This window comes from Dermacentor albipictus, chromosome 1 (genome assembly GCF_038994185.2).
Source record: "Dermacentor albipictus isolate Rhodes 1998 colony chromosome 1, USDA_Dalb.pri_finalv2, whole genome shotgun sequence".
Classification (NCBI taxonomy): Eukaryota; Metazoa; Arthropoda; class Arachnida; order Ixodida; family Ixodidae; genus Dermacentor; species Dermacentor albipictus.
Window position 1 is genome coordinate 184,642,049 of NC_091821.1, and position 144,179 is coordinate 184,786,227.

General features: G+C 46.4%; 2 protein-coding genes and 2 long non-coding RNA genes across 4 annotated transcripts in view; 2 read left to right on the forward strand and 2 right to left on the reverse strand.

Moving 5' to 3' along the window:
* Window positions 1-7,273: 7,273 nt before the first annotated feature.
* On the reverse strand, window positions 7,274-8,958 carry LOC135921950 (cyclin-dependent kinase 2-like). The gene has a single exon (XM_065456376.2). The coding sequence runs from the start codon at window positions 8,820-8,822 to the stop codon at window positions 7,908-7,910; it is 915 nt and encodes a 304-aa protein (XP_065312448.1). The 5' UTR covers window positions 8,823-8,958; the 3' UTR covers window positions 7,274-7,907.
* Window positions 8,959-9,138: 180 nt separating this feature from the next.
* PIG-O (phosphatidylinositol glycan anchor biosynthesis class O) lies at window positions 9,139-61,110 on the forward strand. Its single transcript, XM_065456375.2, has 11 exons — window positions 9,139-10,040; window positions 12,997-13,172; window positions 20,480-20,648; window positions 21,852-22,034; window positions 25,455-25,631; window positions 28,225-28,425; window positions 28,947-29,071; window positions 32,671-32,965; window positions 48,269-48,485; window positions 54,503-54,798; window positions 60,008-61,110. Exons 1-11 carry the CDS (start codon window positions 9,453-9,455, stop codon window positions 60,185-60,187), a joined length of 2,607 nt encoding a protein of 868 aa, XP_065312447.1. The 5' UTR covers window positions 9,139-9,452; the 3' UTR covers window positions 60,188-61,110.
* Window positions 61,111-119,343: 58,233 nt separating this feature from the next.
* LOC135921935 (uncharacterized) lies at window positions 119,344-141,908 on the reverse strand. The gene is made up of 2 exons (XR_010570680.1): window positions 141,500-141,908; window positions 119,344-119,774 (listed from the first exon to the last, which is right to left on the reverse strand). It is a non-coding gene; the product is annotated as an uncharacterized lncRNA (long non-coding RNA).
* A 410-nt stretch (window positions 141,909-142,318) lies between these two features.
* LOC135921933 (uncharacterized) overlaps window positions 142,319-144,179 on the forward strand; it is a 373,935-nt gene continuing 372,074 nt past the window's right edge. Inside the window, exon 1 of the long non-coding RNA XR_010570678.2 lies at window positions 142,319-142,491. This is a non-coding gene — a long non-coding RNA (uncharacterized lncRNA). The remainder of the gene's footprint in view (window positions 142,492-144,179) is intronic.

The window sequence follows — 144,179 nt, forward strand, 5'->3', positions numbered from 1 at the left end:
AGTGGCTGACCTCGTTGAGATTGGGGCGGTGTGGGTGGACAGGGCGCGCATGGGCCGGTCCATGCTAGGGAGATTATGCTGTCTTTAGAGTGTGGTGCCTGGCAGAGAATGCGAAGAGCTTGGGGAGAAATACGGCCTTTGCTGAAGTTAGTGACGGCTGAGCGAGAGTTACACACGATGGTGTGGCAGGTGGGATCTAAAGTGGCCAGGGCGATGGCCACTTCTTCAGCCGTCTCAGCAGTGGGGGTAGTGACGCTGGAGGCGTGGTGTAGGACTCCATCGCGTGTGGCGACGACCACAAATCGTGTGCCATGGGAATATTGGGCTGCATCAACAAATGTGACGCAAGGTACGTGAGCAAGCTAGGGCTTTTATGATAGCTCCGGCGCGAGCTAGGCGCCGGGCCCTGTTATATTCAGGGTGCATGTTTCTAGGGATAGGGTCTATGTAGATCCAGCTACGGATGTCGGTCGGGATCGGTTGTTTGGTGCCCTGTCGCTGATGGTAGGTGAAGCCAAGCGTGGGTAGAATAAAGCGTCCCGTTTCAGTAAGGGTGAGCCGTTCAAGCTGAGAGCGTTGTTGGGCTTCAATGAGTTCGGAAATGTTGTTGTGAACTCCCAGTTGGTTGAAGAGTTCAGTGCTGGTGCAATGCGGGAGGCCAAGTGCTTGCTTGTAGACCCCTCGTATGAGGGTGTCGATCTTGTTTTGCTCGGCCCGGTATACCAGTTGAGGTACGCAGCAACGTAGGTAATGTGACAGATGACAAAGGATTGGAAGGCGGAGAAGGCTTTCTTCTTTGAGTCCCCCTCGTCAGTTAGAGATACGTTTAAAATATCGTAGGGTGTTTTGAGATTGTGCACAGATCTTGTTGAGAGCCAAGGCGTTGGAGCCGTTGGTAGAGATGGTGAGACCGAGGACTCGGATACTAGGGACGTGTGGGATAGGACTGCCATCTTGAAGGCGTAGGGTGATGTCACAGGGTCGGTGATCAGATTGGTGTTTGGGAAGGCGACCTCGGTGAATGGGCTTGTAGAGCAGAAGCTCTGATTTACCCGGCGAACAGCGCAGTCCGGTCCCTTGGAGATAGGCTTCAACAGCGTCAATCGCCGTTTGTAGGGCTGACTCCACTTGACCATCACTGCCTCGGTACGACCAGATGGTGATGTCGTCAGCGTAGATGGTATGGTTGATATTGTCGACTCATTGTAGTTGCTGGGCAAGGCCTATCATGACTAAGTTAAAGAGCATGGGAGAGATAACTGAACCTTGCAGGGTGCCTTTGCTGCCAAGGGGAAGCTGGTCTGATCGTAAATCCCCGGCCGAGAGGGTGGCCGTGCGATTGGAGAGAAAATCACGAATGTAATTGTAGGCTCGCTCTCCCAGGTGGAGGTTGGAGACCAGGTCAAGGATAGCTGCATGGGAAATGTTATTAAAGGCTTGAGTGAGGTCGAGTCCGAGGATGGCATGGAATGGCGCTGAATTTTTTAAGAGTGCAGATCAGCGGCTATGCTCCTCATCTATATATTCTAAGAAACGTTTGCACCCTTTGTGGCTTATTTTGTCGCACAACAATAATCGTCATGCATCTATTTTGCACGTCTTTCATTTCTTTACCGCTGCGCGCCCGGTATACTTACAGGTCACGAACGGCATGCGCGTTACTAGCGTGACATAGCATTCTCGACAGGAAAGTAGCGAGAGCAGAGCTTTCAAGAAAGTAAATGCAAGCAAGATAGATGACGATTATCCTTATGGGATAAGATAAGCCCCATGCAAAGTGTGCAATCTTTTTAAGAGTTTACTGCGGCTGCGCATGGCGTGGCTGAGCGCGGGCGCCCTATTTTGGAGGTAATCATGCGGCGGGTGCAAAGATTGTTGACCCGACATAACTGTTGGCTTCGTGTGCGATGTACCAACGCCTCCTAGACAGCAGGCCTGTGCGCTCTAGTTTATGACGCCATGCTGCTTGGATCGAAATTTTCAATGCCAAGCCGGCGTAAAGAAAGTGGTGACGTCAAAATCACCGCGGCGTACTCCGGAGCATCCCCATTAGATTCTATAGCAGTCGGGCTAGGTAGCATGACGTCGTGAATGGAAGTGCACAGAAACTGCGCTTCAAAAAAAAAAAAAGGCTTTTGTTTGTAATGCCGCCCATTCGCGTTCGCACGTTTCGCCTCTACACGCAGTATTCATTTAAGGTATAAATACCAAAATGACACATGCTTGTAATTTACTTTTTTCGGCTAATGCCATCCGGTGGAGCTTCGTACGGGAACTGCTGCTGCTTACCTGGTGCTACAACGTTGCATGAATGCACAAAAAACCCGCAACGAGCATTTATATAGAGCGAAATAAACATTTCCTCATTTACAAGGTGTCTACTTTATGAAATTGCACGTTGCACAGATTCTATGGAGGCTAGTAAAGATGGTACGCAATCATTTTTACTAAACAATGAAACTATTTCGCACCTTGAGCGCGCGCAGTTGAGAACTATATAGAAGCAAAAAAGAAAAAAAAAAGATGTCGCGCCGATCAGTGCAGCCAGCTAGCGTTCAAAAGGCACGCGCCCGAAACCGATGTGTGCTTCAGGTATTAATGCCGACGGCTTGGTGCGCTACGGTCAATTCGGCCGCTGGGCTCTATGGGAGTGTCCGCTCTTGTTGAATGTCTTTCTCTATGGAACGCCACTGAAATATCTCTAGAATATAAATACAAGCAATATAAATACCGCGGTGCATGCATAAACGAAGGAAAGACTTACTCAACCACCCACCAAGATAACCTGAAAATGAAAGGGAAGCTGAATGCAGCAATAATGAAACAGGGCACTTTGGGGCCACAATAACTATGAGGTGGTGCGTGGAAAATGGGAAGGAGTCATGGTCCCAACGCGGACGTTGGCAAGTGCCATTCTGTGCCTAAAATCGGATAGATTGTCGGCGTTGGAAGTTAACCAAAGATCGGTGGGCCGGTTGGCTTTGCGAGCTCACCGCAAAATCACAAATCAGGCAGTGCAAGGGGACATGGGTTGGGCCTCGTTTGAAGCGCAGATCAAAATTAGTTTTGAAGAAGGACTCAGTAAGATGGATCAAAATAAACGGGCAACTAAAGTGCACAAGTATCTGTTTACCTAAAAAGCATGGACACAGAATGGAGGAAGAGGTCAAGAATATTGGCAACCAAGTATAGGGTAATCGAAAGTGTAGACAATCAATCAGAAAGTGAGATAAACAGAGAAAGCGAATTGGATGCAAATAATGGAAACGAAAAACACCATGGATATTTACAAGAATGAGAAAGAAGAAATTAGGAAAACCTACACGATAACGCGAAGGGGAGTGCCTTGCTATTTGATGATCGAGCTGGTTGCATAAGGACAAAAACATACTGGAGCATAGATTCGCAATTAGATTAGGCATGTATATACTGCAGAAAAAATCCGGACGCCATTCAGCCCACACTAATGGAATGCGAGGCATTCACCCAGCGAGACCAGTACGTAGCGTACAACTTCCAGAAAACTGTCAACCAGCAATCTAGATAAGCAAGAGACGTTTAGAGTATCGGTGAAAAAAAAAAAAGAAATGCAGGGAAGAGACCGATATACGACCGGATCCATTACAGGCACCGGCGGCGGTACAAGGCAGGTTGAGGAGATTAACGAGATGTATACAAGAATGTTAAAAAATAAAGCACTGATAGCATAGCTGAGTAACTCAAGCAGGCTAGGTGACGATTTGTCGCCGTCTCGCTTCAAAGGGGATGCCAACAAATCACCATGCGTCTCATCGTACTGCGGGGCATTTCTACTAGGTCGAGCGCGTCGTGTCTTGTCATTCAACACGTTTTAATGCCGAATAAAACTTCCACTTGTTCTGCAAGGTCCCCATATACCCTTTAGGTGGCTGGGGGACACGTTCGTCAGCGCATCTCTTGTCACAACGCTCCAATTCGCCTTGCTGACTCATGAAAGGTTCGCTTTCACGTATTCCCACAATGCGTGGGATCTGCGTAATTTTCCTTTTCTTTCTGAAGTCAAGAAATAAACGTGATGGTTAAGTGGTTTATCAAACTGATATCTGATCATACATCCAGGTGCAACTAAGCGTGCAGCAGCTTTATACTCTTCTGGAGAAATGCGGCCGTATAAAATTATGATAGAAAAGAACAAAATGTGCAATCACAGTCACTTTTTTCGCGAAGAACTGCAGCTGCATTGACAAACATGTCATCATGAATCTAAAGGGACATTCTTTTGCATTGTCAGCCGTCGAGTAGCATGCGCTATAGTCTACCGGCTGCGTGGCAATGCAAGCGCGCTGAACGTAAAAGTCTCGACAGCCTCAGGCCTCCTTGCAACGTACACTCTTCGCCAATATGAAAGGAAACATCGAATTTGCGTTCAAAGTCGGTAATTTACCTTGTGCGTGTTTGTAACAAGGAAAAGTTCCATGAACGGGATTCTTCAACGGGAGAACATAGCAAATAAAAGTGAGTGAGGTTCTGACTTGCACGTTTGCAACAATCGCTGTTGGAACAACACATGAACTGTCCCCTTCCATATCGGGGGAGGGTGTGCATGTTTGCACCGTAGCTTATTGTTTGCTGCATTTATATGGCGGTCGGAAATTTGCTCCAATTCTGAGATTACATTTTCTTTGCAAACAAGCAGGAGCAGTTGTCGATGCTACTGAGTCGGAGTAATGTCATTGACAGATGTGCTCGCATTAAATGGCGGTTATTGACCTGCTCAATTCTGTTACATAGAATCAAGAGCACCGACCCACGTAAACCGGTTGAGTAAACTAGAACACGGTATCCGTGACGTATACACTACGAGGTTAGTACTGAACCGTTCAGGGTCACTTTTGGTAAAACACACTGCGACAACAGCGTCTGTCTGGCTTTCGCCGCAAGTCGCGTAATCGCAGTTCCGTAGCCTACTCGAGATTAAAACAGCGCGAACGGATCGTGCGTGCGATATGCTCAAAAACCACGTGGGCAGCACTGGATACGGCTACGCAGTTTGCCGGAAGCGCAACAAACGAGGTTCTAGCATGATTTGGCCGTCAGAAGCGGCGAAAGCAACATGCCGCTTTCGCAGGCTATGCTTGTATCTCTGTCACATGAATACAAGCAGAAAACTATGAAACCGCTATCTCGGGGTGAATAAGCTCAAGGAGCAATTACATTTGTGTATGATGGCCATAAGAAAAGGGCGCTGATGGGTATCCGATCGGTCGTGCATGGCTTAATGTTGCCATAGCAACTCGAGTGCTGTCGCAACCGAAACATGACAGGAAGGGGCGAACACCCAAGACAAAACCCGAAGACGCTACTGTCGCTTAATGTACAAAAACAATATAAATGCGACAGCATGTCGTACAGGGCATTCACCGACCTTCGTTCTTGGTATCGGCGCAAAATAGAGAGGGCCGGTGGCGGAGACAATGTAATCAAAGGCGAGGGTGGCGAGCCGATTCCGATACCAGGGCACGGTGTGTCCCCTCGCAATGCTTCTAATGCGATAGCATTTTGCAGATTGAAAGGCCACGTAATGTATTGGGTGCGTCCTCGGCGGAGCCAATGGCGAGGAGAGATGGAAGGGATAGGGAAAGGTGTAGACAAGTAGCAGAAGTAGTGTGACGCAGAGAGGCACGTAACAGAAGCAGCGCGCTAGATTCACGCGACCGGGCGGATCGGCCGTTCAGTCAACTGGATCACGCAGCCCAGCGCAATAGCAGCTGCGCACCAGGGATCCGACAGCCTACCAAGCTGTCATTTAATGAACAGTCGGGATTAGCTCAGTGATAAAGACCCGCGGCGCCGCACGTTTCAGCTTCGCTGGTTAACTATCTGTACTGAGTGCTTGGGCGGTGATTTTTTCTATGGCTCAGTCTGCGGACGAGCATGACGTGTTCAGTGCTGCCAAATCACGCCCCACGCAAGGAGGCCGCTGGCGAGCTTTCAGCACGATTCGTTGCAGCTCAGTCCACGACACACTCGCAGTGGGAATGGCCAAGAGCGTTTTGGAGCATATTTTGTAGAAGTCAAAATGATGATTCTGAATTGTTATCGGCCGGGCACTATTACTGCGCTGCGTAAACCAGCACGCTCGAAAAGGCAAATGCCGCGCGTCCCTAGCGGTAAAAATCACACAAAGGCGCGCACACACACAAGAAAAAAAAAAAAAAACGGCAATAGTTCCGTAGTATGCAGGTTCGTCATTCGAGCAATTTTATTTTACGCCTAAGGACGGTCTAGCTAGCAGATTGACCGAACAACAAACCAACTGCATTACAAGGACACACACATAAACGCGACACAGCAAAGCAGCTAACATGCAAAGGGGAAAGTTTCGGCTTGCCGCGTTCACCGCTCCCAACACGGCTACACCGCGGGCTGACTGCGAACATGCGGGAGCGCGCATTGAATTGGTTCAGTGACCCATAAGCTCATTTAGCTTTATGAATGGCAGGAGATGCGACGGCACTGTGCGCATAAGGTGGGGGCAACCCCCACCCTATGTTCGCCACAAATCTCTTCGCCGTGGACTTGGAGTGCGCGGCGCGTCCTGGAGCAGGTTTGGCGCAGTTTCTCTCATTTGTATCATGGACATAGCAGCTTTAACGGAATGTATCAGAGTGGAGCAATTGGAGCAGCATTCCCTCCACTGCACTCGTCTGCGGCTTGAACCGGCGATCGGTCGCATCGTGTGAATCCAGCCCAATAAGCGATGCCGATGGATAAACGTATTCAGAACGGAAAATAGCGCAAATCATGTTATTTTCCGTTCTGAATGCCACGCACAAACTAGCCCAACGGCAAACTCTTTAGGAGATAAGCACATAGGAAGGCATAGTCCTATCGCATTGCTGTCGCCCATGTGTAGCACGAGGACGACCTGGGAGTTTTTCAAGCTGTGAAGAAAGCGCGAAGAAACATGAAACTGTAATAGCTGAAACGGCGCATCTCAGCAAAGTGCGGATGGGCAACTGTCGGCCCCTGCAAAATGAGTGCACAATGCCGCAGAATGATAACACGCGGATAGCTCGCGCACGAGAACCTTGGCCAAGCTCAGTGAATAAAATAACGATGAAAGGCGTAATTTACTTCCGCAGGCACATGCGACTTCTACATATAGCAAAGGCGAAAGGAAAACTTTGCGTATACTATAGCTTAGCGCGTATGCCTTGCCCCTGTTCGCAAACAGGAGAACCACAACCGATGATCCAAGCTCTGCAAACGCAAAATGATCTCACGAAAGAGCCCTGGCGCTTAATAATGCAGCATTTTATTCACGGGAACTGTTACGTAATTGTGTACAAGCACACCCCACGCGCTTGAATAGGGAAACATGTCATACGCAAACTGCCTGTAGTGCACACTTTTGGCGGCAATTAACGAAAAAAAATCTACGTGTAAAAACGTGGTCACAGTTGCGGAACTTCACAAAATCGATAATTAAACAGCAATATCGTCGTCTGTGGCAAACGTCAGTGAACACTTTGCTGTAGTAGGCACCCTTTTAAAAATATGGAATGCGTATATATATATATAGAGAGAGAGAGTTCGTGTTGTGGACATTACACAGTATTAATAAGAAAAATAAGTCGCCAGCGGCGATCTCCTGTCGCCCTGGACATGCTTAACCACGTGAACACAGTGATAGCAGTGCATATCACTCTCACTGGCACATTATACATAATAAAACTGCGCGCTCTGGCTCGCAACTTAGAGGTAATATGAAAATAACTAAGCAGGCTAACCAGAGTTTAAAAACAAAATGAAGAAAAAACGCGCATTATCAAAAATATAGATATATGTATATATGAAAAAAGAAAACGGGCACCAGTATCCCTGAGCGCATGCCCTGGCGACGGCGCCATGCGCGCGACCAAGTGTCACATGCACAGTGGCCGCTGAATGGTGACATCCCGAAAGTAGCGATGACTGAGCGCTCTCTTCGCTGGCATACGGGCATCGGGGTCGGCGATGAGTAGCTTCAGGATGAGGTCTTCTCCGTCGGCGTCTAGGCCATTGATAATGTTCACGAGCGACTGTGGCTCCCAGCGCGGGAAAGTGGCTTTGTAGTCGGGCAGGTTGGTTACGCCGGGCCAAGAGTTCTCGTCGGGTGTACCGAGAGTGCGGAAGATACGGAAAAGCTGGTCTATTTCAGAGTCACCCGCAAAGAGTGCCTTTAGCATAAGCATTTCGGCGAAGATGCAGCCAATGCTCCAGACGTCTACCGACGTCGAGTAGAAGCGCGAGCCGAGGAGGATTTCGGGCGCCCGGTACCAGAGCGTAACCACTTCGTGCGTGTACGTGCGCGGTGGTAGCCCGAAGGCCCTTGCGAGGCCGAAGTCGGCTAACTTGATGTTACCTTCGAAATCGATTAGGAGGTTCTGCGGCTTCAGGTCCCGGTGCAAGATGCGATGAGAGTGGCAGTACGCGATGCCTTGCAACAGCTGCCACAAGTAGCTCTTCACCAGCTTCACGGCAAGTGGGGTCTTGCTCGACGCTGCTTTGTCCATGTGCTTCTTAAGATCCTCCGTCATGTATTCGAATACGAGGTATAGCTTTTGGTCTTGAGGAACGACATCGAGAAGGCGCACAATATTTGGGTGTCGAAGTTCTTTCAGAAGGGCGATTTCTCGTATGGCAGTGCTGGGGACACCTTCGGCTTCGCTCTCAAGACGGATCTTCTTCAAGGCAATAAATCGTCCGGTGGCCCTGTCACGGGCCTTGTACACGACTCCGTAGGTTCCCTCGCCGATTTTCTCGATTTTCTGAAACTTTTCACTGAGCGCGTCTTCCATGAAGTCCCGATCACTTGAATAGAATTACAAGGCCTGAGCGCACACGCAACCAACGCCGACTTTCGCGCGAAACTGGCGGTCTTCGCGGTCTTTGCAGTCTGCTCCTCAAGGTTGCTGCTTCTTTAGTAAAGATGCGTCAAAATACGTTTACAGATTATATTATTTATGCGAAACGCTGCTTAAATTATAATAATGTAACTTCAAAAATATTTTATTATATACTGATTAACAATATTTTTTTTACTTTCTTGTAAACCTTCAGGTCAGGGAGGGATAATTTATGAGTGTTGGGCAGGGTCTACTCCTAGGTCAAGCCAAGTCAGAGAAGCGGCCCCAAATTTGCCGTCTGATCAGCAGTGCACATGGGAGTGCACATTTGAATGGCTTCTAATCGCATGCTTCGCAACCCCCGTTGCTGAAATGAAACTTCTAGCACCATCATCACATCTTAGCAAGAGAACTGCCGCATCTCAATGCGCTGTTATAGCTGCTGTATCAAGGTGCTAAACGCTTCAGTGCAGGACTTCTGCTGCGACTGTCCGTGCACCAGCCGCGATTGTGCGTTCGCATGCCCTTGGTTATACTGGTGCACCCTTCCCTCTTGTATCGCAACCAGTGTTCGCTAAAGAAATGTACCGCTCTGCAGTATTGACAGTTGCTCTAGGCGTTGCTATATGCGGTGTCTGTCTGTTTTGTTGTGGCTTCTTGCTCCAAAGACAAGCTATCGAAGAACATAGTGAATGCTCTGACATCACAGTCTTCTACCGATCTACTGGGAAGTCCACGGCCCTCCCTAGCCCAATTTGCTGGTATCCGGCAAAGTTTAAGAAAGTGGTAATTTTGCTAATCGACGCCTTGAAGCTGGAGTTCGCTCTGTATGGACCCCCGTGGGATGAAAGCGAGCATTATCGAAACAAGATGCCCGTTTTCTCCGAGTTGTCTGCTGGTACCGGCGCTGAGCGCACCGTTTTGCTCAAGTTTGTGGCGGATGCCCCCACTACAACAGTGCAGAGGTTGAAGGCATTGATGACTGGAGGACTGCCGACGTTTATTGACGCTGGTACTAATTTTTATCAAACTGAGGTGCGAGAAGACAATTTGATCAGTCAGATGTTCAAGATGGGCAAGAAGGTTGTGTTCATGGGCGACGACGCTTGGGTCAACCTTTTTCCTGGAAAATTCGCCCGTGCGTACGCGTACCCCTCGTTTGTAGTAAAGGTAAGATATTGGCAGTTTTATGCCGCCGCGATTAGTGCCGCGAGCTTAGTGTGCGGATTTCCTATTTTAGGTACCTTCGTTTTAAGTTGAAACAGTTTATTGCACATTTGTCGCAGTCTATAAGTTTATGCACCAGAGAAAATGTAATCGTGTGAAGCAGTGTCAATGACGAATAATTTGTGATATGTTTAATCTGTAATCACATGCCCTTTTACTTACTCAAGTTTATCGATGCATGCACAGAAGTCCCTTAAAAAAATGTCAGTAAAACTTCATTTGGCCCTAGTTTGTACATAATTCTGAACTTAAACTTACAGCGCAAACACCTAAGACGGACCACAAGCACCACAGACGGACCAAGCGCGGTTGTGTGGCCTAGGGTTTATATAATCATCGACGACGAAGAAATAAAGTTGTTAGTCAGCGCCAGTGTGTGTCGTATCTTCCTTTTGTGGTCCGTCTTAGGTGTCTGCGCTGTAAGTTTAAGTTCAGCTTTAAAAATTGGAGCAGTAAACCAGTGCCTCCTGAAATGGCAACCTCACTGCTCTTTATGCGATACATACATTGCTTCGAACAAAGTGACTTCACTTTGCACCTTCTGTGGTCAGGCCTGGTGCTGTGTCTGTATATACAGACATTAAGTGTCAGTGACCAAGTATTAGATTAATTTCTGTAATTAAAGCAATATAATACGTCTGAGAAGTAAGTGCACATACTGGACAGTGAAATCATGTATCAAATACCTGTCACTGCAAAAAAAAAAAAGCACAATTTGCTCAAGCTGACTCGCAGTCGCAGCTTCCTGACGGTTTCTTTTGCCATTACCCGCCGTGGTTGCTCAGTGGCTATGGTGTTGGGCTGCTGAGCACGAGGTCGCGGGATCGAATCCCGGCCACGGCGGCCGCATTTCGATGGGGGCGAAATGCGAAAACACCCGTGTGCTTGGATTTAGGTGCACGTTAAAGAACCCCAGGTGGTCAAAATTTCCGGAGTCCTCCACTACGGCGTGCCTCATAATCAGAAAGTGGTTTTGGCACGTAAAACCCCAAATATTATTATTATTATCTTTTGCCATTGGTTACACCATTACTTCAATTCTTTTTACCATTGGGCAAAATGTAAAAAATTAGTTTTCATAGTTGGAACACTTTCTGAATTTGGTGCACATTTGTTTGCCGAGAAAAAGTCTTCAAAGTTCCCCATAAGTTATTCCTCTTTCCTGCATTTGAGTTTACATCTTTAGCTCACAATAAGCACCCATTTTTGTGTCTTGAGGCGATAGCCAGCCCATAAAACTCAATGTCATGAATGCATGTGCAAAAGTGTGCAGATGCAAAAATGCGCTGATGCCATGGGTATTCAACGTTCTGCTCAAAAGTGTGCTCAAACATTTTCTTTATGGCCTCCGCTGTGCCACTTTGTTTGTCATGCTTCAGTCCACATCAGGAGGATAGTGGTTACATGTAATTTTATTGAGACCCTCGAAGGTCAGTGGGACAAACGAATCCCATGTTTTGAAAAGCCATGAAGTGTCAGTGGGACAAATACGTCCCACTTTTTAAATCTATGTGGCTTGTACAGAACTAATTAGTTTCAAACGACTTATAAGCACCTCATTTACTTAAATGACAAAAAATTTCATGAGTTTTGGTTCACAAGGGAAGTGGTCGGAAAACATTTTGTATCGAGACCCTAGCGGGTCACTGGGACGTGTGCATCCTACTATTTCAAAGATCGTTTAGTGTCAGTGGGACAAATATGTCCCGCTTTTTAAATTAAGCATCTTTGTGTAAAGAAGTGAAATTTGTTGTAAACTATTTCTAAGCACCTCATTTATTAATACCATGTAAAATATTTCAAGAGCTTTGTAAAAAAAAAAATATGCTGTCCTACATAGGGCAACTGTGAGTAAAGTTTGATAACACGTTCCTGTGAATTGTTTGAAAGAACCTGTATTTGCCTCTGGAATTTGACATTAGAATTTCCTAAATGGGATGCAACAGAGCTGTTATGCGTTTAGATAGTGTCAAAATCTTTTTGTTACGTACCATGTATCAACTTAGCAACTTGCCCCCACATTTTCTTCAATAATGGAATATTTTTTTTTTTTAATTTCTATGCTTGTATAATGACTTTTCCCTTTTGACATCATAAAGAAGTAGAAAGGGAATGTTATTTTTATGCATGGTTCAGCTAATGCTTATATGAATGCGACAAGTGTGAACACTTTTGTACTAGATTTGCTAAGAATTCTGGAAGAATTTAGTCGATAAAGTACACCTAAGTAGAACAGCTGCCTTGAGGTGGCGAGAACATGGTCCTCTTCACACTTCTCAGCTTTAATAAATATTGTGTGACACGTGGTGCTTTTTCATTTTTTGATTGTGTACCTACATCATCAAATTCAGATGTCTGTGGCAACTGTCTTTTTGTTGCATTGCACTTTCTAAGCTGCAAATACATGGTGGATCTTTCCGCAGCTTCTGCACAACACATTCTGTATTTTTCTTTATCTTCATTTATGTCTTCACTGTCGTGGGCATCAGAGAAAGCTAAATTTTTAAAAAAGTTATAAGAAAAGTTATAAAACAAAACAGAATGGGAATAGTAGAATTTTTTTATGGCAGCTGTATTAGTTTACTTAGACATGTTTATTGGTAACTCTTATTTTGGGGTGGCAGGGGGTAGCAGTTTTTAAAAAAATATAAAATATTTCAAAGCGAATAGATTGCTTATTGCCATATTCACTTATGATGAAGAAAAATTGTTTTTGTTTACAGATACTGCTGTTTCTAAAAAGAGACATTGCAGGAGTAGATAAAAAATTGTGACACAGAGCAAAATGTGAAAGAAAGAAAACTGAAAAAGAAATATTCTGGAATATATTTAAAACAGAATACATTTGATGGGCTCTGATCTTACATAAAGATAAAATTACTCTCCTGCCATGCTGCAGGATTTACACACAGTCGACAATGGTGTTCTCGAACACCTTTATCCGGAGCTGGACAATCCAGATGGATGGGATGTTCTGGTGGCTCACTTCCTTGGCGTGGACCACTGCGGTCATTGGCTAGGCCGGAATCATCCAGCCATGGCTGCCAAGCTCACCCAACTTGACCAGGTGATAAGGTGGGCAGACAGTAAATAGGCTTGCATTCGTTTAATGCTTCTTGTATTTGTACATGGTGCACTAGCGCTCAAATCTTCTGTGGCCATTTGTCGATGGTCTTTCACTGACCAAGCAAAAATTGCAATGGCAGCAGTGGCAGCCACCATGCCAATATGTCGCTGGTTGATTTTTCCACCCAGCCACTAAGACATGGGTGGGCAATAAATTTGGAGAAAAATACCTTGACATTGGCAGTACATGACAGGGTGTGTTTTTATCCCTTCATTGGCCACATTGAAGAATGCAGGATGCTGCCACTTGCATTAGTTACATTGGCAGGCTGGACTCTAATATTTCTGATTCTGAAGAGTCACTGTGATGAGTGTGCACATGTGTGCTCTTTATGCTCAAGGTGTATGAAAACCTTTAAACTTGCCTCACAATGACAGGTCACTGACTGAAAGGGAAAGGCAATGGCAGGGACTGAGGGAAAGGGAAAGCACACAAAAATGAGGCTCCCATGTCGATCTTGACACTCTTATCTGCTGCACTTGCCAGTACCAGCTGCCATGTTTCTAACAATGAATGAGGTGTGCCATGTCACCGTTTTCGTAGTGTTATCATATAGAGAATTTACTGTTGCCATTGAACAGCATCTGCAGCCCTTTATGTGAATTTTTGCACTTGAACTTCTCTCATAATCTGGAGAGAAGTAATGTTTGGCAAAAGTGATGGTGACATTGTTCCCAGCCGACTGTGTGCAGTAAAACCTTGAGAATTCAATATCAGTTTATTGAAAATCCTTTATAACCTATTATTTCTTTGGTGCCCTAATTTCTCATGCAAATTTCACTATTTAATTTGAACGGTCGTCACACCTCTATCTACCCTGATAATTCGTTAACTTGAGCTTTGGTCTTTGGGACCTGCACTGCACAACTGGGAGCTTTGGCTGTTGATGCGGATACTTGAATGGTTTTAGAACACTGGTATGACTGCTGACTGCGCTAGCTTAATGCTGGTGTTAATCCATGCCAACTCTTTCATTGCAAATGTTGGAACAGAATGGCATGGTTTTACAGGTTGTTACTGTGGCAGTGGCAAAGGCTTTCTTCTCTGGGCAGCTTGGCCCCAAGTGCTGAGGAGCAGTTCTTAGGACGGTGATGGTTAATTCCGACATTTCAAGTTTATGAACATAAAGAAATGGAAAACCATTAATTGTAAAAGAGAACTGTTAGCATTGCTGACAACACATTGGTTACTGTGTTCTCAATTTAGTCACTCTAAATACATCTGCTTACCCTTTGTGCTAAGCATGCTGGAGCCATGGCCAGAACACGTTAGTATTATGCCAAGCTGTGCTCCTCATGGTGCACGCTTTCCTGCTGGTGACCCTCACTGTGTATACAGGGTGCCCCAGCTAACTTTAGCCAGAGTTTAAAAATGTGCGAATGCCACATAGCTGGACAGAACCAAGGTAATGTCATTTGTCATCGCTTGGAGATATTCAGATGATTTTTTCTTGCATTCTTCCTAATTACATAATTAGTCTTAATTAATTCTTCAACTTCTCAAATATTATACTTGGATGAAAAGTGTCAGTGAGAAAATTGTAGAGTAACAGGAAAAACTCCCGATACAGCTTTCTGCTGCTCAGTACGTGCTACATAAAAGTGTTTTTCTGAGCGTGAAAGGAGCCGCAAATGCAGGCAAAATTGCCGCGTGACTGGCCACTTGAGGCACTTTGCATGCATTTGCGGGCTTCTTTCACGCTCGGAAAAACACTTTTATGTAGCACATATTGAGCCACAGAAAGCTATATCAGGAGTTTTTCATGTTACTCTACAATTTTATCATTGACACTTTTTATGTAATTCTAATTTTTGAGAAGTGCATTAGTTAAATAGACTAATTATGTAATTAGGTAGTATGAAAAAAATATCTGAGTATCTCCAACTGACGACAAACAACATAACCTTTGTTCTGTCCAGCTAGGCAGCATTCACATATTTTTAAACTCTGGCTAAAGTTAGCTGGGACACCCTGTATAAGCTCTCTCAGTCCTGTTTTTAGGAGTCCTATTTCATGTATAGATAAAGAAGCACATATGAAGCATTACGCAATAATATTGTTACGTTAAAGCGACAGCAAGGATGGAGGAAGAAGCAGACAAAGTGAGCTTGTGTTTGGAGTGGCTCAGTGTCAGCGCAGCAACCCTTCTCCTCTTTTCATGGCTATCTTAAATAAATGCACCCCATTGTAACAGTTTAGGTAGAGGTGCAGGGTATAACAACAGCATTCCTGAAGAATGATGATGAACCGACATCAGAGGTGCTGTCCGTGGAGCTTCGCTGAAGTCGCCGAATTGCCGATGTACCACCAGAAATGGCTTCCAATGGCAACAGCCCGTTACCATCTTCTTGCGTCCCATGACAACCCTACATCGAGCCACAAACCTTAGCCGGAAAAGTCGGGGAAGGCGTAAACAGATGGCTCAGCATTTACCAACAAGCTAGTCGGTTCAGTGGTTGGAATGCCACCGCCCAGCTTAACAATGTTGCCTTCTTCCTCAAGAGAACTGCACCTGTGTGGCTTGAAAATCACATTGAAATCAGGACAACATGCACTTAAAGTGAACGTGCACTCAGAGTCAGTGTCAGTGTCTAATTTCAAAGTCTAAAAAGTTGCGAAGGTCACGGCTAATGTATGCCCTTTGCATATAACATTCTTTCCTACTACAAGGGCTGAAACAGAGATTATGTGGCTGAGTGCAACTCCCCTGTTGCCTGAAATGTCATGTGCTTTTTGCGTAAAATAGCAGGGTCTGCGCAGATCCTTGAAACCCTAAAAAACCTTTGAAATTTAAAAGTATGTTTTCAAGGTCCTTGGAAAGTGCTGGAATCCTTTCTTTTCTCCCTTGAAAACCTTTGAATTTCGTTAGTAATACAGTCTAAGATTTGTTACGTGGCCTGATTTCTGTGGCAGAGATCATTGTGGAGCCGGCAAACTCCCCACTCTAGAAACAATAGTACAGTCTAGCCCACTTATAACAATACCGGTATTAGCATATATTTTTTGTGTGTATTCTATGGTAAAATAAACCACTTACTAAAATGATCCCATGCCGTGTTGTTGGTTATAACAACTAAATCTGGTTACTGGGTGTGTACGCCAAAAAGCAAAATAATGCAAAATTCTTGGGGGAGAAAAAAAAAAAAGCGAGGCGCTACATCTGGCCTGTGTGCCACACTCGCCTTCGTCACACTGTCGCGCATCTCCCATCAACGCCTCCAACGTTGGCGCTGTCGAGGCAGTTGACTCGTTTTCGGAGACAGGAGAGAAGCGCGCAAAGCCGGCGATGCGGCGAATTCATGCCTTGAAGGGTGTTGGGCATAAAGGCAGGTGGCGGTGGTTTGCATTTTTTAAATTTTCCTTTTCAGGATTTCACTTTCCTTCTCTTTTCAGCACAGACACTCAGTAAGTAGCCAGATGTAATTGTTGTAGCTGATAATGCTGCATAGGAAGATTGTAGTAAACGGTTTATTTTACCATAGAAAACACACAAAAGTTCAGGATGCCAGGGCTGCTCAAGTTTACACCTGAATATTGTTAAAACCAGTAATGCTGTAAGTGGGGTCGACTGTACTTCTTTCAAATTAGGAAGTTTCAATGTCTGTCCCCTCTCCTTTTGGCACTTGAATAACGTTAGAAGGGGTTTCACTGAATAAAAATTTTAAACTTGCACAAGTGTATTCGGCTTCACACGACTGGTGCAGAAATGGATAACTCCACTGTGGGCAAGAGGCAAGAGTCACCGGTGCTTCGTACTGGTTTACCTCTTGTGTTCACGCTGCTTTCTTCGGCCTAACTAGGAACTTGAAGTGGTCAAGGCTGGACATTCTCTATAAAATTTCTGTATCACTAGTTCAGTAAAGCTATCCATAGTGTTTTGGAACCATTATTGTAGTAAAAAACTGCTACATAGGAGGCTGCTCTAAATGTTTGAAAAAGCTTTGACAGGGTGTTGAAAGGCCTTGTATACCCTTGAATTTTTGTCTGAAACCTGTACGAACCCTGAATAGCAAACATATGCACTTTTCTTGCAAAAGTGTGACATTGGAGAACAGTGTATTATCAATTCATGGTACTCAGCATGTTTTGTTGCCAAAAAAGCCCAAGTCACTCACAGTTAAGCACTGCCATGTATACCCATCACCAAAAAGTAAACGCCAGCTGTCCATTGCTGACAGCAGCCAACTGACCTTTGTGCTTTTTACAATAGGCTGTACATTCCCTCCCATCCATGTCACCAGCTGATTATCCACTTTATTGCGGCAACAGTACTGCCAGCTCTAGGTAGATCTCAGTGAATACATCTTTGACAGCACTTCTGCAAAACCTAGTACCTATCTTTAGATCTATGTATTTTCGGTATTGCCTAGGAATAGAGCAAACATATTATAAGGTTATGTGATTTCAAAATGTGTCAATTGTAATGAATGGTATAAGTCTGGTTGCCTGACATGTTGTGAAAAATAGAAGTGTGCTAATATTACAAATTTCAAATATGTATCAGAGAGGCCGTCCTTATTTCGTTCGTAATAAACGTGCGCATTTGCTATGCAAGGTTGTTGAATATTTGTTTCTATTTAAATTTAATGGATAACAGCACTAATAGGTGTCTATAGGGAGTAAGACAGATGCAGTTGATGAATTTTCCTAGTGAGTCTGCTACAGAGGAGTCGGGGTTGTAGTATAGCGGCACCAGTTCTGTAAACACATGGAGTAGCTAACTCCTGCTGAATAGTTTCCAGTCATTCAATTAGGATGCCTTGCCTTTAAGTAGCCTATGAATTTGTTTTCTTGATTTAGGCAAAGCAATATAATATTTAGACAATCTCACTATGTTTGCATGCCTTTAACTCTTTCCCTAGGGAAAATAGGTATTTCTTGTTGGTTAAGCCACATTTTTTTTTTTTTCCGTAGGAACTACTGCACTCAGTAATTTAGGTATTACATAAACAAAAAGCAGAATGAATGCACTTTTCATGCATGAAAGTTTTATTAGTGAGATGTATGTCATAAAAAAAGATATAAATTGCCAGAATCAAGATCGTGGCATAAAATTGAGCAAAGTTTGTAAAGACATGCTTGTATCCGCTAAGAAAAAAAAATGTAAAAAGAATTATGATATATACAAAATTTATCGTCGTCTAATAGGCACCGTCTGAAAAAATCAAAATTTTTCGTTGAACAGATCTTCCACTACAGAAATGCAACTGCAGGCACTACACTTGCGTGTGCCATGTGGCAAAGCAGTTCCTTGGTGTAAAACATTGCGGAACGTTGCATGTCTTGCAGTAAACTCTTGTTTTCCGCTCGATTTTCCTGTCATTGTAGCATTTCTTGCAGTTTCGATAAGTTTCCATGTTGGCGCGCTCTCAAGCACTCCAAATGACATCAAAGACGGGCCGAAGCAAGAGGCGAAGCCAACTTGGCTGTATCCGCTGGTGTTCTGTGCTGGTTTGCTTCGTTGTTGCTCTCAAAGTCAAAGTCCTAGGAAAAGGTAGCATCATCAGACTTGCTGCTGCTCGATCCATCGATAAAATCAGTCGCAGACGCAGCGGAATCTCAAGATCTACGATCTTTTTAAGCGTACGCATGCCGCTTACGGAGGTGGCTATTTTTGCTTTCTACTTTGACGATCGCAGAACTTTGGAGTGCATTAAAAGATTACTGCCAAGTGGGAGAAAGCGAACTACTCAAGAAACAAACATAGAGTCCTCCTCCTTTATGTCCGATGGTGCTGTGCATCCATGAGTGGTGCGGAAGGTCTCAAGAGCGGCGTTTCAAACCATTGATAGCGGGCTAATAATGCCCGATGGGAACGGTAGGAAAAGAGTTAGTGATGGTCTCTGTTGACATGCTGTTCCTCTGTTTAATTACTGTGATTGTTGTAGTATGGCAGATACGATCACTTTCGCTTGTTTTTCATTTATAAGCTACTCAGTTGACCGGGTGCCCAGCTCAAATGACCTCTCTCAAATGATGTAAATAAGGCTTCCTTTTTAGAGGGAACAGCTTTCTTTGATTCCTTTGCTCACTTTTGTGGTGGTTAAACAGAACCGCCTATATGAAGGCACCAATGCAAAGGGCTCATGCTTTCGTGCAACCGACTTGCGGCGTGCCTTTGTCACACTTTCAAGTGCACGTGGTGTTGCACGAGAGCTTTGGGGCATCCGAAGATTTAGATGCTGTGGTGGAATGCTTGGGCAGGACAGCTGCCTTCTTCTCCCACCGCTCTCGCTACCTGCAGCTGTTGCAGGAAAGACAGATGGCAGTCGCATTCCACGCTGGCACTTGCCCTGCTGGAGACAACGCACATGGAACGAATCTGCTGATATGTTGGCTCTGTTGTCTACGGATTTATACAATGAAATAACAAACACTACCAAATTATTCTCACTGCAATAAATATATGCCTTCAAGCGCATCATTTCTTTAATAAAGTGAATGACTTTCTAAAGGCGTTTGGCTATTTGCTTACATTGCCAATCTTCATTGATGCTATGTGCACAGTTTATCTCCATCAAACAGTCCCAATGTTGCAATTACGCCACCTTATTTTTTGACCAAATTGACCTTAATGTTATATACAAACAACCATTGTATACGAACCACCTTCATGTTTATATGTTTGTTAAGAAATGAAAAATATCTGGCATTCAGGTTAATATTCACAGGTCATCTATAGCTCTTTTTCTTAACTTTAGTATTAAAACATTATTTTTATGAGCATTACATGACGCATCTACTTGTATTTCAAACATAATATTTTGCATTGTGGTTGCTCTATATCAGCGCTATCTGGAACTAGGCTTTCTACATGGTACAAAATTTTGTTGCAGTTGGCAACGAGACATTATGTGTAATGCTGCCAACATCAAAGTAAGTCTATGAAGAAGCTTTTATTATATTTTATTTAAGGTGAAGTTACCTCACTTGAAAAAACACAGCATACATTTTTTACTGACACTACCATTGTCCGTGTACAAGTCAACTATAGCTAATTAACAAAAATAATGATTGTACCATTCATTATCAGAAGGCAAATCCTAGTGCTAGATGCTTTGTGTGCTTTATCACCTCATCTGCTGAAAGAATGTAGCACACATTTTCAACAGACATTGCTTGCCACTGGCAGTTAACAGCTAAAAATGAACAAATTAATTAATGTTACCATTAATTGTCCGAAATCCAATTCTAGTGCTAGCTGTTTTGTGGGTTTTATCACCTCATTCTTATCCTCTGCCTTTATGTTTGCTAGATCAGTGGTTTCAAAAATTACTGAGGACACCCTACTCTTGGTGATGAGTGATCATGGAATGACGATTGATGGTGACCATGGTGGAGAAACAGAAGATGAAATTGAGGCAGTGCTTTTTCTCCATGCCAAGAAACCTTTTCTGTCACCTCAGAGCAATGCAAGTTTTGTGGTAAGCTTAGATAGCCAACTCATAGCATGCTTAATGACAACCCATCAACTCGCAACTTAGAAAACTAGTATACTTTATTGTGCACATGTAAATATTCATGGCACACCTGGACATGAAGCATAATGCCCTTTCATATCACCTACATTTGTTGAATGTTGAATGACTTTGTAGTCATTTTGTAATACTAAAAGCTGTTAAATATATAGTTTGCCATTTTCGTGTGTTCTGTGCATGTATAACCAATATTGTCAGATGCATCACCTTTGGTGTCAAGCCAGTGTGCCGCCTTGCCAGTGGCACCTGCACATGTGTAATCTAACATTCCTCCAGTTGTTAGATTACACGTGTTCGGGTGCCACTGAAATTCTTTGATAAATTTTTTTTGTGTTTTAATAAAATCAAATACTTTATTCAAAAATGAACTTGCATCTATAGGAAATGATGTAACATGCATCTGGATCCCTAGCTTAAGGCTAGTTGGAATCCACACCAGTTATAACATTTTACAGTGGCAAAATGGGGGAAAAATTTGCATACACACATATATATATAATTTCACAGAACAGAAGGCATGCAATTTCTGCTACTAACTACAACAAGACCAAAAGAAAGTGTTAAAGTGTTTATTTATAGATTACAAAAGACTAAAGGATTGAACTCGTTGCGGAGGTTTTACCCTGCAAACAGCCAGAACCGGCCCTGTACGTAAATGCTGGTGATGCGCCAGACTGACCAGCGGTTCTTCTCCGTTACAAGATGGCTATATAATTGACCAGTAAAGGCACACAAGATGTAGGCAAATGCCACACAGTGAATAATAAAAATAGTATTGGTGTGTGTTTTAAAAGGCCTCTGACCAGGTTTAGGCACTGCAAAGAGACAGTTATGATTTGTAGATCACAAGTAATGATCCAGTTAACAAACACTTACACCAATGAACACCATGAAAACAACGAATATTTAAACAAAAGCCTGCGTGCCCTTTTCAGAGGAGCCTCTCCCCTTGCCAGCAGAGATGTCATGTGTGTGGTGCTTCCACATCACATGAGCAATGCTTGCAGTGCGCAAATAGTCAGCAACAGTGTTGACAGCTTGGGGATTCTTGTGAACCGTAGAGTGTGCGCAATAACTCTTGTTTTTTCTGCTTCATGGTCTTACTGCAATTAGCAATTGACATGATTCTTTCACTTGATTCTATTCCAGACCGAAACATCCAGTCCTCCTTCCATAGCCCAGGTGGATCTTGTGCCCACTTTATCAATGCTTTTTGATGTGCCCATTCCATATTCTAACCTTGGCTCTTTGATGCTACAAGCTTTTCCGGGCATTGAGATGGAGCATGCTGTTCCAGGCCAGCTACTGCCACTTTGGCTGAATGTTCAGCAGGTAAACAAACCAGCTCAGGGTAGACATTACTTTCTGTCTAGGTTCTGCAATATTTGAACTATATTCTAGTTACATCTGTATCATGATTGTGGCTGACACTTGAAGAGCACTTTTTAAGGTTTGAGAGGGCAATATACCATATCTGTTTACAGTGCTGCACTCTTACCTTTCAGTTCTTAAGGCTTAAGAACCACCTTATAACTTATCTACCTAATCACTGTGCATTTTAGCTGTATCCAGGAGCCCTATAACGTAAAGCTATTCCAATCTGTTTTTATTCCATAATCTCCTGACGTCAAATTTACATAACCACCGACGCAAGCATCGGGCAGTAACCCGCATTGTTGTTTGAAAAGCCCAATCAAACGCAGTCCTCGTTTATAGGAGGACACTTATTTTGCTTTCAAAGTGAATAGCATTGTCTACATCAGGCACGTACCCAGAGGGATACCGGGGGGCCCCCGAAATTAAGCAGCATACACCCCCTCCCTCGCCTACACCATCACTTCTCACACCACCGAATCAATCTTGAGACTTGACAGCTATTCGGTGGTTAACGTTTTGCTGCCTTTTTTACTCCTCTTGGATGATGGTAGCTATTGGCATCTCCTGGAGTGTGAAGGCCAGTTTTCTCATCGATTCGGTGCCTGCACGATTAACTCGAGGTGCATTCAGTTGTCACCATCTATTGCAACGGTCACGCACATCGCTGTTGCTTCGTTAGTTCAACCGTCTTTGTTTAGACTGATCCAGGGACCAGGAAAGGGATTCAGTTCGTAGCGAGCTGGTCTGTATGCAGCCAGAGAAAACACCAGTTGCGTTTAACTTTTCCTTTTGCTTCGTTATTTCCTCGTATGACGGCTCACCGCGACGCTGGTAGATCCTTGGAACCATATACCCATGATATGGGTTAGGTAAAATTGAAAATAAAATGATGCGAAAAATCATCTATAATCAAAACCCGCAATAACTGTTAAACCCATAAGCAATATGAACGTGACCCATTACCTCATCTGGCTTTTCCCTAATTGTACAGCATTTTTCGTGCATGCTCAGTGGCTATGGTGTTAGGCTGCTGAGCACGAGGTCGCGGGATCGAATCCCGGCCACGGCGGCCGCATTTCGATGGGGGCGAAATGCGAAAAACACCCGTGTACTTAGATTTAGGTGCACGTTAAAGAACCCCAGGTGGTCAAAATTTCCGGAGTTCCCCACTACGGCGTGCCTCATAATCAGAAAGTGGTTTTGGCACGTAAAACCCCATATATATAAAAAAATTTTCGTGCAAAATTGGCAACTGGAAACAAGATTAGCAAGGAGTTGAAAAATTAAGCGATCTACAAAGGGAGAGAGCTGAGACAATAGCCAAACAGGAAGGAAAAGTGAAAATTAACAAATTTAACCGTTGTTTGTGAAAATATTTATGGATCAACATCTTTTTATATAAAAAGGAAGTAGAGAAAATGCCGCCGGAAGTGGAGAATGCTTCCGTGTGTTTTGAATGACGCTTCTACAGTTATCAGTGGAGCCGCCTAACATAGCCACTTCTCTGCTGTGCTTATGTGGGTGTTTTTCTAACCTTCGGCAGTGGGAACAGTACGTCTAGAACCTCAGCGTCCTGCGTTCTGTGCTGTCGTACGGGACTAGTGGCCACGCATTGTTATACAACTTCCCAAATAAAAATATGAGTCAGTTTTGGCACTTTGTAGAGCAGTAAACAAGGGATCCAAAAGAACTGTGACTGTTCTGCAATTATATATTTCTCTATAATTCTTCCAGAGCTAATTCAAAAAACGCTACTAGAAATCTTTATTTTACACTTTCGCTTGTTTACTTGTTCTTGGCAGTGTTCTTCCAGCACTTCTTTCCTCTGCAAGTCCATTTGATGTGGTTCCTTGTTTGTCAGTTAAGTTAAAGGAGAGGTGTTTATTTTATTTCTCTTTTGTGGGATTACACCTCTTTATGGCAAACAGTGGGCGTTATTTACATTTGTACTAGTAAAGGCACCCTCCCCCCTCATTTGCATAGAAAAGTTACCTTGGGTAGGCCCCCCCCTCCACGAAAAAAAAAATCCTGGGTGCGGGCTTGGTCTACATAGAGTAGTTTTTCTTGTCTAATTAGCTGACACGAGGCGAGAAGCACGCTTGAGTGGAGAGGGTTTTGATGGGGCCGAGCCAGCACAGTGAAAGCAGATAACCGGATGAGGAGGGTGGTGCCGACATCTGCAATTGGTCCGTATTCCCTTGCTTAGCTTGTGGTGGCTGTTCAAAAATTGTAGTAGCGTGCAACGGAAGGTTAAAAATGCCGCTAAAATGGATCTTCAGCGCAGAAGATTTGGCAGAGTAATGCTGTATATGTGCCGAAAAGGCTCGGTAATGTTACATTGTCACGCAAAAATTATTATTACACACAGGTAAATCCATGTTCCCTGGCAGCTCCAATTTGCCCATGCCAAAGCGATCTGCGGGCAGTCATCTTCTATTCTTTTTGGAACAGGGCATTGCCTGGCTAATTCAGAAAAAAATTCAGTTTTGTTCGGCATATTAATGCGCCTTTAATGTGTACACATCACTTTGACGTGGTGAGTTTTCACGGTTTTATGATGTCGTGTGACAGACAGTCGAAGTGAGCACAGCCCAAGAACGTTTGGCCAATAACAGAGGGCTAATGGCGAAAAAGGCATTGAACCAGCAATAATTATGTTTCTTTTGTTTAGTATAATCATGCATAATCAGTGTGCACATATCATATCAAATGGGGCGTTTTCACTGTTTTCCTGATGTCACATGACAGACAGGCTAAGTGGCAGTGGTCAGAAATTTTTTTGACCAATCGTAGAGCGCTGATTGCAGAATTGGAATAGCTTTGCGTTATAGCACCCCAGCACTGTAAAGCTGAGCTGCCATATCTTCTCATTTTACTGTTGTGTCTTCCACTCATAGAAGGGACAGTTGCTTTTTATTAAGGTTAGAATTAAAATTTCTTATTGGATGTTGACTTCTGTATGCACTACATGAACTTCAATCACATCGCACAAATTAATTTATAGTTCCTTTTCTGCTAACGCTTCTGTCCAGGTGCCTGCCTTGGCCTGTAAGGCCATGGAAATTATTCAGTGTGAAAACTGTACAAGGGACTAAGAAGGGGATGGACACGGCACTTCTGCCTGTCATGCTTTTGTTCCTTTCTCCCTCTCTTTTGTTTGTCCTTATGGTTTTCACACTGTGAATCACTTACCTGAATTGCCATCTAGCCCATTTCCATACCCTGTTGCAAGCGTAGGCTAATCCAAGTTGATGCCAATGAGCAAACATTACAAGGAAAAGATTAGGTTGTGTAACAAACAAAAGCTGATGTATGCCCAAGTAGTGTGAGCTGTGGTAGTGGTGGTGTCATTTCAAGAAATAACTTACTGCCCAGGTGGCGCGTTACTTAGGCAAGGTTCCCAACACTCCCCTGCATCCAGAACTGAGAATGCAGAAACTGCGGCAGCTGTGGGACCGATGCCTTGATGAGCAAGGAAGTGCTGAAGCAACCAGGGATTTCATCAATGCCTCCGTGGCATTCCTGCAGGATGCAAGACATGCCGCCCATGAGGCATGTTCTCCGCTTTGCATGCACAAGTAATCTTTGCAGTACATTGTGTAAATGCATATAGACACCCCACATTTGTTCTTCAGAAGCCCGTGCAGTCAACATACTCGTAACATTCATTAGTCTGAAATTTAAGTGCATATGCATTATTTGTAACTTTCCTGTTGTTAAACCATTATTTATAGGAATGCTAAAGAAAAACAATAGGCTAAGCTGTGTTCGCTGATTTCACTTTGAAAACATGTCATATAGATGAACTTTGTGGAAAGTTGTTGTTTAGTGGGTCATAAAATAATGTGAAAGTGAAAAGTGGTGACACCACCTCAAAGTTCCTGCACTAAGTCCCTATGACATATAGTTTGAGGCCATGCTTGACCTAGACTAGTTAGCTGTTCAGCAGTCGAAGTTAATTACATTGCACTAGAATATATGTGAAATGTTATCCTGTTAGCCTTTAGGCCTGTTTCTGCACAAGGAGCAATGAAATGCTGGAAAACATACAAAAATATATTTGGCATACAGTTTGAGAATAAAATTCGAGTGAAGAAACTTGGGTTTAATTTTTTCTGCTATGTGTTTTCTATTTTTTGTGCCAAGGCATTGCTTCTGCCTTCCTTAAAAAAAAAGTTGACAGCCACTTTAGCATAGGCTAAAGGGGAAGACGAAAGCCTGTGCACTCATGAGACATTAACTCAATTACTTGACATTCTTATTCAAACGCGTTGTTACTTCCTATAACTTTTTTTTTCTCGGCGAAGGTTGTGGGTTCGAGTGCCTTAATTAATGGTGCCTTATTTAATTAACACCAAAAGTTGTGAGTCTGAGTATCCTATTTGGCTATATATTAATTGATTGTACCTTAATTAACTTAACCTTAACACCAAAGGTTGTGGGTTTGACTCCCACCAAAGGTCGGGGGCTCGATTGTCTTAATGAACTCTTATCTTACATAACTGTGCCTTATTTAACCTCTCCCTAATTACCACCGAAGATCATGGGTTCGACTCCCACCAATTGTCATGGATTCAACCATTAATGGTGACACCATCAATTTTGATGCCATTGAATGTGGGTGCCATAATGCTGGACAGTCAATTTTTCAATAACACCGACACTGGATTTTTCGACCCATGAATCACTTAAGGCTTTTACCCTAAAAAAAATGCAGAGGAATTCAAAAGAGTATAAGTGAGCAGTCTAGGCTGATTCATTGTTACCTTGTGGGTACCATCAGCATAAATTAAAATGCAAGCAAGTCAAAAGCAACTAATATACCTTCTTATGTTTCCAAGTTTACCTACATTTGTAACTGTGGCTTGATTCAGACTCCGAAATGTACATTGTGCACTACATCGTGCTTAGACTAAGTGGAAAATATGGCTTATGCAATAGCTCTGATGTTCTGTCTTCGTAATTTTTATGCCATAAATGTAGGACATTTTAAATAGAAATAAACTAAATTCACTTTATTGCCAGAGTGACAAAAGAGAGAGATTTGTGAGAGAAAAGTTGAGCGGTCGCCCTGAACTACTATATTCTAGCCTGCTACTAGCATTGGGGAAGGGCAAACATAGAAATCAGGATTGAGTTCATGGCAAATGTGGCAGGGATCATGGAAGTTATGCTTGCTCAACACCAACATGCTAAAACTGAGGCCGCAGATTGCTGAACGGAGCAGCTTGTATATTGCTCTTCATTGCTTCCTTTTTATTCAGAACAAAATTGTGCTGCATGTATTGTATAAAACAGATTACTGATGACAGTAGATGAACCTGGGAAAATTTCATCGAAGTAAAAGGTCGTGGTTTTCTTTTTTGAATTACTACTGAAAAAATGCCAAATTTTCAATGTTATGTGTTTCTAGAATTTTGCCACTGAAATTTGAAACAGCACTACAAAAGTGAAAGTTATGCATTTGGCAATGTATTTAGAAGGCAGCAATATATGCACCGAAAGAATCCCAAATGAACGTTTTGGATTTAGAGTACTCAAAAATTGACAAAAAAGGGCCATTTTCCAGCTTTTCATTCAAACAACAAATTTGTTATTTTTTGTTGATGTTGTCACTTTGTGCAATAAATTTGATTTATTTCGGTTTACAGTGTTCTCTACATACAGGATAAAACTTACGAAGTTGTTGAAAATTCTTTTTTCTTTTTCACATTCTTTAAGAGTTGTGATGTTATGCGGTTGGTATAAGCCATGTTTTCCATCTTGTCTCAGTTAAGATTTATTTTTCTTGCTTAAACAAAGGTGTTTGCTGGAAAAACAAGCTCTGTAACAATATATGGAGCGATTCTGGTACGTCATATAAAAATTTTGGGACAGGTAAATAGTTGAAACACCTCTGTGACTGTCTATCTGAACATGCACAAAGAAGATAATTGTCGATGTTTGGTGTTCTGAGCTGTGCTATGGAATTATCTAGGAGGCTGTAATGGATGATTCCAGATTAATTTTGCCACCTGGCACCTTTAACCTTTGCCAAAACATCAGTACAAAGATATTTTTTCACTCTGCTCCCATGGGAGTGCAACTGCCATAGCCATAATTACCTGTTTTATGTGCTAAAGAAAAGTCTGTCTTTATGCTCTAGGTCTGGGCTACATTTGACATCCCTCGTATGTATGCCGGCTTAGCAATGGCTGTACTTGGATCACTGTTGCTGCTATGCTGGTGCTGTTATCACCTTAGAGAAGGAAGTGCCTCTGATGTACTGAGGAGCCCTACAAGTGTTTGTGCTGTTTGTTGGCTCTTGATGCCCTTCTCCAACAGCTTTGCTGTAGCTGAACACAAGGTTAGTGATTTTGTAAATTTCATATATGCAGGCGATGCTGTTTTAGTACTTCCGGGGCAGTATTGCCATTAGTAAAGTTGCATGACACGTAACAGAGCAATCTCAGAAAATCAGGATTGAGAGACCACTGGTCTTAGAATTTGTGAAAAAAAATTGAACTTGTATGTATGTGGCACCCTTAGATGTCGGAAGAGGAAAGCTAACGGGCCACATACCAAAGTGTTATGAAAGAATGTGTGAAAAATGTTCTACTTTCCACTCTGCATCTTAGCTACCATTCCTGCAGTTTTGGGAATGTACTGAAGATATTGCATTGCGGTTTTGAAAAGTTCCACTTTTCTTTTGTCACTTTCATGCTGATTTAACTGCCACACATCCTTTTTCTTCAGTGGGGTTCTTCAGCAAGGGAAAGAAAACATTTTTAGTTCTACAGTGAGGGCAACACAGAATAAAAAAAAATCAACATTGACGATGCAGCTGTTCGACTGCAAATTGCAGAGCATGCACTATACTTGTTACAGGTGGTTCTATACCTCTTTCAAACATTGCTTGTGGCATCCATCATCTGCAAGGGCCCTGTCACATTGAGCACTAGTCGGAGCCGTGCCTTGACTTTGTGCCTAGTGGGCACACTAACAGCTACAAGGTATGCATTGGACACTGTAGTTCAGCTGCAGTGTTTGATAGAACATCTTCACAGCAGCATGAATGTACTGTTTCTTGACTCCCTTGAAGGGCTTATCAAAACTCAATGGAAAAAAGAAAGAAAAACAAAGAAAAAGAAGATAAGAAACTGCCACTTGTATTGAATGCCTGAATAGAGTTTAGATTCCAAATAAAATGACATATAAGTACAGTCAAAACTCATTATAATGAATTTACATCTGGCACGAAAATACCTTCGTTACATTTATATTCATTATAAGCATGTGGTTATTACTCGTGTACATCGATATAAAGCATTTTAGGTTTACTTTGTTAAGTCCGATAATTTTTTATATCCGTGATCAATATATAACGGTTCCACTGTACTAAATTCGCAACTTTATTGTAGCGATACAGAGAGAGTGAAAACAAGGTTCCATGTATCATGTGCCACAGGCGTCTTGTAGCCAGATACCAGGGACTAGTCGACCACATACCAAAAACTGGCAGGTGAGAAACTGCCGTTCCCCGAAATTATGCTCCATAGGCAAAGGGCCAACAGGCGCTGATCAATCTGGCAACCTCTAAGCTCATGGGTGCATTCAAGCAAAAATGTACGAGTGATGCATTGCAGGTAACCCTAAAGTTCCTGGTGGCAATGGCCACGCTGCATTCTGGAGGTGTCCTCCGCTGTGTCAAATTCCATGGAAGCTGCCCAATAACCATTGGTCGAGTAGACAAGAGGCAGCAGTTGTTATCGACCCCAGAGCTTAACTGGCTTCAACACCCCTGCCTCGCATTGCCATCCTACAATGTCCTTGACTTTTTCTCTTTCTGTTCGTTTTAATTGGAACATTGTGCACTGAAGCATATGTGGGTGCTTAAAGCATGGGGGCCCTCCTCAGGTAAGAATTTAAGTGGTGACCTATAGAGCTTAATGTTTGACGTAATAGTTCTGCAGAAACCCGTAAGGTGGAGAGAACTAACTAATAAAGGAAAAATGAGCCATCCATTCCAATCGGAGCAAATGCTGCAAAGGAAAACTATATGGGTTCCTCGAAATAAAAACCTCGCAGTTGAAGAAAAATTCCTCCTGGTCCGGTACTTGAACATGGGACCACTGCCTTTCTGGGGCAGCCGCTCTACCATCTGAGCTAACCAGGCGGCTAGCAGATGGCAGGGGAAGTCGAACTTAACAAGTCGAAGCAAAGACAAGAGTTTGACATAATAGTTCTACAGAAACCTGCAAGGTGGAAAGAAGTAATTAATTAAGGGAAAATTAGTCATCCAGCCAATCGTAGCAATTGCTACAAAGGAAACCCATTCAGGTTCCTTGAAAAAAAAGCCTCACAGTTGAAGAAAAATTCGTTCTGGTCAGGGACTCAAACCTGGAACAATCGCCTTTCTGGGGCAGCCATTTCCTTTGTAGCGATTGCTACGATTGGGTTGATGTCTCAATTTCTCTTTATTAATTACTTCTCTCCACCTTGAGGGTTTCTGCAGAAATATTACGTCAAACTCTTGTCCTTGCTTTGAGTTGTTGATAAGTTTGACTTCGCCCTGCCATCTGCTAGCCACCTGGTTAGCTCAGATTGTGGAGTGGCTGCCCTGGAAAGGTGGTAGTCCCGGGTTAGAGTCTCGGACCAGTACAAATTTTTCTTCAACTGTGAGGTTCTTCTTTCGAGAAACCTGTATGGGTTTCCTTTGTAGCAGTTGCAACGATTGGGTGGATGTTTCATTCTCCCTTTATTAAGAACTTATTGTCTATGAGCCCACATGTGTAACTGTTTTTCTTGTCAGTTCATAGCTTGGCAGTTCTGAGAATTATATCTTTTGTAGCTCTCATTCCTGGGCACAGCCACAACAGATGGTGAATGTGTGCTGTTGTTCTCTGAAAAAAATTCTTTGTACAAGTAATGCCTATCCTCAGTACTGAGAAAGTTAAAGGAAAGCTGAAGCAGATTCAAAAAGTTACAAATAATGCTTCTTTTGGTTTGTGTAAAGTGAAGATAATGGTGTGGAAATAGCTTCAGTTTTTTTTTGTTTCACATTATGCAGTTTGTTCCGTTACAATTCTCTAGAGTTATTGAATATGAGGGATTTGGGATAAAATGAGGCCAAATGGGCTGCAGCCTCCTTTGATCCAGCACCAATGTTACCATGCACCTCTCCTAGAATGAAATAGAAGCCGCAGTATTCTTGAATTGAAAGGAAATGGCATTGTTCCTCAAGCTGACTAGCACAAGAAAATCCCCCCCCCCACCTGCCCCCCTTTTTCTTTAACTGTGCCACCAATGTAAAGTTAGCTTCATGTTATGAGTTTCACATTTCATGTTTTCAAAGATTATCTTTCATGGTTCACAATACTTTTTTGGCTAGCAGGCTTGCCTTCCTCATGCTTTGAAAGCATTGGCAGGAATAGACTTTAGATTATGCTTTCTGGCTTGTTGTCAAAAACCCAAGTAGCTCCTTTTTCTTTTTTTCTGAAATCAAGGCTGTCTGTTTCAATCCTCATAACTCACATGACATAAATGCTAATATCTTCCATCTTTTCTAATCTCGCTAGATTATCTTTCTCACCTGTTGCTTTCATAGCCACTGTCATAGTTTTGGGCTGTGTTAATGGGGATGCATTGTATACCGTAAAAAGAGCACTTAAGGAATTATTGAATCACCTGGTGATCATCTGTAGGGTTGCGGTTTGTTAATATCCTTTTTTTTTAAATGTAATGGGTCAAACTACAAATAATATGGAAAATCATAACTATCAACTACATCAGCTCCTCCATCAATCCTTGTTTGCACCCTGCCAAAAGCAAACCTAGGCCAAAAGGTTTTGTATTTTTACCTCTGTAATTTCTTGGGCTATGAAAACAAAAACATTGTAGACTGCAGTAAGAGGCCTGAAGATAATGAGAAAGAGTGTGCTTTTTACCACTGCTGGTGACAGCCAGTACTCAAATGACTAGGCTTTTGAAAAATCTCGTGTACTACCATTCTGTAAGTTAGTCTGGCTTATTTGACAAGCACCATTTGGTTAAAAGAAATAATCACTTAGCTGCATATGTATGTTCGAATCCTCCTACTATTAGGGTTTCTACATTGCCACTTGTAGCTAAAAGCACATTGTCCAATTCGGCACTGAGGATACGAAAAAGATCAATGCAGTGTGCCATTGTACTGTGTTGTATGCTTTCTTAGCATGTGACAGAGTAGCAGTAGCTGCTTTTATTTTTCTCTTATTGCTTCAGAGGAAATGTACCCATCTTTCACGCTCTTTGGCCACTATTGGCCCCTTGCGCCATAAAATCTGACATCGTCATATCATCAGAATAATCATCATCATCCATATTTTGGTAGAACAAATGGTGCCACACGTTCTTTAGTTGTGCATATTATTTTAATCATCAGGAGAGGAGCCTTTCATCAAAGCAGGTGGGTAGTGATCCTTAGGTGTACAACTAACCCTAACAACCTCAGAATCCAGTAAAGGCACTACATTTACTGTCGTCTTTATTTTTGTACTGAAGGTACTCGAGTTTCTTATAAAGCAGCATGAACAGAGCTTTCAACTCTTGTTGAATGGACCTCTGTGTGCAGGCTGTCAGCGCTGTTCTGGCGCTGTCGGGAAGAGCACCTAGGTCAGCCATGTGAAGAGAGCCTTCTACAGAAGAACCCCTCGGAGCCTCAGTCATGGGGCCTTGAGCGAGTGCTGGCGGCAAGTGGCGGCGCCATACTGCTGACTTGGTGTTCATGGCCACCACGAGCTTCTGCTGGCCTCGCTGGTGCTTTGGCAAGGGTGGGCCTGATGGCTGCTACTGGTGCCTTACTGGCACACTGGTTTGTCCAGCTCAAGCCACCTGCCACCATCCAGAATGTGCTTGGCTCTCACCAGGTACACTTCACTCTTCAACCGTGGCCATGGGGAGGGCGGTACAGTTGGACAAACTCTACATTGTCACCAGCACATGCGGGCATCCTAATAATGCCACATGTAGAGAGGTGCAGAGAGGAGGCATAGAGGGGTAGCACCGATTAGAAGCCTGCAGTGACATTAAAGGAACACTAAAGGCAAATATTAGGCCAAGCCAATGTGATAGATTAATGGTCACGAACGTCTATGGCATCAACATTATCGCAAACAGAGCTTTAGTAATGGAGAAATTGAGGTAAATGTAGGACACAATTTGGGACTCATACGGACCTTCAAGTACTGGCCTGATGACGTAGGCACTCTTCATTATAATTCTGTCACTAATACTCAACCTCTCGTTATAAAAAAATCCAGTGGATTGCATTATAAGTCAGAAGAAAACGCTACTTGTTCAATTCTATTCGATGTTTAGAAAAAGGAACTCATTGATGTTCATTATGCAAAAAAGAAGTGAGGCGTACAGACAAAACACAAGAGTAGAGAAGTGGACAACACGAACGCCGTTATCAACTGAAGGGAGCACTGAGGCGAAAAAAGAAAGAAGACACAAAAGTCATCTGCGCATGCTCAGGAATGGTAACACCACGTGTCAGTCAGGTAGACATGCCGGTCTACGTGAGAGATAACTGTTAAGGCACTTAATCTCTTCCTTATGTAAAGTAATCGAAGGCTGACTCACGCACGCACTTCCACCATTATAGATATGCCATGCCTCTACCATAAGACGCGTATCTTCATTCTTATGCCTGTACAATATCGCACATTCATCTAACTCTGGCGTGCAGTTACAATCTCGGCAATGTAGCGAAAGATTAGAAGGCAATCCACCGGTTAATGACCTTTTATGTTCCATTAGCCTGTGATTGATACACCGTCCCGTTTGCCCTATGTAGAACTGGCCACACCTAAGGGGGATTTTATAAACCACACCCATACGACAGTCAGTAAAACTGTTGTTCTTATTGTGCTTCACTGGACAAATATCTGTTAGTTTTTTGCCTTTTACCCGCTCCTTTTTATTCTGTACGGCAGCGCATATCTAACCTAGCTTATTGGCGTCATTGACGTTACCTTAAGCAATGACACGAGTGGCTTAAGGGTTTCATTTTTGCTCAACTTTGTGCTGCCCGCGCTTTCACATTTCAGTAGTTTTGTTATCACATAGTGCTGCACTGGCTTTGCTGGCTCACGAAACTCGCACAAACTGCAAGTAGCAGAGAATTGCATGTCCATGGGATGACGCACGATGTCTGAACGGTCCACATCGCTTGACCGAAAGCAGCTGCAACGCCGAATTCCACTTGGCTTAGTTTCTCCATGGCCGCGCATTTGTGTTTTGCACAAAAAAACAATGTAGCGTCGTCTGTCGGGCACTGTTTTACTCACTGATGGCAGTAAAGGGTGGTGATGATGTATGGAATGTCACCACTCCCTTGTTTGGGGATGGTCGATTTGAATTGCGCTAAATGTATGCAGACCCTTCAGGTGCGATTTCCTCCTAAACTAAGTCTTTTATTGGCACGAAACAAGTGCTACGAGATTTCTAGAATGGTATTTTAACAGTCCACGTTGACTTACTATCTGCCTTTAGTGTCCCTTTGAGCGTGGAAGTAAAGGCATTGCTATTTTTACAAGGTAATAGGTTCCATCACCTTCAGATGACACCAACATGTAGTTGGTTCTGATGCTTGGTTGTGATCCTTGATTGTGATATCTGGTAACATCATAGGAAGAAATTTATTTCTCCTCCTGTATTCTCTTGTTCCATGGTCAGTGTTCCCATATCTATAAGCTACTTTTGTTTGTAGCAATACATAAATGCATAGAAAAGTGAGGCTGCTCATGACCGATACTTATGAATGACACAGCGTGCCATGTCATTTAGCATACAGAATTGTGTGCAGCACATCGTTTCACAATGTAGAGATGTAGCACAGGCACTTTTACATGCTCATCTGCATGCATGTAGTACTATAAATAGGGTACCATGTTTTTGGTGTTTGCTTTTGGTAAAATTCAACTAACGTTCTTTGGTGTTTGTTTTCTGACAAAAATTTAGTTTTTGAGTTCACATTTATCTGATTTTCGAATTATTGGAAATTTAGTGTTTAATTTTGTTGCATTATTGCATTGTATGTCATACAGGAGAATAGTGCCCATACAGAAGAGCACCAGGAATACCAAAACCACTTTTAACAATGAAAAATTGTTAGAATATGAGCCAAGCCAAAGCACATTCATTTAAGTGCACTGCCATGTCTTACAGCAGGCATTACATCTTGTTCTAATAAATGCATGCGCATTTGACAAAGTTGGCATCACTGATCCGAGTGTGCTTGTTTTGATTGGTCAGCTGTAGCGTAGAAAATGGCTTCTGGATGTTTGCACTCTGTAGTAGTGGAAGGAGTAAAAGAATGAACGTGCAACTAGAGAGAACCTGCTGTTGTAGAGCAGTGGACACCCATGCTCTATCACTGATATGGAAGAAAGAGAGAGTGAAGGAATGGAGAAAAGTCAAAGTTAATATTTTTATGAGCTTTCGTTTTGCAAATTAAAGTTAATAAAAAAAGATGCAATGAAAATTGGGCATTAATGAGTAAAAAAGAAAGGAAAGGTATGGAACATAACTATGTATACTAAAAGAAGTACAAGAGGAACAAATAATATAAATGAGTAAATAAGCAATCAGTAAATAAATGGACGCACACAATGTGCATGTAAATGGACAGACAGATGGAGTTACATGTACCATATCTGCACGATTCTACCGTGGCCCCGATTGTAACATGCAGTAATATTACTGCCTAAATATATAAAAACAAAATTATGCTGAACCCACGCACTGTGGGAATCGATGTAAGAGAAGCTTTCTGTGCTGGTTGCTTTGATTGACGATAATTAGCGGTGATGTCAACAGTGAACACAACGTTTAGTCTAACACGAGAGCAGTGAGTTGATGTTAAACGTTACCTTGCATGCACCACTGCTGTTTGTCTGCATAGTACACAGAACGCACAAAGAGAGGTGTTTCCTTGAGGCATTGTTCTGCACCATATTTCATAACCTCCGAGAGGGCTGAGCATTGTCATTGCATCACATGGCACATCGCATCATTGCAGAAGTGTTAAACTTCAATTGGATTATGGGGCTGTACATGCCAAAACCACAATCGAATTATGAGGCACACCGTAGTGGCAGACTCTGGATTAATTTTGACCCCTTGATGTTCTTGAACGTGTCCAAAAAATCTAAGTGCACGTGCATTTTCTATTTCGCCCCCGTCGAAATGCAGCTGCCGCAGTTGGGATCAAATCCGCTACCTCGAGCAATGCCATAGCCGCAAAGCTACCGCGGTGTTCACAGAAGTATTGATTTCACGTGCGCCCGCTTCCGTAGTTTCACCTAGACCCTGCGGTGCGCTTTAATTCTGCTCTGCTTCAGCACTCCCTGTGTAATTTGCCTGCTTGACATATCTGCTTGGTGTTTGTTTTTCAGAAATAGCAGAAACGTACTGTCTTGTACCTTAAACATAAGTATCCAGTTTCCCCGCAACTGCTGTCATGTCTCTAGTAGTAGGGTTTCCTTGCCTTCTCACATCACCTCCCTCTGCCCCCCCTTTGTGTGGGAACTTTCTCTTCTCCTGCTTCTTTTCTACAGTTCTATCTACGTCTCTTCTGGACTCACACATTAGTAGAACGGGAAGCGCTGCAGTTTCTGCAGTGCTTTTGAGAGGGGTCACGGATAATTACAGCTCTCAAGAGGCTAATGTGGCAACGCCCAGGGAGCCCCAGAAGGCATTGTGCATATTCAGTGCGGTGGGGCTCATATGACTTTCTAGCGTCACCTGTCCTCTCTGCCTCACTCCTGTCATGCATACACACACTCTGAACCAACCCCCAATGCAGTGTGCCAGACAGAAGTAGCCACAGCAGCAGCAGCAGTGGGAAAGTCGAAGGAAGAGGCAAAGAAAGCTCCGCTTTAATAACTTGGTGCTGATTCTACTGGTTGCAACAGGTAACAAAACCTCACTCGATGCATACCATGTTGAAGCAATTTTATGGAACATACAAAGCCACACAGACATTTGCACAGCTGAATCTTAGTGGCTAGTCACTATTTGAGTCTGACGACACCTCCTTTTCGCTGTCTACCAACCAGAGAAAGTCATCTTCAGTTCCATCTAATTCTCTCAGGGGCATCTGCGTCAGCAGGTGCTTAGTATGTTGTGACACCACGTACCCAAGTACATGAGTGTTGGACCCTCCCTTGTGTAGCCATGCGTGGCTTAGCCATGTCTGGGGAAAGGGGGATCCTGGGGTTGAGTCGATGCTGGATGTTCGGACCTTTAAAGGGTCCCTCACTAGGCCCCATAGCAAATTTTGGTTATACGCTGGAAGTTGTTATGTGTCCTCTAAAGAGCGTTCTGCCGCAAAAATTTTTCAAATCGGCTAATTAATAGCCGAGATAGAAATATCTCAGTGCCCCGAACCCATGATTTCAAGAGGCGAGCTCCACTGGCAAGCCAGACTCCCTCTCCACTCGCTTCGTGTAGCCTCTGCAAGCGAAATTGCTTCCCTGCATTCTCCCATACCGGACTTTGACGATCACATGACCCATATGTCACAGGCCCTGCCTTTGTTTTTTTTTTCTCCTAAACTTTTATGCGAAGCATATTACGAGGGCTCAACCCAGCTCCTCAGGCGTGGCGGTGTCGCCTTCAATACCACGTGACACCGTGACGAGAGGAGAGGAGAAACGGGGCTCCAACTCGCGCCGTCGCTCGCGGCGTCGCGGCGGTATATAAGCAGCTGCGCTCGCCTCTGCTAGACACTCACGAGGTGAGATGGCTCCTGGAGACAGAGCTGCACGTTGGAATGAGAAGCGAAGGTTGCGGCGTGCTACAGAGACTGTTTCTAGGTGGCTTTGCTACGGCGCAGCGACTACGCGTCCCACATCGGACACGGTGAGCGTCGAACAACGCAGCGTTCGGCGCGACAACGAAATGTGCGCCTGAGCAAGCGCCGCACGCCTGAGCCGACGCCGACGACACCGGCTTTTCTGCGACACGAGCTCCTTAACGCTGTCGCGTTAAAATAAAGGCTAGTATGCTTCGCATCCTGGGCTTAACCTTAGCTGAGCCACAGTCATTTTTTTTTTTCCCCGGTGCTGCGCACTTTCGCTGACGGTGATGCGTGCGAGCTGTTCTGATTGTCTGGTTTCGTGCAGCGCACAATTTTGCACGCTGTGCATGAGGACACATGACAAGTGGTATAATTCAGTGCTACATGAATACTGAGGCAGAACAAGCGGATCATAGAGCATGATCACGTGCTAGAACATGGTAGAAAATGGCATAGTTTCAGTACCTGCGCACGTGATTGCACGACCATGGGAACAAGCAGACGAAGCGGAAGTACATCTCTTGCTTCGGTGCTAAGCAAAACAAAAAACACGCAGACATTCCGTTTATGTGTTTTATTATTTCTCTAAACTTGAATTCATCAATTCAAGCAACAGATCACACAAATAACAGATGTTGCTTTGAATAATTCTCGAAGTCATGTGTGACCATGAGTGACTTCACACTCTGGACACGAGTACGTAGGTGCAGGGACACGAGTACGTAATGTCCGGCTTGGAGTGCGGTCGCCGTGAGGGAAAGGGAAAACGGCATTCGGATTGAAATGTCAGACCTTTCTTCGGCGCGTAGCGATGTAATTCTTTGCAAACAAGATCGCTAGCGTGCATTGCATGTTCTGTGCTTGTCAGCTCTAAATGGCCAGACCTGGTCAGGGGCCCTTTAAGGCCCCCCGGAGGAGGCAACTCAACTCTCCGGCCTCTGCTTCACATAGCCAACACCTCCAGAATTACCCACCTGGAGGAAATTGGCAGTTGCCTTTTCCTGTCCTCCTCTTCAATCTTTTCCTTTCTCTCCTGCTGTTTCCGCTTTTCAGTTTTCGCTTCTTCTACCTTACGAATTTCTGGGCGGCAAGGTGTAACCTGGTGTAGTTATCCAACCTTGGGTATTTTATATTAGATGTTCTTGCAGTTCTGTAGGTGTTCTTGCAACCATGTAGCGTCCCCTTGTTGGGCTCGGTAGTGGGTGGCTACCATCGCTGCTGAAAATTTCAATACAATATAACCTCGCTCATAGGTTTTCGAAAAAAAACAGGAGAAAAACGTACTAACTGGGGAAACGTACGATCCGAAGTGACAAAAGAACTTGACAGACTCGACTACTGTTGTCATCTACGCAATGCGAAGCTTCGCGCGGGTCGTTGGGGTACGAGACGCCGACGCACCTTGAGCTGATGGTGATCCGGTGGCCCGAGACGGGTTTTGTTGTTTTTCTATTGCGTGGTGTTTTAAGAGGGTGACAGGAAACCAAAACGAACTCGAGCTGGTGGGCAACGCCGGATGCCGCCGAAGCAAAACGTGATGCCCACATCGCGCCGCCTGCAGCAGGAAACGGCGACCCGTTTGGATTATCGTTGCGTGCTAAAAGTGTGCAGTATGCTATCAATGGCACTATGCAACACACACTGTAAAACAAATAGGTGAAGATGCTTATCGCAATAGGTTCGGCGGCAAAATAGGAAACTGCGCGCCGTCGTTCTCGTGTGAGAAGACCGGATTTATACTGTCCTTGAGCGCACACACCTCCTGCCTTTTCTTGTTCACATGAGAGCTAGCAACCGGAAAACCTACACAATCGCAGTCTGCAGCAGGGAATGGCGGCGCGTTTCGGTTATCGCCTATTAAAAGCTTGTGCTACGCTTCCAACGGCACCACGCGCTGTGAAACAGATAGGCAAAGATGCTTATCACAATAGGATTGGCAGTGATAGCTGGGAATGTCACGTACGACAACCCCGGAGACGATTTGCTGGTACTGAAATGAGAAACTGAGTTTTCACGTGAGAAAGGCGGGTGAGTGTTGCGGTGAAGCTGATGCGTTGGGCAGCTATGTACTGTTCTTGATCACATGTGCCTCGCACATTTTTTTGTTTACATGAGATCTAGTGGCCGGAAAACATATCATATGATGGCAGCTTTGTGACGTACTGAATGCCGATGCCGAAAAATCGTGTTTTCCGGGAACATATGAACTGGTGAAAAATGAGTGTAACTCTATTAGGTCATTTTTTGTGTTCTCGATTGTGAACATTGGTGCAGGGCAAATGTAAGTAATGGGAACATATCTATGAGGTTCTGCTGTATTTATGTGGCAAATGATTTTCCCCTGCTCCTTGGTCGCTCCCTGAAAGGGGGCACACCAATGAAACGTTTAACTTCTTCGTGGAACCAAAAGAAACATTCCCCAAGTACCACGTAATACGTAGTCAACATGAAACCAAGCCAGTCTGTGCGATATCCACATTTGTTGTTGCAAAATGTCTGACTGAGGCAATCGGTTCAGGTTATAAAAGTGACCAAGTGCGTGACACGCTTCACTACAACAAACTCTCAAATCTCGTGATGTTTAGTGACATTCCTGTCTCAGTGGGCCCCCACAGGTCAATGAACACAGTGCACAGTGTCATCACTGATGATGACCTCCTTGAACTAAGTGAAAGTGAACTGTTGATGTATGGAAACACCAGAACGTGGTAAAGGTGCAAAGAATTAAGGTGCGATGAAAAAGAAATTCCAACCAAGCACATTATCATTACATATGGAACAAGCAACCTCCCTGATTCAATCGAGACCGTATACTTCTTCCTGTACAACCGTACATTCCCAATCCGCGCCCATGCTTCAAGCGTCAGTGATTTGGGCATGGGTCTCAGAGATGCCAAGGACGCAATATACTTGTGCAAAATGCTCATCTAAAGACCATTCCTCAGACATCTGCACTTCCGCAACCCACTGTGCTAGGTAACTGTGGCGGAGACCACCCCACCTATTTGGGATCTTGCCCGTCATGGAAGAAAGAAAAAGAAATAATTGACCTCAAGGTAAAGCTAAACATTTCCTTTCCAGAAGCACACAAGCGTTTTTCTATCCATAATCAGTCCAATCCGTCCTACACTGATGTGACGCACCGGAGGGCAGCGCCACATTTTTCAGCAGCCGCCCGAGTCACATGGAGTGTGACAGCGGTTCTGCCACCCTGGCAGGAGCAGCCAGTGCTGTTCTGCCTCCTGCCACGAAGGGCCAGCAGACCTCCAGGCCTGCTGGTCCCAGGGCCTCTGCTCGCGCAGACAGGCCCGAAAAATACCCGAGTGTGCCCGCCGAGCAGGCGTCATCCATCGCCTCTTCAGAGGCGATGGATGCAAGCAGAACTACTCCAGCGTCTCAGATGCTGAAAGAATGGCGTAGCTCCATGGAGCACACCAGAAAGAAAGAAAAGTTCCATATCACGGGGCCTGGAAAGGTCTCGTGAAGTAACCTATTTCATTTCTCTTGACACATACCACAAACCACTTCCAATATGGATACACAGATAATGCATTGGAATGTGAGAGGTCTAACCAACAATTTTGATGACATTCAGGAACTCCTACACAAGTTTAATCCAAGGGTGCTCTCTGTGCAAGAGACACACCACAATACTACACATGAACTTTCTGCGGCAATATACCATTTACTGCAAAGACCATAACAACACTTTTGCCTCATCGGGCAGCGTCTTCATAATAGTTGATCAGGGTGTCGCCTACCAGCGTTTACAGTTGCAAATGTCCCTTGAGGCAGTTGCAGTCAGAGCAAGTGCTTTCTGGTAAGCTGTTGACATTTCTTTATACATCCCGCCCAGCTCCAGAACAGAATTTGAAAGGTTTATTGCGCAACTTCCGGAGCCGTACATTGTTGTTGGAGACCTAAAGGCAGATAATATCTTGTGAGGCGACTCTCGATGTGATGCCAGAGGACACACAATAGAGAATTTACTCTTATTTACAGGTGCATGTTTGCTAAATAAGAAAGAACTGACTTTTCACAGCATTGCAAACAAAACGTTTTCATACATAAATTTAACCATTGCATCAGGTACAGTTGTGCCATAGTTGGAATGGAATGCAGTTAAGAACCCATGCGGGAGTGACCATTTTCTGATTATTTTAAAATTAACAAAATGGGACGAATGCTCTCCACATGTGCTGCAGTGGAAAGTCCTCTCAGTGGACTTGCAGCGATACAAAGAGCTGACATATTTGACCTGGGATGATATTTGTATGCATAGTATTGATGATGCAGTTGTGTATTTAACAGCATTTATTGTCGATGCAGCATAAATTTGTATTGCGAAACAAATGGATCACCTTCTAATCGACGTGTTCCCTGGTGGAATGATGAATGTAGGGAAGCGTTATAGAAACAAAATAAGGCTTGGAATCACCTCCATGACTCCAACTACAGAAAACCTAATCAGCTTCAAGAAAACAAAGTTGGAAAGTAGAAGACTGTGCCACCGTGCCAAAAGGGAGAGTTGGCAGAGATACATCTCCGGCATTAATTCTTATGCAGACGGAAGAAAAGCCTGGAATAGGGTAAACAAAATAAAAGGCCGAGAGATTCATCCTCTACCACTAGTAAACACATAAGGAGACACTCTTGAGGACCAGGCTGATTGTCTAGGAGTACATTTCGAGCACATTTCGAGTACGTCCCCTTACACATATGCATTTCTAAGATACCAGCGACAAGCAGAGTGACAGCTTCTGGGTCAGAAAGGCACAGCCAATAAAGAATACAATCGTCCATTTACCATGGTGGAGCTTCAGGCTTCACTGAATTGTTGTAACATATCCACTCTAAGAAGTGACAGAATAATGTATGAAATGATCAAACACTTACGCCCTGAAACCCACAGAACACTACTGTCACTCTTAAACTCCATGTTCTCTGCCGGCTACATTCCGTCTGCCTGGAAAGAAGCAATTGTAATTCCTATTCTCAAAGAGGGCAAGGACCATTCCTCACCCAGTAGTTATATCCCTATAGCTCTGACAAGTTGTCTATGCAAACTCTTTGAGAAAATGATTAACCGGCACCTCATCCATTTTCTTGAAAGCAACAAAATACTGGATCCCTTGCAGCGCGGTTTCAGGGAAGGTAGGTCCACAATAGATCACCTTGTCTGCATTGAGACAAATATCTGATGCCTGTGTGCACAAATAGTTTTTCTTGTCAGTATTTTTAAATATGGAGAAAGCGCAGTGCTGGTTCTCGGCGGAACAGAAGGAAAAATTGAGAATAACCGGCGGTGTCGTGGCGCGAGGAATTATAAGCAAATGTAACAAACAGTAGAGCGAGGTCGCAGTCAGTGTGGTCTGAAGAGACATATTTCGTGAGCATGTCTGTGAGAGTGCAATTGAGACCCTCCGTGAGGCCATTTGTTTGCAGATGGTATGACGTGGATAGCCTGTGCTTCGTGGCACAGGACTGCAGGATGTCCACGATAACTTTTGATAGGAATGTCCAGCCACAGTCTTTGAGAAGTTGTCTTGGAGCTCCATGTAATAAAATGATGTCGCGTACAAGAAAATCGGCGACATCTGTGGTGCAGCTTGTAGGAAGCACACAGGTGATGGCATAGCGCGTGGCGTAATCCGTGGCCACAGCGATCCACCTGTTCCCAGAAGTAGAAAGAGGAAAAGGGCCAAGTAAGTCCAAACCAACCTGATAGAATGGTTCCGGGGGAATGTTGAGTGGTTGAAGCTACCCAGCAGGGAGCGTCGATGGTGTCTTGCGTCGCTGGCATTTCTCGCATGCAGCTATGTATCTTCGAACGGAGCGAGCAAGCCCTGGCCAAAAGAAGCGTCGGCGGATCCGGTCGTAGGTATACGACACACCCAGGAGACCGGCAGTGGGGAGGTCGTGAAGTTCGTTGAGAACAGCCGAGTGAAGGTGTTTAGGGATCACAAAGAGTAATGCAGGGCCGTTGGGGTGAACGTTGTGGCAGTAGAGCATGCCATCTTGAAATGTGAATAAGCGAAGGGAACTGTTGGCAAGTGACGATTCCAGGCGGTCAATGATGATACGCAAGGACAGGTCATGGCGCTGCTCGGCGGCGGCATGGAGCAATGGAAAAACAGAGAGAACACAGGCGTCGATGTCAGTATCAGACGTAGAGGTCGCGTCTTCGACTGGGTAGCGAGAGAGACAATCTTCGTCCTGGTGTTGGCGTCCCGACTTGTAAGTCACTGTGTAGGGATATTCTTGTAGTTGGAGGGCCCAACAACCGAGCCGTCCAGTATGATCCTTGAGCGACGAAAGCCAACAGAGCGCATGATGGTCTGTGATTACTGAGAAGGGCTTGCCATGTAAGTGTGGGCGGAACTTTGAAACTGCCCAGACGAGAGCAAGACATTTACGCTCAGTAATCGAATAGTTGCGCTCTGCAGTTGTCAGGAGCCGGCTAGTGTTGGCTATAACACGGTCGTGTCCGTGTTGACCTTGCAATAAGACGGCGCCAATCGCATAACCACTGGCATCGGTTCGGAACTCAGTAGGTGCGGACAGGTCAAAGTGGCCCAAGACCGGTCAATTGGTGAGAATCGTGATAAGGCGGGAAAATGCGGCAGCCTGAGGGGAACCTCACGTGAAAGGCACGTATTTCTTCAGAAATTCAGTGAGGGGTCGAGCGATTGCTGCGAAATCTTTCACGAACTGTCGGACATAAGAACAGAGCCCCATAAAACTCTGAACATCTTTGACAGACTGAGGTACAGGAAAAACTGTTACTGCTCGAACATTCTCTGGGTCGGGTTGTACTCCGGTAGTATCGATGAGATGGCCTAGCACTGTAATCTGTCGGCGCCTGAAGTAGCACTGCGATGAGTTTAATTGGAGCCCAGCCTTGCAGAAGATGTCAAGGATAGCTGCGACGCGCTCAAGGTGCGTCTCAATTGTGTGAGAAAGCACAAGGACATCATCGAGGTAACAAAGGCAAGTTGACTATTTGAAACATTGAAGCAGAGAGTCCATCATCCGTTCGAACGTAGTGGGGGCATTGCATAAACCGAATGGCATAACCTTGAATTGGTAGAGGCCATCTGGAGTGATGAAAGTGGTCTTTTCTTGGTCTTGCCTATCAACGGAAATCTGCCAATAACCAGATCGAAGGTTGCTGGACGAAAAGTATTTGGCACCGTGAAGACAATTAAGAGCGTCGTCGATTCGTGGTAAAGGGTAAACGTCCTTTTTAGTAATTCAGTTGAGGTGGCAGTAATCAACGCAGAAACGCCACGAGCCATCTTTCTTTTTGACGAGCACGACCGTCGACGACCAAGGACTCGACGAGGGCTCAACAATACCTCTGGCGAGCATCTTGTTTACGTCCTGCTGAATAACTTGCCGCTCTTCTGTGGACATGCAATATGGCCGGCTGTGAATGGGAACTGCATCACCAGTGTTTATCCGATGCTTAACAAGGAATGTCTGACCAAATTGTTGATTGTCAGTGTCAAATATGTTGCGGTAGGAAAGCAAAAGGCGATATAGGGCAGCTGCTTGGTCAGGTGCGAGGTCCAGAGTGACCATGCGACGTGATGGGCTGTCGAGGTTCAAGGCATCCTGTGGGTAATTAGGAAGATCTAGAGACGCGTCGGCTGCAAAAGCAGTGACGTGGTCGTTTGTCACTGACCGAAGCGTGGCCACCGCTATGACTTCAGGTAACACTTGCTTCGTCAAGCCAAAATTGATAACAGGGAGACATATGCGATTAGTCGCAAGGGTTACGACGGAGTGTGGCGCAGAGATGTCGGGCGCCAGGAGGACATCACGAATAGGTGCGACGACATAGTCGCCATCAGGCAGGGTTGCCGTTGAGGCCAATTCGATGAAGGTTAGGGCTTTTGGAGGTAAGCGAACATACGCTGTAGTGCAGAGGGTGTTTGGTTGTTCGGGGCGAACGTCTGAAAGAAGAGGACGCTCGAGGTACAGCATACCGGTGGAACAGTCGATAAGGACAGATTGCGTCATCAGAAAGTCGAGCCCGAAGATTAGGTCATGAGGGCAACTGGTCAGCATGGTGAACTGGACTGGAACTTGGCGGCCAGCAATTCCTAGGCGAGCAGTGCACATACCCCTGACGGCAACAGTGCGCCATTTGCGAAGCGTACGGCTCGAGTGATGGCAGGCGTAAGAACTTTTTTGAGGTGATGACATAGGTTAGCGCTCATTATGGACGCTTGGGCTCCGGTATCAATTAATGCCTTCAATGGAACACCATCTACGTCTACTTCAATTAGGTTCGTGTTGGTGGGGAGCGTCAATGGAGGATTTGGACAGGACGAATGTGACGCAGCACTACCTCCAAGAGCTGCATGGCCTAGTTTTCCGTCTGGGATGGTCCATAATTGGTCGGTGACGAATAGCGGCATGGCTGGGGCGATGGGGACCGACGGCGCTGAGGTGGCGGCGAGCAAGCAGGACAACTGACATCGACGGATACGTCATAGGTAGGAGGCATATGGTGAGGCGAGTAACAGCACGGGTCGGCATATGAGCAAGGAGATGGGGAATAGGAGCTCGAATACGGCGAAATCCAGGAGGTGCAGCAGTGGCGAGTGGTGTGGCCAATGCGGTGGCAATGGAAGCAAATGGGCTTCTCGTCCGGAGTTCTCCACTCGGCAGGGTTACGGTATCGAAGATGGGAATACAGATTGTCGTGAGGCGGAGCAGTCGGCATCGGTCAGGCGTCAGGTCGGGAGACGGAGCAGGCAGCAGGAAAACCTAGGTTTGCAAATTCTTGCCGTACAACTGTCTGAATGAGGAAGATCGCTGGGGCTGGTTGGTCAATGGTGGGTTCAAGTGGGCGTGAATGGAACGGCGCAGGACTTGTAGCCTCAAGTTCGCGGCGAACAATACGTGTGACGTGCTCATTAAAAGGTGTTCAAGCGGTAAGGTCAATGCAAGACAACGTCGCAGCCGTGTTAGGGAGCCGGGAGAACTGCGGAATGATGCGGTGGCTTTTGGTGAGTTCAAAGCAGCAGCATTCCTTGACAATAACGTCGATGGTGGACACATTGTTGAAGGCCAACAAGTTGAAGGTGTCGTCCGCAATCCCTTTAAGTATGTGGCCGACTTTGTCAACCTGAGCCATTTTCTCGTTGACTTTCCGGCAAAGAGCGAGCACATCTTGTATGTACGAGACGTACAATTCAGTAGAAAACTGAACTCGGCTAGCAAGCTCTTTTCTAGCAGCCAGCTGCCAACTGATGAGATTTCCAAAGAGGTCGACGAGCTTCTCCTTGAAAGCATCCCAGCTAGAGGTCTCGTCCTCGTGTGTCCGGAACCAGACACGAGGAGTTCCGCCCAAGTAGAATATGAGATTGGCTAGCATAATGGTAGGGTCCCAGTGGTTGTTTTGGCTAATATGCTCATACAGGTTGAGCCAGTCCTCAGCGTCAACATTATCTTGGCCGGAGAATATGCCAAGGTCGCGGGGATTTGTAACCGTAACGTACATAGTCGTCGGGGTCACAGGAGTAGAAGGAGACGAGGTGTCATCACTGGGAGCCATGACGGAAAGCAGGATGGTGCAGCCGCTGCGGAGCTCCGTGGTGAGGACGGGGCACGGCACCCTCCACCACAATGTTACGCAAAGGATGAGTCAGTAAGACGAGCAACTATTTACAGGTTATATCTTCAACAGCGGTTGCTGCGCTGACCGGTTAGATTCACAGTACGAGCCCAGTTCGTTCTTCCTCCTCTTTTCTTGAGTGATGGCGCCCGCGCACTTTGTTCAAACATTGAAATATCACACGCGTGTAGCAATATCCATGGTTTTGTAACTTTGACCTCCATCTATAAATAATTCTGCACGTAAAAAAAATCATAAGAAAACAAAGGAGCTGTTGGCTTCTTTCATGCTTTTCTTGAGTTCAATGTCTGTTGCCTTCGCATAGTTGTTACTAAAACTCGCGCCCTTTGGTTCCTCCAATTCTCCTCACTGAGTCCTAAAAAGTTGACGTATATACAGCAAGTAGTGCCTGCAGCTGGGGGGCTACCTCACGAAATTACACTGTATGCTTCAGAATCACCTTAAACATTTATGGCATTGCATGACATGTATATCACGAACGGCATAACATGTGTCAAATAATGCAAATTAGAATTTTTATTTTACTAAATGAACCTCACGTAGCCTTTCTATTTAGATTGTGCAGGTATAGAAAAATATTTCTCATTAGATTCAATATCACAGGTATCTTTTTGCAAACATATATTTGTGTCCAATTTAATTGGAAAAATTTTGTCGTTGAACACTTCTAATGATATCAGTGAATCTCACAAGCTTTTTTGTCTCCTTTCTCAGGAGCTTCTTCCAAACACAGCTATGGTGATGAGCATAGCTTTGGCACTGCTTGGCTGGGCTGTGCCCCACTCACCCCCAGGGAATATGAGCCTGCTGCCTGCATCTGCCTTGCTGTTCCTTTTGACTCTGGCTGGCGAAAGCTATGCACTACCACTTTGCTTGATGGTTGCTGCCCTTTGGGGACTTTCAAACCTGTGGTCTTTGCTGCCTCCAACAGGTAAACGTAGCTTACAGATGCATTTGGGTACAATGAGTACACAAAAATGGGGTAAAACTGAGATGGATGGTACCAATTCATGGCAAAAAACAGTGCATGGATAACAGGACAAGAAAGACAAGACAGGATGAGCACTCCTCTGAAGTGTTGGAACTTTATGTCCCAGAGTAATCCATGACCTTCGATCACCATATGTGACCTAGGATAGCTTGTCACATTGTGTGCTGATGCATTTAATTGTGCCTTTGGCATTGGCCTTCTATATATAAACAACACTATTGCGGCATTTTGCTGCCTAAAGTCAAACTCCTTCTGCACATTGAACATTTTCTCAAAAACCCCTGCAGATCTCGCGCTCATCAGTGTTTATCATGCTTCTGCTCATGGTGCAAGTAATATCAGTGCTTGCACAAGACCGCAGAGTGTCGCTTCATTGTTGATGTTCAGACTATCTTTAAAAGAGGTGCCACAAAAAATTACTCGGGGAAACTGCACCCTTGCAGTATCTAGATAATCTGTGCTCCTGACTGCCATTACTTCTCTTGCTTTTTTATTCTTAGTTTTTCTTTAGTCCAGCACTGAGTGGATTCTGCACATTTGAGCTTTGACCTATCCTGCCTCCCACCTGCTTTAAGTAAAATTTTTTAAAATTTGACTTGGTGTTCTCTGCAGGCAGACAGTATTCATGAAGATGAAATGAAATGCAGGGTTTTGCTGGGCACCTTGCTCTTGCCACTACTACATTTGTTATCTCAACTAGAAACACTGCACTCAAATCTGTTCAAATCAAGGGGATAGCACAAGTGTGTGTGTACAGATAAGCTAAGCTCGAACTAATGGCCACATGCTCATTTTTAGAATTAAAAGTAATGGAAGGCATTGCCCATAGAAGTATGTAGGCCTCAAGCTGTGACACAGTCTGATATAATCCAATTAGCTGAAAAATTTAATCAACGTCCACTGTAGTTATGTAATCACACCTTTGACAGTTGAGAAAATGTAGTGGGTGACCTCCAAGAGTGGAAAAACAGAACCTCAAGTGTACTCAGCATTTAGTTTCTACTGGAATATATTCTCTTTGGCCCCCCGTCCTTCCCTCTGTAGGTTGGTTTCTCTCAGGTGTCTTGCCTTGTCTCCCCAAGGCCTGTGTGCCGGGGACGGGGAGTAGGGGCCTCCTTATCCGGCGGTACAATAAAGTTGCTATCATCATCATCATCATCTTGCCTTGTCGCCATTTGCTGTACTGTTGATACATCCACTGTGATGCTCATTACCTCCCCTCATACAGGACAAAGGATTAAAAGGAATTTCTTATAGTTCCTGCTTTTGCATGGCACAAACGGACTGTATTGTATTAAATGCTCAAGGATAAAGCTGCTACATGAGGAAAACCTTGTCGTCCTTAATAGTGGGATGTATGAAATGTGCTGTTCAATAATTTAAGCCTTATTCAGATGTGCAGCAGAAAGAAATCTATGAACACATAGGTAGATAAACTAGCTTGCATGGAACACGCCTGGGTTTTCTCTCTCCTTGCACCCGAAAGCTGCCACTTCTCTTTGATCTGGTTCTTGTGGCAGTCTCTATGACCTCTCTCACTTTATGTATGGTCCTAGGAGTGTGTTTACTGATGGTGGACATGACAACTGTCCACTTTTTCTTTCTTTTATTCTTTTTATGAGAAAGAGAGGCTTTGGGTTAGATTTTTTGAGTAGTTTTAGAAGCATGCTAAAGGCAAACACTATATCAGGTGTCGCAGCTAACGTTAGGCAAATTAAGAGAAAAAGAAGACTTAAGAAGCACGATTCAAGGTACAATTTAAGAGTTACAGTGAGAGGTCGTAAGAGGTCTGACCACCAAACACAACACTGTAGGTCTTATAATCTGCTCCATGATGTTTTATATTTTTTTTCCTTTGCACAGCTTGGCTACCGTTAGATGGGACACATTGTATAGTACTTGGTGTTTCAGGGAAAATTAAAGTAAATATTAAATGCAGTATAGCATACATTGGGAGATGATTTTTTTTCACCAGCAAATCATTTTTGGCAGCAGTCATAAAAATCTTTGTATTAATCACTCATATATAATTCACTATAAATTTTAGATGAGCAGCTTTATTTATTTATTTATTCATTTCCTCAAAGGTCTCTGTTGAGACATTACATGAGGGAGTGGGGAGTTAGTGACAAAGAGATACTACAAATTACAAAGGGATATATCCGATGAGTCGCTTGAATGCAAGTGGGTCGATGATAGTCGCAACTTCGGCGGGCAGGCCATTCCAGTCTCGTGTTGTGCGCAGAAAAAATGATTGCTTAAAAGTGCACATGTACTAATTGCCACATTGTAACCAGCTTTTATGAAGTGCAGAACCATTTGCTGCACATCCTGTAACTTGTACCAGTTTCAGCACTGCAGACAAATGCTGTGTGGAAAAATGTTAACTGGAACAGCACTGCATCTTTGGAGCACATATTTCTATAGACTGGTGCTAGTTAGTCTCAGGATTTCTAGAAATTGGTGCACTTTATGCACTCACTGGTCTTAATTTTACAATTACGACATATTCCCTGAAGTTAATTTAAACGTTAGTTATAAGTTTAGTTTATTATTACAGTTTAGTGATTAGTGCACATATTACGGTGTCTACCACTGGAAACGATGTTTGATAAATAAGTTAAACCTCGGTATAGCGAGCTTCAATATAACACAATTCTCTATATAACGAAGTATTTAACTTTTAATAAACTCTTGTCCATAGAACACCATGTATTTAGAACCTCAATATAACGAAGTGTGTTTGTACGCGATTTCAGTATAACGAAATTCCACTGCTTCGCAAAGGAATGCCTGGACACTAAATGGAAACTTCCGCGGACGCAGATGGTCAAATGATTGAATTATACAAGCGGCTGCTTGCAAACGCACCTCTCAAATCGTGGGCCATGCGACAAGAGCAGCCGCCGAAGTAGAGCCGCATCATGTTCCATATAAAATCTAATGTTGAATTCCAATGGCGGAGTCGGAGCAAGTTTTCTGCTCGTTTTGGAGCAAGTTTGTTCCAATGACAGAGTGAGGGCGGGAGTTAGGTGTCCCAATGAGAGAGTTGGAGTGGATTCAGAGCGGGAGTCACTCCGTGGAGCAGAAAAAGATGCTCCGCCGAAATCGGCGGAGTGGACCGGAACTCTGCGTGACGTATTTCCTTTACCACGTTTGTCTGCTGGGAGGCACCACCGGTCACAACGCGCGAGGAAGCAAGAGCTGCTGCATGCTTGGTGATATATCCATTCTGCACTTTAAAAAAAGAACAGGTGAGCAGCTCTGAAGAAACAAGTGACCGGTGCGGCGGTGCTGAAAGCAAACAGCGGAAGGCTATGACAACACGCAAGGTATCCTGGGTAACTCGGCGATAGAAGTTCCGCTTCCGCTTTGCTCCGGCGGCGCAGGTTGTGTTCCACTCGCGGATTTGGAGGCGTTGCTCTACGCCAGAGTCGAGTGCTCGCTCGCGGAGTCGGTCGGCTGCTCCGACTCCGCCATTAGAATTCAACATAAGTGCGACAATATCCTATCGCGCCCCGCGCACAGTGTGCTTTAGGTGCGAGTGGAAGTGTGCGAGGGTGAGACACGAAAGATGGTGGCTTCACGAGTGCCACCTTCCCGCGCGAGCAAAATGAAAGGGGGGGGGGGGGGCCCACGGTAACGCAATCAAGCGGGCGCGGTGAGGGGGGGCGGGCGGAACAGAGTGTGGGTAAGTTGGCGCGCGGCTCGATTTCTGGCGCGCGTCTCGGCTGTGGCCACGGAGTGGCCGTGGCTACGCATAGCTGTAAGCGCGGCTGAGCGCATACGCAGCCGCCCACCTTGCTTTAGAGGTAATCTGCAGTGTAGCAAAGAGTGGGCGTGCCGAGACGGCGTGGCACCATGAAGCTGTCTTACCGCGCGTTTAGTATTGCAGGTTACGTAATGTCCAGCTTCGGCGACCCATGGAGCGATAGGCAGACGAAGCATTCGCTCCCCGCTGCCGGCGCTTTTCCTGATGGCGTCGTCCCAGTGCGGGCGACACTATCAACGGCGGGGGCGGAGTGCACACGAAAGCGTGGCTGGCTTCGCTCAATTTGCTCTGCCGAGAAGATAGCGTCGATGTACGTGGCATGAGACCGTATCATTCGTTGCCGACTCCCAAATTTATGAAAATAAATTGTTTTCTAATTGAAATTTGCTTTTTTCGATTGACCGATAATTCGGGAAATTCTGCGGCTCCGTTCCGTGTAAGAAAAATCGATCGGCGACTGTACTTATTTGCATGAAAGGTCGAATTTCATTGGAACGAAATTTCTTGTAATGAAGCAAATTGACGATTTTACCGACTTCGTTATATCGAGGTTTAACTTAGTTGTCTGCAGGCTCACACTTGTGGTGAAGACATTTCCCAGGAGGTACAAGAACCAATGTTGTTAATGCATGTTGCAGCTGATAAAGCCCGGAAATATTTGGTGCATTTTTTTTTTCATCAACATGAGGGCACTGAAAATATTTTAATAAAGGTAAGCTAAATGTCAGCTTTTGTGACAGCGCAAAGATTTGCACAGTGCCAGGAAGCAACCATTAGGTGCTCAATAGCTTAACTAAGAGTGCATAAAGAAACACTTTTTATCACGCAAATCCAATAAATGCCCCTTTTTATGTCTGCCTTTTGGTTTTAGTGCTGTTTCATTTATTATTTAGTGTTGTAGATATTTGGGTGCACAGGAATAGTAGATTCTTTTATTAAGGCAAACTTTGGAAAAGATTACCAGATTCACAGTTCTAGCTAGTACATCTTAATGGAAATGTACTGTATATTCAGGTTTTCTGACATTTCAAAAAAAACTTTTTTTGGCTGCTCATTTCAGTAAAATTACATATTCTTTTGGTTCATGCTTTTTTTTTCGGTATATTTCATTGAATTTTCACTAACATTTTTAATAACCTTTAGCTTTTTAATAATTCTTGGCTTCCATTCAAAACACCAATCATTAAACTTGTTTAATGTATAATGGTGCCTGTGGTGAAGTATATATTAGAAGTAAAACTAAATTTAAACATTAAAGAAAATGACCACGTTTCCTCTAATAAGAAAAAAGGTGTTCTCTGCTGCATTGCATTTAATACTCACTTAAAGTCATTCCTGAAACACATGCTATAAAAGTGGTGTAGTAGATTAGATTTCTGTGACTGTAGTGTTTGTTTTCTGGGAAAAGATTATCATTACTGTATGAAATTTGTGTTGAAGACTGGACTTTTCTTTGTTGATTCATGCTGCACAAAAACTAAAGCAGTAATGGTGTTATTGATCGACATACTAAGTTTCATGTTTTCTACATTTTCTTCCTGGTTCAACAGGAATATCTGGTAAATCTAGTGACCATAGGAAGCTAAATTTTGAGTTAGGCCAATTTTTTTTACAAAATATGTTGAAAATTTCTAAATTGAAAACAAAAAACAAAGTATCAAATTTACAGCTCTTTAACTCAGGAATATAATCAATATAACAATTCTGTAAACTACATCTCATAATACACCTAAAGTGTACAAAATTTGTGTATTATACACCGCTCTTATACCACTAATCTACGAGTAGAACTTTTGCAAAATCCCCATAAACATTATAACAGTTTTACATAAGCTGTAAATTCATATACCAAATTTATCTGCTTGAGATACTTTAACATACGTAGCCTATGGAACTGTGATATGTCTGTTCTTGGTGCAGAGTTATGGACTTGTAAACTTAATGCTTCAATTTTTCTTAAACTTGCCAGCCTTCAGCCTTTGGGAATTTTTGTAAGAAATTTCAGGCCCTCAGTCAAAATCGGTCTAGTAGTTGTTTAATAAAAGCATTTATACATTTTACATATATTTTAATATGGAAATCGTAGTATGCCTCGAGCTAAAGCTTCCTCTTAACTTTGTAGTCTGTGGAAGCCAGTCCTTATGTGGCATGCAAGCACTGAGCATTTGCTTCTCTTTTTCTTCAGATGTGTGGGGACCATTGCTGTGCTGGTTGCTCATGGGCCAGCTGGGCTTCTTTAGCACAGGCCATCAGACGAGCTTCTCGACAATCCATTGGAAAGTGGCATTTGTGGGTGCACCCATAGATCAGCCACCCATGACCCTGGGTGCAGTAAAAGTGCTGCTGAACACGTTTGCTGGCCCATTAGTGGCAGGTGCCAGCCTTCCCGTCATGCAAGGCACATTTTGTACACAAGGCATGTCTCCTATCATGAAGCAAGTTATGCCATTTGTTGCTTACTGTACACTACTTCTGCTGCAGGTAAGATGCACCTTCTTCATATAGTATAATTGTCATGTAAACCACCTGAAAGCCAACATAGTTCTAATTTAAGCTAGCTTGTGCATACTAGGTAAACAAGCAGTGCCTGAAGTGAGATATTAGGCAGATAACAAAGAGGGAACAAAAAGATTTCCTTGTTTTTGTTATTTGTTTAATGTCCTGCTGTGATAAAACTTTATTCCATTCGCCTGAAAATGGTGGTGATGTTTTTAGGGGCTTCTTGGCACAGCAGTGTGCATGGTGTGGTCACAAAATCGTACTGCTGGAAATAACATTCTGCACAAACCAGGATTGTGTTTTTTCTACCCATCTGCACAAATCTTCAGAGCATGAAAGGGCATGGAAACTGGTGTACACCTTTTAAGGTGTACACCAGCTTTCTATTTAAGGTGCCATAAACAGGCTTGCACCACATGTGGGGAGCAGGCAAGTGTTCAGAAGAGTGGCTGGCATTTCTGTTACCCAGTCTTGGACAGAGAAATGGTGTGTGCTCTGACATGCTGACTTCCCTAAGCACCAACACCTGCCCCACCTAGCCTCTGCAGGTCTTTATGGAGATGCATGAGTATTAGAAACCCTACATTACAGCAGCAGTTTTTTGGGGGTTCTGTGCTTGCTTTTGCTAAGTGGTTGCATGCACCAGCTTGCATAGGGTTCCTTAAATCAATGAGAGTATTTGCACACGTAATATTAGCTGCCTCGTTATGCTGGTGGGTAATAAGTCAGACAGTTTCTCATTACTGCCTCAAAGAAAGTGTTGGTTGAAAACTTGCAACGTCAAAGCCTGTACAGGGTTCCCATAACTCTTTCGTTACTACTAAAAATGTGCTCATTTTCAATGCTTTTATGTTTTAGCATTTTATTTTAGGACATAGTAGTCACAACATATACTGCTATACATAAATATAGCCTGATCACTAGTGTTTTGAATGGATGTTTAGCAATAATAATTGCTCAGAAAATTTTTGAGCATTCTTGTGGGAAACTTCAAAGAAACACCTGAAGGAACGCAAGTGAAAGTAATAATTAGCTGCTTTTAATATATTTACTGAAGGTTAAAAAAATCTGAAATACTGTATAAAATATGCACCTGGATTCCTAGTTCCCACCTTTTGCAAATCAGATCACAAAAAAAAAAAAATATGATTTGTTTGTGTCAATACTAGCCATATTGATGCCCATGCTATGCGTGAAAGTAGCTTTGCATATATGAAAATGGGTAAGTTCTATTACACAAGGAGCATTTGTTTCTACTCATTGCAGCAGGAGCGTGGTTCCTTTCTTACTGCATTAGTTAGGCTTGCAAAGCAATGGTTGTCAGGTGAGGGAGCATACAGAAGCCTCCTCATACTTAATTATTGCGTTCAGTCCGCTTTTCTGTGGAAGCAAGATAGTTTAGTGTCGGTTCATCATACTGTAGCTTCCACATGCTCTGTTCAGTTCCTGAACAATGCTGTATATTTATGTGGAGTATTGCACAATATTGTACAGTAATGAATAAGGGCCCTGTATACGTGTCATTCTTCTTGGTCTGGTCCCTTGTGTCCTATGGCGCTGTTTTACTATGCATATGAACCAACTAGCCCAAAAACGCATCTTGACCAGTAACGGCACTTACATAGGCGATGTTCGAAGTGTAATTCATTAGACAGCTAGTCAAGCTTCAATTGAAGATCAATCCGAACTCGACTGTGCGCTCTTGTGTGAGTGAAAACCCCCACATGACGGGAAAGATTACTCGTAATAATTTGTACACACCCTGTGAAAGTTTGGACTGATAAAAGGAATCCATTGTGAGGGGATGGGGGGGAGAATGAACTTGTCCTTGATATTAGTTGTATGGAATGCCAAGCACTTGTGAACATTTACTGTTGTTTGAGACATCTTTAAAATAGCTTGTATGTCGTATCGGAAAAATGATAACCTGAGAGAAGTTTCATTGTCTTCACTTTTGCTGTCATGTAAAAAATCGTGTTGCCGAGTCAACGAAAATGCAAATTTGACATCTTTTTATTGATGGGCTAGGAGCACTGGAGAGTAATTTCGATGATACCTCCAGTCGAAGTTTTATTTCAAATTTGTGAATTTCCGTAGGTGCAGTAACGGAAGAGTTAAAGTTAGCCTAGCTTTTATTCTAAAAGAAAATTGAGTGATATTTTTAATTTGCAAACAAAAGCTTTCTGATGCAGGAACTTTCGCAGATAGCTATAATTTGTCTTTTGCAGTGTATGGCACATAGTACTGTGTTTATGTAAAATTCAGCATAATTTGATAACCAGATGATGAAGCCATTAGAATATAAAGCCAAGGAAAGCATAAGAGGAACTAACTGCATTTTTTTAAAATTTAGGTGTGGAATTAATAAGGGAGTGTTAAATGAAAGTGGAAAAAAAAAGTAACGACACCACCAAATAAGAGCCAAACCCATAACCTTCCACATAACATGCGCGATACTCTACCTACAGCAGCTACAACAACAGCCATCCCCCCATTTAATTCCTTGCGTATTTGTGTATTTGTACTAAGTTTGTATGTGTACTAAGTACTCCTGGCTTTAGCTTCATTGTATACTCCACGCCTTTCAGCTGTCCCAGTCCTCTGAAAACTTCTGCGAAAGGTTGTGCTACCAGGTATAACTCTTCGACGTGAAAGTTTTGCACGCGACAAAGAAACCCGAGGCATTCCACCACTGTTCCGCTTAGAGTCATGGACAGATTTTGTTCGACCACGAAAAACGACTCTTTGTGAACTCTGCTGTCTGCTGACAGTCGCCGCCGAATTTTTCCTCTCCCAGTAGTCTTATGACCGAAAGAAGCGGTCAATGTGGCGTGGCAGGTTTGCTGGGGCTTGTTCGGCAGCATTTTAGCATCCTTGCTTGAAATGACGCAGCAGTTAACACCTGTGTCTTGCTTGCACGTGAACTTGCTGCCTTCAGTGTTCCGAGGAGCACTCTCAGCACTATCTTGAATAATAAGTAGGAGATTACAGCTAAAGCGGCCAAACTTGCGACCCGGTGCCCGTGGCGCCCGACGCATACGCATCCGTGTACAAGTGGTTCATCCGAAATTGCTTCAGCCGCGCTGGCTTCCGCGTACTCGGTGATGACTGTAAATTCTGATGAATGCAACGAAGCCGTTGCTGGGGCTGCCGGAGTTTGGAGCGAGCTGTCAGAATTTCCAGAAGCTGTTGACAAATCAACGGTGGACGAGTTTGTGAGTGCAAATGATGGGGTCGCGACCACGGGAGAGCCCAAAAACGTAGACTACATTGCCGTCATCGTACCGAGCCCAAGTGAAAGTGGGCACAGTGAGGAAAGCAACGACGGCCCTTTGCCCACATCCTTCGAAGTGATTTGTGCGCTCGCACTAGTCCGGTGCTTCTCTGCAATTGTGGAAGGTTGTGGCCTCAGCTGCTCCGGCTCCTTAGACAATGTGGGGACGTGCGTATGTTGCAGGCAGCAAAATTGCCCAAGCAGAAGAAAATGCACAACTATTTCATGCGAAACTAAGCTAGTTTCATCAATAAAGGGATATAAATGGTATGTGCTTTTATGACATCCAATTATTTAGCAGGCTTATATTGAATTATGCTCTATATCGAACTGGTAGGCTTTTGTCAACTGTTGTCAACTGTTGCACTCCAATGATCTACCGCTTCAACTGCACTGACAGTCAGGGCTTGTAAAAAGAAATCGTCTTCTTCCGCTTGTACCTCGCGCAGCACGTTTTTATCGCCTCTGGTTTGTCGTCGCACCGACGATCTACATGCTTGAGCAAAGTGATTACGCCCACCACACTTTTTGCATGTTTTTCCTTCAGCCGGGCATATTTTGCCGCAGTGAGGGGTATAGCCACAATGACTGCATGGTTTCCTTTCTGTGGAGACTGCTTGAATTACTGTGGCACGTGCTGCTTCTGTGCCTTCACTGATTTCTTTAAATTGCTCTTTCTCAGTTCCTGAACCCGGCAAATTTCAATGGTCTTAGTGTATGATGGCTTCTCAGAAATAAGCTTTTCCTACAAGCTTTTGTTTCGCAGTCCCAGAGTGATTCAGCTACGGAGCAAACAGTCTTCTAGGTCCCCGAACTTGCAGTTCTTTGCTAAAAGCCTGAGGTCTGTTAGCCAGTCATTAAAACACTCCCCTTGCTTTTGGTCTCTTGATCTGACATGAAATTCATTAAATGTCAAATTTGTCTCTGGTTTGTAGAATTCTTCAAATTTCTGGAGCAAAATGTCGACGTCGTTCCTATCCGCTTCATTTTCGAATTTGAAGGCACTGTAACCTTTCCTGCCCTCCTCTCCAACTGTTACAAGTAACGTTGCTGCTTGGATGTCTTTGGGCTACTTACTTAACTGGGTAGCCATGTAGAACAATGTGGACTCACATTTCCAAGTTTTCCATCCAAGCTATTCGTCAGCTGACGGGTCCAGTGGTTTCGGTGGGCGAAGCAGCGTTGACGGGGCCGACATAGTGATAGTGAACCACTGCCACCATGTGGGTGAGTCGGGGTCAGGCAATGAACAACTTTATTGGAAGAATGAACGGGATATATATACAAAGTAGTGCCACAGTGGGTCATGCGCAGTTCATACATATAAGCGTGATGTTGCACTTATTCAGCCTTTCTACAGGAATGATAGCTAATCACTGCCATGGCAGTGGATGTGGCGTGTTCTTTTGACTGCAAGCGTCACATAGTATGTAATCTTCAAAGTAGTCAACTTCTCGCTCAGCACTATTTGAAGACATTTTGAATGCTCTCAGTTGATTGTCTTTCACTTGTATTGTTTGTTATGGAAAAGTGTAGTCCACTACAACTTTGGCGAGAGCATGCACAAAGCCTTGTGGCTGTCCAGAATTCATGAGCCCCAGTCTGCTTTTATACTATGGGAATTAAAATATTTAATGGGCATGTGCTTCTGGGGAGATCACGTCGACATCCACGTGCAAATTTTCAGATTGCTTCGGAAAAATAAGCCTTGTGGCCGTATTTACATGCAGATTTTCCACTCTGAATAGGGTATGGTACAAACAAAGGAAAAGAGCTTGTGAGGAACTGCTCATGTATAAAATTACCAAGGTTGTTGAACCTGTTTGTTTTCTTCATTGCTGCAACAAATGGTCATTGTACTTAGTTTTAGTTGCATGAAGCATCAAATAAAGTTCTTATTTTCTGCTTTCATTTCAGGTCTGCAGCACAATGGCGTCATGCTTGCTTCTGCGCCGTCACCTAATGGTGTGGACTATATTCGCACCACGACTTGTTTTTCAAGTGTTGTCAGCATTTTTCAGCATTGTGGCAGTCTTCATTGGTTGGGTGACATCACGAAGAATATTGTCAAGGACACAAATTTTTCATATAGACTGATTTGTGTCATTAGCAGTACTGTAATAGGTCTTAAAATATTCTAGGTTAACTCAACAGTAGACTCTATTGTCTTCACAAAGAAGGCATAGATTTGAAAAATTGAAAATCAACCATCTGTGTCACAGTGTTGGGAAGTCAGTGCCTGTGGACAGGAATGGAAAGTTGCATGAGGTGCTTAGATTGCATGGTTTCTCCAGGTCACATCACTCTGAGAAACCTCATCTTTGAGGCAACACTTCACTGCCTGTACAAATACTTCTTGTATACATTCCGACGAGAGTAGTAATACTGCCCGTATTTAGTGGCCGTTTACACGGCTCAGTTTTTTTCACTGCCTTCATGCTTCTTTCAGACTAACTAGTCAGTGGCGGGAGTTTACTGTCATTGTAGAGTGCCCAGTATATTAGCAGTATTTTGGTCTGCTGGGGACAAAAATCTTTGAGGCAGCATCTGTGGCACTGGACATATGATGTTTCGGATCAGCCATTGTGTGATTTGTAGTGTTCACTTTTTATTAATATACATTAGTGTGGCTTATAAAAGAAGTTGACTGACATTTATATGCAGTTTGTTGAGTGCTGAAGCTGTCTGTGTGGACATGAATCTCGAAGATCAGCCACGGTATTGCTGAAGGTAGTCTAAAATATTAAGCTGTAAAATATCATCACATGCTTGTTTTTGCCTTGTCTTAAAACATTGTACAGACTTACGTTTTATTCTTTTATTACTCATATTTTTCTTTTGACTTATAGTGCAAACCTCCCTGCCACAATGTTGTTGCTTTAGGCTCCTCTCATTACTTCCCTTTAAAACAAAAATTATTATTCATTGTCAAACACAAATCTGTGGCTCATCTTGTTATGTCTAAGCAGGTTCATTGGTTTTTAAATCTTATTAAGATTAAAAAAGTTGGGGTATCTCCAGGTGGTGCAGTGTACAAAAAGATCTTAGAGGTCTGGGGAGGTATTCTGTAAGAGTCCACCTAGTGGAAATGTCCATTTCGTCTCCTGTTGAAGCTCTGATTGGCCGGGCTGGGCTGCGCGTCCACGGCAGCGACGCGCCACTGCCAATCAGCACTTTAGCAGCAGACGAAATGGACATGTCCACTAGGTGGACTCTTACAGAATACCTCCCCAGGTCTCTGTTGTTCTTTTGAAACTCTGAATACCTTCTTTTTTTCATGTTAAAAGAGTAAAGCTGGTTTCTGATAGCATCTAAGTATGGTTGCCGATTGTTATACAGTGACTGTCAGGCTCCACTGGAATGTCAACATACTACACTGCCATGTGTGCTTTTTCTTTTCTGATGGAGTCAAGCCCACGTACAACAACCCAACTTACAGCACACTTTTGGCTACTGCGAAGTTTCTCAACAGCCAAAATGTTTTGCTAGGACTCTATGGGAGAGCGGTCCACTTATAACAATCCAGTGCCCTGTTAATTTCGATTACAATGAATTGAATGATCCATACTGCAGCAGCATCTCGACGAACTGCCACACAGTGCAGTCAACCATTGTAATGCAGCGCTTCTCTTTCACTTCATGCTGGTCATTTGGTGTCATTTGCTTGCTGTACAAATACATCTTCTTACATGTCAAAATGCTTGTACTGTATTCTTTTTTAGCATCCACATGTGTAGTTGCATGTGCTACTCTTTTTCTTATGTATAAGCAGACACATTTGGACATGTAATTTACACCTTCAGACAAAAATTAATTGTATTTGCTGAAAATTTAGATTTTCCACCTTTCTTTGATCTTACGCGTTATTAAAAACAGACAGCACCAGAGTAGACTGAAAGCCTTCGAACTTTTTATTCAGTTTCACTGTGATCACAGATGTTCACAAACTCTGAAAGCTAGTCCAGATGTGGGAATAAATTTGACTATTTCACATGCAGTGTAATTAAAGAACACCCAGCCATTTCAGAAGTTTGCTTGATAGTGGGTGCACAACGAAGCACTGCGAAAGATTTGTCGAGTGCAGCAAGAAATCTGCGCTGTGTCTGTGTTTTTTTTCCCTTTGTCCGTTATTTCGCACTGCCTAAATCTAGGATGCAATGCCAGCTCGCCCAGCAAACCACCCTCTTGACAGTGGGGTCATTATTATTATCAGAGGATGACTTCTTGGGCGAGTTGGTGTTTACTTAACATGTACGAGGACAGTTTGGGAGAGCTGCAATCACGGCGCGCAAGCGGGTATGTCACATGGTATTTTTTTGTATTTCACGGGCATTCGCAGTAAGCTGAAAAACACTAATACTTAACAGATAGAAAGTTCGAAACTGTCTAATCGGACGTTTTGGAAAGCGCTCTACAACTTTCTAATTGGAACTTTTTTCATAACTTTGTTGCTTCTGAAGTTGATCAATTAATCTTGACTAATTATCTAATTAAGCAGAATACAAGAATAGCGTGACACACTACATACAAAAGTGAGCAACATGCATTTGGTCGTGTTGTCTTAGAGTGCATCAGCACTCTAAACTGGCTAAAGTTAGCTGAAACACCCTGTATACACAAGCATACACATGCACAAATGCAAATAACACTCAAAGAATGCCAGTCAGCCAAAGGCATTGTTATCACTTTTTTAACTAAAAAAATTTTTTTTTAAATGCTTGGCAATCTCAATTGCAATTGCTCCACTGGAGTGGTTTATCTGATTCCTCTCGGCTGTGGCAAGTGCTACATTGGGCAAACTGGGCACTGCGTCAACAACCAAATGATAGAGCATGCAAATATTTTAAAGAAGGTTACGACTGTGCACTTGTCTGCGCATTGCAGGTTTTGTCATGACTGTGAACCACTGCTTTTTAATGTCAGGATCCTAGGCATTAGCAAGAACAAAACCGCACGCGAACTGTTAGAGGCCTATCATATCCAAACCACTGGTCTAGCCTGCGTGAGTCAAACAACTGTTACGCTTTATGATTCAGAATTGAGATTGCTAAGCATTAAAAAAGATGATAACAATGCCTTCGGCTGACTGGCGTTCTTTGCTTGTTTTATGCGCTTGCACATGTTCATGTTTGTATATATAGGATGCCCTGTTTTTGGAATAAACAGTTGTAAGTGTATCGCTCGTCTTTCCTTTCCTTTTGGCTCTCTCTGTTTTCATCTTTTTTTTTTAGTTTTTGAGCTTAAAAGCATCATGTTAATTATTATCAGATACACAGTGGAAGAAGAGAATATACTACTTGTCCACATACTGGCACTACCTGCAACACCCCTGACCCCTAACTTCCAGCACAGATTTGCTAATACTTTGTACAGTCTTAACCAGTTCCGCAGCACAAGTGTTCTTGTTGCATTGTGCTTTCTTTTTTACATCGTGTTTTAAACACCATTATTTTTCTTAGCATTTGTGGTACTGAGGTGTTATCTTTGGATGTAAGATTGTATGCACAATGCCGTGAAAGGTCAAGAAAGCTCAAAAGCCCTGTAGTTGCACTTACAAGGAAACTGTTGCATGTTCTACATGAGCTTTCTCAGCCAGAGTTTCACTGGTTTCATTGGTTTTTTTCAAGATTTTTCAACATTTCATTGGTTTTAAGGCCAGTCAATGACACAGTATTACTTTCAATTTGTTTTTCCCCTAAAGGCCAACTGCAACGAAATTTCATTTTGGCTTAAATAGGTTATAAATGTGCAGTATATGTTGTTGAAGGTACTTTGGCAAATCTACGGGGCTGGTTATTGTATATTTCTTTTTTGTCTGCTAAATACCAGGTGCAGGAGACAGCCGGTCTCGGTGGTCATGTCGCAAAGCCACATGTTCTGCGTCATGCGTCACTTTCAGCAAGTGGCAGTGCATGGTCGTGTTTTATATATACACACATATATATATATATATATATATATATATATATATATATATATATATATATATATATGTATATATATATATATATATATATATATATATGTTTAATTTTCAGTTTCGGTGTCACAAATGCTTATTCTTGCGAGATTTTCATGATGCCACCACTCATACTTGAAACGTAATTATTTTGCACAGAGGTTGCTCTATATCTACACTATTCAGAATATTAGTAAAATTCAGACACACGAACAGTACGAGCACTAACTTCCAACAAATTTTATTTTTCTCGTACATCACTTTTATACACCCGAAGAAGGACATACAGCTTATACAACCGGTATCAATGTATCCGAAACGCTAGCTCTTTATCGCAGAGGAAAATAGAAGGTGTGCTCACACATGTGCGTCCTGCACTGTTTATCTTTTCAGCTTCAATGATTTCTCGAGTTACCCTGTGTTTGCTCTTTCCTATGACAACACATTTATCAAGGAACGGCTTGCACGTTTCTGACTCTAGCTTTTGCCTCCCTCTCCTTGACCTTCTTTCTTTTTACCTTTTCATTCTGTATTGTACAGTTACTTATATGTCTGTAATGGCTTCTACTTTATCAACATTTTTGCCTGCTTTATTCCCCGACAATACTCTAAGCGTCTCTTGCTTATCTTGACCGCCGACTGGTTAATGCCTCCATATCCTCTTTAAATCCTACAGCGCTTCTAGAAGGTGGACATTTCCTACAATAAGTCTTGCTGGGTGAATATTTTGCCACTCCATTACATTGTGCTGAGTCATTCTCTGACTTTTTCTGCAGCAGACAACTGTCTCGCCCTGTGGTGCATATTTGCTCCCATACGTTTTTGTCCTCGGGAAGCCAGCTCGGGCTACAAATAGCAAGGCATTGCCCTTTGTGTTAGCGTACAGATTTTCCCTCCTGATTTATTTTCCATCCTGTAAATCTCCACAGACTTATTGTTTGTTTCCATTACTTGCATCCAATTTACCGTCTCTCTTTCTTTCACTTTCTTTCTGATGACTCCTGTTTGTCTATTTATGCTTTACATTACCCTGTACTTGGTTGCCAACCTTTTTGACCTCTTCCTCCATTTCTACAATTGTGAGGTGCAAGGCACGCTCCAAGTAATGAAGCGACAAATGACAGTTGAAAGACGCCCACGGCCCTATTTGCTCACTTAAGTGGCATAAAATAATGATTTGTTAACTCACTTTGAGTTTGACGTTGTAAGTATGCTTGCTTTGTTGTGACAAATACTTCGCGACCTGCGGTGATTGCTTAGTGGCTATGGTGTTGGGCTGCTAAGCACGAGGTCGCGGAATCAAATCCCGCCACGGCGACCGAATTTCGATAGGGTCAAAATACCAAAACTCCCGTGTAATTAGATGTAGGTCCACGTTAAAGAACCCCAGGTGGTCCAAATTATTCCGGAGTCCCCCACCACGGCGTGCCTCCTAATCAGATCGTGGTTTTGGCACCTAAAACACCATAATTTAATTTAAACGCCTCGCTGTGATGTCCATGCTGTTTACTTCTTTGACACAATATACATGGTTGTAGTCATAAATTTGATGTCCTTTCTCAAGCGTCGGTGGTGCAAAATTGGCCTCGGTGTTTTCGATTGCCTTAAAACCGCAATTTAGAACGACCGACAGGTTTCAAACTAGCGCCGCAAAAGCATGCCTGCGTAGCACTGGCCGCCTCGGTGTTTCGCGCAACTGACACAGTGGCGCTGACGGCTGAGCCGATCGCTGCGCCGTCTGACCATCAAAGGGAACCCATACAGCGATTGGTGCACAATTCGGCCACCCATTCCTTTGCATTCGTGTTCCTGAGTCTTCCTTGAAAATTAATTTTGATCTGCGCTTGTTTTACTGCAATAGAGGCCCATCCTATGTTACCCTGCACTTCTTCATTTCTGGTTTCACTGTGAGTCCCCAATGCCAGTCGGCCATACTTCTGCATAACGAATTACATGCAACTAATTACTTGTAATCGGATATCTTTTAGACAGTTTTGTTACTTAACGACAACATTTTTACTCGGTAATGCTCACTGTAATTCAGTTAATTGCACGTAGTTACTTTACTGACGAGACAAGCTGTAACTGGTTGACGCAGCTTTATGTACCTGATTTTGGTGGAAACTGCAATAGAATGCCTAAGATGGTGCCACGCACCAGCCTCGCGGATGCGCAAGTTCAGACAGTCAGACCCGGGAGCTCAAAATTTGTTTCTTCAGGTTAACGCTCTACCTGATGTTGGCCAATGATTCGGACCGGAGCTGGTATGTTTCGACCACTTAGGACGTCAATGCCAAAAAATCACCTACAGACCATTAGTACAGCTTTGCATTGGCCTAACCAGGGGCGTCTTCTTCAAGCCCCAGCAACAATGAAACAACGAAGCGCTGCACTTCAGAGAACCCAGGTGCTGGTCGAGTAATGACAATCTCGGTCGCAAGATGTCCGTACGCTACAGCACCTCCCTACTTCCCAGCGCATTGTACATCGAGCAAGTTTTCATTGTCGCTGCTGATGTATTCACGACAAACACGACGGAAGATAACCCATTAAAATTTTGAAAAGCCATTCTTAGTAAAGGTAAGCAATGTAGGGAGAACTATTACTATTACTGTACCTATGCAATCTTATAAAAAGATTCGTACGAAAGTAACGTAAATGTAATCAATTTTTTTAGTAATTCCTGAATTATTTTTGTCAGGCAGTAATTAGTAACCGTAATCAATTAGATTTCTGAATGAAGTAACTAATTGTTCAGCAGCACTGTGGATGTATTACAGTAAATGGTTGAGGACCTTAACCGAGGAAGTGTAAGAGTGGGGTCGAAGAATAATATGCACAAGCTAAAGATGATGTTCAACAGTCTGGCAAGGGAACAAGAGTTCATGATCGCCAGTCAGCGTCTAGACTCTGTGTGTGTATGGTATCTTTATCTAGGTCAATTACTCACAGGGGACTCTGATCATGAAAAGGAAATTTACAGAAGAATAAAAGTGGGCTGGAGCGCATACGGTAGACATTGTCATATCCTGACTGGAAGCTTACCATTATCATTGAAAAGGAAGGTGTACAATCAGTGCATTTTACCGGTGCTAACATATGGGGCAGAAACTTGGAGGTTGACAGAGAAGCTCGAGAACAAGTTAAGGACCGCACAAAAACCGATGGAACGAAAAATGTTAGGCGTAACGTTAAGAGACAAGTAGAAAGCGGGATGGATCAGAGAGCAAACGGGGATAGTAGATATTTTAATTGACATTAAGAGAAAAATAATTTAGCTGGGCAGGAGGCCGTGTAATGCGTAGGATGGATAACCGGTGGACCCTTACAGTAACAGAATGGGTACCAAGGAAAGGCAAGCGCAGTTGAGGACAGCAGAAAACTATAGGTGGGTTGATGAAGTTAGAAAGTTTGTAGGCGCAAGTTCAAATTGGTTGGCGCAGGACAGAGGTAATTTGAGATCGCAGGGAGAGGCCTTCATCCTACAGTGGGCATAAACAAAATAGGCTGATGGTGATGATGATGATGAATTAGAATGTAATTGTTTGCTTTGTTTAATGTGTACAAGCATGCAGTCGGCCCACCGACCTTTGGTTTAAGCGCAGCTTAACATGGCTAGGCGCGGCAGAAGTGGCATCTCGTTTATAGTGAACGAACTAGTCGGTAAAAATGGTCAATAGATAAAATGCCAAACCAGGTGTGAATAAACTTTCTTGGGTGAAATGCCATGCGTCTGCACCAGGTGCACAGGGGGCGCACAATTCTGTGCATGGAAACGGCGTACAGTTTGTGAAGAAGAGTGGCGTATTTCGGTAAACTGTATATATCGGCGTACAAAAGACGGTGGAAGACGTTAGCGCCCGCATTGTGTCTTTGACCACCCATCGTATTTTGTGCACTGTTATTCCCAAAGCATGCAGTTTGTACAGGATCACTGCGTACAGTGGCGTAGCAACAGGGGGTGCCGGGGGGCCGTGGGCCCCGGGTGCACGGGGCCAGCAGGGGGGGTGTCATATACGTCTGAAGACACCCGAAAATTGTCGATATCCCCGCCTTCCTCGACTACACCTTGGAGGGAGGGGGGGTAACAGAAGAGCTAAGGGCCCCGGGTGCCAGACGACCTAGCTACGCCACTGACTGCGTACAATAGAAAAAATGGCCGATATCACTTGCGGACAAGGATACCTGTTTACTTGGATAAATGTTTACTTTGCATTTTCTTTTTTATGTCATTTATTTATTTATTGAGCCAACTCCTTAATTGTCACCAGAGAGAGAGAAGGAAGGGGGAAGGAATGGAGGGTAACTAGAGTGTCCAGTTTGCTACTCTACGCGTGGAGTAGAGGAAGGGGAGTGAAAGAAATAGAGCCGGAGAGAACACGTCCGTCAGCAGCTGACACTGGGCCCCGCGGCGTGAGTCGAGCAGGACTGCTGGCGATCCGAAGCTCGAGAGAGCGTGGAGAGTTGCCCGCATAGGTGCTTGAAGCACCAACCTGCGGCAGCCTTATTAAGAAGGTTGGTATAGGTTTCTTGCTGAACCACTTTGTGCGCTGTCGTTACCTCCGCGATGAAACTTTAATAGGCACTAGCTTCAGAACGTCTTTGCCGTATACATTGTGATGGACAGCATGCGCACCAAGGTAGTCTTCCGCACAGCGCCTGGTCCAACTTCAGCCTGCAGCGCACAAGCAGAAAAAATTGTGGCGGGTTGGAAATGATGCATCAGGACAAACTGGTCATGACACACACACACACTTCCACACACACACACATACGCGCGCACACTCGCAAGCATAGCCTTGAGCGTGCGAGGGGTCGCGACTGCCAGAACAGTGTTTCTCTTGTTTTTCGACGAAAGTCCTTGGGCTTCTCCTTCCCTGCCTCTCAACTTTATTTCCCCTTCCCTTCACGCTGCGCCGTTCTCGCTATTGGGCTGCAGAAATAAGCATCATTTCCTATACATTAAACCACTGCTACTACTGCAGCTTTTGTGAGACAACGGTAGTATGTTTTGTGTTTGCAGGCAAACTGTCTGTAATACAAAGTCTATGCGTGTATGAAAAATAAAAGATAAACTAAAAATTATATGACAAAGTGAATAAGCATCAACGTAACTGAAGGGCGAGAAGACTCGCTAATATGCGGAAAGATACATATTTTCTTAAACATCCTATATGATGAGCAAAACGAGAACAAGGTGAAAGCAGGAGCCAGTGCTTAGACAAGTGGACTTGTCTTCTTCAAGGCGACATATATGCTTTCCTCGCCCTCGCAATCCCTCGCAATGAATCCCCAAGCGCACGCTCCTGAAGTTTACCTGTCGCTCCTTAGGTTAGTTCTCACGCTCAACTATTTCGAATTCTATTCTGTTCACTACCTGCAAACTTTCGGCACTAGCATGGAAACACCATTCGATCTCACGTATGCGAACATTTTCATGGCACAGCTTGAAGCAGACCTGTTGAAATACCACCTTATAAAACCCCACACCTATCTTCGTTGCATTGGCGATATATTTATAATATGGGAGCATGGCACAGGCGCGTTAAGCGACTTAATTAGCAATTTCAATCGCATTCACCCGAGTATTAATTAAATTTACTAGTCACCACTCTCCTAGTCAGTTCAACTTCCTCTACACGACGGTCTGCATAGAAAATGGAAAACTGAGAACGACACTTTACCGGGAGCCTACGGATAGCCAGCAATATTTATACTACGACAGTCATCACCCGCGACACTGCAAGCAAGAAATTTTTGTCGGACGAGCGAAACGAATAAGAACCTGCAGCGATGACCACGATTATATCCACCACCTAAATGACCTTAAAACAACGCTAGCAGAAAGAAACTATCCACAAGTTGCTCTCGACAGAGCTTAATTATGATGTCGCGTCAAGATTGGAGAGACAGTCGGAATCAGCAAAGGAACAGCCAACACCAGAATCTGACAGACCGCTAGCCTTTGTAACAAAATATTCTAATGCACTCCTAAACATAGACAACATCCTACGAAAATACCACCCAATATTACCAAATAAAGTGCGTCTGAGAAAAGCGTTCCCGAAAGTACCAAGGGTTACCTATCGCCGCAACAGGAAGACATGTTAGTGCACGCAGAAGTCAGCCAACACCATTCCCCCGTAATAAGAGCATGTTGACGCCCCAGGCGCAAAACCTGCAGGCACCTTCGAAGTGACATTAAAATTAAAAGCACCGCAAATAGTTACACGCACGAAGTCAAATCTAGCTTCACATGCACAAGTTCGGGTGGGATTTATATACTTGAATGTTTCTTCTGTAAGAAACAATATATAGGTAAAACGGGGCAATCAATGAACGTCAGATTAAACGGACATCGCGCGGACACAGCTCAAAAGCTTCCCAAAGACGTCGCCGAGCATTTCAACCAACCAGGTCATAACCTTGATGATTTTAAACTCTACATCGTACAGTCGAATTTCCGTTCTGAACGAGAAAGAAAATGCAGAGAATCGTACCTTATCCATAAGTTCAAGACATTGCAAACAATAGGCATAAACGTTTCAAAGGGAGCTTTAGAATCTGTTCGCTATGCTAAATTGCAAGCTACAAATGGTTTCCGTTTTTTTCCTTTTATTTATTTATTCCATTTCAGTATTTCCTTTTCTTTAATTTTTTTTTTCACGAGCACCTGTTTCTACCGTTCCTTCTATTATCTCTTTCAGAGACACGATAGCCCGCGACCACCAGCGAAACAGGTAATAGAGGGCTGCTGTGCACGTCGTTGACACGCCGGCTGACACACGGGCGTTGACACGTGATTGACAGACGGCCGTGTCACCGGCCTTGTGCACAGCACTCCTTTATTCTCAATTCGACACCCTCGCCGCTAACACACCTTCGCTCGTTGGCGCACCCACCCTCTTTACGCCCTCTCCCCTTTAGAAGAAGCCTACCTATATATACTGCGGCGAGGAAAGCATATGTCGCCTTGAAGAAGACAAGTCCACTTGTCGAAACGTTGGCTCCTGTTTTCACCTTGTTCTCGCTTTGCTCATCGTCTTGAATTTCCCCCCCATCTCCCGCCTTCCCGTGTTTTCCCTAAACATCCTATATTATATACCATATGTAGTCCTTAGGAAATGAATAAAACAAACAGGAAAATTATTCATTGGTGCGCCAAACATGTCGGCAATCATGAAACATGTCCCTTGCTAGTCGCACTGTTGACAAACGCCGGGCCGCGCTTGAAACGTCGAAATTAAAGGCTTGTTTTTTCTTTTTGTTGCAATTATGTGGACACTCGATCTAGACACATTTTTGCCGTTGCCACGGTGTTCCGTATAAAGTCCAAGAACTATCGATAACACCGTCGCCGCGCGCCGCATGCAGTAGGGGCGAGTGAAAGCGCGTGAGGGGAGCCGACGATCGGCGGCTCAATCTCGAGCGCGCAAGGGAGGAAGAAAGCGGGGAGGAAACGCGCCGTCTTCCGTCGAACGAAAGGCCCCGGGGAAGGGGAGGTGGCATTGTACTCTGGCAGCAGCTAGGGTGCCTAGAGTTACTGTATGTGCTACCGCAGGTAGCACTTACAGTATATACAGTAACTATAAGGGTGCCTCGATGCGAGCGCCCTCTCGCAAGGCGGCGGAGGGGAGCGCGCGCATCAGGCACCCACCGTTACTAGATTAGTAACGTTGTCAGGCACCCTAGCAGCAGCTGCGCCCTATCTTGAAAGCGATCTGCGTGGAGGGCTGCTCCTTCCTTTGAGCGTGGCTGCGTTCCCTCCGCTCAGTTTGCGTTTAGGTAGTGACTACAGTGACGGGGCCCGGCACTTTAACATCTGTACTACAGTGACGGGGCCCGGTACTTTAACATATGCACTACAGTGACGGGGCCCGGCACTTTAACATATACAGTACAGTGACGGGGCCCGGCGCTTTAACCTCAGCCCTGCAGTGACGGGGCCCGTCTCCTTAACCAGAGCATGTGTTCTAAAGTGCAGAATGGATCTCCGCAATCCGGACACCTGCCCCGCACGGACGCGGCGTTAGGTTGCCCCTGTGATCCACCACGGCCGCCGCGAACCGGTCGGACGAACCGTATTGGGCGACGTCGACGAACGCGACCGATCGTGGATCGTCGGCGACGGATCCGAGAAGTGCGGCCGCTCGGGCCCGGCGTGTGCCTACATTGCGTTGCGGGTGCACGTTGCGCGGGAACGGCGAGACCGTGACGGCCTCCCGCGACCACGCGTCGAGCACGCACCGCCTTTCCCTGACGGGTTAAAGTCCAGCGCCTCCAGGATCCGCCTCCCCGCAGGCGAGGAAGCGAGCCTGACAACCTGGACTAACTTCTGTGACCCAACGTCATCGAAGGTGTTGTGGACCCCCAGCTGCATGAGCTTCTCGGTGCTGCCGCCTATGGGGATGCCAAGCACTTCACGGACTGCGGTATTTTATTCCAGTACTGTCCACAACACCACGTGAATTTCACGATGTCAGCAACTTCCGTGCAGTAATGGAATACATTAATTGCACACATACGGATCGAACGACCGCAATGGGTACTTGTCCACGAATGTACAATCTATTGCGTATGCACTGTAACACCTATGATGATTATAATAAAGAAAGAAAGTTCACTCTAATGGAAGGGGAACGGTAAAAACACATTAAAAAAGGCACGGCACATGTTCCTGCTTGTGTAGCACCAGACAATGAATATTCTACTGAATTAAGAAAAAGAAGCAGCGGGTAATTGCTCGCTTAGAAGACCGATAAACATGCAGTTCGATGAAATTTGAGAAATAATGATATTGAAGCTTCCAAGACTTTAGAAGAAAAGAAAAAGAAAATTAAGACTGAATCATCGCGACGGAACATATCACAAGTCGCTGTAGGCGTCGAAGACCCTAGCTATAACGAAATTATTTTTGAACAGCTCCGATAGTGTCCATGCAACAATGGTTGCTTGCGTACTGTCAAATGTTCATATGCTGCGGCATAAAGCTCACGGCACGGTGCGAAAACGTGCTCGGAGCGAAAGCGATCGACATGCATGCAGACGCGAAGTCGGTCACCGCGAACCCGCACGTGCGATCGCTGCATTGCAGCTTCATTCTGTTATGCTATATTTAGTTACACAGACAGCCATCCCACTATAAGAACATATTTCACACAGTTTTCTCAGCGATTGCTTACGTTTCACGCAAACCGGTTCGGTGGAATCGATTGCGGCGACCGCTCGCAGTGTCCCAGCTTACTGTACGTAGTAGGCAAAGAGATAGCGTTTGTAAACCATTGTGTGCTTTCTGTTTGTCCAACATGATTATTTTAAAGGTAAAATACTGCCATTTCGAGAGTACTTGCAACATTGTTCAGGAGGGCTGCCGCCTAGTATGTTTATTTAGCCTTTATTTAACGCCGACGCATGTGAGGCGCTTCCGACAGATGGCGACTCCGTAAGTCGTCCTCGCCATAGAGTTTCCTACAAGAATTTTGTAACCCGCCGTGGTTGCTCAGTGGCTATGGTGTTAGGCTGCCGATCACGAGGTCGCGGAATCGAATGCCGGCCACGGCGGCCGCATTTCGATGGGGGCGAAATGCGAAAGCACCCGTGTACTTAGATTTAGGTGCACGTTAAAGAACCCCAGGTGGTCAAAATTTCCGGAGTCCCCCACTACGGCGTGCCTCATAATCAGAAAGTGGTTTTGACGCGTAAAACCCCATATATTAAAAAGAATTTTGTAGGAAACTCTATGGTCTTCGCCCCCAATACCGACATCTTTATAGTGACGGCCCCGTCGGTGTAGTGTTGCTGTTAAAGCGACGGGCCCCGTCACCGTAGTGTGGATGTTAAAGTACCGGGCCCCGTCACTGTAGTGCAGATGTTAATGTGCCGGGCCCCGTCGCTGTAGTCACTACCTTGCGTTTAAGCGATACACAGCACGGAGGTAACCTCGCTCGCTGCTGCTGCCGCGCTACACCAAAACACCGCGTGCCTTTTATGTGAAGTCTTCTCAGACTGAAATAGCAAAAGTGCGTAGCAATAAGAGAAACCTGAAAACGATATAGTAGGCACAACCTCGGGATCGGCCCACGCGAGAGGCCGCCTTTCTACCACAAAATTCGCCTTCATGCATAGCGTTCGCCGCCAGCATTTATTTCCCGGTAAAAGTTGAGGCTACATAAGCTGCGGTTGCCGGGAACCGTGATAAGTCAGGGATTTTTGAATGCTACTTAACACACACACACACACGCACGCACGCACGCACGCACGCACGCACGCACACACACACACACACACACACACACACACACACACACACACACACACACACACAGGTATATATTAGAAAGATAACATGTCTCCAGTGGGAGCTGACTGGCGTTATGTTATCTTTTCTTTTACTTTTTATCTTCTTTCATTTCTCTTTTCTTCATTATTTTCTACATATCAATTTCAACCGTGGTTACTTTCCCCGATGCTGGCATCATTGTTTGTTGGCTTTTATATGATCATATATATCTGCCCTACGGCGGCGCTAGCACGGACTTAATGCCGCGAAGAATATATATATATATATATATATATATATATATATATATATATATATATATATATATGTGTGTGTGTGTGTGTGTGTGTGTGTGTGTGTGTGTGTGTGTGTGTGTGTGTGTGTGTGTGTGTGTGTGTGTGTGTGTGTGTGTGTGTGTGTGTGTGGCGGCCGCCTCTTCAACGAGAGGAGGCAGCTAGCTCACACACTGTTTATTTTTTAGGGAGCCTACATTCCTGAAAAAAAAAATTCATGAGCCATTCCACTCTGTGAAGGTGCATGACCAGCGAAGCTGTTTAGCGCAGGACACAGAGGTAACCCAGGATATTTAACAAAGGTACAAACATATCGCGAAATGAAAACACGTGTAAAGCCAAGCTCAAATTTAGCATTAAGGAGTATCGTATTCGTCGGTGAATTTGTTCGTATGATTTTTTTTTGTGCCAAAATTTGTTCGTTGGCTTAGTGAAGTCCACTTCTGGGTTTTATGGCTGCACTAAATAAGCGAGATTATTTGCAACATTGATATACATTTCCGGGTAAGTTAGGTATGCGCTACCAATAAATATATTCGCTAGATTGGCCAGCTATAGCCATTATTCTGCATGAACTTCGGACCAAGGTATGCTGAGAGTATATAGCTAACCCCGACCCTACTTCAATTCAGGATCCTGGATGAACGCCTTAGTCCAACCGTTCAAGACACAGGTTCACAGGATGAAGGAAGTGATCAACAGTGGTGGATGAAGAATGCAGCCCGAGACATTCTTTGTTCGACCACTGTTGAGTGTATGCATGTATTTTGTTTACTTTTTTTGACGTGCGCCAAGTTTAGAATTTGTGTGGTTGTACTCGCACACATGTTGTTTCTTATAATGTTCCTTGATGTCCTACTTCAATATTGTCTTTACATAATTTTGCTCTGCGTCCTTGGATATCTAAACAAATAAATAAATAAACAAACAAACGAACTTGAGACTTATGGTCTTGGTACAATCCCGTGTATCATCGACACGTACCGCGTACACCGCGTAGCGAAGTGCAAGGACGCTTTTTTCGCTTGCGCCATTTCTTTCTTTCTTTGGCGCCCCCCCCCCCCCCCCAAGCTACACTTTCGAATCTTCAAAAGACCCTAACACAAGTAACCCATCTCATTCGGTGTATAACCACCTAAAGAAGAGGACTTAAAGAGCAAGAAACCATCCAAAAAATCCAAGCACTCCTTATAAGCCGAATCACATATGGCACCCTGTATCTACTCCTCAAGAAAGCTGAAAGTGAAAAACTCAACATCATCACCAGAAAAGCAATCAAGAGCGCACTAGGAGTTCCCAGTGCGACCTCAACCACGACACTCCTCAAACTTGGCCTCCATAACACCTGGGAAGAAATGAGTGAAGCGCAGAGAGCCAACCAGCTGGAACGCCTTGAGCTGACTCAAACAGGCAGAGCAGTACTTCACAAACTCGCATACAGCGAAAACTTCATAGCACACTCAGACGCGAAAGCCCGATGGCCGCCACTTCTTCGTGACTCTATCTCAGTCACTCCAATACCTCGCAACATGCATGCAACATACCACAAAGACAGAAGACAAGCAAGAGTTGTTGTTGGTGGTGGTGATAAACTTTATTTCTGCTATTTACAGAAGAGGTGTGAGTTGAGCCCCAAGGGCCCAGCCCTTACAAAGTCTATGGGGGGGTCCCTAGTCCGGGACCCCCGTGGCTTCTGCACCAGCTTTGGCTCGGGCCACCAGGGCACGTTGGTCCTGGAGGGTTAAACAGCCGAGCAGGGCGGCCTCCCAGTCCTCTCGGGTAGGGTGGTGGTTTGGGGGGGAAAGCAGGGTTGGAGGGGCATGCCCACACCATGTGGTATGTGTCCGCAAACACCTCCCCACAGTGCGGGCACTCGCCCGAAAACGCCGGGTTGAAGTGTTTCAGCACCGCCGGGCACAGTACTGTATTCGTGTATAGAGACGGAGAAGCCAGCGCTCCTCCGTCTTTTTGAGGTCTTTGAAAGGGGTGAAGTATCGGCCGTGATTAAGCTGATACAGCTGTGTGATTTCTTTAAAGGTGATTGCCGGTTTGAATTGAGGGATCTCGTCGACGGGGGATAGGGGCGACGCCCGGAAACGAAGCGCGCGGGCTGTAGAGAGAGCTCAGCAAGAAATACTCAAAGAACCCCAACACGAGATATACAGATGCGGCAAATACCCAGGTAGAAGAGCGTACGCAATTACCGTGACCAACAACCAAGGGAATGAGCTAGTCGCTGCCACAATATCAGCCAGAAATCTAGAAACGGCGGAGGAAGCGGCCATCGTCCTCGGCATCGCCACATGCAAAGACACAGCAATCATCTTGAGCGACTCGCAAACGGCATGTAGAAACCTACGGAAAGGCCGAATTTCTGCAGCAGCACTGAATATTCTAAAAGAAATAACAAGACGCCAAGAACTACCCGAAACCTACGTCGCATGGACTTCAGGCCACGAAGAGCTGGAAACGAAGCAGCACATGCTGTCGCCCGCGAGCATATACGAGCCGGGATTTCCTGCCGCACGGTCTCCGGAAAGCGACGAGGTTGGATGACATTCCCATCGACTACGCCGTAATATTGCAACATCACCGACTGGAAAGAAGAGAATATCCTCTATCACATCCAAAATTAAGTAAGGAAGAAGCCACCGCCCTCCGCAGACTACAAACGAATACGTATGTCCATGCATTTATCATGCACCGGATGAACCCCACTAAATTCTCATACCTATGACGATGTTGTGATGTGCCAGACACCCTCCAACACATGGTGTTGGTGTGCCCACACCGCGAGAAAAACAGTCAGGATGATGCCTCAGAACCGCTACAAGCGATCGAAGAAACGTGGGAGGCAATGTTAAAGGCACAGAGCCTAGAAGATCAGCGAAGTCTGGTGGACCGGGCACGGGCTGCGGCATTAGCCAACGGCTTTCTGGACTAAGAGAGCCGCCCACCTAGGGCGAAGAAAGAACACTTTCTCGCTGTTTTATTCCTCCTGCTCCTCCTTGGAACGTTTTCTCATAGCGTTGCCACTCGAGAGTCAGTTGTGTCCACGCCACTTAGAACATGCCGCGCATGCGCAGGTGACACCTACAGGGATGGTAATGGTAAGGAGCGGCAATGCGTATGACGAAGCGTTCCATATAGAGCCGCTTGCGACTTATCGCAAACTATGGGTGTCATGTAAGAAAAATGAACACGTTCTGTAATAAAAAAAAAAGGAAGAAACGTGCTGTCCTTGATCAGCTGTCGCAAGCGTCTATGCACTTCGGCGAGCGGTGTGCCCCATGTCCTCGTGACTTTGGCACATTCTGCCGAAGTTCACGATAGCGGCTGTCGACGCTGTTTTCACTTTCTTTGTCTACTTAGCTGAAAAGGCACGCCCGTATGCGAAAAGACACTGTCTGTAAGTGTTTTCCAGTCCGCTAGCGTGTTAGCCAAAGCAAGGTAGTCAGTACAATATACGGTTTTCATTATTCGAACAATCTGCGTTTTTTCTTCATCACGGGCAATGCGGCCTTCATGCGTATACACAGACAGTCAAACGGAGGGGAAAGAGAGATATTTTTATTTTTTTACTTTATCCATATTTTTTTCTTTGTTCATATTTCATTTCGTTTCGTTTATTTAATTCTGTTAGCCCATTTAGGCCGTTACAGGGTGGTAACTATTTGTTACAGTGCAGAAATACCACGGCCGCTCGATGCAAAAGCATCGAGCTGCCGGGAAAGAACTGTCGTGGTTAATATGGTAGGTCAAGGTAAAGATGTATAGATTTTTCAAATGAACTGACTATCTGTTTGCGTGATGCGTTGTGGCAGCGAGTTCCATTCTTCAATTTTTCGTGGGAGGAATGAGTATTTGAATGTGTCGATCCGAGCTTGGAAAGGGGTAAGTTGTTGATTGTGAGTGTTCCTCAATGTTCGGGCCGAGCGCTGCTTTATATCCAATCCACGCTAAAAAAGTTACCCCGCAATAGATAGCGGAGATAGCAACTCTTCTCCGCTCTAGCAGTTGAGGTAATTGAAGCTCTTATAACATCCCCGAGGCTGAATCAGAATAAATCAGAATAAATCTAGCCGCCCTTCTTTGTAGTATTTCAATTCTTACTATCTGCTTTTTCGTGAAGGGGTCCCACACGATACAGCCATATTCCAAGGTTGGGCTTACAAGTGTTAAACGGGCGGTTAGTTTCACTGCAGTGGTTGCTCGTTTTAGTTTTCGGCATAAAGGCCACAATTTTATCTCGGCTGCACTACACAAGCTATAAATGTGCCTATCCCGATTTAGGTTTTTTACTTGTCGTTACGCCTAGATACTTGAAGTGGCTTACTGTCTTTAGTTTATGTCCTTCAATTTCGTGGTCAAACAGAAGAATATCTTTAATTTTGTTTGTTATTCTTATAAATGACGTTTTGCTATGATTTATTTTCATTTCCCACTTAGTGCACCAATCATGAACGCTACTTAACGCCGTGTTTAACGTAACTTGATCTTCTTTGGATGTTATGTGGGAGTAAATTAGGCAATCCTCTGCGAATTACCGAACCTTAACACCCGCGGAAACTGTCTGTGCAATACCATTGATGTGTAACGGTACCGAGCACGGAGCCCTGGGGAACACCTGATAAGAGGCTAAGAATGCTTGATTTCGCGCTGTTGATTTCTACGTACTGTGTTCTATTTTAAGATATAATTTAATCCAAGGGACAATAGTCCTATTAATACCAATACTCTTTCGTTTCCTTATAAGCAAAATCTGCCACATTATCTATATTTTACGATTTTTCGAAATTTGCCACAAAAATTAAAGGTAACAGTAAGTAATAGAGACTAAATATACTTTTCTGCGTGTACAATCACCAGCGAAATATGTGCTGAAAGATTCGAAGAGATACTCGTTATTACAAGGCACATTAGAAGAATATCGATTTTTTGAACCATCTGCTTAAATAGAAGTTTGGCATTTTTTTTTGTTGCGTTTGAATTTGTGGAGACAATTGAATTTATATTTACAGAGTTGTGTATATGGCATAAAAGTATCAAAACATAGAATTTCTTTTATTTGTCATATACTTTTTACAAGTATACGAACGTCACGCAATTGCGTATAACCCGCATTTTCCACCTTGTTTGAGTTAGGATTTTTTTTTTCATGCTGTAACAAAAGCATGCGCTGAATAGTTGTGCCAATGCGCGAAGCATGGACACCATAGTCGTTTGGCCTTGCAGATCTTACGAGTAGAACGGCGAGAATAGCAGAGCTCTGGAAGGGTCGCAGAAAGAACAGCGCTTCAAGACGGGACACAAAGGAGCAACCACGCACACAAGCGCTGTTCTTTCTGTGATAATGAACCAACTAGCCCGTGAGTCAATCCTCGCAAGCTCTATAGAAGGGCGCATTTGGCGTCAAATAGCAGTACTCGTCGAACAGTAACGTGAACGCGAAATTTTAACGTCTACGAAAAAAAAAAATGCAATTTCGCCCGAAAGCCGTGGCATCGATTACGGTAGCAAATTAGTAGACGAAGTAATGATAGCAGTTTGATCGGCTGTATAGACTCGTAAGAATTCGCTTACTAACTAAATTAACAAGCTCGGTGTCACGCGTGCACTGGCAAACGTAAACACACCTCACTCGATGAGCGTGCACGCACTCGCTGTCAGAGCGCTGGCCGGAGGAAGAGCGGCAGCAGCAGCGAGTGAATTGACCTTCGCGCTGCCTCTCGCTTCAACGCGAACCAAGCGGCGAGGACACAGCGCAAACGAAGCTACGAGCCCTCGGCGCACCTAGACTCGCAAGTCACTTTCAAGATAGCACTCGCGCGGCTGACTCTACTCATAGCACATCGCTTACAAGATAAGGCTCGCGCCACCGCTCTCAACCGCGCCATATACGCAGCCGCCGCCTGAGTAGAACCCCAAGTGTTATCGCTCTTGGACTTTATACGAAACATCACGGCGATGCCACCGCCGACGGAGACGGCGGAAACGCGCCTGGAGTGTCCGTATAAGTAGAATCACAATAAAACGTTTATATCGAACAGCAGCAGCCGCCGCAGCAGCGACGACGAGAGAAAATATGTCACACAAAACTGGTGTGAAAACCCGTTGCATCGGTACCCGAAAAATTGTTGCGATAAAGCGGCGAATTTCTTGGTGTTTGCTAAAAGATGTTTTGTGTTTCTGTCTGTTTTTTTTTCTTTGTCCCGTCGGAGGATATGTAAAACAGGTAGCTACATATAGAAAACTGCGAACGTGCGAAAGAAAAAAGAAAGCCTTTGTGCAGTTGAAGCACCGCCTCGACCGTCTAATGATAAGCAAGGAGGCGATCGTCTCCGCCGCGAGCCCACGAAGGTTGGTACGCAGTCCCAGACGTGCTTACCTTGGCCAGCGCCCCGAAAGAGTAAAGCAGAGGAAGTCGCGCGGCACGCGCTCTCTGGCGGGGAGGAGCGCGCGATTGTCTCTCCGAACACAGGCGGCATTATGATGGAACAAAAGATGCAGTGCGCTTATCGGCGCCGGGGCATCTTTGCGTGGTCGCGCGCGCCGAGTGCGTGCGACGGCCGGGGGACAAAAGAGGGCTTTCTTTTTGCGCTAACGAAGCGGCGGCCGCAAAGTACGCTTGCGGTGCCAATTGATTGCGCGGCGCTACTTGCAGTGTACGCGCAGCCGCAGGCACGAGCGGCTCCCGCGACGTGCGCGCCCGGTGCTCGCGGGAGGTCACTTTTAGCGCCGGGGTTTCCCTAGTAAATTTATATAGGGAACGTTGGCGCCGCAATCGTTGAGCTTCCACGGGTTTGATGCTCAGTACGCGGACTTGTCTGTTATTCGTGCTTGTGGCTTCAGACGTTCTTGTGGCTTTATTTACTACGATTTACCTGCCTTATATTGGGCTAAATTTCGAAGCAGTCGTATTTTTTTCTCAATACGAAAGTCAATAATAAGGCTCTGCGCAGATATGCACAATCGTTGCGAATTGTCACGTTTATAACTCGATATGTTTGTCAAAAAAAAAAAAATGATCAACTTGCATTGTGATTAAGCCGTCCGAAGCCAGAACAAAGTTTAACCAAATCAACGTATACTAACGATCGTCCTCATGCTGGCCGAACAGCCATGCTGGCAACTTTTAAGGGCGCTATAGCGCCAAAGTCGCCTCTACCAATTTTCTTTTTTTTCAGGAAACTCCTTGCTTTGAGCTGTTTACCTGTACCGCATATGCCGCAGACGGAAAAAATAAGTATTCCGAATAAAACCTCGGTGTGGATATATGTACAGCTTGCGCACATCTTGCCGTAATTTGCTCTGTGAGGATGGAACAAAAGGGCAGCCTTTGCGATGGAAACAGCCTGCGAATATATTTGCCGACGCCCGCCGCGGACGAAGTTCGTATGCAGGCTGTTCCAAATTAAATCAAAGCGCGCACGACCTGAAATATGCCGGAGTTTCGCGCTGCGCAAATGGATCAGACCAACGGGTTGCTGTGGCACCTTCATTCAATTCTAGTCGTCCGTATGACTGTTTCACGCAATTTATATGTTTACAGAAATTTACCGACGTCGCAACCTTTTTTTTTTTAATTCAGAAATTATCTGCATTTGAATGAATACTATAAATAACTCCAGCGTCAATCGAAACTGAAGCAAGCGTTGATAAAGGCAAAAATGACGTGTTTCTAGAGCGTGTTTTTATTTTTATAGTCCCTTTAGTTTTCCATTCTCTCTTTCTTTTTGTTTCGTTTCTCGCACAGAGAGAGAGGCCGATTCCGAGGATAATGGCAGCGCGCATTCGTCCTCGCCGATGAAGCAGGCAGGAAAGAATTGACAAAGATAAATGGTTTGAAAGTGCGGCCCACTGAAGTTCTTTTGAACGGCATAACCGCTGATTCAATATGCATACATCTGCTTTTAAAAAAAAAAGTGGGGGAGGGGGGAGGTGGGGCTTGGCTTTCCAGTTAGGATAGTCCGGAATTGCCAGAGGCAAGCTTTTCGGAAACTGTTAATTGGAATGCCCATGTGTTTCGTAGCAAATTCGAAGGTCCCATATCTTGAAAGTGGCTCAGGTTACAGATTTTCTGCTAAGCATGCATGGCTTCACTGCTCATTGGCTTCAATTTCTCAATTACATGTGCCCTAAAGGTAGTAATTAGAAAGGTAATTAGCATAATGTATTTAATTAGTGCCAATATCGTTGCTATTTTTCATGCCACCAATGTCTGTTTAGTCACATAGCCCGTCGGGAAAAATGGCAGGGACCTAGATGCATCAGTCTCTCTCTCTCTCTCCACGAAAAAAAAAAAAAGAGTTTCGAATAAAAAGAACGAGAAGAAGGGCAACCGAGGGCCCCGATCTTTTGTTAGTCCCAACCATAATAACTACAGGAGACAATTAACCCAAGGAAATCACGGGGGAAATTTCTTGTTAAGCGAAATGCAGAAATTATAAGGAAAAGGGAAAGTGGACGAAAAAAACAGCCTGCCGCCTTTGCCGGACCCGCATCTCCTCCATTACTCGCGCAATTCTCTTTGAGTATATATGAACTCGGGCGTCACTGAACTTATGGACCCAAGCAGGCTGCATGCGACTCACTTTTCTATGTGAGTGCATAGGCGAAACACGCTGTTTCAAAGCTATATCAAAAATAACCGAAATTCGTCTCGCTTTTGTCGTTACCACCTCTTTGTCTCTCGTTCCTCCCGCGCGTATAGAAATGCTTTCCGTGTGGTGGATGGCACAGTCTGTGCGCAGCGCCCGGCTGATATGCCGTGTCCCGCTGGGCGGCGACGGGAAGTTCGAATCGATGCCGCGCTCTCTCGTGCGTCCGTGACGGGAATGTTGCGTGCGGCCGGCCGCGCGGTCCGTCCAGAAAGTGCGACTGTTGTTCTCTGCGCCCGGGCTTGCTCGGTTTCTGCTAGGCCTCGACCATTTCGACGTGGTCTCCATTGATATGATCGCACAAATTAACCTCGTTTTTCCCCGAATATATTTTTTTTAAACTTCATTTGAAAAAAAAAAAAAGAATTTTCCGCTGTTGTAATAAACGCGATAAATTTTGAGCGGGGTTTGGATTCGCCTTAATGCACCCAAGCGTTGCAGAGAAACAAGCTTGCCGGAAGGACGCACAGACGTCGAACAGGAAATTTTCGAGGTAAAATTATTAACGTAGCTAGAACGGGAATCCCTGGTTGTCACTGCCACGCCTACAGCGCGTAGTTGTTAATAATAATTTCTACCAGTTTTTCAATAGCCGCGAGAGCTGCGAACCCAACATTAACACCACTCGCAAGAAAAGAAAAACGTGACCGGAACACGACTACTCAAATCCACAGTGAACAGGAGGAAGTGACTGGCACATATTATAACCGGAGAACATCAACCGCCCAAGGTCGCTTTCAATCCGCACAACGACATAATTCTGCGTCGACAGGGGAAGAGAATGAGTGGAGGAAGGGAGTGAAAGGAGAAGAAGAAATGATGGAAGACGTCGAAATGTGAAGAAGTAACATTAAAATACATTAGGCGTTAACAACGGTCTTTATTGCAAGTGGTAAAGAAGTCTATGGCACACTATGTTAATGTTAATACAGTCGGCAAAACCGAAAGAAGGAAAATTAAGTAGTTTCATTGAAACGTAAACGAGTAACAAAAGTAGAAAGGAGTTCAACGTAAATAATTTCGCTCGTTGCAAAGGCGCAAAGAGTCGTCGTCTGTTCATTACAGTAATTCTCTGTCTGAGTTTGGTAGTTTTCCAAGGATAGCGCTGGACCGATGTTATATAATATTTTTTTTTGAAAGAACACGTAATTATCCCGGGAGACATCTTCCACCATGGCAGAACTATTTTCAATCCTGTGTGCTTTGCGTTTCATAACATCAGAAAAACATTCGCAAAAATGGGTTATCTTTAGCGATTCGCAAGCCGCTCTCACATTACTACAGAGCAATAAGAAAAATTCTTTGAACACTTCGCTATTGTATGAGACGCTCAAAGAACTTACTAAAGCAAACGCAATGAACCACGTAATTGCATTTCAATGGATACCTGGGCACTGCAATATTCCCGGTAATACTGCAGCGGACGCAGCTGCGAATCGAGCGCACAATAACGCAGAGACAACCAATCTTCCCCTATTGCGTAGTGAAGTCCGTCTGATCCTGAGACAGATTTCTCGTCGCCTCAGTAAAACTACCTGGTTTGACCAGCAAACTAAAAACTCGGAGTTATACTCTATAGACCCATGTATAAACTTATCAATGCCGGAAACTCTAAGAGACAACAGAAAATTTGAAACATTGGTACACCGACTGCGTCTTGGTACTGCATTTACGAAACACTTCTTGTGCAGAATAAAACGTGTCTCTAGTCCGCAGTGTTCTTGTGGCCATGCAGACAAAGATGTGCATTATCTTCTCCTCGAATGCACGAAATACGATACACAAAGAACGGTACTGCAAGCTAATTTGTGCATATTAGACAGAAGACCATTCACTCTTAAAAAGATACTTGGCCCATGGCCAACTGCGGGCCTTCAAAAAAGAACACTTCTTGCTCTGAAAAAGTTTTTAGAGGACACCAACATTTTGGGAAAATATTAGGTACCCGATGATTCGAATACGCTAAATGAGTTACATAAATGTTGTTGTTGATTCATAAGTGCTTTATGTGGTGATCGCAACTTTTACGCTATATGTATGATTCTGTTCTGTACTTGCAGTGTATTACATGTGCTGTGTGTTTTGGCTGTTCAAAACATCTGACTTTATATATGTGTACGTGGACTGAACTACTGCACAGAACTTTGCGACTCATGTACTGTTGGACCGTATACTTTTTATTCACCCAGTGTTCTACTGAGTGTTATATTTTGTGTCGCTATTCTCCTTTTTTACGCAAATTTGTTTCGTTTGCCATGTGACAAGGAGTAGCCGGTGCCACCATAAAGGCGCCAACCTCTCCTAACATTCACTTCAATAAAAAAAAAACACGTAACGTTGCGTTTGTATGCTGGCCAAGTCATTCTGTACGCACGAAAAGTCCGAGTGATGTTTTCTTCGATATGCTACTTGCAATGTGTAATTCATCTGCTCGCGCGAATTGATGTCGCGTATCAGATACGTCCCTTCCACTTCACGAGCCTCACTGAACGTTTTTGCCCACTGTCACCACATACGTTTCCGTACAAGTTATTCGAATTTCTGCCCGTATAGACGTGCATTTTCACTTGTCCTCTTCATGCGCCACGGGTTAGAGCAACATGGCTATAAAATACCGAATCACATCGAGGTTAGTCATGTTGGGAAAGGTGACACACCGCGCACTCACTCGGTGACACGGCCAGCGCACGACACGCTCGAAGCGGCGGCGCATGTGTGATTCACAAATATTTGTTGGCCTTCCCCACACAGAGAATTAATGACCGCGCCACACGGGCGCCGCGACGATCGCATGCTAACGACGCTGCGGGACGACGACAACACCTCAGCCTCGTAAAGCCCTGCAGAGAAGATAACCAGCCCGCAACTAATGAATGCCTTCTATATGACCCATCGCGTGCACTTCAAGTGTATACCAGCGCGATTCTTTTTTTTTTAATGCGAGAGCATCAAATGGTCTATTGAGAGGAAAAGCCGGCGTCTGTAGCAGTGAAATGGCACCTAAATTTCCATTGGCTGCTACGTCACGTCATGGGCACGCCTCGACGGAGCAGAGCGGGCGAAAGAGAACAATTGCTGGTGCGATGGCGCGCCAGGTGTTGCATGAGGGGAGAGGGCATCGCCGTGAGGCCACGTCGCCCTCGCTCTGGCAAGACTGCGTTATCCGCGCCTTCCTTGTCCGCGCAAGCTTTCGTCGACGTTCTAACTTTGCTCTCGGTATAATCGTTATAACGAAATTAATGTGTATAAAGAAACAAAATGAATTTGAAAGTAAATAAATGAATTATGCGCTTGGAGGCGGAAACTTGTTGCAATGAGAAAATTCACCGACGACTACGATACTCCCTAATGCTAATTTTGAGCGCGTCTCTATTCGTGTTATCATTTGCCGATATATTGAGGCATCGCACCGATCACCGCACCGACTGGTAGAGCCGCGACGCGCGGCGCCTATAAGTAGACCGGCCACACAGTTGCCGCTTTCCGGCAAGTGCAGCTTATGCAACCGTAATCTTTACCGGGAAACACTTGCGGCGAACACCATGCGTGAAGGCGAGCTTTCTGGTTCTTTTTCTTTCTTTCCCTGCACGACCGGTGCCGCCGTGGATGCGCGGGCGTGAGCGCCACCTGGTGGTGCTTCAAGGTGGCTTCCTCCGCGTTCCTCCGCATGCTTCCACTGCACCTTCCTCCGCTTTCCTCCTCACACTCTCTTCACTCTCGCCTCCTTTTATCCGCCGCTGTGCTCGTTCGCTCGGTTACGAGGAGGGACGACGCCGAGGCACGCCGACGCTCAACGCAAGAACGGGCGCCTAAGAGATGCGCTCTAAAACACTGGCGGTAGCGAGTTTTGAACCTACGACCGCACGCTGAGAAGCCGAGTGTCTTACCCACGGGGCTAAACCAGCGCCTCCTAGATAGAAGGCCTGTGCACTCTGCTTTATCACATTATGCTACTTGGATCGAAATTTCCATTGCCAAGCCCGGCGTGACGAAAGCGGTGACGTCAAAATCATCGCGGTTCGGTGTGAGCGTCCCCATTAGATTATATGGCAGTCGGGCAAGGTAGCATGACGTAACGGATCGAAGTGCACCGGCCTTGTGCTATCTAGGAGGCGTTGGCCAAGCGTGTCAACGCACTCGCTTGCCCGCGAGGAGTTCGTAACTCGAAGGACCGCTCAGCGGTGTTCAGCGGCGGACACTATAATCGTTTCGCATTCACAACTCATGCGAAGTGCTTGGTTGTCCTCGGATTTCTTCTTTGCGTATGTCAGCATAAGAACGGCGACCGCGCTGATGTAGGTCCAAAAAAATTCTCCTTTGAGGCGTCTCTATACCGTTAAACTTTGCCGGATATAAAATAAAGTTGTTTCCATCCATGCCGTGTATACTCGCAGAGTACCGACCACCGCTGGTTCGAGTTTAGCGAGCGCCGGGTTCGCCTCGGCAGTCGCTTCGCGAATACTGTTACGTTCAGCATCCGGGGGGCACTGCGCCGCAAAAAGGGTCTGCAAGAAGGATCCGGCGACACGTGACACCCTACAACTCCCGCACTAAGGCGGCGCGAGGAACAAAGGCCCCCGTACAATGCCGAATAGAGTACGCGCCGTCGCAAGTACGTCGCTGCGGGTGGAAAGCTCTCCGCGGCTATAAACCCTTTTCAGGGCAATCCTGTGGGAGCCGCCATGTTTGATCACGTGGTGAGGCGTCCATTGCTTGGCCCAGCTGCCTCGTCGCCTCCATGTTTACAATGGATGTGCATGACGCCGCTGCGGCTCAACAGACCTCTGTTTCGGCGCATATAGTAGGTACGGTGGCTGGGCGCCTTGTCTAAACTGTGCGAGCAGCGTATACGGTGCTTGTACAAGAAGGGGGCATGAAATATGTTTCAAGCTGTCCAAACTTTCCGATACTGAGTTAAATCAGGATCAATGTCTTTTTCTCTTCGTTCTTTATTTGCCATTCATTTTGAAGCATCGGCTTGTCAGCTTTCTGACTCAGTAACGTTCCTCGGAGCGGTCACTATAGGATTGTTTACTTTCTGCGTAATCGCTCGCTGGTGTACTCAGTTTCGGTAGATTTGTTCTTGCTGCGCACAAGGCTTGCAACGTAGATGTTCTGGGCTCTGTAAAAGCTCGTACAGGAAAGACATATTATCGCTATAGTCACTTGCTTACTCTGTGCACCGTCACGAAACGTTCAGCTTCGAAAATGCTGTCGGTGTAGTCCTTCACCTATTCTTCGACGCATTGATGCAAAAGTGTGCCTATTCACTTATTCTTGGTACGTGGACGATAGAGTGGGCGTAAGTTTGCAAGTTGGGGTGAATTAGTGTAGATAACCCGCGAGAAACTTACTGTGCCAGTAAGTATGGACAGCTGGGCTAGTTGGTTGTGATTAACATTATGAAACATCGTTCCAGCGCACAATTGAACACGGACGGTTTGACACTTCTGATGACTGTTGCCTAGATCAAGGATATATTTTTGGGTGGTCCTGCGCACTAGCAGCGCCTCCTCCCTCCCCCTGTGTACATAAAGCCCTGTTTTCCATGAATAAAGTTCAGTTGAAGTCCGGCGTTCGTGTTGTCTTTCTCTTCTCGTCCGTGTTCAATCGTGCGCTGGAACGATGTGCCAGTAAGCACCGCTACTCCCTTTGTTCGCTGCGTATAACGAGCGGTACTCACTCTTACCGATGTTCCGGAGTTGAATTCCTTTCCGTGGAGGTTAGCGATAGAACGCTGGCAGATGAGTGGATTTTTGATCCTCGAGGAAAGCTATGCGTCGCGAAGGGCCGGCAACTTAGGCACTCCTTACGTGTAGCAGCAGTCCGTGAATTTGGTCAAACAGATTCATTCCATTCCTTAATATGCCAGTCACTATTTTTTGCAGCCAACTACAGCACACATCTTCCCTCTACCGTTCTACATTTTGCAGCACGAATGGAGCATAATGCATTAGCAAACACCCAGTTGCATTTCTGACAGCTGACCATGCAGTATTTCGGCTTAGCGTCCGGAATGGAGCAACGCAGGGTACGCGTTCGCAGTAGGTGAAGGACACCGTATAAGCAAGCTCAAGTCCGCGAAATTTTCAAATGCATCCTTCGGACGACAGGAAGCCTGCACGCGTTTTACGCTATTCATGTAAAGTATTTTGTGCTGTTCTCGATACAGTATACATATATGCGCTAGCTCTCACGGCTGCGCGGTGCGCGACCGGAAGAGCGACAGCTCGATTCCAGTCAACAAAGGCTTATATTGGAAACTGGCCGCTGTATATCTTCCGAGGTGGAGCAACAGCTGACTGACAGCCCATCCGACTCCATGTCCCTCCGGGAGCGGAAATGGAAGATAAGCAGGAGCGAAAGAAGAGGTCAATACGCGAATGAAGGCGACGAGGGGCGCCATAATTTCAATACCTATATATAGTACTACGCAAAGAAATTACGAACAAGGCTCATTAGCACTTTTCGACGTAATCGTTATTAACGCCAATGCTTTCTTTAGGAAGAGCGATCCACTTTCTGCAGTATTCGCAAGAAATAAGAATGCGTCTCGAGTCTACCTTTTCTTCTCCGCTATCCCTACAATTCATAGTAGGAGCATGTTCATGCTCGGCAACAATCGTAATATCTTCCAAAGCTTCCTTGCACCTTATATAGAAGACTGGCTCGAGTTATCTAGCTCTAAGCATTCGGGCTTCGTGACCTTGTTCATTACCCGTCCTTGTCGGAAGGTGAGCGCCGCCAGCTGCTTCTCGGCATTCGAAGTGAGGGCGCGGACACTCCCAGCTCCTCGCAATCGTTTCTTGATTGCGTCAACCATCGCTCGTTCAGAGTGTTTTTATGCCACCGCCAGGCGCCCTACCGCACGCGCCTATCTCGAGCTCACTCGGCTGCATTCTGCTCTCGCGTGATCGCCCAAAAAGCGGCTGGGGCGCTGGTCATGGGCTGAACCGCGCATAGCTACAAAAAAAAAAAAAGTGCGCGAGATATGCCGGTGCTGGTTGCCGTGCGCTGAGCCGCGGCGTTGCTGTTCACGGCGGCGACGCTGCATACCGCGCGCACTCACTCTGCCGCGGTCGCTCATACGGAGAGGCGTCACGCAGGCTCGCCGCTGCAGCGAGGAGGGAAGGGGAACGCCGTTGTGTAGGGCAGGCATCTACGGCCACGGGGTTTCGCGCGCGCCGCTGTTTACGAGCCGTTGTGTGCGCTGCGGGCCGGTGTGCCCAGGGGAGCGGCGGCTGTAGGCACGCGAGCGCGCCGCGGGCCCAGGCGCCGGCGAGGGAGGTTCTTCTCTTGTCGCCGCTGGAGAGCCCCCAGTGAGTCGCCGGCGGGGACCCTCCCCCGATCCCGTGGACGCCACCTCTCTCACCCCAGTTCCGTCTATCCGGCCTATATGCGACCCCCGGCCCCTTTCCACCTCGTCCGCAGGGCACCAAGCTCGCTTTTGTTCGCTGGGCGACCAATGGCGTGAGGCCCTTATATGCCTCCCCGCCCGAAATCAATGCGTAATACCACCACTTCTAGGGGAGGTGCGGGGGTGGGCTCGCCAAAAGGAACAAGAAGGAACCAGAACGCCGTCGGCCCGTCACACGCACGCACACAAACACACACTCTCTCTCATTTTCTGCTTCCAGTGCCGTTCCATTTTCCTGTCGTTCCCTTTTTCTTTTTGTATCCCTCAATTTTCCCCTAGCGTTATGACGGCGGCGACCGCTCGATTTTTCTTTGCACCGTGACTCGGCAACTGTGTGACAGGAGAAAGCCCGTTCAATCCCTGGCCGTCAGACGCGGTGCGGCTTGGGTTGCAACGGGGTCCGGCGCCCAGCGCGCGCCGTCGCCTCTGATCGCCGACGACACTTGCTTCTAGCCGATAGCTCCGTTAATTATGCGGCGCCTTGTTCCCCGCACCGTACTCCGTCCGCTGGTGAAGAACAGACTGAAAGACCGTCTGAGGGGCATATCAACACCGAACACTTTTGGCATTCCCCGTGCCATAATGGGTCGATCGTTCTTGATGCAACTTGCGTCTTTGTAGCTGTTAAAGTATTAACTGCATAAATCCGGGAGTCCCCGTATTACAGGCCCACTATACAGCGCCACCGGATTGTCCTTAGTTCCTGTTTACACCGCTCTGCTTGAAACCACTCGTGTGCCGCCAAGGAGTGGAGGACGCATGCAGCGCACTCTAGAACAAAGGTAACGCGGTTGGTCTGTCTGAAGTACTTTCCCATCCACTCAGCGAGCATACCAACAGATCGCCGACATGCGGAGTTGTGTACTCGCAGCATCAGTTTTTGAAAGAAGAAGCGGCAGCATGGTCGTCGTCAGGGTCGATCGAGCCATTTCAGCGGTACACTTATTGCCGATAATGCAGCAATGAGTCGGTATCTACTGAAAAAAAAAATAACCTGGCGTCCCTTCTCAGCCAGGCATAGTGCGTATTGTGTCTATGGTGTTACAAAAAAAAAAAAAAGAGAGAGAGAGAGAGAGAGAGATAAATATTGCCAAGGCGGTCGGCGGAGCAAGGCTGACAGTATAGACAAAAACGGCACCGCAAGCGGCGCTGCTGCGCCGGCGTTGAGAGCGCCGCATGAGGTGGCAAAATTCAACTAGCGGGTGGTACGCCTCTCTCGTTCGCACCGCCTTGATTGCCTCTTGCACTGCCCGTGTTTGGGCACGTTTCGTACCGCGCGCGGTGTGTGCCTACGTGTGTGTGTGCGTGGACGTTTTATTCGAAGGACGACGTACACGCTTCTATTTACCTTTAAGAAGATCGGTACGCTTGACGATTATTTTTATGGCTGCAATGCGGCGAAAAGGCAGCGTCTGCTTAGCCATGTAAGTGACGCTGAGCAGGTAATTGGAAACGACATCGTATGTGCCGCCGGAAACGTCGTCGGCATATGCGATGCGTGTTAGCTAAAATAATTTTGCCAGTTTCCCACAAAATGTTTGCTGCAAATCCGTGTTGTCTCTGATGGCGACGACGGACTTCCATCGACACTGTGCGGAAATAAACAAAATATATCGCCGCATACATACAGAAGACGATTTCCCCAATACAATTTACGAAGCAAGTTAAGGCAGTATTACTTTCTGAGGGCTAGGTTTGTGCTGTGTGTTGTATGATAGATCTCATTTTGGTGTATCGTGTGTGTTTACTATCAAAAATATGATACATGTATAACATTGTTTGTTTTCCTTTTTTATTCTTCTGAAGAGCAGAAAATAATACTTGTTGCATTTGCATTGATGTATGCACCTCATTGTCGATCATTTCGTGATGTGCAACAGCATGAAAATGATCGCACTGCTGCGGCTGTTGTCAGGGTGACATGGCCTAGTCAGGTACTTTCCGGGCGTTTTGCTATGCCTCCAAAAGCAATTTGGACAAATTGTCTTGAATAAAGAATGAATCAAAGCGAATGATGTGTTGGTTGCTTACGATATGGCTAATAAAATCGGGCCCTTCAGTTTTCTTTTTTCGGTTTCCTTTCTTCTCGTTTATTACATAGCGATGGTCTCGTATCCGTCAGCTTTGATGCCTTGAGGTAGCACGTGTGGGTTTATTGACCAGTTGTCTTCACCCAAAAAGTTCAGGTAGACGTGACGCTTGCGACAGAAAGGACGTTCCACATCCGCCGCCAAGGCTTGTGAGTGGTGGCGCAGGCTGACACTCCCGAGTTAGTTCTAGTTGATAAGCATAAATACCCCAGAAAGTGGATGGGAAAACAGCGCCGCGGTAGCTCAATTGGTAAGAGCAATCCAAACGTAATAAGACGTGGGTTCGTATCCCACCTGCGGTCGATTGTTTCTTCATCCACGTTAATTTCCGTTTATTTATTATTTCCTTAATTCAACTAATATCTGCAAATAATTTCCCCCATGCTGTCCTTGGGGTCATTGTTTGCTGGTTTCTTATGATATCACTACATATGTACAGTCAAACCTCTATATAACGAACCTCGATTTAACGAAATTCGCGATGTAACGAACTATTCTCATTTCCTGGTCTTCGCTGCCTTGAAAACCGTGTATTTATTTTTCGCGATTTAACGAAGTAACTTTGTGACAGCTTCGATTTAGCGAAGTTTTCGGCCATTTCAATCATGCACTTCCATGGAGCCTGTATGGCTAGTAAATCTTGCATAAACTGTGTCGGCCGACACAAAAGTGATTTCAAGCGTTCTTCTGCATGAAAAAAAAAAAAGTTACCCGCCGTGGTTGCTCAGTGGCTATGGTGTTAGGCTGCTGAGCACGAGGTCGCGGGATCGAATCCCGGCCACGGCGGCCGCATTTCGATGGGGGCGAAATGCGAAAACACCCGTGTACTTAGATTTAGGTGCACGTTAAAGAACCCCAGGTGGTCTAAATTTCCGGAGTCCTCCACTACGGCGTGCCTCATAATCAGAAAGTGGTTTTGGCACGTTAAACCCCATATATTATTATTATTCTGCATGAAAAGTTTGAGCGGCAAAACCGCCGTCAGAGCGCGCGCGCCGGGACGCGGTAGGCAGGAAACACTCGAAGAAACAACGAGAGCTGACGATTCCTTCTGCGCAAAAAAGGAGGGAGTGAACGCGCGGTGACGGGATCAAGCACGCGCTGGGGCAAGCGGGGGGGGGGGGGGAGGGGGGGCAGGAGCGGGCGCCTATCGTGCGCGGGCCACGCGCCGAATCGATCTTGGAAGTAATCTCACCGCGGCAAGCCGAAATGGATGGTGGCTTCACGCGCATTTTGTTGTTCCCGCGCGCCTTGTGCCTGGCGGTCGCGTAATCTCAAGTTTCCGAGACACGGTACGAAGCGCTAGCTCGCTGTGACTGCGAGTTCGTAGTCATCGAGTGACATCCGTTAATGTCAAAACTACTGCACCAACAACAAAACTACCAACCTTACTTCGTGTAGTCCCGTTGCTAGCGCCATGAATGCTCCACCTTTCTGCCGAAACTAACTTTTCCTTTTTTTTTAGCTCAGGACCAACAGTCGTATCTTTTTACACTTTTGTTTTTAATTTGTGAGCGCCGGCTGCGGGCACTATATAAGTGCGGTCAGCTATGGCCTCCAAGATAATTATGGCACCGCGCGACGCAACGCACGCAAATCTCGGACGCCGTGAGCCCCGTCGATGCATTGCTCCCGGTGCGATCTGCACCTCAGGCATTGGCGCTCATAACCGCATTGCTATATGAACCGACCTTCTTGCGATTTGTTTTTAAGTTCTTACGAACAAGATATCCACTCGGAATGCTCTGCGAATTTGTGAAGTTGTTTTTTAACGCTGAAACTTTAAAACGACGAATTAAGTAAATTTGCGATTGAACGAAGTTTTTCGCAGCAAATACAACTTAGTTATATCGAGGGTCAACTAATATATATATATATATATATATATATATATATATATATATATATATATATATATATATATATATATATATATATATATATAGTCATATAATGAGAAGCCAACAAACACTGACACCAGGTACAACATAGGGGAAATTGCATGTGCTTAATAAATGAAATAAAGTAATGATAAATTAATGGAAATTAAAGTGGATGAAAAAACAACTTGCCGCAGGTGGGAACCGAACCCACAACCTTCGCATGTCGCGTGCGATGCTCTACCAATTGAGCTACCGCGGCGGCGTTTCCCCATCCACTTTCTTGGGTATTTGTGTGTACTAGTAGAACCCTGGGAGTGTTAGCCAGCGCCCCCACTCACAGACCTTGGCGGCGGACGTGGGTCTGTGAGTGGGGGCGCTTGCTAACACTCCCAGGGTTCTACTAGTACACATAAATACCCAAGAAAGTGGATGGGGAAACGCCGCCGCGGTAGCTCAATTGGTAGAGCATCGCACGCGACATGCGAAGGCTGTGGGTTCGGTTCCCACCTGCGGCAAGTTGTTTTTTCATCCACTTTAATTTCCATTAATTTATCATTACTTTATTTCATTTATTAAGCACAAGCAATTTCCCCTATGTTGTACTTGGTTGGCTTCTCATTATATGACTAATAATTATCGGGTCCCTCGGTTAACCCCCTTTCTTCTCGTTTATATATATATATATATATATATATATATATATATATATATATGTATATATATATATACACGAGAAGAAAGAAAACACAGGGGCCTGATTTTTATTAGTCGTACTATAAGAAGCCAACAAACAGACACCAAGGTCAGCATAGGGTAAAATACGTGCACTTAATTATTCAAATAAATAACTGATAAATAAATGGAAATGAAAGTGTATGAAAAAGCAACTGGCCGCCAGTGGGGCACGAGCCCACGTCTTCCCAGTACGGGTGCAATGCTCCTAGCAGTTGGGCTACCGCGGCGTCGTTTTCCCGTCCACTTTCCGGGGTATTTATGATTACCTACTAGAACTAACCCTAGGAGTGTTTGCCAGCGCCATCACTCACAACCCTTGGCGGCAGACGTAGTTCATCCTTTCTGCTGCAGGCGTCACGTGTATATATATAGCTTGTTATAACTTTCGAAAATTTATCCGTAATTGCGTACAGTGGTGTGCGCTTAGGCTTTATTTGGTTTTGTTAGTTTAGTCTGCTGCCCTTGCATTATTGTTACTATAATGCCTTAAGCAGCGGTAATATTTTCGCTAATGTCCGCAGTCACCGGTAGCAGGAACGATAACTAGCTTGGAAGGTCTGAAGTTGATCATGGCACATGTTATGCCGCGACGCCGCATATAGTTTTGATAGCATGCGTTTGTGAGCGGCGCGCACTCTCATAACTGAGTCGTCACGCATTGCGCCGACCTGTCAGACAGCGTGCTCCGCCGCAGCAAACGTAGATTACGAGGCGCCACGCATGGTACTTTGCTCCCCGCAAGAGACCCTTGAGTAAACACGAGGAAAGACTCATCGCACCGATGCGCTGTGACGGTTCCTGGGACTGCCAGAAGAGACCCTGGGGTAAGCACGGGGCTTCGAGCGAGGCGGGAGAGCGAAGTGCCGGAAGGCGAGAGAGAGAAGAGCCGGAGGCGAGCCGAACACTGTAAAATAATTTACACCCTAAAAAGTGAAAAAGGGTGTAAATGTGTCTATAACTCACACCCTAAGGGTGTTATCTATATGACAGACACCCTAAGGGTGTGAGTTATAAGGCACATTTACACCGTTTTTCACTTTTTAGGGTGTAAATTACATTACAGTGAACCAGAGAAACGGCACACGAGACGAACGGGAGTAACTCTCCATTACTTTTGTCCGCTATGGTGAGAATGAACGTTAAGTGTCGCATTTGTGCTTCAGTTTTGTGTTTTATTATGCACATTTGACGATGTGATGTATTAAAAAAAGGTATTCGCGTTTGAGAACAGTGATATATGCGATTCGGAGAGCAAATCGAATAGCACGATATTCGATTCGTTATTTGGAAATTTCCAATACTCGCACACCCAGACTTAAAACAGCACAGTTGCAATGCATGTAGCTTAGGAAGTACAGAAAAAAAGTGCGTAGCAGAATTTTAAGCATCCCTGTGGAAATGGTCACACCCTCGAAATAGAACGGCCAACGACAGGAAACTCCGTGCAACTCAGTTTTGCTTTTTTGGCAATATCCGAAAGTCGTCCCGTTTGCAAGGATATGCCCTTGACGACAGCATTAATCCGCCTTTCATTTCCCCCATTTTTTTTTTTTTCACGTACATTGCCTCCTTTTCAGATCATTTCTGCTGAATTCCGCAAGGTGATGGAAGTTTCATCGAAGGGAAAAATTGTTGTCCACCATGCTGTTCTTTTTCTTCTTTTTCTCTGCACCATTAGGGGGCACGGACCTTCGTGTCACCAATTTTTAAGGCTTTTTGTCTGTATTTCTGACATCGCATCATGCACAATGATGTGTGATATAAAATAAACTGCCTTCGGGTGTAGCACAAATTAGGCTACAAGGAAAAGACAAACAAGTTTCTCGGAAAGCTTCTCAATTGAAGAAAAAAAAATTGGCAGTTATTATAGCATACGCCAGAGAGGGTGAAGGCCTGCGCGTTCATGAGGCATTCGTTAAATTACTCGAAATTCTCATTCGAATGCGTTGTTACTTCCTATTAGTTGTTTTGTCCCACCAAAGGTAGCGGGCTCGAGTGCCTTAATTGACGCTAGCTTAATTAACTGCGCCTCAATTAACTTCGCCCTGATCAACACCAGAGGTCATGGGTTCGAGTGCCTAAATTAACTTTATCTTAATTAACTCCGCCTTAATAAACTTCGCCTTAACACCAAAGGTCGTGGCTTCGACTTCCACATAGCCTCGAAGGTTAGAGCGCCCGAATTAACTCTATCTGAATGAACTTTATTGACTGAATGATGACCGACGTCGGAGCCAGCTGTGGAAGAAGACGACGACGAACGCGCGAACAGTGGCATGAGCGCGTGTCTGCGCGAGGAGAGCTCACGTGACTTTCTGTACCGCACACCGCGTTTTCCAGGCCATCGGGGGTGTGAGCCACTGAAGGCTCTCGCCTTCAAATTCGTCCTTGTCCGTGGATCGAAACCGGGAGCAACGCGAGGGTCGAAACAAAGCCCGGATTTGATCGCCGGACGAGGGCAAATTTTGCTAGTGCGAAGCTTTCTTTCTGGGAAACCCGTCAGTTGTCTTTGTAGCTTCACGCCACTCTCAGGTAGATGTCATTTTTTTTTCTTTCAGGAAATGATATCGTTTTTGCATTTCCCAACTGCGTGTATACAGGTCGATTATAACTATGCGTCGAATGTTCAGCAAGCTCACTCACAAAATTCCCTAATTATTCTTTAAAATTCACTACCTCAGGTTACACGTCACGATTGAGGAGGTTAATACTTTTTGTTCAGCAGCAGTATAGCTAAAGAAGACTTTTAGAAGAAATAATTATCGAAATGCCAACGTATTTCGCCGCACATTTTATGGGTGCCTTAATTTTCCTGGGATTTCTGGCAGATGAACGCGGCTTTCTTCGATTCCGCACTTACATCATAACTGACTTCAATTCCACACTTGCATCTTCTGGTCTAATGTAAGCAAACAGTTCGTTGGTGGAAATTTGTTAGTTCGGTAGTTGCTTGTTGGGTATTGTTGTAACTCTTTCCCGTCTATTCAGTAATCCAGGTGAATTGTTTGCAAGAACTCAGTTTGCCTTGATATCCGCTACTTCCCGAGCTATACTGACGTTTACAGTATATGTTATGAATTATATAAAATACAACTGTATGTCTTTGCCAAGTGACAAGGAGTAGCCGGTGCCACCATAAAGGCGCCAACCTCTCCTAATATTCATTTCAATAAAAAAAAAAAACTATGTGTAGGTAGAGAGGGTAATTGCGATATCTACCACCGAAGGTATCTCTATTTTGTATAGTTAATAAATAAATAAATAAATAAATAAATAAATAAATAAATAAATAAATAAATAAATAAATAAATAAATAGTAGTATCGACGTATGTACACGTAAGTGGGACGCCATTACAAGTGACAGCACAGATTTGACGATGATAGGTCCTCCTATCGAATCGTTGGCCAGCCTTTCTGAGGTAGCTTATCCCTGTTTATAACCTATAAACCACAGTGCACGTGCTTCTCCATCTATCAGCCCCATTCTTGATTTTGGATAGCACAGATTAATAGGCACAGATAGAATAAAAGTACAGATAGGCTGGCTGCGCACCGCAATTATGACGATACATAAGGGAAGCTTAGAACGACAGAAAGCTGAGCTAGTTGGTAAGGATTCATAATGCAAAAAGGGTGAAGGCGTGCACGGACACGGGCACAAGAGAAGTGGACAACGCGAACGCGGCGTTCGTGTTGTCCACTTCTCTTGTGTCCGTGTCTGCACGCCTTTACCCTTTTCTGCAGATAACAGGAACTCGAAACAATACTGATTGAGGAGGCGGTAAGGCGAACGGGCCCAATGTCTCCAATGCTGTTTGTTCACTGTATGCTTGGAAGAAAAATTAAAGTCAATATACTGGGAAGGATTAGGTTTGGGATGATCAACGGAGAGCATCTCAGCAACCTTCGGTTTGCAGATGACATTGTCCTGTTCAACAACGCTGGAGGTGACTTGCAACTAATGATTGAGGGTCTTATCCAGCAAAGTGCAGGACTTGCATAGTCTGAATATTAAGATGCAGAAGACTATAGGTAACGTCGAATAGCCTGGTAAGAGAATGAGTATTCGTAATTCGCAGTCAGCCCCTAGGATCTGCGCAAAGAGTGTACGCTTATCTAGACCATTTAGTCTCAGGGGACTCGGATCATGAGAAGAAGATGTACAGAAAAATAAATACGGGTTGGAGCGCATACGACAGACACTACCAAATCATGACTGTCGGCATACCACTATTCTCGAAAATAAAAGCGTCAAATCATTGCATTCAATCGGTACTAACATACGGGGCAGAAGTTTGAAAAGCTGAAGATCGTGCAACGAGCGATGGAACGAAAGTGATAGGCGTAACGTTAAGAGACAGGCAGACAGCGGTGTGGATTAGCGAACGAACGGGGGTAGCCTGTACTGTAGTTGGCATTAAGAAGAAGAAATGCAGTTGAAGTTAATCGGTGGTCTGTTATAGTCTAGTCACGGAACGGGTATCAAAGGAAGCCTGGTCTAGAGCGGCAGAGAAGTATAGGAGGTGTGATAAAATGAGGAAATCTGCGGGCGTAGAATGGTGCTATATAGCTGACACAAGACACAGTAATGAGAGAGGCTTTCGTCCTGCAGTGGCCATACAATAGGCTGATTATTATTATTATTATTATTATTATTATTAATATTATTATTATTGTTGTTGTTGTTGTTGTTGTTGTTGTTGTTGTTGTTGTTGTCGTTGTCGTCGTCGTTGTTGTTGTTGTTGTTGTGACATACTACATAAATATGCGATGACTGGCACCATTTAACATAGGCTGGGGGTGACCCCTTTGTCTTATTGCGAACAAGGCTTCCATTTGGTAGTTGAAACGTTAATCCCGCTGACTTGCGTGCCGGATGTATCATTTATTTTCCGCGCATCGTACCCGATCCGAGATTGTTCCATCACATGTATTTTATCCGTTCCGGCGGCGACTATCTACAGTTGTTCAAAAATAGGGCATTCAAGATAATATAGTAAGTTATATTGCCGGCCGAAAATTCGGAGCTGTATGGGACAGCAGAAAATTGTGCGGCGATCTCGAATGAGCTCTTCGACTATGGTAATTAGTTCTTCAACTAGTGACTTTATCGCATCTGTTGCAACGACGGAACTGTTAGTAGCAGGGATCCTGCAAACATTAGCTCCACTTTTGAGATGTTCGTCATAGCGGGGAGCTCCGGATATTAGTTGCGACTACCTAGGTACCTTTAACATGCACCCAATGCGCGGTATACGAGCGTTTTTTGTATTACGCCCCCAGCAGAGCGTGGTCGCCGCGACCGCGATTCGAACCCGCGACCTGGCAAGCTCAGCAGCGCAACGCCATACAGTCGCGTGGGCTACCGTGGCCGGGCAAGTCCCTGGTTTTCCGCGTTCTGTCTCGCAGCGCACGCAAGAGAGGCTTTGCGGGAAAGTAGTGATACGGAAGCAGTTGTTGACCAAGGCAAGTAGTTCTCTTGTCGAAACGTTGGCTCCAGTGCCCGAGGGGTTCCTCCTTCGCCCCGCGTTGAGATGCAGGAAGGAAAACAGACTGCAGGAGGGAGACTCACGTCCCAATTTCTGAATGCTATTCGTAAGAGAATGCGAAGGATTGGTTCTCACCACGTGACAGGCCATCTGTAATTTTTGGCCGGTGAGCGCACGAATGGTACGGCGCTGATTAGGGCGGATCGAGCGCTACCACGAAGCGAACGACGTCTTGGAAGGACAGGCAAAACGTGGTGGGCTATACTTCCCAAGAGTCAACGCGCAAGTAGTTCCCCGAAGAAGAAGGCCCGGAGGCGTCACAGCAAGTTTCCTTGCCAAGGCTATAGATGCCTGACGTCGTGCTCCATTTTAGTATTTCTACTTGATTAATGTCTGTTGATCATTCTTTCTCTTTTTCTTTAATGCCAAAGGCACTCCGCCGCGAGCTTGAGGAGGTATAGTATAAACACCCCCCCCCCCCCGCACACACACACACACGTAGGTGTGCGTGCGTGCGTGTGTGTGTGTGTGTCAGGCACGTCCAAGGTAACTTTCCTATGAAAATGATGGGGGGGGGGGGGAGGAGTACCTTTACTAGTACAAACGTGAAGAATGCCTACCGTTCGCCATAATAACGCCGAAACCCGCAAAGCAGTAATAAAATAAGGTGCATCTCACAGGTACGCCTGTGAGATATACCTCTCCTTTACTTGACAAGCAAGGAACCACATCAAATGAACTCGCGCAGGAAAGAAGCGCAGGAAGAACACTGCCAAGAACAAGTAAACAAGCGCAAGTCAAAAATAAAGATTTCTAGTAGCGTTTTTTGAGTTATGTCTGGAAGAATTATAAAGAAATACATATTTGCGGAACAATCACTGGTTCTTTTGAATCCCTCGTTTACAGCTCTACTAAGTGCCAAAACCGAGTCGTATTGTTATTTGAGAAATTGCGTAACGATGCGTGGTCACCAGTCCCGTACAACCGCGTAGATCGCAAGACGCTGCGGTTCTAGACGTACTGCGCCCACAGCGAAAGGTTAGAAAAAACACCCACATAAGCCCAGCACAGGAGTGGCTACGTAAGATGGCTCGGCTGATAACTGTAGAAGCGTCATTCTAAACACACGGAATCATTCTCCACTTCGGGCGGCGTTTTCTCTACTTCTTCCTTTAAATAAAAAGATGTTGATCCATAAATATTTTCACAACGGTTAAATTTGTTAAGTTTCGTTCTTACTTCCTGTTTGGCTTTTGCCTTGGCTCTTTCCTTTAGTCTGAACTCCTTGCTACTTTTGTTTCCAGTTGCCAATTTGCGCGAAAAGTGCTGTACAATAAAGGAAAAGCCAGACGAGGTAACGGGTGACATTCATATTGCTTATGGGTTTAACTGTTATTGCAGGGTTTGCTGACGGACGCTGTTTCGCATGATCTTATTTTCCACTTTATCTAACACATATCGCGGGTACATGGTTCCAAGGATCTGTCAGCGTCGCGGCGAGCCGTCACTCGAGGAAGTAATCAAGCAAAAGGAAAAGTTAAACGCAACTGGCGTTTTCACCGGCCGCAACTCGTTCCACGAGCATACAGAGCAGCTGACTACGAACTGAATCCATTTCTGGTCCCTGGATCACTCTAAACAAAGAAGATTGAACCAACGAAGCAACAGCGATGCGCGTGACCGTTGCAATAGATGGTGACAACTGAAGGCATCTCAAGTTACTCGCGCGGGCACGGAATCAATGAGAAAACTGGCCTTCACACCCCAAGAGATGCCGATAACTACCGCCACCCAAATGTAGTGAGAAAGGCAGCAAAGTGTTGACTGCCGAATAGCTGTCAAGTCTCAAGCTTTATTTGGCGGCGCTTTAGGAATGTGTGTGAGGAGCGGTGCCGTGGGGGGGGGGGGGGGAGGGAGGGGTAGGGCTATGACACTTAACTTCGGGGGGGGGGGGTGCTTCGGTACGTGCCTGATCTATATATATATATATATATATATATATATATATATATATATATATATATATATATATATATATATATATATATATATATATATTCCCTCGGTATTCCTGCTGAGGAGACGTGCCTCGAGGATCGACCTGCTCCAGTTGCACGATCACAGTATACAGGCCAAGGTTAATATTCAAAAAGTTAATTAGGGAAGTTTAGTCAAGAGCTGACCAGCGATTATAGCTCAATTGCTCCTGCTGCGAGTTTTGATCAGCGGGAAACTATAATTTGGCCTCGAATCCTCCTTCTTTACCAGATTTTAGACACTGGTCGCTGAAACACCCTCGTGTAGTTGACAAGTTATCCAAAGTTCTTAAAATGTTAACCCGAAATTAGGTGACACTATCTTGCTCGTGAAATGAAATAAATGCTTAGGGGTAGATCATGGATGCGTGCTACTGTACACACAGCTTTACCGAAGAAGTTAGAATCTGAACATTTGGCTTATGGATGTTCTTCATTTCTTAGCGAAGACATTAGCGTCACAACATTTAAATGTTATTTATTTTTTTAGCGTTTCTTCTGCCTTTCCTTTCATTCCTTTTTTAACTCTTTCGTTTGGCTATTGTTAACGAGGTGGTTTTTCTATCATTATTTCTAAAAGGCAGTCCAGCGCGCAAGACACCTGCTAACAAAACTATAGAACAATAACTTATTGATAGCGGGTGGCGTGACATTATTTACTGGATACGCTCCATGTAACTAGAGTTGCTGTATATGGCTCCCATATACAGTGTCTACATGTAACGTCCATAAGTTAAAAGAAAAAATGACGAGAGACACGAAAAAAAAAGAAAAAAAACCCAGAAATCTCGGCACAATAGGCGATTCTGCCCGATCGAAACGAATCGCGGAGGAAATGTGCCCTGCCGTGACGTGTGTTTCCCTCGGTGAGTGCCAGAGACACCGAAGCCGGACACCAGAAGTTAACAGAAAAAAAGAATCACTAACACAGAGACAATACCGAAATACATTCGCAAAAGAACGAGGTGTTCTCCGCGAGGAAGGCAACGTGGCGAGGATGCATAATGAATGTAACGCCTACGGCGCCGCGCGTGACTTCCCGCGCGAATTTTAGTGCACCCCTCGCCAACGTGGTTGCTTTCATACCTTTTCTACCGCTCTGCCCCCTCTCCCAGCCCGCTTCCCCGCTCTTTCTCCGACGAAGTACCCATTCCGGCTCCCCTTTCTCGCCATCGCTACCTCTCCTGATCGGCCGGTCGCTCACGCCATAGCTCACGCCGCAGCCTGTGACGAACTCTGAGGAAGAAAGCACGGAGCTCGAGCCAGGCAAAAAGATAGCGGCAAGAAGCGAGAACGAGGCCCCCCTCCCCGTTCGACGGGCGGCCAGTTCCTCGCGCGACCGCGTGCCAGTGCGGGCTCTTTGTACGGGGATCGATGGGCGCTCGCCGCCACTCGGCCCTTTACGTATTCATGGCCTACTCTAATGGCGCGTTTTCTCTAACTGCCCTCGAATCGGCTCAGCTGAGGCATGCCTAAAGAATTACCTGCCATCGGTGGGCATCTCGCGGCCACTGTCATGCACAGTTGTATTTGACTCTGCCCGCGGGTTTCCTGCCGGGAAATCGGAATCATCGACCGGGATCCCTTTCGCCATTTTCTTTTTCTAGCGTCCACTTGTAGTTACACACGCGCACACGTAGTTACACACACGCACACACGCGCGCGCGCGAGTAGGCTTCTCTCTCTTGGTCTTTAGTTTTACCTTTTACTTCTCTCTCTCTCTCTCTCTCTCCCACTTTGTAGCACGTGACAACGCTCCTTCCGTCAGTTGGCGCGCTTTGTCTAGAAGTGGGCCCTTGCGCCACTAAAGCCCATTAATCCAATCTTTCCGTCAGTTCGTTCGCACCGCAATCAATTTACTCCCCGCTTGTTCCTTTCGTTACTTCCTTGTTATTTTTTTTTCTTTACTTTCGAAGTGTGCTCGTATAGCCGTAATGCTGCAATTGGTGGCATTGGTACTGCTCACGCCGTTCTCATCTGGTTCGTGTAGCGCAAGCACAACGGACCGATTTCTTCGCAGGTGCCAAATTGAGACAAAGTAATTCCCGCCTCCCATCCTTATACATTTAATTTATTTCTCACAAATAATATAGGATGTGTCAATGCACCCTGATTTCGAGCATATACCTGAAGAAATGCTCGACAGCCTGTTCATGTGAAGCGTTAATCTTTTTCCTCAGCTTAAGCTGCAACAAGGAAAACGGTATTTTTTTCTTTCTTTATGTGATTTTCTACGCTTTGTTTCCTGCTGCAACACTTACGATATCTTCTTGGTGGTCTACCTCTCCTTAATTGAGACTGACGTTGCTGTCAGTGGTAAATTTGCGCAAACAGCAGTACGCTTGTAAGTGTGCGGAACGAATTTCAGTAACGGTGTAGTTCAGCTTTGCTATATACCATTGCGCCGCAGTGTTGTGACATGTACCACGCTTTCATGATTCGCAGGCGTGGCTGGCACCAGTTCTTCAACCGGCACCTTCGTATATGTACGCTTGGCTAGAGGAAGAGAAAAAAAAAAAAGAAAACGCAATGAGCTCGTAACCGTTGTAATGGTACGGCTAAGGAGAAGGAAAGATAAAATGAAACACGCCTCTCTGTCGCTTCTGTTTCATGCAGAAACGAGGGAACAGTTGTTAGAAGACAAGGAAGATGGGCCCCCGTCAAGTTTTTCCTTCCCAGCTCCACAGACAGCCAGCTGCGCGCAGCATACGTGACCTGCGAACTTCCGCTCAGGTCCCCCATTCCGTCTCCGCGCTCGTGTACCCTCAAGTTCCGATGTTTTATTTCATCCCTCTTGCGGTGAAAAAGTGCACCTGCGGGGCAGCAGCAACAGTTATTGTCTTCTGAAATCTTGCTCCCCGCGTCGGTCGTCCTTGGCGCCCTCCCCCCCCCCTCCCCCCCCCACCCGCCTTCCCCTGGAGTGGGACGAGGAACAAAGAGCGCTTAATTAAAACCGCACTTGTTCATTTCTTTTCTTGGATACGTGAGGCAGGTATGCTTGTGCGAATATTCTATGTGTATACGTTTGACCCTTTTGCCGCCGGTTGTAGCTGGAAAAGTCCTGCAATTTGTACAGGAAAGTCCATCCTCAAGGACCGCGTTTTATACTTTTTTCTACCACGCAGAAAAAGAACGAAAAAAAAAGAAAGAATAAAACTGAACATTGTGGTATTGTGCCTGCTTTTCCTGTTGGAGTTTGGCGCCTGTCTTCCTTATAGTTTAAAGGAGCCATGATGACGAGATCACGCGTTGGGGAGCGCACAGTTTAAATATTTAACTACAGCATATAGCTAACCATTAATCATTCTGATGCGGCTGTGACACGCACCTGGGGAGTGTGTTGAACATATCAGTAGCAGCATATATCATCATCATCATCATCACACCCATCATCATCACCATCATCCTGGTTACGCTCACTGCAGGACAAAGGCCTCTCCCATACTTCTCCAACTGCCCCGGTCATGTACTAATTGTGGCCATGTTGTCCCTGCAAATTTCTTAATCTCATCCGCCCACCTAACTTTCTGCCGCCCTCTGCTGCGCTCCCCTTCCCTTGGAATCTAGTCCGTAACCCTTAATGACCATCGGTTATCTTCCCTCCTCATTACATGTCCTGCCCATACCCATTTCTTTTTCTTGATTTCAACTAAGATATCATTAACTCGCGTTTGTTCCCTCACCCAATCTGCTCTTTTCTTATCCCTTAACGTTACACCTATCATTCTTCTTTCCATAGCTCGTTGCGTCGTTCTCAATTTCAGTAGAACCCTTTTCGTAAGCCTCCAGGTTTCTGCCCCGTACGTGAGTACTGGTAAGACACAGCTGTGATATACTTTTCTCTTGAGGGATAATGGCAACCTGCTGTTCATGATCTGAGAATGCCTGCCAAATGCACCCCAGCCCACTCTATAGCATTTCTATAGAATTCTATAGCATTAACGAGAGGGTGGCAGGTCTTGTGAACCTTAATAAGAGGTACAAATTGAAGGTCGTACAGGTGTACGCCCCTGCATCCAGTCATGATGACCAGGAAGTCGAAAGCTTCTATGAAGACGTGGAGTCGGCGATGGGTAAGGTCAAAACAAAATTCACTTTACTGATGGGGGACTTTAATGCCAAGGTAGGCAAGGAGCAGGCTGGAGACAAGGCAGTGGGGGAATATGGCATAGGCACTAGGAATAGGAGGAGAGAGTTATTAGTAGAGTTTGCAGAACAGAATAATATGCGGATAATGAATACCTTCTTCCGCAAGCGGGATAGCCGAAAGTGGACGTGGAGGAGCCCGAATGGCCAGACTAGAAATGAAATAGACTTTATACTCTGCGCTAACCCTGGCATCATACAAGATGTGGACGTGCTCGGCAAGGTGCGCTGCAGTGACCATAGGATGGTAAGAACTCGAATTAGCCTAGACTTGAGGAGGCAACAGAAGAAAGTGGTACATAAGCATATATATATATATATATATATATATATATATATATATATATATATATATATATATATTTAATCAACCTATATATGTCCACTGCAGGACGAAGGCCTCTCCCTGCGATGTCCAATTACCCCGGTCCTGCGCCAACAGATTCCGAATAGCACTCGCAAATTTCCTAATTTCGTCACTCCACCTAGTCTTCTGCCGTCCTCTACTGCGCTTCCCTTCTGTTGGTACCCATTCTGTCATCATAATGGTCCAACGGTTATCTAATCTGCGCATTACATGACCGGCCCAGCGCCATTTTTTTCTCTTAACGTCTATTGGAATATCGTTCTATACCCGTTTTCTCTCTGATCCAAACCGCTCCAGTTCTGTCTCTTAAAGTTCTGCCTAGCATTCTTCGTTCCATCGCTCTTTGCGCGCTTCCTAAACTTGTTCTCAAGCTTCTTTGACAGTCTCCAAGTCTCCGCCCCATATGTCAGCACCGGCAAAATTCACTGATTGTATACTTTCCTTTCCAATGATAACGGTAAGCACCCAGTCAGGAGCTCACGTTGTCTGCCCTATGGGATCCAACCCATTTTTATTCTTCTGTGAATTTCTTTCTCATGGTCAGGTTTCCCTGTGATTTCTTGACCTAGGTAAACGTTCTCCTTCACAGACTCTGGAGGCTGACTTGCGATCTTGAACTCTTGTTCCCTTGCCCGGTTATCTATCATTATCTCTGTCTTCTGCAAATTAATCTTCAGCCCCACTCTTACGCTCTCCCTGTTAAGGTCCTCAATCATTTGTTGTAACTCGTCCGCAGTGTTGCTGAATAGAACAATGTCATCGGCAAACCGAAGGTTGCTGAGGTATTCGCCGTCGATCCTTACTCGTAAGCCTTCCCAGTTTAATAGCTTGAATACTTCTTCCAAGCACGCAGCGAATAGCATTGGAGAGATTGCCTCTCCTTGTCTGACCCCTCTCTTCATGGGTATCTTCCTACTTGTGTAGAATTAAGGTGGCTGTGGAATCTCTGTAGATATTTTCCAGTGTATTTACGTAAGCGGTCTGTACTCCTTGATTACGCAATGCCTCTATGACTGCTGGTATCTCTACTGAAACAAATGCTTTTTCGTAATCTATGAAAGCCATATAGAGAGACTTATTGTACTCTGCGGATTTCTCGATAACCTGATTAATGGCATAGATGTGGTCCATTGTAGGGTATCCCTTCCTGAAGCCAGCCTGTTCTCTTGGTTGGATAAAGTCCAGTGTTGCCCTTATTCTATTGAAGATTATTTTGGTAAATATTTTATATAATACTAGGAGTAATCTAATGGGTCTATAATTTTTCAGTTTTTTAACGTCTCCCTTTTTGTGGATTAGTATACTGTTTGCATTCTTCCAGTTTTCTGGGACTCTTGCAGTCGATAGACACTTCGTATAGAGAGCCGCCAGTTTTCCTAGCATCATGTTTCCTCCATCTTTGGTTAATTATACTGTTAGTCCATCCTCTCCTGCCGCTTTTCCCCGTTTCATGCCTTGCAAGTCCCTTCTGACCTCATCTCTAATCATAGGAGGAGTTTCTATATACTGTGCATTATTGTTTCTAATAGAGTACTCCTGAGTCCTCTGGGTACTGTACAGGTCAGTATAGAATTCTTCCGCTGCTTTTGTTATACCTTCGAGATTGCTGATGATATTACCCTGCTTATCTTTCAGTGCGTGCATCTTGTTTTCTCCTATGCCAAGTTTCCTTCTCACTGATTTCAGGCTGCGTCCATTTTTTTACGGCTTCTTCATTCTTTCTCACGTTATAATTTCTAATATCATTTATTTTCGCTTTGTTGATCAGTTTTGACAGTTCCTCGAATTCTATCTTATCTCTTGAGTTGGACACTTTCATTCTTTGTCGTTTCTTTATTAGGTCATTTGTTACTTGGGAGAGCTTGCCTACTGGTTGCCTTGGTGCCTTGCCTCCCAGTTCAATTGGTGCCTCTGCGGCCAGCCACGTTACGGTTTAATTCATTACCTCTTTGTCATCATCATCATCTCTTTGTTCTAAGGCTGCATATTTGTTTGCAGGTACCAGCCTAAATTTGTCTCCTTTAACCCTTGCTGCCTCTAAGTTGACATGTTTTTTTCTTGACCAATTTTACTCTTTCTCTGTTCAAATTGAGGTGAATCCTAGCCCTCAATAACCTATCATCACTGCACTTTACCCCACCTACCACTTCTACATCCTGCACTATGGTGATATCGGCAGAAAGTATGAAATCAATTTCATTTCTTGTTTCACCATTAGGGCTTTTCCAGGCCCACTTTCTATTGCTACGTTTCTTACCTATATCCTACCCCGTATTGCTTCTTATCAGGAAGACCTCTATAGCAGAGGACATGGCCGTTATTTAGCATTGTGTAAGCCTCACCAGTTCTTCTAATCTCACTAAGGCCGATAATATCCCAAACAATTTCTGATAGTTCCTCGAAGAGTCCTCTTAAGCTAGCCTCACTCGAGAGGGTTCAGGTGTTAAACGTTGCAAGGGTAAATTTCCATTGGCTACGGCGCTGGGCTGCTGAACTCGAGGTCTCGAGTTCGATCCCGATCGCGGCAGCCACATTCCGCTGGGGGTGACATAACATGAGAGAGAGAGAGAGAGAGAGAGAGAGAGAGCAACGCTCGTGTACTTAGATTTAAGTGCAGGTTAAGAACCTCAGTTGGGTCAAAATTAACACCGAATTCCCCACTGAGGAGTGCCTCATAATTAGATCGTGGTTTTGGCACGTGTAAGACCCTAGACCTAATTTTTTTTTAAACATGCGACTTTCAGGGGTCACGGCTGAAGTGGAAAGAAATGATAAAACAAAACGAAAAGCAAGACGGAGGAATGCAATCACCTTGAAATGTTGCGCGCAGCCTACAGCTCTTATTTAGAAAGCAACAGCCGTATTCGTCTATTTACTTGGGAATAGGTGAACACGGAGGTCGGAACCAACCACGCGCGGGCTGCTGCACTTCTGAGGGCGTACCTCGTCCACCGACGGTGGCGAGCAGCCCCTGCGCCGTCCCGGGCTGCTGTGCGCGAGCTACGAAAGTGTTTTCATTAGCGAGCTGCCCGAGCGTGGGCCGTAATGAACGGCGCCCTTAGCGACACCTGTCGCGGAGGGCCGGCGTCGGCCGCGCGCTTCCGACGGCTCGGTCCGCAGCCGCACACGTGTACGCACACGTGCTCTGCAGTGCGCCAACTGTGCTCGCCGCGGTCCGGCAAAAGCGGGCCTGCGTTCTCTCTTTTCGCGGCGACAGGACGTGATTTACGGCCGGGCGAAAATACCTCGAGCGATCCGAAAGTTTGGGCCGAGCGCGGAACAACGCGGCTCGCTCGAGCGCCGCGAGCTTCGCTGTACGGTGCACGCCGCCTCGATTACCGAGCCTGCGCCGAGCTCGCGGTGGCAGCTGTTGTGCGCGCAGGCGTGGGCACAGCTATCGGAGAGCACGTAGGCTTGCACGTTCGCCTTCCGAAATGCTCTCACGGGCGTGGCGACGTCACAGCGCCGACATCGCGACAACTCTGAGGCTCAGTTCGAAAGCCAGGGACCCGCGCGAACAACGCGCGTGTATGCGGCGACTGCACGTCGGCTTGTGTATATACGTATACGACGAAATTGGCGCGCGCCCGCCACGAACGCTGCATTACACGCGGGATTTCCATGGCGCGCTTTAGAGAACCTTCGTGCTGTCAAAGTTAGCCCGTGCCCCTCTATGTGGCTTCTTGGGGCGTCCCAGTTCCTCGGGTGCTTGCCTTGTGACGTAAAACACCCAATTGTAGATATTTTATTTACTCCGGCATTTGTTAACTAATTTGTAAACTATATAGATATACTTCAGTCAAGCTGTGCCAGAATAAGCGAACTCAGTGTATTTATTTTCAGGCATATGCTATTGTTAAGGAGATACTCAATGATGGTGATAGCGAGGGGTACTGAGTTCACCGTGTTGCACGCGCAAGGTGCGGAGAGGGGAAGTCGTGAATTCTCCCCCCCCCCCCCCCCCGCAGCGGGTTGTCTTTCCATCCACTTTCATTTCGCTTTTCTTTTATAGATTTCTACATATGAATTAAACATAACCGGTAATTTTCCCCACGCTTTCTCTGACTCCATTGCCTGTTTCTCCATTTATGGTTGTGACACTTGCGAAAAATCTAACCCCTCGGATTTCCTTGTTTTTCTCGCTAACTGCACTTATAGTAACGTTATAGTTCGGCATCGCACTATATCGCCATGGCGCACTAATTTGCGCTGACATTCACGCTCCGGTTCACCCACACCCGCCGCCAATCACTCACGTTCACACTCACACACCCGCTCTCATTCACTAACACTCAGCACCATTCGCGCCCATGGCCACTTACGTCCACTTAAAACACGCAAGCGCTCATGTATACTCACGCCACCTCATACTCAAAGGCACTCACTCACCCACTTCCCTACTGAATTTTATTGCACTAACTTCAACGGTTATATCAACACATTTTCGTCGACATTTGGAGCGGACTGTCCTTACTGCATCTATAGTCGCAATATATCGAAAAAGAAGAGTGTACACTTGACAGCACCTGGATGTGTTCGTCTTCAAAGCTAAGCCTTTCGAAAGCGTTATTCAAAACGTCGGCCTCGGGACTCAGCGCTTCAAGGCCCATCTGATCGCTGAATCTTGCGCCTAGCTCGGCCACAAGATTGTCGTCGATTCTTCCTCGTTGGCAAGAAATCAATGACGAAGCACTTTATCTATGCTGCGCCAGAAGCAGTTGGTTATTTATCTTTAACGGCGCAAGGATGCGCGTTTCGATTTGGACATCAAACTTTGATTTATTTGTTTTCCTCCCAATTCATGGCTCACGCTCAATATATGGGAAATTCGCCACGACGCGGGTGGATATAATGCCAGTCACTATAGAGACAGCAATTTTCGCTCGCAGATGCGCAAGAAATGATAAATTCAATGTTACGGACGAAATAAAATGAATCACACAGTATGAATTAAAAAACACTCAAAAAGACTTCCTAGCTTATTGCAGAAAGGCGTCTCTTTCTTAAGTCTGGTCGGAGTCACTTGCTGGGTTCGGATATGGTCAGTCGAATTCATAACTAAAGATTTAATAAATAAATAAATAAATAAATAAATAAATAAATAGAACAAAAGAAATTGTCTTAGAGGTTTGTGCACGCGTGTTCGTGCTTGCAGTGTCATACACGGTGAACTGGTGGCGGGGAACTAGGTAAAAGGTGAACTCAAACGAGAAAGCACGCAAACACACTCGTTCAGCGTATATATGTACTTTTTAATGACTCTGCAAGTGGACATGGGTTTCTCGCTCTGCTAAGATGTTTGTCACAAAGTTCGTAATTAACAGATAGAGTAAGGACTAAGTTAAACAGTCGCTGCCTTGTTACAAACATCTTTTGTAAGAGGACTCATCTTTAGTAAACGCATATTGGTAATAAAAGCACGTTACAGCGATGTTCAGTGCGATGGCGATGTGCCTGGCCACTTCTGCTTACAAAGCTATTACTTGAAGCCGGCTCTACAGCGCGTTAAACTGAAATACAGACTGCACAGTGAATGTTCGTCCTATACATCATAGACTTCAAAACTCCGTTACGCTAGGCTCGCGTACATGCGCGGTGAATCTTGCTATAGGGCTCGGCATGACATGCACCGTACGTGAAGTCCATCGATTCTAACGGAATGAGTCGTTGCTTTCTCTCGTTGCATATGTTCACGCGGGCATCGCGGCCAAGAGTGGAACGACGGTGTCCTCAATCTCGGCATGCAACGTCCCGCAGTGGGCGCCTGGGCCGGCCACAGACTGCAGGCCCGGTCCATGTGCATTGCACCCATAGTCCGCGTCGAAACCCTGCTGTTCCTTCGTGGCAGAAGAAGAGACGAAACTAGGCGTACAACCGGCAGGTTGTGTCACGCCTTCTTGCAGCCGCTGTCGGACTTTCTGTCTATAGAAGCCACGTGTTTTCTTTTCTACGTCCTGTTATTTTGTTGCTTATTTTTCGCATTACTTAAGGCGCGATGTCAGAGTTTATGGCGTCCTGTCGCTTGAGAATCAATAGCAGATGCTTGATACACCATAAGCGTGGTGGTGGCCGCACACTTGTTATGGCACCGCGCGCAGCATTAATTGCCCAGAATAACAAAGGGAGAAGCCGCGTTGCCGAGAAAAGAAAGATTGCACGGGGGGGGGGGGATGCAAAAAAAGAAGAATAAATATAGCGTATGGAAGAAAGCACGAGACTTCCTTGAAAGTAAATGCGTATGCGAGCATGAAAACTGCGAAAGTGGCGCTTACGTAAAAGTTGGTGCCTGGCAAGAATGAAATAAGCAGAGGAAAAGAAACAAAGAGAGGAAGCAGCGGCGAAGAGATTGAACAGGAGGGAGCGAGCATAACAAGACGGTGGCGGCGTGGGCATGGGCGCGCGCGAGGGGCGCAGGGGTTAGGCGGCGCAGCGTGGGAAACCCGAGCGTCATTCATCTTGTCGCGGGGCCTCAAGGAGAAGGTCGGGCGGGCACGTAAGCGTGGCCCCGAGGGGGCCTCGGAAGGCTCCGGATGTCGCCGCCTGCCGAGAGAGCGAGGCCATCGTCGACGCGCGGGGCCCCCGGGCGCCGCGCTGGGGGCGCTGCGGCGGTCGCCCGCCGTGGTACAGACGTGTCCTGATCGTCGGGTTGTCGGCGCAGTGCCATCGGCCTTGTTGACCGCATACTCGCGCCGCCCAGCGCACGCCATGCGTTGCATCATGCGGTGACGTGGACCGACCTGCTCGCCGAAACGACCTTTCGAACAGCAAAAAAAAAAAAAAAGGCCCACCGCTGAAACCCTCCCCTTACCTGATTTTTTTTTAATGTGTATGTCCAACGCTGAGCTTATGTTCGACTTGAAAATGGGCATCAGAGCGAGTGGAGCATGTACAACCGGACAGCGACAGCCTGTGTTGCCCGCTTCGTTAATTATTGTATTTTACTCTGATGTAGTCCCGTTTCTCAGTTTAAGCGTGAGCGTTCACGTGGGAACACCTCTCACTAATTGCGGAACTTATGATCTGTCGTGCGAGAACTATTTCTTTTACAGCACTCGGACCACATGCGTACAGTACTGTATGTTTCTTTCTTGACTGCTTCTGGAATAGCCGATAATTTATTGGCCAAACTCCCCATACTTCGCAGACAATAAACAACAGCGACAGCCCTGATTGCACAAATTCTGCGCTTCTTAATAGGCTACGCGCACAGCTCCTACAAACTATGGGCTGTTACAGACTGCTACATGCTGTGGCTCAAACTGCATATGCTACATTTACCCTGTGCAGCTCGCCCCAACTACTAAGCACCTCGTGCAGGATTTGTGTTTATTTGGTGCTTATTAGCTGTAGACAAATTAGAAGGTATACACTGCATCTAAAGGGATTGTTAAAGAAGTTGAGGCTGCCCCTTTCTCCATATAACACGCACACGCATGCCAATGTCCAGGATCGAACATCGTTTGGTCGAGTTTTTGTTGACTCCTCTCGTGCCTCACTTTCGTAAGCTCGTTAATAACCGTTAAGCTTATTCTCTGTTACGGCTCACATCAGTAGTACGTTATGATGTACGAATAATCTCACTGCAACTATTCCCTAACTACATGTTAAATGTTTGAAAATACACATGCGGTTAGGTTTAATTTGCAACTGCCAATAACTTCGGCAGGTCAAAAATCAGGCGCCGCTCAACGACATTTGGAGTGCCCGTGTCAGTGGGGGGGGGGGGGGGTGTAAGAGAAGCTGCCAGAGGCTTCCTTTCACTGACGGCTGGAGAAACGGGTCAACTGCAGTTTTCGTGACTCTGCCACGGAGCGCGCCAATCGTGCCCCGAAATCGGGGCGCGGCCTGAGCGCGTCGTGGAGCCGAGCTTCACTTGTGCGGCCGAGCTCGGCCCGATCAAAGCGCGCAGGCTGTGCGCCGGGACAGGTGGCCGGTGAGAAGCCGTCCTTCCCGGCAAGGGCGCATTGTGCTGCGCCCCGCCAACCACGAAAGCGGCCCAAGGTCGGCCCGCAGAAACGCGTCGTCGCTGTGACCCTGATCCGACACGAAGTGATCGCCTGGGAAGGTTGCGCGCCGCAAGGACTGCCTCATGGCTGCGGCCGCCACCGCGCCGATGCACGCGCCCGGCGGTGTGCACCCAGCGCGTATACCGCTCCACGGTGTTGCGAAGCAAATGCGGTGGCACGGCTTACTCGCATTCAATGTCGCGCTCGACTCCCGCAGCCATGTGCATACTGCATAGTGCTACGTGCAAACCACGACACCACTGCCGGACTAGCAGGTGCGAACAACGTAAGCAAATGTTTGAGCCTCGCGTTTTACTTCAGTCGGGGGTTGTTTCTATATACACGATCGGTTATTTGCATGGGCACTTCACTCTGTCATTGCGTGCATTCGCGGGCGTCGAAGCGCGCAGCCGATGTTCATGCATGAACGTGGCCTCCGAGCCAACTATATACACTCCGTACATTGTATCACAAGGATAGCCAGAGCGAATGCATCATTTCGGCGGGTCAGAGTTCGTGACGCGAGCCAACACCAAGCCGACACGTCTTAATTCCTCGTCGCGGCCTTGGCGAGGAAGGACGCTTGCAGCTCTCGAGGTCAGAAAGATGCAAGCGCTTGAGGGGAATGGGCGCTCGCACATGCAGACGCGCGCGCGCAGACATCAAGTACGCCGGACCAAGGGCTGGCGCATTTGACAAATGCACCGTGGAGAGCGGAAAAAACCGCCTACGCAATTTGCAGAACAGGCCGCCTACGCAACTTTCAGCTCCGTTTATTCGCAATGTTTGCCCTTGCGACGCCGACGAGGACATCGAAATGCATGCGCGTATACGTATACGCGTGAGCTGCTCATAAAGTAACATTGCCGGGTCTAATTTCGAGCGCCTCTCTTCGAGCGCCTCTCTTCGAGCGGCCTCTCTTCGAGGGCGAACGACATGGGCCTTGTGTCACACGAGGTCTCAACAAAGCGGACGTAAGTCAGAGCTTCGTGTCATCGAAGCCGTTCATAATGGCGCATAACGCGCGCACGCGGAGTGGAAGATAGCGAACGGGAGCACTGCCGTAAATACAAAGAAACAAAACTGCCGCCCGAACCGAGCCGATCACACAAAGAGGCGCGCGCAAGCACTTGGCGCCTTGCGAGGCGAACTGAACCGGGCCAGGAGACGCTGACCTTGGAGCCGCCAGCGGCCCCACCCGTTCCCATGCGTAACGGTACATAAAGAGAGACGCTGCCGCGCGAAGGAGACGCGGTCTTTACATAACCCCGGTGGGCCCTCGCGGGACGCACTTGGCTCGGCCCCGTTTGCTTGGGTCTTTCGGCTCTCCCCTTCGGCTGTGCCGCCGCCGCTGTCATTCGAGACAGCCGCTCCGCGCTGAGACGCTGAAGGGCACAGAGGAAACGCGACGGGGAAGCGGGGAGGGGGTACAATGGTGCGCGCGTCTTTATCTGTCTCCAAAGGGCTGCGGGGCCTGCAAAAGGACGACGCACGAAAACGCGTGCTTTGGCCTCCAAGTCGCCCGAACGTCTCGGCTGTCCTTTTGGCTCGCACGCCAGATACGCTCGTTCAAGACCCACGCCGTTCTTGTCATGCCCCTGTGGTTGTGACCCTATCATTCAGCGACTATTACGATCAGTGTCTGTGCCTTAGACAAATATATTGACAGACGTGATTTCGCCTGAAAAGTACTTGGCATGTTACACGGGCGCACCTGAATCTCTTTGTTAGTATCAGAGAGTCTGAGCCGGCAATCAGTAGAATGGGGCTAATGAACTGCAAGGACTTGGAAAATATCTGTATTTCTACCTTGATTTTTCTTTCTCCTTCGTACCTATATGCTGCCCGAATATTTCAAAAACAAGCAACGCGTATATAGCGAAGTGATGGTACTCGTCCAGGGAGACTTGCCTCGTCCACATGTCTTCACTGCGCATTCATCGTGGACGTAGCGTGCCACGTGCGCATCGACGAGAGCGAGGCCTGGCGGGGACTGCCCCACGAAGGCCTCCGGCTTCCGCGGAGCTCGGAATTGAGCGCATGCGGGCGCGGCGAGTTGATTCACGTTTGGCACGCGTTCAATCGGGTCGGCAGCGCAGGCCCCTTACGTGGGCGTCGCACGGCGTCTGCCCCCGCAGCCGTTGCTGCCACATATATGCCGCTGTGAGCGAGCTACGCTGTGCGACTGTGCGCGCCCGGCTTTCTCGAGGCGTTCACGCATGACCGCTCCGGCCTGTGACGAAGCTGCGTGCTCGTCGTAAAGTCCTCGCACTTGGAAAGTGAAGCGGTCAGACGATGTCGTGGCGCGCTGCGCGGGACTCTACAAGAGGACGCAACGCCGTCAGTGCCTCTTTGGGACGATACCGGGAAGGGGGGCGGGGAGGGGGGGCTCGAACAAGATACGCGTGCGGCGCCGCCGGTCCGTTTCAGGACGTTCCGGAAGCGCAACCAAGTCGTGTAACGCAGCATTCAAGCTGTACACTACGAGTAAGCTGGCTCTAATACTGGCAGTCAGGCTTCGTACTGGAGCCGGCTTAGGTTCGTAATCAAGCTTAGTTGCTGCTTCACGCGACCTTTGTAACACTTCCATAGAACGACCAAAGAAGCATGTGTGTCAAACTGTGTGCAAGCCGCAAGGTCGAAGCGCTGTAAGCGACTGGTTGTACCGAGAACGCGATCGAGCGACTCGCCAAAATCCAGGCGCTAAATTCACGAAGCTTATTGTTGCTGTTAAGTGTTGCGTTGACTGGCGCGTTTCGTTAATAGTATGTCCGACATAACAATTGGCTGGCGTCTTTTCTTACGAACGGAACAATAACTCGTGTGAATTCTGGCCCAGTATAATTCAGCGATTCCTCCAGCTCTGAAATCTGTGTGGACGTACTCGTTACTCAGGTTAACGCCACCGTTCTTCCCGTTTCTTATATATATGAAACTGCGATAAAGTGAAATTATTAGTGCTGGAAGAGCGAATTATTAGACTGAGCGAAATTATTAGAATGTTTCTCCCGAGGTGACAAAACGTTTCTCCTTCCCATACCTGTTTTATTTCTTTTCTTTTAAAGAGAAATATCAGAGGTAGGCAATGTATGGCTGTCAGCACGTTGAAGACTTGAAGATTATTAGAACATGGGATTTCAGTATAGTAAATGCTTGTATACTTATACGCATGTCGATCTATGACGTGACTCAAACTATACTCAGCAACGTGATTGTCTCTGCCGCGCAACTTGCAAGGCATAGCTCACGGCCTCAAGGAGTACGTTTAATTATTACAGCGAGTAAGTCGAGTATGAGCCTTGACATAATGCACGCAGAGTGCACAAAGACACTGCAAATTTGCAAAATGATGTGTTTGTGGCGCAGCCACTTCCCTCACGAGGGGTAGAAACGATTATGCTTCACTCAACACTAAGCTTTAAAGAAAAATGCCCGATCACCTCGAAATTGTATATGCGAATTCGTCACTCGTAAAATCTTTCGAGAAAACGTTCGGTATAATGTGTGTCATCTAAGGTTTCTAAACCAAATACACGACTTAAGGGAGCTTTTCGTCTCAGCAACTACAAAAGCTCCACAAGTGCACGCGTGGGCACACATGACGTCCCAGTATAATGTGACGTGTTGTTAACGCCCGCAAGCTTGTAAATGCATCGCGACGAGGCCAAAGTTGCGCGGTCGACGCAAGTTGTTTGAGGACAGCTGCGAAAGTACCGGCGGCGCTCTGGCCGCTGACAGAAAACGCAGACGTGTGACCAAACAGGCGCCAAAGCGCGACACAGTCTATAGCAGAACGAATTAAACAAAAACAAAAAAAAGAAATAAAAAAAAGATAAGACCGAAGCACACTGGCATTGCCAGCAGCCGTAACAAAATGATAACTATCCACAGCTTGGTTCACTGTAAATTTTATTGTCTTTGAGTATCACCGCAACCCGTACTACGCGCGAGATGACGGTGCACCTACCTGCAATTGTTTTTTTTTTTTGTACACTGACAATGGAGCTTCGACGAGCTAAGGTGTCTGCGAAGCAAACGGTGGTGAGCGCGCTTAGTCTTCCTTTCTTTTTCTGGCTAATCACGACGATGGCTCGTCGGCTTCCGGCTGGAGGAGTGCCCGCAGGGAGAGCGCGGCGCAGCCAGCGTCGCCGAACCCGTGTCGCCGCGGCGTGCAAGGCGCCGCCTCCTTGGCATCGTGCACGCGAGTGATGGCATGCAGGCTCTCGGCATGGCATGCATGGCTGGCAGGGGCCTATCGAGGTGGCCTATGCGAGATGACTAAGCCACGTCCATGCGTTCCGCGCGCACGACTCGGTTGAATACCTAAGGAAAAAAAGAAACGAAAAGGAAGCAGACACGCATTGTTATACTGTCGAATACATACGAGACAAAGAAATCACACACTGTGACCATATCTCTAAATATGGGCGACTTCTAAACCTCGAGCACTGCACGGGAGCCGAGCAGAGATACACAGTGAAAAAAGGCCGCAGTTCCGCGGCACTCGATACCCACGGGCGCTGCAAACAGATGCTATATATGCGCGGTAGCCTGCGCTCTCTCCGCCTCCGTTGAGCGCAACGAGCACGGCGCACCAATATGTCGCCATTGACACACATTTATACGCCGGTACGTTTTGATGCGAATAGGCTGCGATGAGCCACGCAAAGAAGTGAGGGGCGAACAATTCGATGCTTTCTTGTAATACATTTCAGTCGCAACGAGAGCGCTGTGCCTGCGCAAAGCCAGCGACATGACTGTCAATGATTTGCCGACGAGATAAAGAAACCCGCAGTGGAGTCGCGATCACACCACGCTCCACAAGCCCCAAGAGGTTAACGCATCGCGCGCTCAGATACTCGCTGCGAGCAGCTGCGTTCTTCTTGATTAGGCTGCTAGCCTTGAGCATGATCTCTCTCCCTCCCTTCCAAACACGCACGCATGCGAACAAACGCACAGCTACGCCGATCGCCTGTTTTTCTTTCCTCGCGGCGACGGAATTATCGGCGCGCTTGGAGCGTCCAGCGAGGCGTTACTCGCTTGCACGTGCGCTCTACTTATTTCCGTGCATTACGACGTAAAGGTTACTGCGACGTGTCACCCACGTGGCAAAATTCCACGGCACTTTGCACGCTGCTGCACGCACCGACTTTGTCCCTTCGAAGCAGTCGCGGTTGGCTGCCGCAGATAACGCCGCGTGGCGCTCGAGGTTGTCGGTATACGACGTGGCCGTAAGAATAGCGCAAGCATTTTATCGGCGTTTCCGCCCAAACTACGCGCCTCACGATACTTTCTAGCCCGAGAAGGGATCAAATGTAACCTGTGCCTAACCCGTCAGGTGTATGCGCGCGGATCGAGGCCTGTCGGGGCCAATACTGGAGAGGGTAACGATACCCGACCTTCATCGATTAGTGTCAGTGGCTCGTACAGTCGCACACCACGATAAATCACGCGGTTCCACGCATTTTCAAAGTAGATGAAACCACTACTGCTGAAGCAGTTTTTGATGCATTAAGAATCATTTATAATTCACTAAATATAGCTGAGCAGGAGGAACGCTGGTATGGCTGGACAATGCTGATCAAGCGATTTTCTTCAGCGATATTTCGAAAAAAATGTTTTAAGGAAAGAAAGTGACATGTAACAGCTATGCGAGATATGCGAATGAGTGACAGCACAAAAGGGAACCTAAATATGTAGTCGATGTAACTTCAACCAGCGCGACTCTTCGCTGCACGTGCCAGCGTGTTCTTTTCTTCTTTTTTTCTTAAAGATGGCTGAAAAATGCCTAGTGCAATGCTCGTCGGTGGCTTGCACTTACTTGCGCTCCCCTTTCCATGCCACTTATCTCGACCGCAGATCTTAAACGCGCGTTTGAATTAACTGATCATTTGTATTTTGCTCGGCACACACGAGCGGTGGCCTAACATGCATGTTCGTTTATCGTGTCTTTAATTTACCCAGCTGCGCCATCAGCGCGCCAAAGGCACGGTATAATTCAACGCACGCAAAACAGAGACTAAACAATGGCCGATGCGTTGCTGCGGGAATCTATATAGTAGGCTCAGCGGGAGGCACGCGCAAACATTCCGAGGTAGCCGGTGCCAACAAACTGCCATCGGCGAGGGCGGCGCGAGAACGGTTTCTTCGTGTTTATAACGTTCGCCTCGTTATACGCGCCCAGGAAACACGTCGGCGCTGCTGACGAAAAACTCGCCTCCGTCGATGCTTATTCAGCGCTGCCCGATTCACTCAGCGGGCGCCCACGTGCCACTGCTGGGCGCCCAAACACCCCTGTCACCGCTCAAGCTATACCCGCTCGGCGGCACTTGGCTTCTGCGGCCGCGCGCGCCACGGAGTCGGCGGCGACTCGCTCCTTTGTTCTGGGCTGCCGGAGTCATTCGTTAGACGCCCCGGGCCAAGGCAGCCCGTTCCGTAGGCGCGGCACGCGCTCTCCTCAACTGTCCACGCGCGGACCAAGGCCGGCCTCGGCCCACGACGAGGCGGAAACCAGTCGGGTCTCGCCGTTTCCCCCGGCTCTACCCGGGGCGGCGGAAGAACTGGTTCGTGTGGTACGTGCTCGCCGATCAGATGAGGTCGTAGCCAAGGAGCCCACCCATGTGCCGGCGATGGAAGCCCTCGATCGTTCTCAAAGCCGCGCGATCGAACAGTCCTCTTTCTTGGCCTACATCTCAAACGAGAGACGGTGTTTGGACACGTGGAGCGCGCGAAAGCTGCCGCCGTGCCGCTCGAATGGCGCTCTCGCGAACGGCCCCGTTCTATCGCGCTTTGCTTGAGAGAGACTTGTGGAGGCGTCGAGAATCGCCAGATGCTGGGCATGGTCGACGCGGTGGAACGGGAAATAAAACTCTGTTTACATCGCTTACATATACAGGCAACGTTATGCGGCGAGCTTCCTTCTCCTACATAAGAGTGGTTCGCATCACATTCAACGCCGAGCAGCCCAAATGTCGCGCGCAGACTGCCGTTCTGGCGCCTGGCGTCAGCAGGCTTTCACAATGGGCCGGGACGCGGAAAGATCACAGGTGGAAGGGAGAGCGGACCGTGCATTCTTCGTCGCTCGCGAGGAGCGGACGCACACCTGTACACTACGCACAGCTGCCGAGCGAAGGCACAGCAGCAGCGCGCGCGGCACGTCGTCTGTGCAGCGAGACGAGCGTGGAAAAGCGGAGGCGGCAAAAAAAAAAAAAAAAGCACGAGGCATCGGCGGAAGGACAAAATACAGCGACGCAGGATCGTATATCTACGCGACGAGGAATCGATCGGTTGCCGTGTCACGCAGCTGTAACTCGAGGCAGCGAGCGTGCCCGGGCTGTGCGCTGCCTATGTATGCGCGCACATGATTTCCCAACCTAACGTAGCTGCACGACCCTGCTACGTTAGGTTAGGGAATCACGTGTGCGTATACATAGGCAGCGCATAACGCATCACAGTATTGCTACTCAAAATAATGGCTATGACGCCCGTAACGCGAGCGAACTGCGATGAATGGGGACGACACGTGCTGAAGTGCACACGCATTCCAATCGGTCCGGAAACAAACGCGTATAGGGTGAAGGAGAAGGTTGCACTGTTTCTCTGCAGTTTAGTCAGTTATTGTTATCAAGTGACCACATTGTAACATTGACGGACGCGGCAAATTTTCCATTTAACGCGAAGTCATTACTGAGAGTTTTACTTCTACGCGATGCAGAGAACGCGTGCGTGCCGAGTGACTGGGGAAAGCCGACGCTTTGCTGCCTGTGTAGACGCAGCCGCAATGAAATGGAAATACGTAGCTCTATCAAAGCACATACCGCGGCGTTCTTAGGACCACGAAAGAATATCACTGCTTTTATGCCTGACACACACACACACACACACACACACACACACACACACACACACACACACACACACACACACACACACACACACACACACATATATATATATATATATATATATATATATATATATATAAACGAGAAGAAAGGGGGTTAACCGAGGGACCCGATATTTATTAGTCTATAATGAGAAGCCAACAAACACTGGCACCAAGTACAACAGAGGGGAAATTGCATGTGCTTAATAAATGAAATAAAGTAATGATAAATTAATGGAAATTAAAGTGGATGAAAAAACAACTTGCCGCAGGTGGGAACCGTCCGCCGCCAAGGTCTGTGAGTGGGGGCGCTGGCTAACACTCCCAGGGTTCTACTAGTACACATAAATACCCAAGAAAGTGGATGGGGAAACGCCGCCGCGGTAGCTGAATTGGTAGAGCATCGCACGCGACATGCGAAGGTTGTGGGTTCGGTTCCCACCTGCGGCAAGTTGTTTTTTCATCCACTTTAATTTCCATTAATTTATCTTTACTTTATTTCATTTATTAAGCACATGCAATTTCCCCTCTGTTGTACTTGGTGCCAGTGTTTGTTGGCTTCTCATTATATATATATATATATATTTGTGTGTGGTATGCGACGCTTGGAACTCTTACTGTAGCACTCGGTGATGTTAAGAAATGTCGTTTTGGTGTCAGGAAATTAAGGAACATATTGTTTGTGAAACACGTGTGAAGCAAGTCGCCAAACGTATTTATTGGCTTTTTTTCAGTGAATCTCTCGTAGCGCGCGCATAGGTCCCCGAACATAAAAGTACTGTAAGTCCCTCGGAGGTCCATTCTGCTTATTTTTCAATATACGATGCTTTTAACTGCGCCATGTTGTACTACGAAGGGAGAGAGAGAGAGAGAGGGCAGGGGAGGGTAACTAGGAAGAAAATCCAGCTTTGCTACCCTGGAGAGGGAAAGAGGTCGAAATGAGATAAAAGAAAAGGAAGAAAGACTGGTATCGAAACGGAAATCGGCGCACGAAATTGAGGCGGCGCACCTCAATATCCCAGCACATATCTCGCCGGCCCGTAGACCGCAGGAAGTTAACTAGCACTCTGGCTGCCTTTAGCGCGCACGTTCGTGGTCACAACTGTCCAAGTATACTTTGCTCTGATCGTGGCCGGCGCTATACGTTGGGAAATCGCAGGCACAAAAGTAAGCATGCGCAGGCGGACATAGGCCATACAAAGCTCGCTAATCTACTAAGTCGCGCGTATGGCGCTAAGAACTACACATTTTTGACGGACGCAAACGGCGTATAGTCTTCGTTACCAAAAGAAGAAAGAAAAGCGGTGATTGCACAGCTAACCCCGAATTTCGTTTGTAATGCGCTCCGATCACTATGTAGCGAAGCACAAGGGGAACAAGCGACTGAAAAGGGAGCCCTAAACGTAGGCGCTGTGGGTGCCTGGCCCTGCGTGCACCGCATCCGTGCACCCGGTGCCGGAGGAGCTGACGCGCCTACGGTGCACGTACGACACCGAGTCTCGTTGGCGCGTGAGAGGGTGTTTCTGACAGCGCCGGAGATGGGCCGTTTCGAGTGCGTCAGCTGCTCGCCTCTGCAGGCGGCGGTTAAGTTCGGCGTTATCAGGAAGCGCAAAGCTTTATAATGACGATTCGTCGTTCGACTGCTTGCGGGGGGGGACAGACTTAGCAGCGCACTGTATTCTTCTCTTCGTGCACCCCGCGCTGTTGCAAAAAATGCGAGGGAAAGGGAGAGGGCCTGGTCCTCCCACCCACTCGCGCACAAGACCGCTATCACTCATTCAATGGGGCTGCCACGTGTTACGAACTTCCAACCGGTGCCAGCAGTGTTACGACACCCAACCGGTGCCACCAGTGTTACGACTTGCACCGCTGCACCACGATAACGGCTTTGTGGTCCCGTAGCGCTCGTCACCCGTTTCGTGACAGAGCGTTGGTAGCGAAGACTCCGAGCCTGGCGTCGATGAGAATAACAAAAGGGACTTTATACATTATATACAGGTTATCATACAGGACATGAACGGATCGGCACTGGGGCCGAGAGCTCACACAAACGCGACTGTTCTCGCACGACGGCGTCCGGCGAAAACGCGTGACACATCTCACCCCAGTCGGGAGCGACCCTCTCTCCAGGTGGGGTCAGCGGATCCTGTTTTTCAGGCGGCTTGTCACTGCTTTTATAATCCCCGAGGCCCATTGTCACTCAACCGGCCCAATACAAAGTCAGCACACGACGGTCGTCCGAGGGGTCCAACCAGCGACCGCGCTGGCCACTCGGTTCAAAGTTCGCGCGCGCGGTGACCTCCAGGCAAGGGAGGTGCGGCGCCGGGCCGTCGGGCACACGCGGGCACGTCAAAACACGCTGCTCCGCCGAGGCTTCTCCCGCACGAAGGCGCAGCATCTTGACTTGTGAAGGGAGAATTATGGCGCTCGCAGGATAGATTCTGCATCTTGCAGATTCGGGATCCGGGCTTGTGGTAATGGCACAACAGCATCCCCGCCCTCAGATAAGGCGCCGGGAAGACGAGCTGCCTCCACGTGGCTCGGATGCCAGGCGCGCACGTTCGTCAGGCTCGTCCAAGTTCACGTCCAGTGTCGGGACGCCAGGTAACCTCACGTGCCCAGGTCCGACTCGCCAGGACAGGAGCTCTGCTCACCACGTCGTCGCCAAGGCACCTTGACCAGCTCCGCTCGGGTCGTTCCTAAGACCTTGCTTCTCGCCACTGGTCCCGCTTGGTCGTTCTGCAGCTTGCAAAACCGACCGGCAAAAGGCAACACCCAACACGAACAAGTGCCCTCTGTCTCCCGTCAAACACCAGACAAGGCCATAATTCAAATCAACCTAACTAAATTGTTTTCCCCTTTTTTCTCCCGCTGCAACAAGAGGCAGGTGTACGATCTAGCACACAAGGCTTAAACAATCAGTTTTCAAATCATCAACACAACAAAATAGAAACAATTATTAATCAGCAATAATAATTACAAATAGAATGGTCCCCTTGAAATCGCTTTGGACCGAAAACATACTTCTGAGGAAGCAAATGAGGTCATTCATTTTTCCCGGCGATATTTTCGCGGAATCCGAAGCTGCTTATATTTGCGACCCTGCTTATCCGTGTAGCGGTGGTACAATAAGCCAGATTCCTTGCCAAATGAAACCCCCTTTTCTTTCACTCCCCGTTTGACGCTCTTCCTCAGATCGGCTAGTGAACAATCTTCCTGTTGTTCGCGAATCAGACTTTTTCTTTCAACTGCAGCCTGCTCCTGCCGGCTGGCGGAAACCGGAGCGAGTGTGGAGCCCGCGTCGCCTAATTGCGGCGTCGAGTCTATATCGCGGCTAGCACTGCACGCGTCACTCCCACTCACTTCCAGGACCCGCTCGTCTAGGCCAGCCTCCGAGCTCTGCCTCTCCCGTGACTGCTCGCCACTCAAGTTACCCTGATCAGTCCGTGTGCCGCACCGCCTTTCGCTCACCGACGCTAAGTCAAGTTCCCTCGACAGCGGGCGCGCTTTGGATCGCGTGGGGGCCATGTACGCCACGTCGGCAAAGAATGATTTGCCCTGATCCCTCAGCAGCTGCTCCGAGCTATTTGAGAAGAGGTAGGAAAATTGCTCCGGGAGGGCGGCTGACACAGCGGCTTCGGTGTTAAGTTTCCCAAATTCTCCTTCAATGCTAACCGTTGCGATCGGTAAACAGACACTCTCCTTCTCGGCCACTTGCCGTATCCTAACGCACTCTCCCGTAAAATCACTCGAGGAGACGAAAGACGGGTGAACAACGTCCATAGTTGCTGCAGAGTCCCGCAGTGCTCGGCACTTCTTGCCGTTTACCTTAATTTCCTGCACATAGGGCTCCAATAGACGTATGTTTTTGTGAGTTTCCTGTATCGTTGCAAAAGCAATTCTCTCTGGGCAGCTTGCAGCGATGTGCCCTTGCTTTTTGCAATTGTAGCAGGTTAACGGTCTCCGTTTTTCAAAAGAACGCGTCATTTCGTTTCGCTGTTTCGGACCATCGTCATCATTCTGAGATGCATTCTGTCCATCCCTTACAGTTTCTTTGGGAAGGGACTCGTCGTCCCGAAACTCGCGACGCGTGATTTCCTTCCGTTCGTCGGGCTTCCCGTAAAACCCATCTCTTCTATCAGCTTTTTCTACGCGCACTGCCTTGCTGTGCAAGCTGCGGCGGGTGTAATACTCTTCCGCTAACTCTGCTGCCTTGTTTAGCTTAACCTCCTTTAGCCTATCTTGCAGCCAGAGCCGGACATCCTCATCAATGCAACGGTAGAACTGCTCCAACGCGATGCATTCGACAATTTTGTCGCGGTCGTCGTAAACCTCTTCGCCCTTCAGCCATTCCACCAGGTCGGCTTTTAGACGAAACGCGAAGTCAACATTCGACTCCTTACCCTTTTTTGCATACCGGAACCTCTGCCGGAAAGCTTCGGGCGACAATTTGTACTTCCGCAGTAGCGCTTCCTTCACATCACTGTAGCTCTCAAACGCCTCTTTCGATAAGCAAGTTATTACGTCTGATGCCTCCCCAGGAAGCAAGGCTAACAGATTCTGTGCCCAAAGGGATCGCTCAATGCTATTCCGTTCGCAGACGTGCTCAAATTTCACGAGGTATTTGGCCATATCCTCTCCGACGACAAAGGGTGGAAGTTGATCGCGTATTCTTGGAACATTAGAAGTGAGACTAGGCGCTGGCGAGCTATTTCGGGTCTCCAACTCTTTCATTTTAAGCTCGTGCTCACGAATCTCTCTCCTTTCCTCCTTTTCCTCCTCGCGACGTTGCTGCTCTCTCCTTTCCTCTTCGCGACGTTCCTGTTCTCTCCTTTCCTCCCTTTCCCGACGTTCATTGATATTCGCCAAGGCCTCAGCGGCTTCCTCAGCCGTTACGTCCCCAGTCCTCATGACCTCAAGGATCGCATTCTTTCTTTTGGTTGAGCCCAACTCAATGCCCAACTCCTCACAAATTTCGAGAAGTTCCTTCACCTTGTACTTCTCCATCGTTCACACTGTCCTCCTGCTGTTTACCCTTTTTGAATATACCTGCCGTACGCTACTATAACACTACTAGTAAGACATATGCAAGTATTTCACACACTGCCCTGTTTACCCCCTCAGCATCCCCTGGTTTTCAAAACACTCTTACTAGGCTTGAAACACACAAGGTTATCACAATGCAACACCAAGTCAATCCCTGAGCTACTATAACCTGTGTCAGAGAAAGTCTGGTGTTTGAGGTAAACTTCAGGCACTCACCGCGCCGAGGTAGCTGATGCCGGTCAATCCCGTAGCTGCCATCCAGTGTTACGGATATCCAACCGGTGCCAGCAGTGTTACGACACCCAACCGGTGCCACCAGTGTTACGACTTGCACCGCTGCACCACGATAACGGCTTTGTGGTCCCGTAGCGCTCGTCACCCGTTTCGTGACAGAGCGTTGGTAGCGAAGACTCCGAGCCTGGCGTCGATGAGAATAACAAAAGGGACTTTATACATTATATACAGGTTATCATACAGGACATGAACGGATCGGCACTGGGGCCGAGAGCTCACACAAACGCGACTGTTCTCGCACGACGGCGTCCGGCGAAAACGCGTGACACATCTCACCCCAGTCGGGAGCGACCCTCTCTCCAGGTGGGGTCAGCGGATCCTGTTTTTCAGGCGGCTTGTCACTGCTTTTATAATCCCCGAGGCCCATTGTCACTCAACCGGCCCAATACAAAGTCCGCACACGACGGTCGTCCGAGGGGTCCAACCAGCGACCGCGCTGGCCACTCGGTTCAAAGTTCGCGCGCGCGGTGACCTCCAGGCAAGGGAGGTGCGGCGCCGGGCCGTCGGGCACACGCGGGCACGTCAAAACACGCTGCTCCGCCGAGGCTTCTCCCGCACGAAGGCGCAGCATCTTGACTTGTGAAGGGAGAATTATGGCGCTCGCAGGATAGATTCTGCATCTTGCAGATTCGGGATCCGGGCTTGTGGTAATGGCACAACACACGTTCGCGAGCGATCTATGTTCTTGACTCCGCCTTAATTCGTGCCGTTCGCTTTACGTTGCACCTGCTGAACCTTTGGCCAGTTGACATTTCCTGCGCTGGTATACGTGATGCCGGCGTAGCGCCATAATAAGATTTACTATACTCCAGTGGAACTCCGCTGTTGCCTTTAAATTCCTCCTTTCTGTAGAGCCTCTGCGCGTGTCGCTGTGGCACAGTGGATACGCGTCATTCAGCCGCCGGGCACGAGGTGGAAACGCAAGCGCGGAGGCCGAATACGTAACAACTGGAAAACAAAAACGCCAGGCGCACCTAAATAAGCCCAGACCGCAACAATTAAGCTGACGGCCTCCACTATGCTTTTCCTCCGGATCCCACCGCGCAGCTCTCCCGCCGTGCCACAAGCAATCTGCATGCTGCGGCTCTGATGCGCGCAAAAAAAAAAAAAAGTGGAATTGGAGCCACTGCTCCAATTCTTACACGAAGAAGGTCTGCACACTTTCATTTATATGCCCACAAATGCAGCAGGACTCAGCTGTTCGGAAAAAAAAAAAAACCCTTCGAGCACGACGAGGAATAGGTGCTATATACTTAGGCGCCTGGTGGTTTTGCACAGCTGTGCGGGCTAGATGGCGAATAGTGCAACGTGAATGGTAATTTTGTTTTGCGCGCTTGCGCTCGAGTGTGACGCTGGATGTGCGCGTCAGGGAGCTGTGTCCGGGGAAAGGGAAACGCACGAGCATGCGTGGTCGATGGCGGCCCCGTGACGAGATCTTCCTTGAAGCCGCCGGCAACATGCCATCATTTCCGATTGCTCTCTGTGTAGCAAGGTACGTATTTTGCCTTCTTAAATTGCTGGAAGCCACGTTTACTCCAGCCGTAGTTATCATTCGCCACCGCTGAGAGGAGTGCACTCAGTTTCGAGCCGTCGAGTGCCGCTCAACGGGCGAGCAACGCATGGAGTCGCATGTTTATTGCATGCGTGTGTTGCTTCAGAGGAGCGCTACCTTATAAGGAATGGTTGTGATTCTAAAGTCGTGCGTCACAATACATTCTCGCTCATAACTGACAACAGACGTACTATGCGGGAAGAATGAGAAAAAAAAAGATGAAAAAAAAACTATGTGCAGTGCTACGGCGTCTTGATGTTGTGCATCTGTCTGTCTGAAAACGTGCTTTGTGAGATATTTCCTCTTGAATATTTTTTTTTGCACGCATATGCAGCGCTGACGCTATGTCTGACATTAAAGGAAAACTGAAGGAAGGCTAAAGAATTAGTTGAAAGATCGCGATCGTTTCTAGATATAAAAATTCTCGTTCGCATTTCTAAAAAGCCTCGTACGCAGACGGGCGAAACTGCTGGAGAGAAGTGAAATACCCACGTCGTCCAGACGACCGTTCGTCAAAAAATATGCCCAAATTACTGGTTCGTACGTTTATTACGAAAAGTCTGTTTCAAGACGTCGAACATGCCTGCGGTATGTCCGTGAATCGGTGAAAATGCGATCATGAAAGGAACGGGTGGCTTGCATTTATGGAGCTGGCAACGCCTAACTTGCTCCCTACTTTATCGAGGCATATCTGGGCGTACAAACTGAACTGTTACGTTCTGGCCTTCCTCTTTGAATGCTTCTTCCCCTCCCATGAAGAGTAGCGCGGGGGTGAGCACATTTAAGCCGACAAGCTTCTCTGGCTTCCACATAAATATAGCTCTCACTTCTATATCAGCACGCCCTGCTCCTCATTCTTCTGAAGGCTGTACGACCATGAATTATAAAATTTAAAAAGATAAAGAGAGAATAAAATACAAGTGAACTTCTTTACTATTACTTAACGGTTTGCTAGGAGGCTGGCTGACAAATTAAACCTTCGCAATTAAAACGTGTCTGATGCCAACGGCAGACGGATAAAATATCTGCAAGTGTCGTGTTCAAATAACGGCAGTTTACTGGCCCCTGTCACATTCCGCACTCGGATCAGCAGGTGACGCAGCAGCGTTACCACTGAACCGACACGGCCGACGACGCGTCGTATCGAAACAGGACAAAGCCGGCACTATCGTATCCGCGCAAAGAAGCCGTCCAAGCTTGCCGTTCCCGATGACCCGCTGAAGCAAGGCGCTGTCACGCCAGTCCACGAAGATGCGGTCGGTTTTCGCTCCCTTTTTTCCACCCGATGGGTCGAGGCGATGGCGCGAAACGTGGCGACGACGCCGTACAAGGCGAATTAGCTCCGCCGTATAGTGCGCCACCGAGCGCTAAATCGCAATTGCGCGGCATAGCCACGTCGGACCGTGCGATGTGGTCGTTGATTTCACGGTTATGCCGCGGCAAGGTGAAGCCTCTTAGTTGAGCTACAACGTCGGTGTACCGTGCATATGCGACGCGAGTCTCGCGGCCCTCCCTCTATACGCCTCGCGGCCGCCACTTCGCTATACGAATGCGAAGATGCAGTGTTTGCGCACGTATGCACCAGCTTACTACGTATGCACATTCTTACTGTGTGCTCCCGATGTTATGATAGCCTTCAGTCGACAGAACTGAAAGTCGGGTGGGCGAATGAACTCTCGAAAGGCGCGTCGATACAAGGGCGAACACGAGAAAATAAAGCATACCCGACAAGTGGAGTGAGTTTTGCTAGGGCGTCTGTTTTTTTTTTTTAATGTTTCCCTCCTTTCTGCCTGAATGTGTGGTGCCGGTCCGTGTGAGCGAACCACTCTTCTACCACAGAGCGCAGCGATATCTCTCGTGCCGAGCGAGAAGCTCTGGCTGGTGCCTGGCGGTAACCATAACACCACCGCATATAAAGTAGCAAATGCCGGCTGCGCATAGAACGATTTCGGGTAAGGCGCTGGCCATTGAAGTAGGATCGATGACTGAGCACTGCAGGGTGCAGCGCAAAGCGTGTGATTTCCATAGCTGCGCATCGGCCATTGAGCAAGTTGCGGCTCAGAACACGACGCTCGCTCTGACCTCTTTGAAAGGTTTCGCTAGAATTTGAAAAAATGCACATCGATCTCCAGACGCGACGTTCAACTTTTAGGCCCGAAGTCAGGAACTATAGAACATGTTTTCGTTTGCGCTAACCACTGCTCGTTCTGTTATTCGCGTTTGGAACTTAACCAAATCGTAATTTCAATATAAATAATAAAGTGGTCGCTAAAATTTACGTACCTTCTATTACACATCTGCACTATATCTGTGGACGGTACCACCAAAAGACAGGTGAAGACGAGTCTACATAAAAACCGGCGTCGCCAGTTACTCTCCCAAGAAATGCACCGAAACCTGTTCCTAAATATTAACTCTGGTGTCTTTGTTTACATCATGAGCTTACCTAAAGGAAGCTATAAGTGACGCGTTTGCTCTTCTCGTAGCACAAAGTAAGGTGAGCTAAGTGAGAACCTGTGTGACGTAAGACGCGTTTCGTTATCATCTTCCTGTTCTTCGAAACGATATGTTCGCATGCACGTTATTTGACAACCTTTCTTTATGGTAGCTAATGGGCACCACTTCCTTTCTTTCTTTCTTTCTTTCTTTCTTTCTTTCTTTCTTTCTTTCTTTCTTTCTTTCTTTCTTTCTTTCTTTCTTTCTTTCTTTCTTTCGTTCTTTATAGCGTAGGCTTCTATATAACCGTGAAACTAACTGTATGTCGACAGAAGCCACCTGACGAAGCCTCGATCATCTTTGTGATCTCCTGGTTTAAATAGTTATTAATGAAGACCTTATAAAGGTAACTGTACGATCGCTATCTCAAGGCCACATTCCTTAGACGGCATTTTAAAACATCAGTCATTTTAAACATCAGGCATTTTAAACATCATGTTCTTTTCCTTCTTTCTTTTTCTTGGCTCTTTTTTTTCTTCTACGTTTAAAAGCAAGGCAATAAAATCTAGCAGAGCCAACGCGGCTCCTGCTTGCGCGCTACAGCATTGCTGCTCTGAAACAGTGCGAACGAACTAGTCATTTCCGGCCAGTCTCGCTCACGTATTATTATACATTGCCTTCCTTCCATATGACCACTATACAAATTCGCGCCGCTTTTCGGATTCGCCTGACGCGCGGCAAATCGGTAGCCTGTGCCGTGACTCCTGATAACGTGGGATTCCCACATTGCTTATCACTGTCACAAACTGTAGCTGTGCTCATGCTACACGTGAGGCTCGCCACTAGCCGTAATTTAGCGGTCACACCAACATAAGCACCCTATCAAATTTATGCAACCACCGAACTGGCCATGGATGCGCACGTTTAATTCGTTTGCGGTGCGTTTGAGAACAATGCGCTTTGGCGAGCAAGCTCGGCGCCACGTTGGCTTCTTTTGATACTGTTGTTTTTCTAATACTTGTTTTCGTGGGATTTCTTTCACAAATGGGAAAGGAAACTACGCTACAGATCGCGAACCACAAAGGAAAAAAAAAAGAAAAACACTGAAGCTGATGTGTAGCACTAAAAACCCCATATTGACATAACGAACATAAATTTATTAATTAAAAACGTAAGCTTATTAGCCACATAAAGTAATTAAGAACTGTGCAAGCATTATTGAAGCCTTCTTCAGGTGATTACTCACAACATATACTTGGTTTCAACCGCACAGGAGGCTTTGCTCTCTCTTCTTCTTATTTAGCTTAGCGCATGTTAGCTCGGGCAACCTGTATTACCTAAAGATTCTTGGCCAACTTTTCTTCGGTAACTTACGCAAGAAGCATTTAATATTCGCCGCAGCTGGCAACTAACGTTAATTGTAATCCGGTAAGGATCGTTAGAACGTTTTAGCACGTTACCGCTCTAGTGTTACCGTTACCGCCGCGGTCTGGTTCCCGCGCGCTAGCTCTACCGCGCCGGAAATGCGCAGCTGGCGCCCGGCAGGGGCAGCAGCTGTCGTGTTAGAGCGGTAACGCTGTGCTCAAATGCTCTGTTACAACGGTTAGCCTTTGTAATGTGAACACTGGTGAACGCACCTGTCGCTGCTGAGCCGGATAGTTTGCCCGCGCCGCCTTTTATTTGGCGCGTCGGTACGCTGCCTTGCGCATCTCGAGCTCCAGCTTCATAAGTTTTGGACCATCTTGAAGTCTGAATCATCACTGAGAAAGATTAGCATGTCGTGGGAAATGCCGAGCCTCCTCCCTCTCTAGTGACCACCGCAAAGCGAGCTTCACTGCAGAATGACGTTTGCAAAGGCGAAGCACCGAACTTTCCTTCGGCGGAATAGTTGATTTCACCATCGAGAAAGCTACGAGGCATGTTCCGAAAGTAAGTTTCATCATTTTTTTTTAAAGAAAAGATGGTACACCAGGTGAAACAAACAATCGCCATAAGAATCCGCGCCCGTTGCTGGTCAACGACGGAAAGATCGTCAACGAAGGAGGAACGACGCATGCACAGACCGCCGAAGAAGAGAGACTATACCAGCCGATCGGCGTGCTCGAGGTTATTCGAGTACAAATCACGATGGCAGACAGACGTGCGCTGACAACGTCGTCTCCAATGCAAGTGCGTGCTATTAGCCGGTATGAATGGGCGCGTAGAACTAGTGTGTCCGTCATTCATGAATGACTACCGATCGTGTATGGTGAAGAGATCATGTCTCAGGCCTTGCATCGCAGCACACCGAGTTTTCCCAGTGTGGTGTCTTCAAAACTGATTACACGCTACGACACATGCCTCAATGTCGGTGGCGACTGTGTGGGAAAATAGTGCAAGGTGTATAGTTTATGATGTCATGGTGTATCTTTTTTTTTCTCTTTTTTTGCAATAAAGTTTCCGTGTGAAAATAAGTGACGATACTTACTTTCAGAACGTCCCTCATAGAAAAGGAAACGCATATGTGTCTAACTGAGGGATCGTGTGAACCACCAGGAGAATACTGCCCCAAGTGGCCGATGAAACAGAGTCGTTTTGCCCTGTCACCTATGTTGTAAAATGTGTCAGGCACGATAATGTGAGCCTAAAACTCGCACTTTCTGACGGGGACTCCCCTTTCGTTAAGTAGGAAATAGAGATAGCTAAGGGAAACCAAGCATTTTTTCTTAGGCGTGTCAGCGATGTCTACGTTGCGGTCTTCCCTCTCGCATTATTTTAGCTGGGGCGGGCTGCCATCATTGTCACAGCCAATCTGTGCCAGCGACATGTAGTGGATGTTTCTCTTAATAGTGGCGTAGAGAAGCAGGAGGTCCGAATTCCCGCTTCAAGTAACTCAATGTTGTTTTGCCCCCCCCCCCCCCCCCAAAAAAAAAAAGCTATCTGACGTTCTTTCCAGGTTAGGATGTCTACGAAATCAAGTTTTCGTGCGAGCTAAATTGAATTCTCCCTGCGCACCCATTAACAAGTCAGGCTACCACGAGCGCAGGCGAACACCGCACTAAGCACGTTCGCGACCGCTCGGGCTGCCGCCGTCCCTTCGTAAGAAGCGCACGTTGACGGTTTCCACGCTGAGCCTGAGACGACGTCAACATGCGAAAACGCACGCCTGCTGAGACTCTGGGGTCCCGTAAAGGGATACGTAAGGGCAAAAGATAGCGTTATCACGGCGTCCTATATCCTTCATTCGCGTGCTACACACTCAAGAAGCCGCGCGTTACTGGAGATCTTCGCAAGCCGCTACTCAAGCGGCCGGAGAGCACGTGTTCCACGAGCTCGTGCTCGACCACGTTCCAGACGCTGACGAGAAGTCGACTGGCGCCTGTTGCTGGCCGCTGGGGGTCGTAGCGTCTGCGTATACCACGGCAACTACGAGTCGTTAACCTTTAACTCGGTGTTTCAAAGGGACGTTTTGCTTACTGATGCAGTCGTTGAGGATCCTGGAAAGCTGCGTCAACCTAAGCGTTTGCGCAAAAAAGAAAGATACTTCAAGTGGTTCCACCTTTCAGTGACAAGTACAAAGAAACTTCCGAAAAATAATGACGAACAAAGTATTCCTTGGTCACTCTTGTGTTTTTCTCGCTGTGAGTTACCATTTGGCCACTATCAGCGCTAAAGAATACGCTTTGAATGAAAAGGAACCAGCTAAGAAATAATCAACAGTCATTGCAAATCTTAATGAACCTGCACTGGACTGTGATGGACGTTTTGGAAGAGCTAGGAAGAAAGCCCGATGGCATGCGTAAGTTTATGAGACGCGCAGTTATATATTACAGAAGAGATAGCATTTAACTTGACGATTTTGAAAACCTTGAGATCGAGTTTCTTGAGAAAAATCAACGTTGAGAGTTCTTCAGTCCTTTAACTTCCAACATATAAACGTTTTTTTTAAATAGAAGAAAACGTAACAATTTTCTAGAATTTTTATTCGTGCCGCACTATCCTTGAGCTTCCACCAGCTAGCTGTACTATTTATATGCCATGGTTTCTGGCCTCGACAAGTCTCAACTTCACCTAAATCATTAGCCCATTTAATCCTCAACGCCTAATGTTTAAAACTTTCATCGCAAGCACATTTATTCGTTACTTTGGCTGACCTCGCTTCACTTGGGTACCGGAGTCAACCGTTATTCCCTTGCCGATATAGATCACCTAGCGATTGTCTCAATCCGTGCCCCAAACCCTATCAATCTCAATGTTTTGAAGCTTTGCCGCACTGACAACGACTGTGATCCTCCCTCGGTTGTAGGCCCGAACTTTACCTTTCTACAACATGTAGGCACCTCACCATCATCGTTATAGACACTCTGACGTTTTTAGTGCGAGTATTGCTTCTTCGTCGAAACCGTTTGAATCGCTTACACCGTTTTAGGTTGTTCTGATTCCAATAAAAATATTAGACTGGCACTGCTGGTTGAATATTGCGACTCGGAAAGCGTACGGCATGCATTCTTAATCGCCTAAGTTGCCCAATAGTTTAACAATTGCAAATAGCAAATTGTCCTCGCTCAGCGCACAAACATTTTATTTGGACGGTCAAGATTGTTTTAACTGCGGTATAAAACAAATCCGTGCATCTCATTCGCTCTTAACAGCTGTTGCCACGTGGTCATGCTGTAAATGCTGTTTTATGTGGTTTAACTGAAATCACAGTGTTCACGGCGCAGCAGTAATCGGCAGCACTCTCTCCAATTCCTGGTCGTCTTGCGCATATTCTTCTCTGGGCACCTGACATAGTACTTTTTGCACCGTTCTTATTCACAATAAACGAATAACCCGATAAGGCGAGAGTATATTCATTCCTACAGGCGATACTGGAACTCGTCCGGTGTACTTGCATCGGTGTCAACTAGTACGAGGATGACTACAGATCGGGCTGAGCAAAGGGTTAACGTGGCGTTCAAATAACAACTATGCACGGGCGACGCTAAGCCAATGGCCAATGCATTGCATGTATCAGAATAGAGGAGCAAACCGCATGACGCGCAGTGCATTGCGTATATTCTATTCAAATGCAAAGCATTGTCATGCGCTTGGCGGCGACGCGGTGAGTGAGGTATAGATCGGACTAGTTCTCTGTAGTTAATCGCATTCGGGTTTCGCCTGAACCCACCGCGTGACTACCCAGAAAGAATGGTGCAAGGACTAGTCCTTTGAAGTCCCTATAAGCAGTGCGCGCTGTCTTGTTGCTTTTACGTTTTCTAGTTTGGCGAGCATCGGGACGATGCCTTTATTTTTAGCGGGGGAATATTGCTATATATAGTCAGTATCACAAGCTGGCATGAGAATGAAGTTAGGACCGGGAGGTGCTCTTGAGGAAGGGCGCCATCTTGTCTAGGTCGCTATTTTGCCGGCAGAGTGCCGTGTCTCGTTATATTTAGTGACAATGCGATACTCGAAGCAACAATGATTTAAAAAAAGGTACCCCACTGATATATGTATACTTGTGTTTATCCCCATGGGCTTCAAGCAATACACCTTTAGGATTCCGAAAACTTGGCATTATAATGTTTCTAAAGCCCTTTCAACTGCACGTAGCGCTCGAAGTGCTACCTAAAGCACTACACTATACATGAAGGGCCTCAGCGCTGTGCCCCGGTATTTCTTTGTTCATGTGTTTTTTTTTCTAACTATATTTTGCGCTGAGTGCCTGGCACAGATTTAAAATACCGACTCGCGCTAATCAGCACCACATTAGCTTTCCTCTTCGTGGGGGTTTCCCCTAAAGTTGCGCTCTACAAGCGGCTTCTTGTCACTTATAGAGCGCATACGGAATTGATAAACGGCGCACAGTAACCGTGATAAGCTCCATAGTCATATGCTGTCACGACCTGCACTGACAATACGACTTGGAACTTGTCAAACGTTTTTGAAGCTGCGAAAAACCACTCAGCATGCGCTGGCGCTGTATGTTGTATACCTGCTCCTTGCCCATGCCTTCGTAGAGAGCGTTTATATACGCACCAAACATGTCGGCATCGTACGCTCGCTGCTCGAGTGAACTTGCTCCTCTCGTGCCAACAAGCGGGAAAACTCGCGGCGGTTTGGGCACGCGCTATATAAGCTCCTTTCGCTTTCTCGAGCCTGCATGTAGTCGCAGAAACTGCGCAAACTTCTATTGTTTGCGCTTGTCCGCGGCCTATTCGGCGCGCAACCAGCCGCTACCGGCGAGGGTGGCCATCAGACGCCCAAGCGCGGCAGAGTGAACAAGGACCGTCAATGCGTGTGGTATTTCCTCGTGTGCTCTGCCAGCGCAAAATACAGCTCTCCTCACACTGTATCCTTGCTGAAACAAACGACACGGTTGCTCAAGTGCCGCGAAACTTTCGGTACGAAATCATCTCTTTTGAGGCGCCTTGCCTTGCGCCTTGCAGACATAACATGTGTGTTACGATCTCTCGCGATTAGTGCCGCGTCCCAACAGGGAAGAGAGTAAGCGGCGTCAAATTATAGGCGCTCTGACAAACCTTGAACTGAAAAGACAAGACGACCTTGCCAAGGATTGACCGAAATGTTTAAGGCATTAACTCTATAGTGTATACAATTAACTTTGCAGCCAATTTATGCTCTCATCGTGTATGTTCACCCTAACTTACGGCCACTCCACTGGAGTTTCCTTTGGCTAAACACCCTGTAGTCCATTCTGTGCAATTATTATATATAGACCTGGAGAGGTCGCTCCTGAATGCAGCTGTCATGTGCGTGTGTATGCCGTTCCGCTATAGCCGAAGATATCGAGTATCCCTGACAGCGAGGAGAGAAGCATCTTACGGCAGCTTGACAATCTTGCGGACGACGCGGTGATGTGTAATAGCTGGTTAGGTGCGATATTGTTCGTTGCCATTGCATGTCAATGTACCGCGTGACCACTACAGATATTAGGGAGGTAATTTTTTAGGTTTCACGTGGAAAGACTTGGCATTGTGCACCGATTACAGATGTCCAGCACGTATACAGCGCATTCTGAGTTGTCTACTATCTCCGCGTAACTTTTTCTCCCTTCGTCTAATAGCGAGGCAAAGTGTGTGTGTATGCTGCTGCTCCGAAAGGAAGGTATACATTGGCATCAGGCGGGAAGAGGGGTTTCATCGCATGTTAGCTTCTAAAGTTCACCTCGCTTATATAAGAACGTATCTGTTTCCTCACAATAAACAAGAAAAAAAAAGGAGAGAGTTCACACTATATGGGTGTCATCATATACTATCTGTACCTCAACCGTATACAGCCTGTAGGATAGCAACCGCCTGTTATAGAAACACCACTCCGTGGTATCACCCTATATAGCACGCGGCACCGCACATCAACACAGAGACGCCGTATACAGCTTCCGATACATCAGACAAGAAGGAACTCTGTTAAACAATCTGCGGAAACCGTATTGCTTGTTTCGGCAGCGTCGTTGCATTGGCTGGGTACATGCTATTTCGATACACGAAACATTTGCAAGACCTGGCGTACATAATTATTTTGGCGCATTCTCGTTGCTAAATGTGCAGACCAGCTAGCTGATCTGAACGTGCCATTGTCTCGTGGTTAGGATGTGCGCAACGTTAAACCTGCGTCTAGCAATACTGTCTCTACCTTGACGTTGTTTTCCATTCACGTTAAGCACGAAAACCATTGCCCACACTTAAGTGCTTTGGATGAGCGGATTGAAGTAACATTAAAAGCAATGCGCAAACATAATTTATCTCAGTTATGCGTTGTTTTTGTTTGTGTAGTTATGGTAGTTTAGTCTTCAATATCAACTAATGAAGCGTTGCGCTCAAACGCAAAGGGCCACATATCCGGCAGAAAAAAAAAAAAAAAACTTGGCGAAGCGAATCGTAAAAGAAGACAACCTGATGTCAAGAGTTAGCAGTATGTTCCAGCTGGATCTGAGCAACAGGTCGTAATAATAAACTGATTGACTGGCTTCATTATGCATGAAATATATAATAACCATGAACGCATGCACATAAATTAACACACGTACAAATACTTCATCCGTCCAACGGCTGTACATAACTGTCTGGGTTCATATTCGGTGGCCATAAGATTCTCTGTTCATTAGGGAAAATGAACAGACAATTCCATGGCGCCGAAATACACTCGTGGTGCCGAGCATAGTTGAGATGCGGCAACGTGGGCGCGCTGTGCGAGCGACAGAAAAAGAAGGGGGGGGGGGGGGGGGAGTAGCGACGATTTGGCGCGCCGTTCGGTGCGAGGCACACGCGTGGCCCTCGACGCGGCGTGTGACACCGGGGGGCATCTGGCCACCAAACGAGGACGCGCGCCTTACACGGCCTCTTCTTTTCGCGCAACGCTTTCCTGCTGTCGTGTTTGTTGCTCGGCCCCGACTGAGAAGGAAACACGTTTCGTGCGAGGCATTTTTTGCTTCCTCCGCCCTTGGTCGGCGAGCGTGCGCCTCCCCCCCCCCCCCCCCTCGCCCGGCCAAGAAGCTGTTTCCTGTCCCTCCGGCGGCCTCCGATTAATCTAGCGAGATGCAAGACGGGGATTCCTTTCGCAACGCGCTTTTCCCCCTCGATCGCCTTGAAGCATGCTTCGCCGTGAGGCGGCGGCGTCGCTAGGCCTAGCAGCGCTGCAGCCGCAGCGCGGCGCCGCTCGACCTCGTGCGCTTTTCTGGCGCGGCCCGTACTTTGGCAGCGGGACAGGAAAGGCGAGCCGTGCTCGCGATTCCTGCGGCCCTCCGACCGACCCGTCAGCCAAGGGTCAGGACAAAAAGTTGGTCCGGGCCCCTCCTCGGAGCACCCGTTGCACAACCCAAAAGCCAAGCACGTTGGAGGTGCGGTGACTCACCTTGGCGTCAACACCGCTGACGTCGGGCGGTGACTTGGAGCGATGAGTGGGTTGCATTCCATCGCGAGCATGGTATGAAGTTCCTACCTGGGTTTGACTCACAGTAAGAACTCCATACCTCGCTCACGATAAACCAACGCCCTTGCAGGGAAGCCCGACTAGGCGAGGCGTCTTCCGAGCGACGAGAGCTAGCGGGGAAAGTTGTCCGTGCGCATCACCAACCAAGACAGTATCCTCCAGCGGGGGATTAAGCATCCGAGCGCGGACACTTCGCGAGAGCCGACTGTTTTCCGCGAGGTGCCCGAGAGGCACGCGTGAGACAGACGACCACGATGACGACGCTAGCGCCTGTAGCGCCGCGTCGCGAGCGTCAGGAGCGGGAGGTTGAGCGCTTGCTGCGCGGACTGCGGCGTCAACACTGACGTAACGCGCCGCCGGGACTGTTGGGTCGTTAGGGCGGCCGCCGGCACGCCCTCTGGTTGCCACGCGCGCCCAATGGCTGTCTCCGCCGGGGCTACGTCACGCGCGCCCTCGCCCCTTCTTGGGACAACCGCGGGGAGAAGCAAAGGGTTGCCAACCTGTGCGCGGTTCGGCGGCGAGGGAAACTCATTGAAATTCCGGCGCCGTCCGCAGATCGCCCCTCAAGCGCGGGGCGCCGCTTTTCGGTGTCGCCTGTCGTCCCCGCCGCGCCAATAGGGCTCCGGGGCCTCCTTGTGCCGCCTCGGCCGCCGCTTCCTGTCCGGCGCGCTCACCTGCCACGAGGCTCTACCAACGGCGGCCCGCCGCGTACAAAATTTCCCAACAATGGCAGCAGGAACGATTTATTTTTCTCTCTGTGAGCACTTTAGGCGTATTTCTCTCCTCTCTTCGCTGAATCTTCTTTCTTACCCGGTGCAAGCTTTGAATCCAGTGCGGGAATCTTAGAAACGCCGGTGTCGTGACATCCACCAAAGCCGGGAGGAAGTTGCGGTCAACAATGCACATTGTTTCCTGTAAGTGACGAATGTGCGGTAATGACCTTTTTCGTAATAATGGAAACAGGAATGCTGTTGGGACAAGTTTTTTCTTATGCCAAAGGACTCTCTCGTAGAGCATATATAGTGTATGACTCATGAGGAACATAAATAGTGCAACAAGTTACCAGGAATACGTGTACGTTTTACAAAGGAATTGGTCAAAATGTTTTTCACTTAGAAAATTTTTTATCTACCTTGTTAGCCACATATTCCTCAATGGAAACATGCCTGTGAATTTATTTTTGTTTAGAACGACAAGCCCAAAGGCGAGATCATTTAAATAAGTGTAGGTTGGAGCAGCGTAGCATTCGCTTCCTCAGTTGGGCGAATGCAACTCATCTCCTGTCAAAGACAGCGCGTTTTGCATGCTGATACATATTCTATGCATAAGCCTCCCTAATCTGCTGAAGCATTTCACCTGCATTTCTGTTGTGTCCGCTAAGTGGAATCTATTCAAATTTCAATTTTGTACTTATTTTAAGTTGAGAGTGAGATGTTGCACATGCTAATTACAAGGGTGCAGACTTCCTTTCATGCTGTGGTCCATCGCATGTTGTCCCTGGGCTGAATCCGGCCTCGTCTGTATGGCGATATAGAATAAGTCGATGTAAATGAGGTATAATTGGCTGTTATATAGTTTTGCACGCTGTATGCATGCGTCTTGCTGCACCAGCCATAGAGGAAGGCCCGCAAACGCGACCGTTCACAGAGTGTGTTGGTTTCCACAGCGTCTCGCGATGGGACACTCACAGCCTGGAGCCGACATGGCTGGAAGGACATTTCGCTGGCAGGCGAGATTGACCGGAAAGTGAGCAGCACACGCTATAGTAGAAGCTTACTTGTACTGAAACTTGTAAAAAGCACTGGACTTGGTAACTATAGGCAGTGCAGTTATATGTCGCTCTCCATATGCGCCGACGTGACCAATGTTCACGCGTTGGCCCGGTATATAGTACGTAAATGCAGATTTCGAACGCATTTAGCAGAAAAGTGCCGCTCAGTAATTTATCTGAACTTGCTTGTTCATGGTCTCAGGCTCAATTTTGTATATGCGTCTCTCTGCTAACGACTTTAGCCATGTGGCACAGTTCTAACTAGCATCGTGAGTTTTCCTGTCGTTTGGCCTCATTTACCATATCTTCCTGAGCTATTACAACGGCAGCTGTGGCGGGATCTCGGGGAAAGGCAACTGTCGGCTTTACCATCTTCCCCGATCACCCTCTCCTATAGGCTGACCTCGTTTACTGTTGCCACCAGTATCAATCTTCACTTCCTTCTTGTCGAAGCAGCTCTCACCTGTCCATGACGCGGTCACACTGTCTTTTTATTCCTTCTTGATCCACTTTACTGCAATGGCCGCGGCCGGCACGCTTGAGTATCTTGTTTTGCTTTGTTACATAATGTCTCGCTAACCGAAAACCACAGGGTGATTGGACGTGAGTCTGGTTATATGCTGCCTGTCCCTTTCCTGCCTTGTTCGCGCTCTCTTGGCCTTATGAACTGTGCACCGTAGACACCTATTTATATGCGCCGAATAAAGTCAGCGTGCACTGCAGTTCTGTGACCATCATTTAGCAGAAAGGCTATCTTTGGGTTGGCTTTTCCCCCTGCATTACCTGGCGCCGCTGTGGTGTGGTAAATGCAGTTACACCGCCCCGACTGTT

Coding starts and splice junctions, on each gene's coding strand:
- LOC135921950 (XM_065456376.2), bottom strand. CDS start 8,822: ATGGAAGACGCGCTCAGTGAAAAGTTTCAGAAAATCGAGAAAATCGGC.
- PIG-O (XM_065456375.2), top strand. CDS start 9,453: ATGTACCGCTCTGCAGTATTGACAGTTGCTCTAGGCGTTGCTATATGC. Junction 10,041..12,996: donor ACCCCTCGTTTGTAGTAAAG/GTAAGATATTGG, acceptor GCCATGCTGCAG/GATTTACACACAGTCGACAA. Junction 48,486..54,502: donor GTCTTTGCTGCCTCCAACAG/GTAAACGTAGCT, acceptor CTTTTTCTTCAG/ATGTGTGGGGACCATTGCTG.